Here is a 141,693-nt window from a genome sequence, read left to right on the forward strand (position 1 = left end):
TCCATCTTGGGGTGGAGATGTGGTCAGCAGGCTCCCAGCTTCCCTCTGGCCCTCTCAGGCCTTTGCTCTCCCTTCCTTGTTTATTCTTCACACCTCTCCTCCTTCTCTGCTTAGCTGCCCCAAGATCTCGTCCTGTCCATCCTCCCCCATTCCCCGACCTCAAGCCCTTCTCTATCAGTTGGTGCCTTGGCCCATCCCATTTCAACTTGTGCCAGCATTGAGGCCAGTGGGCAACTACTCACATGGCCTGTCTGACTCCCACATCACCATTCCCCCACTTCCCACCTTCTGTGGCCAGCTGGTACTGGGCCCTGGGCAGGGACAGGCACTTGCCCACCTCATCCTGTTTCATCCTCACAACAATCCTGTGAGTCGGCACTGTTCATGTGCCTGCCCAGCGTGGGATGAACCAATGCACTTCTGCCCTTCTTTTGGGTGAGAGTTTCTCCAGGGCCTGTCTGCTCCAGGCTTTGACACAGAGTGATGTTCCGACAGGGATGGCTGAATGGTGGGGGAGTCATTCTGTGGTACTGGGGGCTCTTAGTGCTTGCATTTCAGGGAAAGAGGATAAGCAGCTAGGTTGACTTGTTAGGACAGACATCTCGGACTTGGTGAGTTGGCTGAGAGGATGCTGGGCCATTGTCCATAGATACTTCCTGGGCGGGCAGCTGAGATCCACTGAACCCTTCCCTTCTATCTGTTCATCCATTCATCCACCCACCCATCCATCCATCAATCCATGAAGGAGTGTACCTTGGGGAAGATTTCCAAACTCAGTTGTCCACAGGACCACGTGGGTACCATGAGTAAGTGGAGTGGACCAGGAGGAGGATGATCAGTGGCCTTTGATGCTCGCCTTTGTGCTGGAGGTGCCATAGGGAGTGGTGAGGACTGGGGGAAAATAGGGAGCAGGGTCTCATATAAAAGGGTCAGCTTACCCAAGAGGAAATGTGGGCTCAGTGGGGCCTGAAATCCCGATTTTTTCTAGAGAATCCAGAAATGTGAGCTTTTATGTAAACTCTCCTGTTTGTTAAATGTTGACAACTAATCAAATTTAAAACACTGGGCAGGCCTGAGTTGTGTGAGTCAAGCAAAACATGTGTACAGGCTGAAGTCAGCCCTGGGGCCACCAGTTTGCAGCCTCTGGCATGGGATCCAAAACAGGGTTTGGAGTCATATCGAGAGCCTGGTCTACCACTGGCTATCTGAGAGATTTGGGGCAAGTTCCTCAACCACTCTGAACCTCAGTTTCCTCCTCCTTACTTCACAGGGTTGCTGTGAGGCTTATAATAGATAATGCACAGCTCCGCACACAGTGCCTGCTTGGAGCATAGGCTCCGAATGGTGGCTGTTGTTACTGTTTTTGTCAACAGGAGTGAGTGTCTGCTCTGGGCCCGGCACAGGGCATGCGTGGGCGGTGAGGACCCTCCCTGGGGCAGCCCCGGCAGCTTGGTGGTGCCAGCTCCAGCGGGGGCGGCCCCCAGCAGGCCCTGAAGACCAGGGTGAGGACAGAACAGGCCGTGGGGCCTCCAGGTCAGTAGGAGACTTTCCCTTCCTCTCTCTTCCACCTTCCCTCTGTGCCCAGCCCTAGTCTTCTTCGGCTCCTTTTGCTACAAGTGAAAAGGGGAAAAAGGAATTTTTAAAAAGCAGAACAGAGGTTTTGGTTTTATTTTTTGTTTGTTTGCTTTTTAAGCCTATTTAAAGTCTCAGTTGCCAGAAAAATCAGTGTAGGTCATGGGGCAAGTGCAGGGAGTAAAGGAGTTGTCTTTGTGGGGATCCAAGCCCCGGGAGGTCCAAGGTCGCAGGGACCCCACTTTCAGAAGCCTTTCCTCCTCGAGTGCCTCTGCTGCAGGAGTGTCTGGGGGATGAAGGGCTGCAGAGAGGGGGCAGGGTGTGGTGAGGAGGTGCAGGGAGGGGAGGGCCCCTTGATTCCCATCTGCATCCCTTTGTCGTTCCCCTGGCTGCTTGAGTTGACCTCAGCCAGTTTCTGTAATTCCAGCCCCCGATGGAGTCGTTTTGGTTTCCGGGAGCAGTGGCTGGCCCACGTTCTTCTAGACCAGGAGGGGTCCCCAGTGGCTCTGGTCTGGGTCTGGGACCTTGCGTCTCTTCCTGCTTCCTATGGTCACTACAGCGTCTGCTCTCCTGTGACTGAGGCAGGTCCAGCTCCGGCCGCCTCTCCCTGGTGGGCAGGGGTGGGCCTGGGTATGCCTGGGTCCTTGGGCCAGTGGGCAGGGGTGGGCCTGGGTATGTCTGGGTCCTTGGCATCACCCCTGCTCTTGTTCTTGCAGGCATGTTCTCCCTCCCTCTTCCCCTTTCCCCTTCTTCTTCCTCCTCTTTACCCCCTCAATCTCCGTCTCTCTCCATGTGGTCTCTCACTCCTTGCTGACCACCTGATCTTCTCTGGGTTTCCCAATTCAAAGAAAAAAGAAACCTGGGGGAAGGAGGTCTGAGGAAGTTTCTGGTTGCTTGGGCTCATCATCGTTGTCAATCATATCTTTGGTTGCTGGCCTGCTCATGGACTGATTGCCCCAAATGGGTCAGGTGTCACTTCTAAGTACTCTCTGACCTTGAGCAAATTCCTTCAACCTCTCTGAGCCTCCATTTATCCCATCTGTCAAATGGGACAGTAATATTATCTTACAGAATTGTGGGAAGAATGAAAATATAATCCCGGCATTGTGAATTCCTTGAGGTCAGGGACAATGTCATACTCACGTGTTGATCCTTAGACTCAGGTTCATGATAAGTGCTCAGTAAATCTGTTGAATTAAGCTGTTTGTAAGTGGTGTACATATGTATCAATTAATAATGCTTTTTGCTACAAGAAACAGAAAACTCTCTTTATGGAAGCCTAGTCATATAACAAGATTCTCCAGACTGCTTGTGTTGGTTTAGCAACTCATGATGTCAGTGCAAGCTTACCTGAAAGTCTCTTGCTTGTTGCCTCATGATCACAAAATAGCTGCTGCAGCTCCAGATATTTTATTTGTGTTCAAGAAAACATGAAGGAGAAAAAGCCGCACATTTCTCTTTTATCAAGAAAAGCAGAAACCTTCCTCAATTCCATAAAATTTTCACTTAAGTCCCATTTCCCAGAGCAATATCAAATATCCACTCAGTTTTAGGGGAAGCTGGTAAAGTAAGTATTTAACTTTCCCAAGCTCTTTAAGGGAGGCAGTAAAGAACAGGGCAAGAAATCCTATTGGTTTAGCTAACTGCAGACTGCCCCGTCACATTCCTCCTCTTTCTAATGGAATTGTGGGATAGATGCATTTTGTGAGCTCATCAGGATTGTACCTGGAACACACGAGAGAGAAAGTCAAGTACGGGACTCAGGACTGGGGCAGGGAGTGTGTATTACTATGTGTGGCCATCAGCTAGTCCGTTCCCCTCTCTGGACTCTGGCTTCCAGGCTCCTTAGTGAGGTGGCTGGACAAGACGGTGTCTGAGGGCCCTTCCAGCTCTCATGGTCTAGCTTCATGAAGTCACTGTATGAGGGCCAGAGAGGAAGGAAGCCAGGTAAGAAGGCAAGGAGTTAGAAGGAAATATGCCTGCATATGTATGCACAGAGAGGCACTTATAGGTAACGGGAACCGAAATGTTGGACTGAAGCCTCTCCTGCATTGGCCAGCCAGGCAGAAGTGAGAAAGCTGTGGGTTATTGTGTGTGGCAATACCGACCTGGCGGGCAGTACCCACCAGACGGGCAGTACCCACTGGGCAGGCAGTACCCACCAGACAGGCAGTACCCGTGGGGTGGACTGTACCCACTGGGCAGGCAGTACCCACAGGGTGCGCTGTACCCACTGGGCAGGCTGAACCTGGGCTTCAGAGATGGTTTCAGCTACCCTGGCTGGACCAGAGTGTGGGGAAGAGAGGGCAGCATGGGCAAGCCTTCCATTTTCTGTCATAAAAGAATGAGTCAGGGCGTCTTGGACTCCATCCTCCTGCCTCTCCTTCCAGGGAGGCCCCGATTTATTATGAGCTCTGATAGCAGTAAGAATATCTACTCTTTATTGAGCTTGTTTGTGTTTCTGCTTTTTCTAAAAGCTGATTCCGGGCCTACAGCAGTATTTGCCATCTCTTAAAGGAAGAAGTTCCCCGTACCCCAAGTGTGGGCTTACGTTATATTTTAAAAATAGCTTTAGGGGCTGGCCCAGGGCATAGTGGTTAAGTTCAGCGTGTTCCACCTCGGCTGGAGTTTGCAGTCTTGGATCCCGGGTGCGGACCTACAGCTGTGCTGTGGTGGCCACCCACATACAAAATAGAGGAAGACTGGCACAGATGTTAGCTCAGGGCTAATCTTCCTCAAGCAAAAAAAGAGGAAATTGGCAACAGATGTTAGTTCAGGGCAACTCTTCCTCAGCAAAAGAAATCTTTGATTTTTTAATTATTATTTATTTGTTTGTGAGAATATACAGGCTTATTACAAAGAAGTCTCATTATAGAAAAATACAAAACTGAATTTGCAAATTTTTGCCATTTTTTCGCTAACTTTGAACATTTCTTGCTATTCAAGTAAGAAGAACCTAAAACTGACTTCATTGTGAGATTTTTACTTGAAACTACGGCCTAAATTATTTTGATTATAATGTTTCTTAAATACATACAAATATAAAATTAAGCATAAACTTCTTATGCTGATAGCTCTTATACTGCTATAAAACCAAAATGAATTTACAAATCATATATAAACAACACTACAAAACCAGTAAAATTCAAAATAACATTAATTTAGCATGAGGAATGATAGCATTTTCCTGAGAATAGATAACAATTACAGTCTGACCTGGAGGCATCTGGCTTTACTTTTGTTGTCTGTTGGGTTTTTATCTTTGTTCAGCCTGCCTGCCTATACTTCTAAGGACAAGAGAATTGAAAAGAAATCTTAAACTTTATTTAATAGTCTTAGTCCTCCAAGTAATATTAGAAATGTAATTTTGAAATTATTTGATACATGTAAATAAGTAAATATACTAATTGAAACCCAGATTTTCAGTTTAAGGGAAAACATATACAAATATAAAATCAAAGAAGTTAAGGAGGAAACCCCCCCCCCAGTAGTATTAAATTTGAATTGGAAATATCAATAAGGATGTATGGTTTTCTAAAATGTGAATTTCCTAGCTCTGTTCACTGAAAGGGCCTGGGGGCAATCACGTCTCAGCAGCAGTGAGCACACCTAGCACCCAGATTTTGGTTTCTAATACCATTTTCCACTGAAAGATATTAGAACTCTCAGAGAAATGGCTGATTCTGGGGATGGAGGTGAGCTTGGAATATCTTATGTCAGTGAGAAAGGAAGTCTTCTGTGATGGCGAATTTTATGTGTCAGCTTGGCTAGGCTATGGTGCCCAGTTGTTTGGTCAAACACTAGTCTAGATGTTGTGAAGCTGTTCTGTAGACATGACTAACATCCACAATCAGTTGACTTGAGGTAAAGGGGTTGACCCTTCATAATGTGGGTGAGCCTTCTGCTATCAGTTGAAGGCATTTGAGAGCAAAAGCTGAGGTTTCCTGGAGTGGAAGCATCTGCCTGACTTAACATAAACATCCTGCCTGAGTTTCCAGCCTGCCGGGCTGCCCTACAGGTTTCAAATTTGTTTGTCCCCTTAATTGTGTGAACCGATTCGTTACAATAAAAATAATTTCAACAGGACAAGGAGCCAGCTGGAAGGGGCTCCCACTGGCCAAATTTGGGACAATTTCATCATCAAAAAGAATAAGGGCTAACTTGATTGAAAACATTGAATAAATAAAAATCCATGAGTCCACAGCAATGTTTAAAATGAAAGAGAGAAAGAGAAAGAGGAAAAACCCACCTCCCTTCCACCATCGATGACTATTATACCAACTCCTTATTCTGGAAATAAAGAGAAAGAATTAAGCCTTTATACTATCCTTTAGCAGGAAATGTAGAAGAAATGTTAGAATTAGAAAAAAACCATTTTGCAATCCCCAGTGAAATAATTGATTTGGGAATGGATCATCACTGGATGCTAAAACCATTAGCTGAAAGTGTGCTAGGGATCAGGATACTCGGGTGATGGCGAATGACCATCCTGCAGCTCCTCTGCTAATTACAAGATAAAAACACACCTTCACCATGGAAGGAGCACGCTATCAACCCCTTACCCAAGTGATCCGGGGGTATCACTAACAGTGGGATCAGCTGACATTAGGTGCCTCCCGTTGCGACGCAGCGTGAAGTACAGGCAGCCCAGGTCAGGCGAGCCTGCTGAAGAGCCTCTAGACTCAGCTCCCAGTTTATCAGGATCCCGGGGAGCAAGTCAACCCGAACAGCTAGGAAACACAATTCAGAACATGGGACATCCTGCAAGATGACTGACCTGGTTTCTTCAAACAGGCAATATCGCATCCCCCCAAAAGGCGGGGGGCTGGTCAAAATGGATTAAAATGTCCCAGCAGCAAACGCAATGTGTGAACCTTAATTGAATCCTGCTTAAAAAAAAAATTCTATAAATATGTCTTTGTGACAAATGGTAAAATTAAATTTAATCTAATATTGATTGCATATTAGATGATATTAGACATATTATTGTTAAATTTCTTCGGTGTGATAATGGTAGTGTAATTTATGAGAATTCCTTATTCTTAGGAGAGGCACACTGAAGTCTCTAGGAGTGAAGTGTCATGAGATCTGCAGCTCAATTTCAAATGGTTCATATATATATTATGTATATATCTGTTATATATAATACATATAAATTATATATATACATTATATCCATATAATGTATATATGATTTTTTACTGCCTACATAATATGCCACATATATATAATATGGAAAGTGTTCACACTGTTGCATTGAGGTGATGGGTGTATGAGTGTTGTGTTATTCTTTCCATTTTTCTTTTTGTTTGAAATTTTTCATTAGGAAAAGTTGGAAAAAACTGTAAAACCAATAAAATCAAAATAACGACATAAATTTAATGTGACGAAGGATATTGTTTTCTAAAAGTAAATCACACTTTGCAGGATGACCAGCTCTTGCTGCTGTTTCAATTTCCGGGTGCAGCATGCCCATAGAACCCGGTATCAGGAGAAGACTCGATTCTCCAAGCACTTTCTCTACTCAGACTGTTGTCAAGCCTTTTTATGGGGCATTAGGAACTTGTTTAGCCTTCTCTTGACTTGATGCCAACATTGATATATAAAATCTGCCCTTTCTTTTATCTTTACTGTGAGACACAGTAATTTACTGGGTGCCAGTGTGATCCTAAATGGAAACATTAATTCCAGCCTGATGTGGCCCACAGTACTTAGTTATAAGGTGGTCATGAAGATGATCCAGGTGCCAACACTGGTGGTTGCCTACTCTGTCTCCCCTCTATCAGTACACTGATTACAGCACTGTGCCGGCTTTAACACTCACTTTCCCAGATTCCCTTGTTGCAAAGCATGGCATGTGACCCAGTCCTGGCCAATGGATGAAAGCCAAAGTCATTCATTGGGTGGGGCTTCTGGATAACCTTTGTACAAGGGACACACTTGGGGGCATGCAGCATCAGTCCTTTACTCTTTGCTTCTCCCTTTCTCCCTAACTAAAACTGGAGGTGCAGCAGCCATCTTGGAGCTGTGAGGATAGAAGTCCCGCAGAGTATTACTAGAGTAACTGAGTAGGAAGATGGAAAGAACCTGTGTCCCTGATGCCATCGTTGAACTTGTGTCTGCCCTAGGCTGCCTTTCTCTCGACTTCTTATTACACAGGAAAAATAAATTCTGTGTTCAAGCCAGTGTTCAGTGACTTCACTTGCAAATAAATATACCCCTGAATGATTCATTCAGGATATACTAATGTTAGATGTTTAGATTATCATATGTCCCATGAATATAGATGCAAATATTCTTAACAAAATATTAGCAAATAGAATTCAGCAATATACAAAAAGAATTATACACCATGACCAAGTGGGATTTATTCCAGCCATGCACAGCTGGCTCAAAATCAATCAATGTAATCATCATATTAACAGTCTAAAGAAGAAAAATTGCATGATCATATCAATTCATGCAGAAAAAGCATTTGACAAAATTCAATACCTATTCATGATAAAATTCTCAGAAAACTAAGAGTAGAGGGAACTTCTTTCATTTGATAAAGAACATCTAAAAGAAACCTACGGCTAACATCATACTTAATGGTGAAAGACTGAATGCTTTCTCCCTAACATTGGGAACAAGGCAAAGACGTCAGCTCTTACCACTGCTATTCATCACAGTACTGGAAGATCTGGCCAGGGCAGTAAGACAAGAAAAGGAAATTAAAGGCATATAGATGAGGAAGGTAGAAATAAAACTATCCCTATTGGCAAGCAACATGACTGTCTGCATAGAAAATCCTGATGAAAGAAGTCAAGGAAGATCTAAATAAATGGAGAGACATATAGTATTCATGGGTTGGAAGATTCAACACTGAAAAGATGTCAATTCTCCCAAAATTGTATATAATGCAATTTCTATCAAAATCTCAGTGAGAAAATATAAACAAGATTATCCTGAAATTTATATGGAAAGGCAAAAGAACTAGAATAGCTATTCCATTTCAGTCCCAACTATTCTGACACCAATGTTTATATTACAATACAATTCCGACACTAACCACCCGGGGTTAGTGCAGACCCCACAAATTAAAAGTTATGGTCCCCAACAAAATTGCTCCCGCTTCAGATCCCAGCCACAAGTGGAGTCCCAGGACACTTGTACTTCTGACCAACTGGTTACAAATGGGGGCCTCCCACAACCTCCTCAAGGTCAATGATTCACTAATATGACTCATAGAACTCAGGAAAATTCTGTACTTATGATTACAGCTTTATTATAAAGGATACAAATCAGAAAGAGCCAAATGAAGAGACACATAGGACAAGGTCTGGAAGGGAAGGCAGAGCTGCTGTGCCCTCTCCCCGTGGAATCAGGGCACATCACCGTCCTGGCACATTGATGTGTTCACCAACCAGGAAGCTCCACTGAGCTTCAGTGTCCAGAGTTTTGACCAGGGTTTCATTATGTATTGTATCACTAGCCACATGATTGAATTCAATCTCCAGTTCCCCTCTGCTTCCCCTGAGGTCAGAGGTTGGGCGGATATCACAGAGCTCAAACCCCAACACTCTAGTCACATGGTTGGTCTTTCTGCTGACCAGTCACCATCCTGAGTCATTTCATCTCTTAGCATAAACACAGGTGGGATCCAAGGGGCTCATCAATAATAGATACTCCTATTACTCAAGAAATTGCAAGGATTTAGTCATTCTCCCAGGAACCAGAGAAAGATGCCAGTCAAATTCTTTGTTACATAATAATATCTAAACAATTTTGAAAAATAAGAATGAAGTGGGAGGGACCACTGTATCTGTTTTGAAGACATTATATAGCTAGTGTAATTAAGACTACATGGTATTGGCAAAGCAATAGACACATACATCAGTGCAACAAAACAGAGAACCCAGAAACAGACCCATACGAGTATGGCCAACTAATTTTTGACAAAGATACAAAAGCAGTCCAATGAAGGAAGGAGTCTGTTCAATGAGTGGTGCTGGAGCAATTGGATATCAACAGCAAAAAAAATGAACTTCACTCTATGCTTCACATCTTTTACAAAAGTTAATTCAAAATGAATCATACAGTTAAATGTAAAACATAAAACTACATATTTTAGGAGATAACGTATGGGAAAATCTCTGGGACCTAGGGCCTAGTGAAGAGTTCTTAAACTTTACACCAAAAGACCAATCCCTAAGAGAAAAATGTGGATAATTGGACTTCAAAATTAAAAGCCTTTGCCCTGCAAAAGACCCTGATAAATGGATGCAAAGTTAGTTACAGACTGTGAGAAAATACTTGCAAACCACATATTCCACAAAGGACTAGTATCTAGAATATATAAAGAGCTCACAAAACTCAACAGTGAACAAATAAGCATTGCTTCTGCCCAATTAGAAAATGGGCAGAAGATATGAAGAGACATTTCACTGAAGAGGATCTACATATGGCAAAGATGCACAGGAAAGATATTGAGCGTCATGAGCCTTCGGGGAAACAAAATAAACCCATGATGAGACATCACCACACACTATCAGGAAGGCTAACAGGAAAATAACGACAACACCAAATGCTGGCAAGGATGCAGAAAGCCGATCTTTCACACTTTGCTGGTGGGAATGTAAAATGGTACAGATACTCTGGAAAACAGTCTAGCAGTTTCTTAAAAAACAACACATATACTTTTCATATGACCCAGCAATTGCACTCCTGGGTATTTACACCAGAGAAATAAAAATTATGTTCACACAAAGATGTGTACACGATTGTTCATAGCAGCTTTATTTGTAATCGTCAAAAACTAGAATCAAAATCATCCAAAATACCCCTTAATAGCCGAACGGTTAAGCAAAATGTGGTACATTTATCACACCATGGAGTCCTGCTCAGTGATACCGGGGCATGAACCACGGATAGACGCCACAGCATGGATGGCTCACAGTGGCATTACACTGATGAGAAAAGCCCATCTCAAAACATCATGTTCCCTGTGATTCCAAATGTATAACATTCTTGAAATGACAAAATTATAGAAATGGAAAATGGAGTAGTGGTTGCCAGGGCTGCAGGACGGTGGAGAGGGGTGACTAGGAAGTGGAGCACCAGGGAGGTCTCTGTGAGGCTGGGACAGTCCTGCATCTTGACCATGGTGGTGGTTACTAGGAATCTACACGTGATAAAATGACAGAGAGCTGCACACGCACAGTGTACCCATGACAAATTCTGGTTTTATATTGTATTACAGTTATTATGCAAGATGTTACCATTGGGGGAAACTGGGTGGAGGGTACACGGGATCTCTCCATACTACCTTGTAACTTCCTGTGAATTTGTCATTATTTCAAAATTAACAGTAAAGAAAAAGATGACCACAAAATAAAGACTCCCTCAGACACAAATTATTGTGATCGAGTGCATGGACCTCCTCATACACCTCTGGGGCCTGCGATCCCAATCTGAGAATAATGGGGGGGGGGTGTTGGGGGGCTAGAGGGGCTGGGATTGCGTCCTACTGTGTGCAGGGGCCATCTGGCTGCCCTGGGGGTGCACCGATGAAGTCGGCAGCACCTGCCCCAGAGGAAGGCTCCACCTGGTCCAAAAGGTGCAAGTAATACCGTCCCTTGCTCTCTGCCTCCCACTCCTTCTCTGCTTCTCCCAAGCACTTGAGTGCATTAGCATCAGATGCAGTTGGGCACGGGGGATACGATGATGAGTAAGGAATAGAGTGCTGTCCCCTCAGAGCAAAGGCACTGGCCCAGCTGGAGGACCTGGGGGGCTTCCTGGGTGGCAGGAGTCTTGCACTGGGTCTAGAAAGATGAGTTGGAGCCAGTGAGGCAGAGAAGGGGATGCTGGTCAGACAGAAGGAATAGCTGGTGCCAAGGCCTGGAGGTGAGGGTCTGCAGGAAGGGCAAGGGCAGGGAGAGGAAGGTGCAGAGGCAGGTGGGAGCTGGGCCACCAGGATGCTGCGTATTAATCTAAGTATTTGGAATTTATTCTAAAACCTCCGGGGAGGCCATGAAGGGCAGGAGGGTGGCATGGTCAGATTAACGTTTTAGAAAAATCTCCCTGGGCAGTGGAGGGGGAAGGTTGGAGGGAAGGCCAGGGTCCAACCAAGAGGGCAATGCAGGTGGGCTGTGGGAGGCCTGAGGGAGAGTTCAGAGGGAGGCAGCCTTGGCGGGCAGAGTTAACCAGGGCTGTGCAGTCACAATGCAGCTATAATGATTCCAGAGCCCAGGCCAGGCCCCTTCTAAGAATCCCCGGAACACAGTTTCCTCCCGGCTGCCAAATTGTCCACGCCTGGACCCTGGGGCAGGGTGGGCCCGGCCTGGGCTACCTCCTAGTGTTCTCGAGCTGCAGAGCTGCGGGGCCAGGAGCCTGCTCACTGCTTGGGAATGTCTTAGCCTCTGCAGGCGACTTGCCCAGGGTCAGGCTTTCAGAATGGGCCCCCCCCACTGCCTCCTCCCCCCACCCCACAGCTGCAGTGAGTGAGGACCTTGGGACAGGTCCCACAGGAGGCACTCGCCTTGCTCCAAAGGTGCCTGCCTTTGTGTGTGAAAGAGCCATTTCAAAATGCCCACCCTGTTCGGGTTTCTCTCCCACTTGTGGAATTTTCGGCAGCAGGCAGCACTTTATCACCTTGTGGGTTATTGTCTACTGTGGGTGGTTTGTAGGGTATTGTCCCTCTCCTTCCAGACTGAGGACTTCCTGCGGGCAGGGACCTGCTTTCTCCTCCTCTGTGTGTCCCCAGTGTCCAGGGTCGGCTGGCTCGGTGCTCAGTGAGGGCGACTGGGAGATGTCACTGCCTGGGAGGCGGAGTCCACTCTCAATAGCCTCTGTTCCTGAGCTTAGAGGCGAGCTGTGCTGGGGCCTCGTTAGACCGTAAAGAACACCCTTGTTTCATGTTTACAGCAGGGTCTGCATAAACTGTATATACAGAGCTATAGTTATATATGTAACTACATACATACTTACATACAGTTTACGCAAACCCCACCGTGTGTGTGTGTGTGTGTGTGTGTGTGTGTGTGTGTGTGTGTATGTGTGAGATATACACAGGACAGTATCTGGACTGCTAACCACTGCTTCTCCCCTCAGCTTTTGCTGTTACCCCCTACCCTCCCTGGTTCAAACAGGTGAGCTCTTTGCTTTCATTGCCTCAACAAATGGGTCAAATTCTGGGCTTTTGACTTGTAAAAGCCTGGACCTGTTTATGAGCCAGTAGACCGGGGGCAGTGTCTGAAGAGTTAGCCCATAGCAAGCCTTCCTCCTGTCAGATCAGAGCTATTCTTAGGGTGGGATTGTGGAGGATCAGAGAAGTGAAGAGAACTTAGATGTTTCGAGGTTCTGAGAGAGGCTCTGGCCCTGCCACGGGGACCAATCCCTGGGGACAGGAAGAGTGACAAAAATCCCAGCCAGGTTTGGGAGGATCTGAGAGCAGAGCACACTTGCCCAGGGTTTCCCTGGCAGTCGTGCAGAAGGCAGGAGAAACTCTGTCGTCCCATCTGGGCAGTGGGCCTACGGAAGCCTCAGACGGTCACCCATGGCCCTGACATGGAGGGAGAAACAAAACGATTCCTTGTGTCTGCCCACCTGCCTGAGAGGCCATTGAAGTTAGGTATCCTAAAGCCTCAGTCACGAGGGACATAGGGTGTTTCTCCCATGCCCTGGAAAGGGGCCTCTGGTGCAGCTGTGTGGGTGACAATGGACTCCAGATGGCAGAGACGAGGGGAAGAGCACACTACGGTGTTGAGAGGCGGCCGGAACACACATGTGAGGACCAGAGCTTTCTAAGTCTGGAGATATGGGAGCAGGGGCAGGGGTGACCTGCCAGTGGAATAAAGTTTAAAAGAGAAGAGTAAAGGAAGTCAATTATTCCTTGCACAGCCAGGGCTGTGGATAGAGATCTGTCTCCATCACCTATGAATGCACATATTTTCAGCCACTTTTTATTTAAGGAAGCATTGTTGTGTTTGGGGGGGCAGAACTCATTGAATCGGATATTGTCAGATGTTTACTTAGAATGAACAAAAACTATTATTATCTTCTGTGTTCTGTTCTGTAAAATATAAAATGCGAGAAACATGATTTCACCGCAAGAGTGATGCAGCAGCCCGCACTCTATGAATGTGCGTCTCTGACTGCCAGGCTGCACCCCAATACCTGGAGGCCACCAGGAAGAGCTCGGCCATGTCCTCGGTGCTGCCCCAGCTCCTGGGGCCAGGAACTAGGCTGGCTTTAGAAGCAACACAGGTCAGCAGGAAAAAAGTGAATTAAGCACAGCCAATGACTTATAAAACTATAAGGTCACACCCATACTTAATGCAGCAAAAGAGAGACAGAGAGGGTGACAAGGTGGGACATAAGTGAAAGGACAAAAGGGCGGGTGACTTTGAACGAACGCAGCTTGCCCACTTATGAGACACCAGCTCCAGGCAGGTCTCCACTCTTGGGTGCTGTGCGCCTTCCCTGATCTTGGGGGGACCACGCTGAGCCAGGTGCAGCGAAAAGATCCAGCGTCTATCTGCTGAGTGCCTGATTTGCGCCCAGCCTCACGGAGGCCACTGGGGGCTGGAGCTAACCAGACCCAGTCCCTGCCCCCCAGCGGCAGAGGGACACTGTGGTGCTCAAACTGACCACCATGCCACTCAAAGGCAACCAGAATCCTGTGCAGGGCTGTCTTTCTCAACTTGGAGTCTGAGCAAGAAATGATTCTTCCCCGCAAAGCACAACTTCCCCCCCCAACTCTGGTCATCGCCGGGCCAGAGGAACACAGTGAGTGGACACACCGCCACTAACCATCAGAGTTAGGTACGGGGTCCCAGAGAGCCTTCCGCATGGTTGCAGGATGACTTGTGGGGGCGGGGAGGTGGTAGGTGTGTGAGAAAGGCAAGCACGGGATTCTAGGGAGTGCAGAGAAAGGTCACTTAGCCCCGCCTGAGTTAGATGGTTCGAAGACAGCTGTCTGGAGGAGGGGCATGTGAGCTGGGTCTGCAGGGCGAGGAAGGGTGGCTGGGTAGTCGGGTGAAGAAATGAGGGGAGGAGGGCTGGGTACGTGTACATGTCTTCAGGAAGGACACCTCCAAGGCCCCTGCAGGTATTGGGGGCTTGTCTGGGTGGGGGGAGTTGAGGTGGGCGGCTCCTCTCCATCAGGAGCCTATCTGCAGCCACAAGGACACTCGGGGTAAACGCTCCGTTGAGCCCCTAGTTAGGTTTCAGGGGTGTATATATGATGACCCTGAGGAGGAGAAGAGGTAGGAGGAAGAGACAGAAAAAGAAAAATTCATCACGAGGAAAGAAGAGAATCTGGTATAAGGGAAGTGGCTCTGGGCAAAGTTCCAGTTGCTCCACATCCTCACCAATGTTCGGTGTCGTCAGCCTCTTTAATTTTAGCCATTCTGTGCAGTGTGTAGTGTTAACTCATTGTGGTTTTCATTTGCATTTCCTGAAAGACTAATGAAGTTTAGAATCTTCTCACATGCTTATTGCCATCTTCTTTGGTGAAGGGTCTCTTTAAATCATTTGCTTGGTTTTTGTTTTTGTTTTTTTTTTGTGGGGAAGATGGGCCCTGAGCTAACATCTGCCAATCCTCTTCTTTTTTTTTGCTGAGGAAGACTGGCCCTGGGCTAACATCCGTGCCCATCTTCCTCTACTTTATATGGGACGCTGCCACAGCATGGCCTGACAAGTGGTGCGTCGGCGCATGCCCAGGATCCAAACGGGTGAACCTCGGGCCGCTGCAGCGGAGCACGCACACTTAACCACTTGCACCACCGGGCCGGCCCCTCTTTTGTTGTTTTTTGAAATAGGTTGTTTGCCTTCCTGTTATTGAGTTATAACAAGTGTATATTTTAGATACAAGTCCTTTGTTAGATATATGTACCATGAGTAGTTTTTATCCTAGTGTATTATCTCTTCATCTTCATAATAGTATCTTTGGGAGCAGATGTGTTAAATTTTGAAGAAGTTTCATTTATCAATTTTTTTTTTTTTTTTTTTTTTTTTTTTTTTGTGAGGAGATCAGCCCTGAGCTAACATCCGCCAATCCTCCTCTTTCTTTGCTGAGGAAGACGGCCCTGGGCTAACATCGGTGCCTATCTTCCTCCACTTTATATGGGACGCCGCCACAGCATGGCTTACCAAGCAGTGCGTCGGTGCGCGCCCGGGATCCGAACCAGCGAACCCCGGGCCGCCGCAGCGGAGCGCGCGCACTTAACCGCTTGCGCCACCGGGCCGGCCCCCATTTATCAATTTTTAATGGTAGCTTAATATTCAAAATATAAATATACCAAAATTTAAAATTAACTTATTTAACCAACCCATGCTTCGACCTTTAGGCTGTTTCCAACTTTTCATTGTTTTATTTGTTGTGAGGAACCTCACTGCACTTGTAACTGCGTTATAAGGATGGTCTCAGATGCACCTCAGGACACCAGCGTTTGTAAGGCTTCTGTCACACACTCTGAAACTGCTTTCCTAAAGGGCACCTTGTAACTTGAAAATGAAGCCCAAGGAACTGGCTAGTCCTCTTAGTATTTCCATAGCTTGTTAGTTTGTTTACAGATAAATGAGACTTTAGAAATGCTTAAAAACACACCTGGGCAATCTTGTCACCACATTTTGTTTAGTAAGCCATTTTTTTCATAGATAATACAAAGATAATTATGGTAAATTTCCAGTGAGCATTTCCAAAGGCTGGAGTCTTATTGTCTAAAGGAACTTCACAGTGACTTGTGGAAGGAGCGCTGGGCAAAGGGCTGTTTGCTTTTCTGCACCTCTATTTACCCATCTGCAAAGCTGGCAAAGGTCAGCCTACGTGTCTCACCAGCAAAGAGGGCTGCAAACCAGGTTAACTAAGAGACACTGCTCCTACCCCTCAGGATGGTGATGTCATAAAAGTAACGACCACTTACCAACGCCACTAAGCCCTGGGCCAGGGACGGCCTGTTGACCTCTGATCCTCAGCAGCAGCCCTGCCTGGTGGCATCACTGCTCTATTTAAAGGAGCAGGGCTGGCCCACGGTCACACAACTAATGACAGAGCCAGGGCCTTCTCTTGTTGTCATCTTCTCTGTCTACTGCATCTTAGCCACACCACAGACCACACACAGCTCAGCAAAGGTTTAAAGACACGGAGGAGAAAGACAAGCAAGTTGATGATCTTAAACAAATATCTGCTCTTGGAGACTTTATTTGCTGGTGGCAAAAGGGAGTAACTGGTTTTTGCTGGAAGCCTTGTTTCCCAGAAGCCTTGGAAATACCTTGGAACTAGCTGGTGGCCCAGTGACTGGCCTCCTCCCAGGGACCTCCTGCAGGGCCTGGTTAAACTGGATCGAGACTGGAGCTCAATGTCTGGGTGGGTAGGTATGGAAGACAGGAGGCAAAGCCTGGGGACAGGTCTCCTTCCAGAAGGTCCTCTGGAGGGCTGACTCTCGTTTCTGCAAGGATCCATGAAGGACGGCTGGACAGGCCAGGGAGAATGGACAGATACCGGTGTCCAGCACCAGCCTGAGTACAGACCGAACTGCGTGTCCTTAGCCTCTTTTTCCACCTTTATTCTGAACTCTACCCTGTAACCTAGGTACTCATTTGTTCCGATTTGCCCAGGACAGTACTGGTTTATGCCTGCTATCTGGGTGTAACTATTTTTTTTCCCTTCACCCAAAACTGTCCAAGTTTGGACATTCTATATTCATTCAGATGGACCAGGCAGAGGCACTCAGGAGAAACTCTACCTTGAAGATACCTGTAACATCGGGGATTCATAAGGGTTGTCTCTCAGAAGGACATTAGTATGATAACTCTTTTAATTGAAAGTGACCTCAAATTGGCTTTAGCAAGAAAAAAATGCATTGGTTCGTGTAGCTGGATAGTTGGAGGTGGGGAGTGGGCAGGATTCAGGCATGGCTGGAACCAGGTTCTCAAAGAGTATTGTTATGTCTGTCTTTCTCTCTGTTTCTCTATCCCCATCTCTCCAACTCTCAACTCTTGCTGACTTCATCTTCTAGGCAGGATCTTTAACATGGTGGGCAAGCTGGCCTCTGGCGACTCTAGACTCACATCCTCCCGTCTTAGCAACTCTAGCAGGAAGAGGAACTTCTGTGTCCTACAAGCACATATCCCTACAAGCCCAGGGAAGACTCTCATCAGCTCTGCTTGGGTCCTGTGATCACCCCTGACCCAACTACTATGGCTTGATGACTGGCTCACCTGGGGTATGTGCACATCATGGTGCCAGGAACAAGGCTGCTTCAAACCTCACCAAACAAGAAACGAGTTCCTAAAGAAAGCAGGACGACTGGCTGGGCAGACCAAATTTATAGCATCTGCCACCCACTATATATAGCCACCATTTACAGAGTCACTTACAATATTCTAGGGGCTTTATACATTTTGTTCATTATTTCCACAATAATCTAAAGAGGTAATTTACCCCCATATTACAGAAGAGGCTTGAACAGTTTAAATAACATACCAAAGGATGGAAAAGTGGCAAACGGAGGAGCTGACTTCTGACTTCAGGTCTGTCTGCCCCTCCCATAATATCACAGAGGCATTAGACTCATGGGAGGGAGCAAGGATAATGGGAGTCAGGGGGCCCTTCTTGGACACCATATCACACGTATGCTGCCCTGAAATAATGCTTCTGGAAAGACAAATTCCTTTCTGGTTCTGCCTGTAGATTCTTCTGAATCCCCCGTCTGTCAGAGGTGAAGCCCGCTGTGCCAGGAGGGATGTATGGAGTTGGTCTGTTCCAGACACTGGAGATTGCCAGGTGCTAAGCCATCTCAGCACAGAACCTACCAGCCGTGTTCCTTTGGGTAAATCCGTCTTCTCCGAGTCTCCATCTATAAAAGAATGGCAAAAAGTCCTACTGCTGTGGAACACAGGATTATTCTGACAGTCAAAGGAATAAATAAAAAATCTTGCTTTCTAAGATAGAATGACGACGATGATGATGATGAGGGTCATAGTGCTGGCTCAGAGCCTCTTCCTCAACTCTTGAAGTACAGAAGGATACACGGGGGAGGGGCTCTGTTTTCTCTAACGCAAAGGAGGACTGCCCCGTGCTTGTCTGAGTTCTTCACAGTTTAGAAAATCCTTTCCCCAGAACTCAAGGTTCAGACGCGCAGCTCAGCAGGCACGGCACACATGGTCTGCCTCTGTGCCTCCTTCTACTCTGCCACATTGTGGTCTCCCAACTAGCATTCTAGGGGACAGTTTCCTCATTTCAATATGTATTTTTTTCTTTTTTTTAGTTTTTTATTGATGTCATAATAGTTTATAACTTTTTGAGATTCCAGTGTACATTATTATTTGTCAGTCACCATATAGATGTGCCCCTTCACCCCTTGTGCCCACCTCCCAACTCCCTTCCCCCTGGTAACCGCCAAACTGTTCTCTCTGTCCGTGTGTTAGTTTATATTCCACATATGAGAGAGGACATACAGTGTTTGTCTTTCTCTCTCTGGCTTTCAATATGTATTTTTAATAGCATTTCTTTCTGATTACAAAAATAGTACATGTACGAAATTTGGAAAATAAAAAAGGAAGAAGAGGAAAAAAAAAACCATGCTCAATTGCTCTACCCAGAGACATCAACCACATTTGGATAGCAGTTGGTACTATACTGTTTGTTATACAATTTAATATCCTGCATTATTCTGTTGGCAACACATTATATGCATTTCCCATCACAAAAAACTTTACCAGCATTATTGCTTTGGTAAACATTTCATGTATGGCTATACTATAGTTTCGTCAGTCACAGGTGGTAATATTAAGGCCTTTGTGCAAATGTCTGGGGGTGTGCTGGACAGCTGGGCCTCTGGGGGTCTCCGCTGTGGAGAGCAGGAGGGATGCAGGGGCTGGGAGGCCTGAGCACTGAAGGGGCAGAAGCAGAGGTAGGGCAGTAGTATGTTGGATATTTGCTTGTCTGCTCATTTATTCCTGCCCCGATATTTGAGGGCTCCGCCAGGCACCAGGCTCTCTCCCTGTTCTCCTGTCACTGCCCATGACATCAGGTCTTCAACATCACTCCTTCAAAGAGCCTCCCAGACCCCCATCCTGTCCCCCACACGGTGTACTCCCCGGAAGGGGCTTCATTGCACCCATCGCTGTTTCTGCAGAGCAGAGCCCAGGACTGGTACTTAGTAAGTGCTCCGAAATGTTTGGCGACTGAGGGAGTGAGTGAACATGAATAACAACAATGACAACAACAACAATAATAGCTAACATTCACGTTTTCAGTTTTGTACTATTATAATGTGATGAACATCTGTGTGATTAAAGCTTTCTAAAATTTTGAATATCTCCTGGACTTGGGATTCTAGGGTTGAAGAATATGGATATTATGATGATTCTTAATACATATTGCAAGGTTGCTTTCCAGAAATTTTGTGTCTGTTACACTCTCAGATGCAGTATGTGAGAGTGTCTGTCTCTCTGGTTTTAAGTAATATAGTTAAAAAAAAAAAAACACTTGCTGATTGGATGAAAGTGGGGGCAGGAATGGTATCTCGTTGACTTAATAAACATTTATTTTTTCTGGTAAGACTCGACTTTTAAATCCTATTTATTGATCATTTGAATCTCCCATATTGTGAATCGTCCATTTGTGCCTTTTGCCCATTTTTATGTTGGGATCTTAATGTTTTTCTTATGTATTGTAAGAGTTCTATTTTATTTTCAAAAATATTTCCCTAGTTTCTTACACTTTAATTTTTTATGTCAAATTTCTTTTCAAAAGGGAAATAGCTTTATTTATTTATTTATCTATCTGATGGTAAAAACAATGGGCTATCATGGTAGAAAAAATCAGACACTGTAAAAAATCATAAAGAAGAAAGTAAAAATCTACATTCCTACCCTTTGGACTTATACTAACATTTGCGGAGCATTTCCTTCCAAACTTTTATCCTATGTGTTGATGGTATTTTTTGAAGTTTAAAATATTTTAATTTTTATGTATCCTCAAACTGGCATTTTTTATTTCAATATATCCTCCACTGCTTTTGTGCTTAGAAAAGTCTTTCCAATCTAGAGATCAGATAAAGAATTACCTTCTTGAAGGATAGAGCTATGTGTGTGTGTTTTAGTTATGAAGACAATATAGCATATTATGCAATATTTAGGAAATTAAGGGGAAGAAATCAGCCATGATGCCTTGACCCTAACACATCTATCTCCTTTGTGAATGGTTCTTTGGAGTCTTTGATCTGGAGAATTGTACTTATTTTTACACAGTTACAAGGAAAGGGCATGCACAGTTTCCTATCTTCTCCTTTTCACTCATTATTATACCACAAACATTATTTGCATGTTGCTACATAATGGTAGTGGTTGTTTACCATAATGGTAATGGTCTCTGTAATGGCTGTTTCAAATGGTCCCCTGATGGCCGCTCTGGCCGCTGTGCTGGCTAGCTGGCCCTATCCTGCTGATAACCATTTAAGTGGCTTCCAATTTTTTTGTCAAGTGATATTTTGAAACAACAAAGTCCAGCGAGGCAGAATCTCCCACTGACCCCTGCGGGCTGACTGTAACACGGTTTGACTTCTGCTCATTTCCTCCTTTCCTCAGAGGAATGTTGGAAAAAATCGCTCTTAGAAACGGTTAGAAAAATGACAAACATAAAATTAGGAGGAGAGAGACATGAAGTGAAAGCGTTGAGCTTTTAGGAGAAAGCTGCTTTAGGTTTTGTTTTTGTAACTCACGAATCGGGCAAGAGGTTATAAAAATAATTTTGACAAAATGCTTTCCATGCACGCAATGCTTAGTGCTTTTTCTGGGAAGCAGTTCAGTGTATCAGCTGAGGGCTTTAGTGCAGGAAGGCCTGGGTGTGGATCTCTGCTCATCTCTTGTGACCTTCAGCAGCTGCAGAGCCTCAGTCTGTCTTTCTGCAAAATAGGAATAAAAACAGGCCAGAAGGAAGGGCTGATGAAGATCTTTGCGTAGAGGCACTGAGCAGTAATAGGAAGAACCAGGAGGAGTAGCAGAGAGAGTGCAGGGCCTTCCCAACAGAGGGAAGAGAGAGCCGGCTATGGAACCCAGCCTCAACCTTTCATTTCTGGGCCTCAGCTTCTCTGTTTGCATGGGGGCTTGGTGTATGGTCTGCGGGAGGCCTTCCTGCTGCTCCCGGAGTGTCCCAGGGACCCCTGGCCTGGCTCCCGTCTACTCCTCCTCAGCAGGGCCTCCAGGACTCCTGTCTCTGTCAACTCAGCCCACAGTCCCTTAGAAACCTTCAGGCTGTTGCCCTGACCTCCAGGGCTGCATGGTGCCATGCATCCTTCACAGCCCCTGACATGATTTTAAGGAGGGGTGTGTTGGGGTCAGTAGTCACAATACATATTTATTAATTTTGAACGTGTCATTGGTCTGTTGACAAAGACGGTTACCAATAAGCTTATCTTCTCTTAGAATAACGGTCATTAATCATTTTTCTTCCAGCACAGAAGAGAAGACAGCCCAGGGTACGGCGGTCGACAGCCTGGGATGTGGAGTCAGGGATCCGGTTGCAGGCCTCTCGGTGGGTCCTGCGTAGAATGGGAACAATACCAGCACCCACCTCCTGGGGCTGTCGTGAGACTGAAGGCGACAATGCCTGTCGAGGAGGCTCTTAGCCGAGCGCCAGGCACACAGTGAGCGCTCAGTAATATTAGGTTTTGTTGTTATAACAATAATTATCAGCAAAGTGGAAGACCGGGCGCCTTGGCTGGCATGGGACCAGGCGCCGGGGGCAGAGACGTAAAGACGTTCCGGAGGCGCCCAGAGAACTCAGGTGGAGACGGTGAGACTATAGGCCGGGCGGGGGCCGAGCGTCTAGCGCGGGGCCAGGGGTAAGCCCCGGGGGAGAAAAGGGGGCTCCAGCCGCCCCCTCCCAGCCCCGGCTCCCGGATTCCAGGGGTGCGCACCAATCGCCGCACGTTATCTCGGGTTTTTGAAAGCACCCCTCTCCCCCATCGACCTCCTTATCTGGGCGGCTGGAGGTGACTACTTAGGAGGACAACACGGCGCGCGGCGGCCCCGGACCCAGGACTCTCGTATTAGTCCCCGCCCCGGCGCGGTGTCATTGGAGCGTCCCGGGAGTCCGGCTCGCCGCGGCCCCGGCACCCGCGCGCGCCGCTCGCTCCTGGCCGGCCGCGCGGTTCCGGCGCCCGGAGTGGCCCTTTAAAAGGCAGTGTCTGGTCCAGAGGGGGCGGGCGGGGGGCGCTGACCGCCGCCGAAGGCCCAGCCCCTCCCCCTCCCCCTCCCTCCCGCCGGCCGTCCCCCATCCCCCGGTCCCGGCGTCGCTCGCTCGCTCGCTCGCTCGCTCGCCGGGCGCACGCTCCGCCTCCGTCAGTCGGCGCGGCTGGCTAGTGCGCGGCGTGGAGCGCGAGCCGGGGCAGGACGCGCGGCCGGGGGCCGGGGGCTGGGATATCGGCGCCCGCCACCGGGCGAGGCCTGAGCCGCGATGGCAGAGATGGGCAGCAAGGGGGTGACGGCAGGGAAGATCGCCAGTAACGTGCAGAAGAAGCTCACTCGCGCGCAGGAGAAGGTGAGCGAGCCCGACCCCCAGCCGCCGAGCCGTCCGCGCCACCTGTCCCCCCACCCCCGCTTCAGGGGGCTGGTCCTCACCCGGTGTCGGGCGCTGTCACCTCCGGACGACCGCTGCCGAAGGCCTTCGGGGGGGCTCCACGGGCTGCGGCCCCGGCGCTCTGGGCGCCCTCTCCAGTCCTCGTCCTCAGTCTCCCCATCCCCGGCGGGGGCCAGAAAAGGGCGCAGCTGTCCCCGCCCCCCCCGCCCCCGGCCGCTCTGTGTCTTCTTCGCACGTCTGCAGAGAAGTGGCGGCCCACGCTCTCTCCGGGCGCGAGGTCTAGGCTCACCCCACCCTGGAGGCCGAGGGCCGGGAGGCTGGGAGACGAGGTGGCGCTCCCAGCCCTCCAGGGCCACGCGGGCCGTGCGGGCGGGGCCTGCGCTGGCGGAGGGAGCCTGCCCCTTGTCCCCTAGGGCCGCCGTGCTCCAGGAGTCCCGAGGCTGCCCCTCGCCATGCGCGCTCGCTCCAGGCCTCTGGGAGCTTCTTGCGTCCGCCGTTCCCTCCTCCCCACCCGCTTCTCCACCTTCTTTCCCCACTGGTCGAAGGAGGGATCGGGTTTCCTTTCCCGAGAGGTGCCTGCGGCCTGGAAGCTCGGGCCGGGACCCCGGGCAGCCGAGGGCTGCGCACCCTTCGGGGAGGTGCCCTTGTCGGAGCAGGGGCTTCGCGTTTCCGGCGGCTGGGGAGGGAGTGGTGGCTCTGGGTTTGGGGGCCCACGGCCGGGGTGGGGAACTGGCCCGGAGGACTGGCCGTGGGCCGCTGGGGGTGCGGAGGGCGCTGCAGGAAACCCGACTCCTCAGCGCTGGGAGCAACTGGCTCCAAGCGCGGGGGATGGAACCGGGGCTTCCCGTGGCACCCGGACTGTGCAGGAAATGCGGGGCTAGGGGGCGGGGGTCCGCGCCGGCTCCGCTTTTTATCCCCTGCCGTCTCTGCTTTATTGAATTGGATCACGCCAGCTGCTGACGCCACTTCCCCTGCCGACTCCGACTCTGAAATCTGAGATTGCAGAATCTGTGCTCCTGCCTGGGTGGCCCCCCAGTGGAGTCTGCCGCCTCTCTCGTCCGACGCACCGGCCCCGGGGACGGCTCGGCCTTCCTTTGCCAGGCCTGTGGCTGTTTATAAACAATGACTTTTTCAGCTGAGACCTGCGGGCTCCTTAGGGATGCAGCCACGTGATGGGTGTGGGGGCGGCGGCTAGAGCTTCCCCAGTGCCTCCCTCAGAGTTCTGCTGCTCATCCTTGTGGTCCCGGGCTAAGGAGGTGGGTGGGTGCGCGTGGAGGGAAAGGCCCTCAGCCAAGCTCCAGATCAGGCCTGCCCCAGCTGTCCGCTCCCTCCCAGGGCGGGAGGAGGGATTAGAGCCCCACGGATAGCTGCCTGGGGGCTGGGAAGCCTTCAAAGCTCAGGTTGGTGGTGGTGGTGGGAGGGGGGGGGCAGATGCTGCTGCCCTTGCTTCCTCCCCACTCCGGTGACTGAGTAATCCATCTAGGTGCCTGGAGCAGGCAGCTCTGGGCCTAAGCCTGCTTCCGGCTCCCAAGGGGCTGAGGAGGATGAGTGGGAAGCAGAGGGTCAGCTGAGACGAGTGCCCTGCCCCCACCCCACAGCTGGCCTGCTCCTTCCTGGCTCCCCTCGGCTCTTGCTCTGTGCCCTTTGCCCAGATGCCTTGTCTCTGCAGCACATCCTTCAGTAATTTCAGGTGCAATAGGCATGGGCCATGTCCCCTCCCTGTAAGTGGCAATATATCATCGCTGACCCCACTGAGCTGCCACCCCTCCCTCTTCAGCCCATTCTGTGGCCATGGGCAGTTGGCTGACAGCAGGTCAGCTGTGGATGCTGGCTGGATGCTGGCCTTGATCAAGGGCTGGCCCTGCCCAAGCCTGGGCTGTGTGGGACTGGAGTTGCTTAGTGCTACTGCTGCTCTCTGTCCCTGGGCACTGGTAGGAGACTCTCCCCCAACAGAAGCCAGAGCAGCACCACAGGCATCCTGGCTGAGTCTCAGATAGTAGCCTTCCTTTGTCCCTCCCTTGTGGGCCTGGCTGCATTACCCCTCTCAGGAAGCCTCAAGCCACCAGCTTCTCCCCCTTGCCCTCCTGTGGCTCAGTCTGTCACAGCCTGGGTGCCACTGACCTGGCTGCCTCCTCAGCATCTCTGGGGTGTTCAGGACCACGTCTAACTCTAACTCGCATTGTCGGTGGTCTCACAGGCGCCCTTGCCCCACCCCCATCTCGCCTCAATCAATAGTGGGGCAATTCTAGTTGTCCTCTTGCCATAGGAGGGCATTTCCTGACCAGGGACAAGTAGTAGCTTTGCTGGGGGACTAGATGGTATCTGCAGGAAGATGGGCCTCATGTGTCTCTTTTCTTCTCTCCCAATTTCTCCACATCCCTTCTTAGTCCAAACATCCACCAGGACTCAGAGGGTGACAGTGTGGTCAAGGAAAGCTTGCCCTCTGGTGCCTGTGGGGCCAGCTTTCCTGTCCCCTCAGCTCTGTGGGTCTCTCCTTGGGTCCTGGCTTGGCATTACCCATCGCCTGCCTACCTCCACCACTGGTCTGGGCACTCCCTGAGGGTAGGGCAGATCCGTGTGTGCACCTGGCATTCCCCTGGCCCCAGCAGGTGCAGAGTGACTGTTTATGAACAGAGAAGGACATTTAGGGGCTTGGCTTGGGAGCCCTGATGCAGGCCTGTGGTTTGTGCCATGGCTTCTCTGCCTTCCCTCATTCAACAGATGCTGCCTGGACGTGTGCTAGGTGCCTGGGCCTAGGCTGAGCCCAGGGGGCAGTGGGCAGCAGGGTTCCCGTGGCTCTAGCTGGCCTGGAGCTTGCTGTTGTCAGGTCCCGTGGCCTCTGGCACTGGTGTCAGGAGGCCATGAGAATATATTGGAAAGGTCACCAGGGTCTGCCTGCATAGCACCGTCGCTGCTCGCCTCCTAGCTCTTGCTTCCCCCAGAGTGCCCAGCGTGCAGAGCGTGTGCTGGGAGCTTGGGCCCAAGGGTGCCATGAGGTCATCTTCCCATTGCGTTTGGCTTGTCGGACCCTCTATAAATGACTCTGTCCATTTTTAGGCCTCAGTAGGGTGGCTGGGCAGAACCAACTTAGGGTGGAGCCTGGGTCAGATGACAGAGGATTAGAGGTTGGCGGGCTGGGCCCCTTGGGGGAGGGGATGGTGGGGAGAAGGGACAGCTGTGGCGAGGGTGGAATCTGGCCTGCTTGCCTCCGAGGTCCACCGCCCAGAAGTCCTCATGGAGCGTGCATGAGGGAGGCTGGCCTTGTGCTGACGGAGCCAATGATAAGCATGAGGAAGAAGGCTCTGGCAGGGGTGGAGGTGTGCACTCTGTCTGTCCCCATGGCCAGCCCTGAGCCTGCTGGGAGTGGGAGGCCCAGCGGGGAGGGGGCAGGGCCCAGGGCTGTCAGTGGGCAGCACAGCCCTGGCATGTAGGAGCAGATGCTCAGTAGATGGAAGGTGCAATAATGGTTATTAATAGAACCCTGACACATGCCCATGATGGCATTGGGCTCATTTGGGTGGTCAAGGCCTCCTCATGCTGTGGCCATGTTGGCCTCCTCAGTAGGAGTGAGGCCTTTACAACCAATCCTCATCCTCACAGCCGCCTTAAGAGTAACACATTACACCACAGAGCAGGTGCTCTGGGGATGGGAGCCCACCCAGGTCTGCTGGAGGCTGAGAGGCACCAGGCTCCACCCACCTGCCCCACTTCCCAGGCCCTAGTCAAAAGTTGCTCCCCTCCACCCACATTCTCCATTTCTCTTTCCTCATCTTAGTGCCCGTCTCTCTGTCCCTGAGTGTCTGAGGCCTCCTCCTGCTCCTCTCTCTCAGGCCCCCTCCTGCTCCCCTCTCTTGTCTGCCTCCCCATGCCATCTTTTCCTTTGTCTCTCACTCATGAGAGACATGAGCTCACTCACTCATGAGCTCATGAGCTTGCCCATGGTTTTCTGTATCTCTTCAGTCTTGGATCAACTTTTCCCCAAACCTGAGTTATTTATGTAGATGGTTCATCCTGCATGCTGGAGGGAAGGCTCCTGAGCCAGGCATCCTCTCTGGGTGGGGTGTTTATGGTGGCTCAGGGGACATTTGCCTAACGAGGAGGTTGGAAGCGTGGCCTGCAGACTTCCCTGAGCCCAGTGGGGTCCAGGGATGAGCTGAGACCCAGGAGAGTCTGCTAGCCCATGGCAGCGCTCAAAATGAGGCAAGGCTGTTTTGCCCAGGGTCCTACAGAGGAGAGTGAGTTCACTGGGCTGTGTGGGGCAGGAGAAGGGGTTCCAGGAGGGACAGGTGTGGGCTGAGGTGCAGGGTGAGAGTGAGGGCAGAGAGGCCGCTGGTTCACCTGGAGAGAAGGAGTGGGGTATATTGGGAGTGGTGAGGGTGGCTGGGGGGTGGGTTTGGGCTAGATTTGATCACGTCTTGAATGCTGGGGAGATCTGTGTATCTCATGGATTCTCAGCGAAGCCGAGGTTTGAACTGTTCTCTCCTCTTCACAGATGACCCATCACGGGCTCCATTCTCACCTTTGCTCCCTGGCGTCTGACCAGGCCCTGGGGCCTGGCCTAGGCCGTCTCGGCCCAGCTCGTCCCTTACAAGCTGTGTGTATGACTTGGACAACATTAGGAGAATGCTTCTGTCCCTCCCTCCTGCCTTACTTAACCCAAGCTAGGCCTTGCATGGTGCTTTTTCCATGGGGTTCTAGAATCCCTGAGTCCTACCCTCAGTCTTAGGCCTCTGTCTCACTGTAGAAGAGGCTACAGGGATGCGCCAGAGAGAGCATGCGTGAGAACGGCAAGCAGGCGGTCCTGGGTTCTCCTCACTAGCTGGGACCCTGGGCAAGTCGCAGGACCCTCCTGAGCCCAGTTTCTTCATGTCAAAATGGGGATACTAACGGTTCCTCTTCACAGGTTTGTTGTGGAGAGGAAAGCCTTGGACAGGTGCCCAGCACATGGCAGGTGCCCATTGAACGCCAGCTCTGTGGGGCGGCGCGGCACGGTGAGCCACACTGGGGCCCTCCCTGCCTGCACAGGCTCTTCTGCCTCTCTGCCTGAGAGTGTCCATTACAGGCCTCTATAGACAGCTAATCCCTGCTGAGCCCACGGCTGATCAGGGCTTATGATGTCGTCCCAGTCCTGGAGTGGTGTGCGTGTGTGCGCCTGTGTCTGTGTGTGTAGGGGCACCTGCAGTGGGGGAGGGAATCGGCAGTTCCGGGGTGAGTCCTGACTGCCAACACATAAACTGTGGCCCTGGCAAGTCCCCCTGCTCTGGGCTTCACTCTTGGCTATCAGTAAAGTGATGGTGGGGTTTGCTTATTCACTCGTTTATTCGGGAAGCAAATATTGAGCGCCCACTATGTGCTGGGCACTGTTCTGGGGACAGAGGATATGGGCTGAGCAAAACCAGACCCCTCAAGGGGGTGGCGTTCTAGCTGGGGAGACAGCAAAGAGACAAACAGCTGCTGTGCAAGCTGCTTCTCAGAGCAGTGAAGCAGGAGGTGGCCTGTAGCTCTTCCTCAGTGGCTCTGCCTTTCCTGAGCATCCCCAGCACTGGTGCTGAGGACTCGGGTGTGGATGTGAACGAGGGCGTCCACACAGTGCAGGGCATTGCGAGGGAGAGGCTGAGCAGAAGCTTCTGGTCTCCAGGTGAGAGGGCACCTGGGCCAGGGAGGCTTCCTGTTGGATGTCACCCTGGTATGTTGTGTTTTTCTAAAGCTGCTTCTTTGACAAGTCTCCTTTTGGGGTTAAAAGTGCAAAGAAAGGACAGCAATGCTAAAATCACCCTGCAGGGCACTGACAGAGGACAGGCCTGGGCAGCTTCAGCGCAGGCGCCCTCGCCCAGGAGGTAGGATTGGGGAGGGGGGAGGAGCCACTAAAAGAGGAGGAGGAAGGCATCAAAGATGCCTAGACTGGGAGGGCCGCTTGTAAGATGTCATGTCAAGCAGCAGCTCGGTGCATTGGAAACCACTTTGGCCCTAGTGAGCTGGGTTTGAATCCCTCCCCACGCGGTACTACCCTTGGGCTGGTCCCGTTGACTTCTCTGAGCCTCAGTTTCCTCACCTGAAATGGGAGGTATGTGCCACGGGGGATTTTGTGCAGAATAAGTGGACACATGCAGGAGAGGCTCCTAGCAAAGGGCAGAGCTTGTGGTTTCCTAAAGGAGCTGTTCTTGTGTGTGGAAGGGCATGCCCTGTGGGACCTGGCTGGCACCTGGGCTCCTGGGGCCTCCCTGAAGAGGCTGCCACCTCCCAAAGAGGCCACACAGTCCTGGACTGGGCAGCGAAGCTGGCTCCATGCCAAGGGCTGACGAGGGTCGGGCTGGGGAGTTGAGAAGAGAAAGACAGGTTCTTCCTGTCCCAAGGGGAGCCTATGTCAAATATTAACTTAATAATAATAGCCGTGGTTTATCGCATGCCTGCTGGGTGCCAGCTGCCCAGGAAATCTCTCATCCTCACTGCACCCAGGTGAGGTCAGCGTGATTCCCACTCCGCGGATGGGGAAAGTGAGGCTCAGAGCATGGGGTGACTTGTCCACGGGCTGTCCTGGCCAGCTGTCTGGGTGGCCACCTCAGGCCGTGAGGGGGTGTTCAGGCCTGGGGGAGGCCTGGAGACATGGAAATGAGAAGCAGATCTCCCGTGAGGCCCTCCTGACCCTGAAGGCCTGTCTATCAGGGGGGTCATTTGACAGATTTGGTCCCCAAGACCTTCTCCCTCCCCCATTAAATGAGATTTTGGGCCTCTGGTCTCCCCGTGGGTCCCCACCTGGGGTCCAGGCTTATACTTTGGGATGTAGCCTTTCCCCTTTTGGGATGTGTGGTGGGCTTTAGGGCAAGGGGACACGTGGGGTTTCTCTATGCAAGTCTAGAGATGGGGTTCCCATGCAAATGAGGACAAATGAGGCAATGGGGTGTGCGTGTGTTTGAGAGAGAGTATGTGTATGTGTGTATGAGAGTGTTTTCCCAAATATAAAAGCTGCATACAGTTTATTCAGTATAAAGGAACATCCTTCATTCTGAGATTATATCTGTCTACTTTTACGTTGTTGCAACAAGGTTTCTTTTATGAAATGATGGTAATACTAATTGTTTCTTAATGATCTTGGGCAGGAAATAGTCGTGCCACTGACCACACACACACGCACCTTGGGAAGACAATCTGAAGTCTGGGACCTGCTGCTCCGGGGCGTCCCGCCTGTGGACGGGACCTGTGGAGCAGGGAGGCGGTTCTCCTGGGTCCAGGCTTCAGGCAGGCGCCTGAGACCATCTGCTCCGTGGAGTGGGTCCTGCCTCCTGCAGTCGCTTGTGGCATCCCCAGCTCGGCACACAGTAGGTCTCCTGCAGACCTCTTGCTGGATGCACAGATTCTCAGGCTCGGAGGAGACAGACTGATGGCTGGCAGAGGCCGGGGAGGCTCTGGTCTCCGGGCGCAGGGAGGGGTGGTGGAGCTGTGCTGCAGGACTCAAGGCCGTCAGAGAGTAGGGGAGGCGGTGGTCAGAGCTCAGGGCTTGGGGTCAGGCTGGAGGGGCACCTCCCACCCACCACAGGCCGTTCTGAGGGCCCCGGGCATCACTGCACAGTGCTTTTTCCCCGCAGTAAATGGCTCAGGGTCGGGGTGGGGCTTACCTGAGTCATGGGCTGCAGTGCTTGGGCCCAGAAACTGGGTTCTTGGAGGTGGGCTGGGACCCTGCTGGGGAGCCAAAGAGGGCTTGGCCCGGGCCCTCCACAGGAGTCCTCTTCCACCCCGAGAAGGCTTTTAGGTGACAGGTGCTGGGGATCACGACCTGGGGCTCTGAGTGGTTTGTTGGATCCGAGACTTCACTGTTAGGGCCAGTGAGCTGCTGCCCTCAGACCCATTTCCGCTCTCTCTTTGCTGGGCCTCTTCTCTTTGCCTCCTGGAACTCACCTTTGCCCCAGTCCCTGACCTGGTCCCAGTGTCATAGCAGATGGTGGGATTGGGGCCATGGCGTGGGTGGAGGGCCGGGATTGGAGCCTGGGGGTGGGCAGCAGCCTTGGGTACTGAGAACTGTCTGTGGTGCCCCTGGGAGTGGCATTTGTGCCCTTATGCCGTGCCCAAGCCTGGGATGGCGGGCGGGTCCCACTGCTGCGCCCGCACCCCCTGGGAAGGGCAGCAAGAGCTGCAGATGTCTCCTCCTCTGCAGTGTGTGGCCGCGGTGTGGGGATGCTGAGCCCAGGGCGGGGAGCGAGTGGGCGGCTGGCAGCAGCCACCACGGGACTCGGGGGGACTGCTGAGGCTGGGCGGGGGCTCTCAGGCCTTCCGACCCCTGCAGGCCCCCCATCCTGGAGCCCCTAGGGCCCCTTTGTGGGGACGTCCTGCTGGCTCCTTGTACCTTGTACACTGAGTCAGCTCCCGGGGCCATGATGACCTGACTGATCCCCGTTGTCCTCTCAGTGACGGCGTGCCCGCTGTGGGCCAGGATGCTGGGATGCTGAGGGTCCCCAGAGGGGAGAGCTCACCTTGCCCCTGCCCTCAGGGAGCTCCCAGCCCCGCACACAGTGCCCATCGCAGCACTGAGGGGAGAGCCGACAAGGGCCCTGGGCAGTCAGGGAAGGCTCTTCCTCGGAGGTGGCGCCTGAGCTGGGTTTGAAGGACAAAGGAGGCAGCTTGTGGTGGGGGAAAGGGCTGTTGCTGGCAGTCTGTTCAGGGTGGCTGGACTGTGTGTGACTGGGGGTGGGTGGGATGAGGCCCGAGTCTGAAAAGATAGGTGAGGGGCCCAGGCCCCAGAGGGCCGAGAGGGACCAGCAGGCTCTGCCCCAAGACCCCTGTGCCCGGCCTACTCGCCTTTCTCCTCGGAGGTGGCGCCTGAGCCATTCGTCTGGCCGTCTCCCAGTCTGGGCTCAGCTGGGACCCAGTGTTTCACTGTCCTGGGCCTCAGGAGTCCCTGGCTTTCTGAGGAAGAGGAGAAGGCCAGGGGTGAGGGGGTGACCTTGGCCAGGTTAGAATCCAGCCATGCCCAGGAAGGCACAGGGGGTCTGGGGCAGGGCTGCCATCCTGGAGTCCACTTGTCAGGGGTGGGGTCACGGGCTGGGTAACGTCTGTCCTCCAGCCTTGCTGGAAAGGCTGGTGTACAACATCCTATACCTCCCCCCATCGTGTGCATACCTGCTTCTCTGTCTTTTTGGGGCTCCAAGGTGACCCTGAGGAGAGAGTAACACTGCTAGGCCTGTAGACCCTGACAGCTGGGAGGGCTGTCAGTGATCAGTTCACCCTTCTTCAAGGTAGCCCTGTGTGCTCTGCCCTTCGAGGCCAGGCCATTGACCAGATGGCCATGCGGGGGTCCCCTAGCTCCTGGGTCAGAGCTGGGGAGGGTCCTCAGAGGACAAGTAGTCATGCTAGCTGGTGGGGACCCTGGCTCCGAGCGCAGACCATTGGGTGGGGAGTGGACAGCAGTAACCGGAGTGTTGTGTGGATGGAGGCTCGGGGCAGCGGCTGGCTGGTGAGGGGGGCTGCGGTTTCCATTCAGGCCTGTGGCTTGAGGAGCTTTGCAGAGGCTGTGGGGCCGGAAGAGGGATGGGGTGGTGGGAGAGCCTTTGCCAGCCTGGCCCCTTTTTCCAACAGCTGCTGCTGCTTTCTTTGGACCCTTTGCTCAGCCTGGCCTCTCCCCAGGACTAAGGCCAACATGCCTGGGCCTGCCATTGGGCACTGGGGACAGACCTGGCGCAGGGAGTCCTGGGCTGGGAGAGACCCCTCAAGGGGGCCCCTGCCGCCCACTCCCACTGTGGTTCCCCTTTTTCTCTGCTCTGAGATGGCATCAACTCTCTCAGGAGGTGTCCTCCAGCCCATTGCTAATTATCTCAGGGGCCAGATAGTGGTGATGGGGTGGTTGAGGGCACTAACCTGGCCCTGGGCCCCTGGCAGCTGGACAGGGGGAGAGGAGAGACTGAACAGGGGAAAGACAAGAAGAAGGTTAAGAGGTGTGTGTGGGGAAGACAGACCCAAACAGGGCCTTTAATCCTCAGAGAGAGGAAGGAGTGTGGCCCCAGTGACCAGTTGCCTAGTCTGGTGCTCTGGGCAAGTCATGCCCTCTCTGAGCCCTCGTTTCCTCCTCTGTAAATGGGAATAAGAGTTCCTGCCCCACAGGCTTGTGGGGAGGGTCCAGGAGGAAGTGAATGTGATCAGTGCCTGGTCCCCGGTGGGGGCTGACATAGGGGTTTTTTCCCAGGGAGCATCTCGGGAACCCACACCTGGGAACCCACAGATATGGACCTTTCTGGCTTTTGAGCTGGTTTGTGGTTTGAGCTGTTTGTCTTTGCTTATGACAGGATTCTTGAAATTGAACTGCAGTGCCTTTGTTTCTTTTTTCCTGTATAGTCTGAAAAAGCTAATCTGGGAGGTGGTGGTATCACCTCACTGAGGAGTGAAGTCAGAGCCTCCTGAGCCAGAGCCTGGTGGAAGGGGGTGGGGTGGGGGCAAATGGTTCCAGGTGGGCTGTGGTTTGAGGGGCCAGATGAGGGGCACAGAGCTGGGGACAGAGGTGAGGGTCTCCCATCCTTCATTCATTCATACATCAGAAACCTGATATATGAACCCTGGCTCAGCTGCCGTGCCTCAGTGTGTCCATCCAAGAATTGGGAAGCATGAGATTCCCCTCAGTGAAGTAAGGAGAATTCCCAGACTCTTGTAGGGATAATGGCAGAGCTGAGTTCTGCTGGGTCCAGCTGGGTCTAGATGGTTCAGGAGGAGAGGACAATCTTAATATCTCCGTGGCATTTGGTAATTTACTAAGAACTCTCACACCTACCATTTTTCCTTTGTTTCTCTTGGTGACCGGTGAGGTAGGCAAGACTGTGGTTCCATTTGGCAGATGAGAACACTGAGCCTCAGGGTCCCTCCCAGCCATCAGGTTTGGCCCTAGGTTGGCCTTTCCCAGGTGCTGCCACCCCCATCCCTGAATCCAGGGAGTGAAAGAATGCTTGGAAGAGACCATCCAAGTGCAAATGTGAGTGCTTTCGAATGAAAATCAGTGTGTGCGGTTGCCTGCCTCCGTGGAGTAAACACCTGGGTGTGTGTGTGTGGGTGCGTGTGTGTGGGTGTGTGTATGGGAAGAGGGTGGGACCTTTGGTTGCCCCAGGAGGCTGGCACACCAGAGGAGAATGGGACCCTGCAGAGCTGGCCCTTCACTGGGTCGGGATTTCCACGTGGCGCTGGGATTCCCTGACGACTCCATGAGCGAGACGGGGCACCTGGGTCTCCGCAGGAATCGAGGGACCCCAGAGGGTCAGGGTCGGATTTGGATAGAGCCAGCCGGACTCTGCACTCCCTAGGGAGCCTCAAGTAGAGGGAGAGCTGGGCACAGATGCCAGAGTGCCCACCTCCCCTGAAGACAGAGTGGGAGTGGGGGGATCCTGGGGCCGGGGAGACTTAAGAACGAGTTAATGGCCAAGAATAGAGCTGAGTCTTGATCTAAACCGAGAAACAGAATCCACATTAGTTGGATGCATTTGCTGAACCTGGGACAAAACCCAAATATTGTTGTTTCTCTGAAATATAAACTAAGTCAGGAGTTTATTTGTGTCCCTCCCTCCCCCTAAGACTCAGTGGAGCAGTCTGTTCTGGAAGCTGGCCTGGCTGAGCTAGAATGTCACCACCTTCCCCACACTGACCAGCCCAGCCCTCCTGGTTGGGTGGACTGCGAGCCTGGAGGAGGCCACCGCCAAGGGGGCCCTGGACGCTTCCTGAGGACATTGGGGGCAGTGCTGCCCTGGATCTGGTGGACCAGTGGGGTCCCCCCTGGTGCCTGATCCTGGCGCGGCTGGCCTGGGGCCCTGTGGAAGCTGCCCTGAGGCGCTGGTGCAGGGTTGCAGGGCCTGGCTGGGAGAGCTGAGTCAGCACCTTGGGAAACCCATGGTCAGCAGTAGGACTCAGCCTGATGCCTGTGTCCCGACTTTGTGCCACTGCACTCGTGGGTCCCCCTGCCCGCTGTGCACGCCAAGAGACCAGAGAGGCCATCCCCACGTTCTGCAGCCAGTGCAGTGCCACTCCTGAACAGCTTGGTGGAGAGAGGGGCCTCTGGGCAGCGGACGTGCACCCTGAGACCTGGGATTCTGACTCCTGCTCTCCCTTCCCTCTGTCTGGGACCGGGGCCAGTTACTTAACCCTTCTCGCCTTGGTTTGCTCTTCCATACAATGGGGTAACCATCCTCCCTGCTAGACCCCGAGGCTTCGAGGGTGGAGGCTGGAGGCTGGAGGCTGGAGGCTGGTCCCACTGTGAGTCTGTGATCCTGACACCCGCACGTAACAGGCCCTTCAGGTGAATGGGAGTGTGCGCCTCCAGTGCGTAAGGGAACAGTTTGCAAAGCACCGTGTATAGTGTGGCAGAGTGGGAGGCCCAGGTTCAGATCCCAGCTCTGCTCCTCCCAAGGCCTTGACTTTGGGCGAGTTCCTTACCCGTTCTGAGCTCCGGTTTTCCTATTTGTGAGGATTAATGGGAGCAGGGGTGTCTCTATTTCATACCTGAGGACTCTGAAGGTCGGGGTGCCCGCTCGTGGGCCCAGCCCTCCTCTGGGGTGGGGTGGCCAAGGTGCCTTAGGTGGGTGTTGGGTGTTCAGCTGTGCCCATGCCCTCGGTGTATGGCCTGTTGGGCCGTCCTGCCCAAGTCCAGGCTGGCCTTGGCCCACTGGCAGTGGAGGAGTCCAGACCCAGCTTGGGTTCCAGATAGTGGGGCTTGAGGTCTCAGGGGAGGAAGGAAGGGGAGGGGATTGGCTGGAGTGGGGGACCACCTCTACTTCCCACCCCTTTCAGTACTCCCCCTGGCCCCCTCTCCCTGTGGGCAGCAGGAATCCCTTCCAGCTCTTCGATGATCCAGAAGGGTCCAGAGCTGTAGCACGATGGCCGGGGGCCGACCTCCCAGGATCTGGAGTTCGGCATCCACCCCCAGGCCTTGCCGCACCTGCGCTTTTCTACTTTCCCCCTTTGGCACAGTACTGTGATTTTGTCTTTTTTTAAAGGGAGTTGGTAACTCTGGCTGCTCAACTTCCCCTTACTGTTGAATTGTGTTTCTCCTGGTAAAGACGGCCCCGGGGAGGAAGGAAGGGAACATCTAGGCAGGAGCCCAGGAGAGGGCGGCCCCTCCCCAGCAGGCATAGAGAGCGTGCTGGTGTTTGCTGTGATTTCTGGGGGCCTCTGCCCTCTTGTGTGTGTGGTGTCTCTGCCACCCCTCCCTGTCCTCACTGCCTCAGCCCTTCTGGAGCCTTTGGAGGGAGCCTGGATGTGTTCAGTGGAGGGATGTGGGCCAGACCCCTGAGGACCTCCTTAAATGGTGAGACAGGGGCTCCAGGGCTGAGGCTCTGCCGGAGCCCTGGGAAGTCAGAGATGGAGGGCCCTGGGAAGTCAGAGATGGAGGGCGTTTCGTGCTTACCTGGTCCTTGCCTCCCTCCTCCGATTGTAGAGGTGGGACCTGGAGGGCGGTGACCTGCCCAGGCCTCTGGCAGCCCTTGCATCGTCCTCTGCAGCCTCCAGGCTGGGACTGGGAGGCCCTGCTCTGCCCACTGTGCACTGACCTCCTGCATCTGCTGGGGGTGGGAAGATAGTGCCTTCCCCTCCGGTCTCCCCTGCCCCCCCATTTCTCCTTGCCAGCACAGGAGTAGTGGGGTGCAGGGTTAGCAGGAGGAAGCCTGGCAGAGCCTCTCCTATGCCCTGGACATTCACTGCATCGGACAGGGTCCGGGCAGCCACGAGACTCCTCCCAGTCTGTTCTTGGTCCCCTCTCGCTTCCCCAACCCCTGCCTTCAGAGTCCCTTGAGCTGATTACTGGTTGATCAAGCACCCTCTCCCCATCAAGTCCCTGCCCAGCTCTCCTCCAGCCTCCACTCTGGTGAAATGCCATGGAACTAGCCCTGGGCTGGGGCCAGGGCCACTGTGTTCTGCTGTGGGGCCCTGAGCCAGCAAGTCTCCAGTCCTGATTCTCCATCTGCAAAGTGGGGTGCCCTCATGGGTACTGGGAATTTGTGCACAGTCCAGGGCTGAGGCGGGGAAGCCCTTAGCACAGCTCCCAGGCAGATGAGGGCCTGGGAGTGATCACTGGGGCGGGGGTGGGGTGAGGGATGGCCCTCCCCACGGTGTGTGTGTGTGGGGGGGGGGGAGAGGGGTGGTACGCGTGTCTGTGCTTGGGTGGGCAGGAGTGGGTGGGAGCCATTTAAAACTGACTCTGGGCTTTGACTCCTTTGAATAACAAAAATAATAGCAATAATGTGTTTGGAAAAAAACCCCACATATCTTGTCTCCTTTAGGTACTGTTTAATAGTTCTAATTTCACAGATGTGGACATGGAGGATTCTGATTGGTAAAATAAATGAATAACCTGGTTGCACATTTAGGTCAAGATTCTCAGACAGGAGCAGACATATGCAAAGGCCTAGGGCATCCAGAGGGACAAGTGAGTCCCTGTGCCTGGGGTGGGGTCAGGGAAGTCTGCCTGGAGGAGGTGGTATGAAGGGCCCACACAGCCTGGCAGCAGTAGGGAAGTCAGGTTTCCTGATGAGGATTATGGGAGGTGCCTGTGGTCCTGCCCAGGTCAGAACTTTGCTTGGCCCCAGGTGGGTGGGTGCAGGGCAGGGCCTTCACCTTCCCTCCCTTGGCTCTGGCTCTGTGCTCTACTGAGCTGTGGGCTGGCCCGTGCTTGGCTTCTCCCCTGCGCAGGCCGTTCCCCCTTGAGCTCAGGAAACAGCTGTTGAGGGGCTGGTGGGCGGCAGGTGGGCTGGAGGGGCAGATCCCACCCCTCTGTTGATGGCCTGTGTCCTGGAGCCTGGGCTGAGAATAGCATGCATACTTGCATGGAGGGCCCGGTGGGGTGGCGGCGGCTCTGGGTGGCCGTGCTGACTGCTCTGAACAGGTGGTGTGGAGGGCTGGGCCAAGGGTGAGGCCTGCCGGTCCTCAGCAGGCCCCACCCAGCATGACAGACAAGGCCAGCTGGCGGCCCTACCTCAGACTTCCGGGCCATGCCCTGGCTGTGGGGCCTCTCTGAACCCCTCTGCGAGTGGACTGCCTCTGGGCCTGGCTCTCAGATGTGGACTATCAAGGCCATTCGGGGCTGCCCATGGAGGCTGCTGCTGGTCCTAGGAGGCCAGGACTTTCAGCTGCTGCTTGGTTTCTGCGGGGCCTTTACCAGTTTCCCATTTTACCGAAGGGCCAGGGTCCCTGCAGAGCTGTGGGGTGAGGAGGCTGGGCCAGGAGAGGGAGGCAGGGTGGGTTGGTGTTAGCTGTCCACGAGGAATGTTGTGGGTAAGCCCGGATGAGTCATGGGGAGCAGGTGCGCTGGGCGGCAGCACCAGGCACCAGGCAAGGCATGGGTGGGCTGGTGGGGGGAGGGGCAAGGGGGCGACGAGGTGGAAGAAGCTGCCAGAGCTTTCTGGTTTGGGTGGGAGGAATCCTAGGTCAAGCTAGGGATAAGGGGGCAGGAAGGAAGCCAGCCACCACTCCGCTGGGCCCTTTTACCTACACAACCACACTTCATCCTTAAATCCCCCCTTGAGGGAGAAGGCTTGGCTTCATTTTACTGATGAGTCTCAGGGCTCAGAAAGGTGAAGTTCCCTGCCCAGATTGCACAGCCTGCTCCCTGCATCTCCACTCTGGGCCTCTCCCAGAAGGGGTCCAGAGCAATAAGTGCCCATCTGCCCTCTCTCCCCTTCTCTTAGCCAGCTGTCCAGACCAGACACTGAGCTAGTCAGCTGCCCTGAGCTGGTCGCCGGAGTGGGAGTGACTGAGGGGCAGGGGCGCAGGGCATGGGGAGCAGCGGCCTGATGCGGAGTCCGTCCTGGCCGCCCCAGCCTTCCTGGCCCCTGAGTCCCCACCTCCCTCTCCGACTTTTCTAGTACCTCAGACTCACCATGACCCTCAGGTGTCCCCATCTCAGGTGGTGACGGCCCTCATTGCTCACACCCTGGAGTCCCTCTCACCTCTGTGTCTGTCACCCCGTATCTGACCATTTCCCACAATTGCCTGTCCCTGCCCAAACCACTGTTGCCTCCCAGCTGGGTCACTGCGGTCACCGTCCCTGCTCCACCCTGCTCTGCAGTCTGTTTGGGGACTTTTTAAAACTGTCAGTCAGGTCAGCGCTCTCCAGGGCTTCCTAACCATGCTAGAGTGTCCAAGCTGGCATCTTCCAGGGGCTCCAATCAAGGCCCTGGGTCTGGCCCACTGCCAAGGCAGTTCGTGCAGTGGTTGGAGTGCGTCACCTCTGGAGCCAGGCTTGGAGTGTGGCTCCTGGCCACGCCACTGGCTGGCTGCTGGTGACCCTGGGGAGTTTTTAAAGCAGTGCCTCAGTTTCCTCATCTGCAAAGTGGGGACGAGAATAGTATTTCCTTCGTGAGGCTGTAGAGGGGATTGATTGATGGGTCATGCGATGTGCTCAGCATCCTCCTCCGCCCACCCTCTCTCCCTCTCTTCAGACACACAGGCCTTGCTCTTCCCACCCCAGGGCCTTTGTACTTGCTGTGCCCTCTGCGTGGCCCGCTCTTGCTCTTCCTCCTGGTGTCTCTCTCCTTCACCAGGTCTCTGCTCAGGGTCCATTTCCCTGGGCCCCACCCTCCATGACAGCAGGTCATGTATGTCACCACGGGCATGCCTCCCCCTCAGAGCACTGGCCCCTCCAGGGCAGGGCCTTGCTTTGCTCCATGCAGACAGAGCCATCCAGGCTCAGGAGGGCATCCGCGAGGAGCCGAGCCCCAGCCCTCAGAGCCGTGGGAACAAGTCTCAGAGTCCAGGGGTGGGGACTCCCCAGTGTGGAGGGACCGTTGGATCTGGGCTGTGGGGGTAAAGTCGAGAGGGGGCTGCTGAGTGGGGAGCAGCTTGGGCCGCTTGGAGAAGCTGGTGACCAGTTTCTTTCTGCCCTGGAGTGGGGGCTGTGGGGCGGGGCTGGGTAGTTAGGTGGTGCTTGGTTGTGGAAGGGGGTGTCCAGCCTCGGTCTGGGTGGTCCTGGCCCTCACAGAAGCCCTCCTACCTGTGAGGATGCTGCCTGGTTATGCTGATGACTAGGAGTGGGCTCAGCCTGGGGAGGTCCCTGAGGGCAAGGGAGCCAGTCTTCACCAGGCCTGGGCCCTGCGGCACTCCCTCTGGCTCCAGTGCTGCTTTTTGCCTGTGCCTCCTTTTGGCTGACCCCCCCACCCCCCAAGCCCCGTGGAAGGTGGCACTGTGCCTGTTAGAGCCATTGGGTTTGGGAGCCGATGGGCTGCGTCCCAATTCTAGGCCCCTGCTTGCTTGGCCTTGAGACCAGGAGCTTGGAGCTCGGCTTCCTCGTCTGTGGAACACCTCCCTCTCCTCACAGCATTTGGGGAAGGCTTGTGAGGCTTTTGGATGCTTTTGGATGAGTGGCTGTGCTGTTTTGTGGCCTCCCCTCACCCCCGGCCGGCCCAGCCCCTCCCAGCACCCCTGACCCTTCCTCATCCTGACTTTGCCCCTGCTGCCTCGGATCCCCTGCACTCTGCTCTAGACTGTTCAAGCCTTCCCAACCCCCCCAGCCCACCCTGGCTTCCTCTGGGGTCTGGTGGCCCCACCCTGGCCGCTGGCCACAGGCTTATCTGCTGAACTGGCTGGAATTTCAGGCTCCCTGGGAAGGAGGGAGAAAGGAGAGGGGGAGGGGGGCTTCCTGGCCTGAGTCAACTGGAAACTTCTCACCTAGCCGGGAGCTGTCCCTTCCACCTGGAGAGATGGGTGTGGAGGAGGAGGAGGAGGACCCCCAGCCCCCTTTCTCAGGGGTGGGTCGGCTGACAGCCCTGGGAGGGGCCTGTGGGAAGGGCCAGTCCTAGAGGGCAGGGGGCTCCACGCACTTTGGTTTTGCCAACCATCATGTTTCAAGGCATTGCTGTGGAGCTGACATGGGTGGCGGCCAAGTTTTTATGGAGCCAGTTAGGTACATAAAAAAGAAAACCCCCTACTCTTGTCAGTGTTTCGTAAAGGAAACGGACAATCCCCAGGAGAGGAAAGAGGTAGTTTTAGTGACAGTCACCCAGGACAGGCCGGTTGGCTTCCTCGGTCAGTCAGTTGTTCTTGCCAGGAGCCCACAGAAAAGGGTGAGTCTTTGTGGACAGGTGTCAGGGGACAGCAACTTCCAGAACATGAGGACTTGTTAAAAAAACAGATCACCAGGTGGGAGTGGGGCCTGGAGCTTCCTGGGGGGGCAGCCTGCTCAGCTGGCCAGTAGGAACCTGGAAATGCGTTTCTAGTTTTGTATTTCATTGCAAAAGTCTTTGCAAACTTTGCATTCTAATGTAAAATCTGTCTATGTTGGTTATGTCACAGAAGTGTTTTCTTCACCAGTTAAATCTTTGGAACGCAGCAAGATGGAGCGTGCATCTTTTGCAGTAAACCCTAGACATGCTGCCTGTTACTCCTGGGGTCTGTGTACCTGCATTTGAGAATCACAAGTCGAGTGTGGGCTTTGGAATCCATCAGGTCTGGGGTCCTGGCTCTACCACTCGTTAGCCTAGTGACCTCGCTGAGCCTCAGTTTCTTCATCTGTAAAATGGGACCCACAGTCGCCACCTCAGGATGCCCTGGTGCTATGAGGCCAACTGAAGGGGGTGTCAAGGGTGGCGGGGCCCCTCAGGGTGGGTCCTTGGATCAGGCTCCCTGGGGGCATGCCTTGCAGTGTGACCTTTGTGGAGCTTAGAAGGAGGGACAGATGCAGTGCCCTCAGCGAATCCATGGGGAGCTGGGCTGGGCTGGGTGGTGTGTGTGTGTGTGTGTGTGTGTGTGTGTGTGTGTGTGAGCGCGCGCGCGCTGAGAGATGGAATCTGGTGGGGAGAGGTCCCCTCTGGAGTGTGAGCTGAGCTTGCAGCATTTCCCCTGAGGGAAGGCAGGATGGCCGACGGCTCCGCCCCAGAGCCAATGCCTCCTGCCACCACCTCGCAGCCAGTCTGGGGAAACAGAGGTCCTGAGGATGGGGGGAGAGAGGGACCAGGAGAGGGGATGAGGCCCCTCAGGCTGCTGCAGGGGTGTTGGGGGGAGAGGGAGCTGGCATAGGGTGTCCCCTCTGCTCCCGCAGACCTGCCTGCTTGCCACTGCCGGTCCCCCCTCGCCCCCGGTTCTACCCCCACTCCTCTTGCTCATTCTGGGCTCTTCTTGCACAGTGTCTCTTGGCCTCTGCTCTGCTTCTTGCCTGACTCCCTAGCCTCCCTGTGGTTCCTGCCACCTTCCTACTGTGCCCAGAGGTAACTGAAGGGCCGTGGGCAGTGGCCCTGTCAGGGAGCGTTTGTGCACGTGCACACGCCTGTGCATGGGAGCCTGTGAGTGTGCAGAAGGCGCTGCGTGGGGCCTGAGTGCTGGGAGCATTCTTGCCTCCTGGGGATGGAAGCCTGTTCCTGGCTCTTGCCCAAGGCTGGTGTTTCAACATTTCTCTTTCTTAAAAGTCACTGAGCCTTTGGGAAGTGGTAAGGCAAAGCCGGACGCGTGGCCAGCCTGGCGCTGCAGGAGTGCTGTGGGTTCCATTGGCCAGGGCCTCTGCCGTGTGTTCTGGACTTGCTTCCCTGGATCCTGGGCTCTGCTCCCAGGCAGGAGCCTGAGTGGCTTCTCCCCACTGCCGGCCCCCGCTGGGCTGGAGCAGGGCCCAGGGGCCCAGGGACCTGACTGCTTTCCAGGAGGCCAGGCCCCTCATTCTAGCCCCTCTTTCCGTGGTCCCCTCCCAACCCAAGGGTGCAGCAGCAGCTCTGGGCCTGCTAACCACGCCACACTTGTCACCACATCACCAGCCTTTGGGTTAAGCATTGCCACTCTGAGGCAGAGTTGCCTGACACCTCCCTGTGAGGGAGTTCACTGGCTGTCTGGAGGGAGAAGCAGGGTTTACCTGGCTAGATGAGAAGTGAAGCTGCCCCTTTTTGCAGTCAGCTCCCAGCCCTGGGGCAAGAGCCACACCCCAGGAGTGACACCCAGTGAAAGAACCCAGGAGTCAGGAGACCTGGGTCTAGTCCTGGCCAGCGCACAGGTCACCTCACTACTCCACGCCTCAGTCTCCTCACTCATAAAGTGAGAGCGCCACATGCCATGCTAGAAGCAGCAGCCCAGGGCTGACTGCGGCACAGTGCCAAGAAAGGTGCAGCCGGGCTGATGGGCCTCCCAGGGCCAGAGTCCCCTGCTGGAGGAGCCTGTTGTCTCTCTACAGCCCCACCGTGCTCAGCACTGGCCAGAGCAGCCCGGGGGTGGTGTGGCCTCGGCTGGGAGGCTGGGAGGCTGGGACGCAGTGATGGGCCCAGAGGGCAGCTGCTGGGGCTGTTGGTGTAGCTCACTTGCCACAGCAGACAAGATCTAGGCCACACTTGTTCACGGCTACCACAAAGCCATAGAGTCCTGGCTCTGCTCCTTCTTAGCTGGTGGCCAAATTCCTTAATGTCTCAGCGTTACTTTTCTTATCTCTAAAGTGGGGGGAGAATGTGTAGCTCAAGGCATCACCTAAAGCTGAAATGAGCTGCCTAGGAGCAAGGACGCCCAGTAGCAATGAGCATACCTCCCCTAAAGGGAGCCAGGGCTCCTTGGAGAAATGGCTCGGGCTGGAGCCTGGAGCATCTCGTGGTGTCAGAAAGCAAAGAAGTGCTCAAAGACTAATGGGGACACATCCAGAAGCTCCCACTGGCCAAATCTGGGACAGTTTGAGCATCAAAAAGAATAGTAAAGGTAATAGATTATAACACACTGAATGCAAAATGGAGGCCTGAGTCAGTGATATCCCCGCTCCCCTCCCTGCAGAGCTGCGGTCAGGGAAGCTCTTTGTAGAGTGCCAGGCAATGGAGAGGGGATGAGAGGAGCCCTGGGGAGCATTGGCTAAGGCAAAGATGGGAGGCACACTCAGACTTTAATGTGTGCATAGAGCACCAGGGGATTTGTTAAAAAAAAGCAAAGTCTACTTCAGCAGGTCTTGGGGGGAGCCTGAAATTCCGTATTTCTACCAGGCTCCCCGATGACTGTGAAGCTGCTGGTCTGTGGACCCCACTTTGAGTAGCCGTTTTAATGGATGGTAAAGGTGCTGGGCAAAAAGTTGTTGGCCTGTTACTTTCACACGGTGACAGAGTATCACCCCTCAGATGACTAATTAATTACCAAGAGAAAAGTTACCTTTACAGCAGAGATCTGGCAAACACTGCTTGACCAACTGGTCCACCTCAGTCCCCCAAGCAGGGGCATCCCGCTGTGATGCGGTTGGAAGGACACAGCATTACTTCTGTAGGATTCCTGCCAAACTACATTTAACCTAAACTTAACCACGAGGAAATAATTGGGTGAATCTAGAGTGGGGAGCATTTCAAGGGACTGGCTTGTACTCTTAAAAAAAAAGTCAATATCATGAACGAGAAAAAAATGTATAAAATAACATAATTAGTAGGTGTGTCGGGGAATATTCTGGATTAAGGAAGACAAGAGACACGACAATCAAAATCCATGTGTGAATCGTGTTTGGATCCCAGATGGGAAAACAAACAAAAAGCCAGACATAAGGGACATTTTGGGGGACAAGTAGGGGTATTTGGATGTGGACTATATAGTAAGTAGGTAATAGTATTAAATATGAACACATTAGGTGTGCTGATGGGATGGGGGGAATTTAGGAGAACATCCTTATTCTTAGGAAATATGCTGAAGTGTTTAGGGGTGAGGTGTTTTGGGGTAAAAGATCATGATGTCTGCCACTTACTTTCCAGTGGTTCAGCAAACATACAGACAAATGAACCAGATTGTTTATAGAGAGAAAGAGATAAGACAAGTGTGGCTGAGTGGTAACAAGTGGTGAGCTGGGGGGAGGGCTTGTGGCAGTTTGTTGTACTATTCTTTCAACTTGTGTTGAGGCTTATATCTCAAAATAAGCAGTTGGGAGGGGGATGTGCAGTGTAGGGGTGAGTGGTGAGCTTGGGGGCTTTTCTCTGCCCTCCTTCTGTGCTCTCTTGCATGGCTCCTGGGCAGGGTGGGCAGAATATCCCATCCCGGCATGTCTGTCTGGTGGAAGGGCAGCCTTGGTCCCCAGTTGGCCTTTGGCCTGGTTCTGGTGGCCCCTGCTCCCTTTCCCCTCTTGGGGTGTCTCCCTCAGAACGGGGCCCTGCTGTGTGTGCTTAGTGATCTGTGGGAAAACCTGGCCTTCCAGCTGCTTGCCCATCTGTCTGTCTGTCTGCCTGCTCCTGCTGGTCTGGGGCCTCTGCCTCAGGGTTGAAGAGGTACATCCTGTCGCTGTGGTCCCCTGACCACAGGCTCTGCTGGGAGGAAGAAGTGACATGGTGACACCCAGCCTCCTGGGGGCCGCTCACTCCGTGACCAACTCTGACTGAGGCAGTGGCCGGGCAGGTGCCAGGAGGAGATGATGAGGAAGGTGAAGGCCCGAGGGGCTCTCTGCAGATGGGCGGTGAGGTCCTTGGGGGGAGCTGGATGAGGCCCTCCCTTGTGTGTGTGAGTGAGTGTGTGTGGGTTGGGGTTCTGGGGATGCTCTGGGTGAGGATGGGTGAGTCCCCATCTCTGCTGGCCGTGTGAGATGCCTCCTGCCCTGACCACTGGAGGAGCCCCCAGCTTTCCTGCCTGGCCCAGAGCCTGGGGACTAGGGCTGACTGGGAACGTGGGCCTTGCCTCCTTTGGGCTTCCCTCCTGGGTCCCTGGGCTTGGCTTGTCTCCTCAGCCTTGGGTTCTAGAAAGTACTTATTCCTGCACTGTGCCATGCCATTTGTATGTGGGCATGTGTCCCCACCAAGACAGGGGGCCCAGCCCCCTCTGGGAGGGGTGGGGGTCAGAGCCTTCAGAAGGGATTTCCTGGAGCTTAGGGCCCAGTGGTCCAAGCAGGGTCCCCGTGTCAGCCCAGCAGGTGAGTGCGTGCAGATGTGCTCATCCATGCTATTGGCTCGGCTCCAGTGGCCGGGACAGGGCAAGGTCTGTGGGGAGCAGTGGAGCAGCTCAGCGCTCACTCCTGGCTGTAAGACTTCAGGCTCTGTGTCCTGAGTTATCTGTGCTCACATGCCGTCTCACACAGAGGTGAAGACACTTACCTGTGAGGAGGGAGTGCTTGGTGTCTGTGAAGTGCCGTGTTCGGTGGGCAGTGATAAACTGCTCCTTGTTCAAACAAGACTGGCCCTGGGGATACTTCCTGTCCCTCTGGGTCTGGTGGCTGTGCAGTGTGGCATGTGCTCATCGTGGGCTTGCCTGTCCCCTGGGGCTGTTTGCTGGCTGGTAGGAGGAGAGGAGAGGGCTTGGCAGGATACCCCGTACCAGCAGGGAGTGGGCCAGCTTGCTCTGGGCTGTGAGAAAGGCCACAGCTGAGAGGCTGGGGAAGGGGCAGCTCCCTCCTCTGTAGCACCCCGGCCACAGGAAACTCTCACTGAGCCCCAGGGGGCCCTGTCACCAAGAGGTGCTCATTTGTGTCGATGAGCTCCTACCCCACCTAGGGAGGGGCTGCCAGTGTTCACAGCCCAGGCTCAGAGAAGCTAAACTGTGGATGTTGTCAGAGGGAGGTTCATCCGGCCACCAGCTCCTCTGCTCTGCCCTGGGTTGTCCCTTCCGAGGCACTTCAGCTCCACTGTTATCTGGCTGAGCCGAGGATGTGGTGAGAGGAGACACAGCGGCACTGACAAGCCTCCTGGACTGCTGGCACCAGGCCTGCTGTGCTCAGCCCCCCTGCCCTCACCGGGCTAACCCCAGGGTGTGGCGCGGCCTGTGCACCTGTCTTCTGTCCCATCATCAAAAAGGCTTTCTGATAAGTGTGACACAGGAGTGTCTGGGGCTCCCTGCCACATAACCCTGGACAGAGAGTGAGAATCTTGACTCTGCTCCAGGCTCTCCTCATTACCTAACTCCTGCTCATCCTTCAAAACCCAGCTCAGTCATCCTGAATTCCCTGAGCCCTCGTGGGCCAGGGCCCCCCTGGACACCTGGAGTCCCCCTGCTGCTCCTGGTGGTTGGTCTGTGAGATTGGCACAGGGAGGCTCCACTAACCGTGTGGTGAATGGGTGGAAGACCTGTGTCCCCAAGACCCATGGCCTTGGCCACAGCTTCCCTCTCAGCAAGTAGAGGGCTCTGCGTGTGTGCGTGTGTCCTAGGTGAAGGACTGGTGGGTGCTGGAGAGAGCAGCCTTGGGGCCTCCCCGTGGGGATAGGGACAGGTCCTGGCATGACTGAGCAGCTTCTCGGTGGCAGAGAGGAGCTGGCTGTAGTCTGGTGCCCCCATGACCAGTCAGAAAGGCCTCTTGCACGGCGCTGGGGCACGGCAGGGGTCCCAGTTGTGGAAGGTGGGAAAAGGAAGCCGGTGGCCATCAAGGCTGTGGGATTTTGCCGGACTGAATTTTGTCCTGGCCCTTTCCTGGGGCGGGTGTTGCCCAGCTTGTTTTTCCCTCCAGTAGCCACACTGGGAGCTCTTTGAGGACGGGGCCCTGGGCCGCGTGCCCCGCTTCCCGCATCTATAAAATGGGGTGGTGCAGTGCAGCGAGGATTAAATGCGGCCCGGGCCGTGTGCACTGACTGGGCTTTTTCCTGAGTCCGGCCGCGTGGGCTCACGGTTGTTACTGCCATGTCAGAGGTGGGGACTGAGGTGTGGAGAGGGTAAGCAGTTAGCCTGAGGTCACATGGAGGCGGGAGCCTGGCCCAGCCTCCTGTGCTGGTCACCCCCTCACACCGCCTGTCCAGGGCCGGGAACCACTGGAGCTGGCCTGGATCACCCGAAACCAGACTCAGATTAATGTGAGTGCCAAGTCTAATCCTGACTCCAGCAGCTGCCTCTCACAGGGGCTCTGTGTGTCAGGCTGAGTGCTGTCCACACAGGACCCTCCTGTTTGCGTCAGAGGAGACGGAGGTTGGGAGGTGGGATGTTTTGTTCAAGGTCGTGACTCTGCCCTCAAAACCCACAGCTCAGATTAGCCAGCAGCCACCAAGAACTTGTTGTGTGTCCCCGCTGTGCCCAGCCCTGTGCAGGAGCTAGGGACAGAGAGAGGGCTGGACGCTGTCCCCAACCTCAGCCATGTTCACATGGCTGGGGCAGGGCCAGAGGCAGACACTCGAGCACATCGGCCAGCAAGGAGGAGAGCAGGTCCCAGGCCCTAAGTGGTCCAGAGTGGTGTGGGGAAGGGGGAGGGCAGGGGCAGCTTCACAGAGGAGGGGTTGCCTGAGCAAGGATTTGAATGATGAGTAAGAGCTTGCTGTGAGCACATGCATGCCCACGCATACGTGGGTACAGTGTGTGTGCCTGTGACTTCTGTCTAGCATCTTGGAATGCCATCAGTCTGGACCCGGTGTGAGGGTTGGTTGTTGTCAGGCCTGGCCCTTAGTTGTGTGAAGGCTGCTCTGATGCATTTTAGGGGGTCGCCGTTACTGGAGTGTGTACTGTGGGCCAGGTACAGAGACATGTTTTACAGAAGTGAGCCTTAAGGGGAGTGCTAATGTTCTCTTTGTTTTCCAGACAAGGCACCTGCAGCTCAGAGAGAAAGAGCCCCTTATCTCAAGATCTCTCGCTGCCTGGCAGAGTCTCACTGTGGTGGCCTTTCTCAGGGCCTGAGGCTCTCCCTGGTGGCTTCAGCTGTCTGGGTGGAGCATGCAGCTGTGTTTGGGAGCTGGGGCTGGGTGTGCGTGTCTGCCTGCACATCTGGGGCCTGGGAGCCCTTCGGAGCCCTGATGGCAGAGCGGGGCTGAGGACCCTTCCTCCTTGAGCGCATCTCCTCAGGGAGAAGGAAAGGCAGGGGCTGGACAGGGCACCTCCCCAGTCCTCTTCCCTTGAGGGCTGGCCAGGCCCTGACCCTGCTCCCTGGGAGCCTCTGGCTCACTGCGGCCCTTGCTGACTTCTGGATTTCTCTCTTTGGTGGTGGTGGGGCTGTGGGGTGAGCATCTGAGAGGGGGTAAGTCACTTACCCAAGCTCAGTGCTGAGCGGGCCAGGCACCGCCGAAGCTTCACTCTGCTTCCACAGGAACAGCTTGGCATGGCTGCCCAGGGGAAGAGGGTGAACCTGTGGATTGTGGGAAGGGCCGATTTTCTTGCTCATGGTGGTTTTGTTTTGCTTTTCTCTTACCTCGGTGTCAGCCCTTGGCATCCAGCTGCACTTGCCCTGTAGATTGTGTGCTGATCATTGTAGCATAAAGTTGTTGGTGGGCCACGCCCCAGCGCCCACCCCTGTCCCTCCTGCCACTCACATCCTCCCTCACTATCCTCTGTGACCTCTCGTCTCCTTGAGTGATTCAAAATTCCCTAGTAATATACCTCATCTCTCTGGTCTCCTCGCCTTTGCTGCAAGCCCTCTCTTCCGTCTGAACTGCCACTTCCCCCCGGAAGCCTTCCGTGATTGCTCAGGCTAGATGGGATCTCCACCCAGGGCTCCCACAGTCCTATGTGCTTCCCTCTCTCTCAGGACTGGACCCAGGTCTCATCGATCTCTGCAGCCTCAGCAGAGATGCCCAGGGCTGGGTGCAGAGCAGGCGCTTGGTGAGACATGGCCAAATGCACTACACGATAAGAGAGAGGGCCTGCCAGCTGACTGGCCTCGCCATGGCTCCTGGGCCTGCCGGAGAAGGTGTCACAGGGCAGCACGGGCCATCTTAGGGCCAGTCAGGGGTGGGAAGGGTCCGGGCTCTGTTCTGGGACTGGGCATCCCTCAGTCCAGCACCCTGGCCTGGGTGCTGGGCAGGCAAAGCTGTGTTCCAGGCAGTGTGGCCCACTTCAGGGACTTTGAAAGGAGGGCACAGCTGAGTGGCGTGCTGGTGATGGCCTGCTGGCCTAGCACAGCTGCTGGGCTGGCCCGCTTGCTCACAGGCGCCCCGGGCCCGTGGGGCCTAGCCCCACCTGATGCTCGTCCTTGCCCTGGGCCCTCCTCTTCCCTCCACCTGCCACCCCCACCCACTGCTGCCTGTTTCCTTCTCCTTTGTGTTGCGGTTTGGCCGCTGCCTCTGCTGATCATGTTGTCCTTGCTGCTTCCCGTGGAGGTGCCTGCCCAGGGCGCAGAGGGGGTCTCTGCCTCCCTGTCTCCCTGCAAACCCGCCTCCAGCTCTGCGTCAGCATCCCCTTTCTGCGCCTCCATCTCTCATCTTTCTTTTTCCTGCTCTCCCTCCCGTAGCCCTCACCACTCCTTGTGTCTTTATTTTGCCTCCTTATTTTGCCTCCCTTCCCCTTTCTCGAGAGCCTGGTGGGCCAGCCCTTCTGGTTAGGGCTTCCTCTCGGGTTCCGGGTCCAGCTCCCCCTTTTTCTAGGTCTTTCCCCCCTTTTTTAGGTCTTTCCCCCTCTCCTGGCCATAGGTGTCCTTTGCCTTTACCACCCATCTCCCCACCTCTGCCCTCCACCTCTGCTCTCCTGACACAGCTGAGAAGGGACAGTTGTGACTCACCAGGGGGGAGATTTCCAGTTGAGAGTAGGGCGTGTGGCTGTGAGGCCGTGTGTGTGAATGCGTGTGAGTGTGAGTGCCAGGAGAAGCCCAGCACGGCCCACTGGGCTGTGGAGGAGGGAGCAGGGAGGCTGGAGCAGATCACCCCCGAAAATCTAGTAAGACTCCTAGTGACCGAAGAGCCTGTGCCCAGGGCCTGTGCCGGTGGCCTCGCTGCCCCGCCTTGTCCCGGGGGTCACCTCCCAGCCCAGAGGCTGCTTTTCCTCCCTTTGGTATTCGTGGGCCTTGGGCTCAGGAAGTGGAGTCACGTGGCTCCTGGCTGGCCCCTCTCCTGCTCAGCTCACTTTTCAGCAGCAGGGTGGGAGCAGAGCACCCAGGGTGCAGTGTGAGGTCAGCAAGCAGGCACCCGATCCCCCATGCTGCCTTGGAAGCCCCCCTCCTCCTGGTTTCGGTCGTGACAGCAGGCCTGTCCTAAGCTCCTCCTCTTGGTTGAGGGGCGAGCCCTGGATGGGGCGGGGAGAGGTCTCAAGACTGGAGCGACTCAGTCCTGCCCTTGGGGATCACAGCAGCCGTGACCTCCTGACCATCCCAGTCCCAGCTATGCTCGTGGCTGTGGCCTCCAGGCCTGGGCTGGGTGGGGTGAGTCTGTGGTATTGCGACCGGCCACTCTCGTTTGGGCCACTCGTTTTTCTCCAAGTACCACTCTCCCTTCTCCCTCTGCCTTGGCAGGTCCTCCAGAAGCTGGGGAAGGCGGATGAGACAAAGGATGAGCAGTTTGAACAGTGTGTCCAGAATTTCAACAAGCAGCTGGTGAGTGTGGGTGGCCCTTGGCCTTAGGGAGCCTATGAAAATGGAACTGTGGCTGCCGGGTGGAAGATGTCAGGAGCCGAATTTGTGGAGTAAGGGAGCTTGGAGAATGGGGATCAGTGTGGGCTGGCAAGGTCACGGAAGACTTCCTGGAGGAGAGAGCACTGGCACAGGGTGTGGGCCGTGGGAAAGAGGAGGGACAGGGGTATACTTTAGGTCCTTCGTAAGATGTAGGAAGGGTGGGGGAGGTGTGGTGTTGGGTGGGAGCAGGCAATAGATTGTGGCCAGACTCTGGAAAAACTTCAATGTCAAGGCAAGTGGGAACTGTAGAAGCTTCTTTTGAGGAGAGTGGCATGGCAGGGTTTATTAGGGGAGCAGGACAGCCTGGTTTGATTTGGACCCGTGCTGAGCATCGACTGTGCCTGGCTATGTGGCACGCTCCAGGTGGGCCGTCTGTAGATGGCTTGTGGGTGCCTTCCAATGACCCTGTAAGGCAGTCAGCATCATCGTTCCTTGTTTGATGGAAGCAGTTGGAGCTCAGAGAAGTTGGATAATTTGCCCAAGGCCATCCAGCTTTGCAAGTGGATTCAGACTCATACTTGTCTGGTTCCGAAGACTGCAAGGGACTTTAAGGTCATCCTTACCAAGTCCCTTTATAGGCCAGGGGCCAGTGACAGAATCACATTGGCAGCCTGGGGGCAGTGGTTAGATACAAGGGAGGACTTCCTGACCAAAGGGCTCTGAACACCTTGACTGGATTATCCCTGAAACTTTCCCCCACAGAGATCAGCTAAGTCTAGAATAAGCCACTTCTGTGGCTGTATCTGAGGACAGTAGAAGGGGGAAGTGGGATGATCCTGGCGATTCTCAACTCTTGAGGGAGGGCTAAGGTAGCAGGAAGGGAGGGAGAGCTGGGCCATGGCTCTCTGGCTTTTGCCGGCCAGCCCCAGTGAGCGAGATGGGGATAGAGGCCAGAAGAGGCCACAAGGAGTGAGAATGGGCATGGGGAATGAGGTCAGGGTCCAAGCTCTGCTAGGAAAGGGGCCAGGTGGGCCCAGGCTGGGGGCTGGGAGGGACCAGGCCTCTCCCTGCTCCTTGCCCACGTCTGAGGCCTCAGAAAGCACTGAAGGCGCCTTCCAACGTCTCTGCAGCTGGAATGGAGCCTAGGGGGAGAGGCCTCCTTTGGAGAACTCTGACAGCCCACCAGCCAGGGGCTAGGAGCATGTTGGGAGAGAGCCTGGGAGCATCCTGGGAGAGGCCCAGGGAGCATGCTGGGAGACGGCCTGGGAGCATCCTGGGAGAGGCCCAGGGAGCATGCTGGGAGAGGGCCTGGAAGCATTCTGAGAGAGGGCCTGGCAGCATGCTGGGAGAGGGCTGGGAGCATCCTGGGAGAGGCCCAGGGAGCATGCTGAGAGAGGGCTGGGGAGCATTCTGGGAGATGGCATGGGAGCATGCTGGGAGAGGGCCAGGTTGCATTCTGGGAAAGGCCCCAGGGCCAAGTGCACCCTCACCTGCCAGAGGAGCTCATCCAAGAGGCTGCCCACGGTAGGGATGGGAGCCCCCATGGCTGCTTGTCCCCTAGGCGAGTAATGGGAGGTGTTTCAAGGCCCAAGTGGGTGGCATGACAGAGATGTCTACTGCCTCTGTGCCCCTGGGTGAGCCCTTGCCTCTTGGGCCTCAGTTTTCTCACCTGCAAAATGGAGGCTTGAACAAGAAGCCTGTAGTCTTTGCTTTTGATTCTGTCTCCTGGAAGCTGCTGGAGCACGTCCCCTCTTCAGCTGGCTTCCTCAGGTTGTGGGATGCTCTGAAAGCCTTTTAGGGAATCGCCACTACTTGAGTACCTCCTGTGGACCAGGTACTGCTGTGGGTTCTACAGACATGAGCATTGATCCTTCAGGGGATGCTAATATTCTCTTCGTTTCACAGATGAGGCACTTGAGGATCAGAGAGGTTAAGCAACTCTTTCAAGGCCATACAGCTGGGGTTGGGGCCTTGGGAGTTTAAATCCTGGTCTGTCCACTTTCAGGTCCCTCTCTGGAGTGGAGTCCCAGTCCTGAGGGCAACTGGCTGGGCTGGGAAGAAATGGTAGGGCAGCTCCTGAACTGCAAACCTGGGTTGGGGTGACAGGGGCTCCCCAGAGTAGGCTAAACTATTTGGTGGAAGGTGAGGGAAGCACAAGTCTAGGAGCTGTGGTTCCCTGTGGCCTGGCCCCAGAGCTGTGACTATAGTGATGCTCTCCCTCTTCATCCCTGAGTCACCCGCTCTGGGTCCCTGGCTCTAGGCAAGGAGTCACTCACTGATCCTCTGGAAGAGGGGCTGGGCGGTGAGGCCAGGGCTAAAGATAACCAGCACTGGTGGCTGTTGGTGGCTCCCTGGCTGTGGACATAGAGCAATCACTTGAGTTGGGGCTCTGTGGGCCATCACGTTGAGTGGAATGGCCGGCTTTTCAGGGCCCAAGAGTGGTAGCAGGAGGGGGTGAATTTGAGGTCTCATCTCATTCAAGTCTTGGGGTAACCCTCCCTTGGGGGTTAAGGCAGCTCTGGATTTGATTGATGTGTGGGATGACTGGGGCCTATCAGGATTCAGAAAAGTGTGCCGGTCCCTATTCTTGAGGGAGTGAATTCAGGAAGCTGCAGTGGGCTTGGCCTCAGCCAACCTGCAGGTCTTGGGAGACCTGAGGAAAGGTGGGGTGAGGATTGAGCGTGAGAAGCTTGGGAGCCGAGTGCTCTCCTGCTCTTTATCTGTGAACACTAAGCAGAGTGGGCCCAGCGCTAGTCAGGGCTGAGGATAGCAGGGAATTTGGTGTTCAAGGAAGGGAATTTCCTACCCCTTCCTATGGGGGTGGGTCCTAGGACAGGGTGTAGGTTACCTTGCTGTTACCTGCTTTTACAGGGACCCAGGCCACACAGCCCTTCCTGGGCCCACTCAGCACTTCTCGCTCTCCCCTGCCCTCTGTCCCTGCACTGAGAAACCCTGGACGGCCCACTCACACCACCTGCAGACTCAGCTCAGGCCCTCCTGGAAGCCATCCTGGGTCCTCCAAGTGGGCCAAGCTCTTCCTCCTGGGGGCCACCTGTAGCTTGCACCCCAGGGCTCACTGCTGTTGGCATTTCTGTCACTGAGGTGGGGCAGGTCTGATTCCTTCTTGTCCCAGGGCCCACCCAGGGCTCTGCTCAAAGTGGGTCTCCCTGCCTATGGAATGAAGGTCCTCTGGCATTGACTGCAGAGGGATGAGTGTTGGCTGGAGCCACAGGGGGTCCATGCAGGAGGGGACATCCCTGTCCCCTAAACCCACTGGGAAGATGAGGGCTCGGGTCTTCAGGCCACCACTGGGGGTTGATGTCAGGGGAGGCAGGGAACACCCTTTGGAGGGAGGTGCCGCGGGGACATAGGGTGCTGGCCGAGCTGCATTAGGTGTTGGTCCTGGGCTGTGATGCCCTTGCAGACTCCTGAGTCCAGAGCCAGGAGAGCAGGCTGAGGGGCAGTGGCTCCAGAACCTTATCCTTCCCCCAGCTTCTCTGCAAGGAGTGTGTTAGAGTCAGGAGCCTCCGGAGAGTTGTTTCTCAGACCCTCTGCGGGCTGAGGGAGCCAGTTGGGAAGTGAACACACACTCTGTGCTGGCCGGTCTGGGTGCTGCCCTGCAGGAGGCAGCTGGATGGGCCCCCCAGGCTGGGGAGGGCTGTGTCCGACCCTGGGGACTGACTGGGGAGTACGGCTGAGGGGCCAGCTGCAGTTGGCACACGGAGGCAGAGCTCTGGCGGCCCCTGCACATCTGTGCCCAGCGAGCCTGCTCACAGCACGGCCTTGTTTGGGAAGCACAAGGGGCCCTGGTACCGCCTGCAGCCCGGGCGAGCGTGGCATTCCACCCCACGGGCGACCCCTTCCTCGGGGTGCAGTGGGGAGGGGAGCGAGATGGTGTAGGCTTGGCAGGAAGAGAAGCTGGGTCTGGAATATTCTGGGACATCAGAGGAATACAATAGCATCACATCACGAATACACTTTACTCCTCATCCTTACACCAAAGCGTTTAGTTGTTGGGACTAGAGAGGCTACATCGAGTGGGATGGGCCCATTCTCCGTCTCCGAGGGTCCACATCTGACCCCCTGGCGGAACTCCAGGGAGCTGCAAATGCTAGGGGATTGGCCTGTCGTTTCTTCCTTAATCTTTCATCCGTGGGCCTCAGACTCTGATGTTCATAAGAATTATGTATACTCTACGCGATTGAAGGAATTTTGGGGAGGGTTTGCTTTTTTCCTCTCCACTCCTCCTTTTTTTTTTAAATTGTCCAGCATCTTCTGGGCTGCCCCGAAACCCGCCTGCACGAGGTCTCTCCGTCTCATGGTGGCGGTCATCCTAATAACCAGGGACCTGCCTGTGTTCTCAGGGCCCTTCCTGACCCATTCAGCAGACGGGGGCCCGAGTGCCCGGCCTTGGAGCTCCTCACCGGCTCACAGCCCCTGTGTAACCCTGGGCGAGTCAGTGCGCCTCGCAGCTTCCTCGTTCGTCAGGTGGGGAGAAAGCTGTTGAGAAGACGGTGCGTGGAGAGTCTGCCGCTGGTGCACAGCACTCTGAGGACACCAGGGGAGGAGGCCCCGGCTAGGAGGAGGGGGGCCTGCTTGGTTTTGAGGGTGCCTGGGGGTGAGCCTGTGAGGGGTGGCCGCATCTCTGCTTGTGCTCGGCAGGAGTGTTTCTTCTCTAGGAGCTCCAGGCTGGCCAGGCCGGGGCTCTGTAGGGGTGCTGGTCTCCAGGGACTGTGGCTAGCTGCTGGGTCCGTGTCTATCTAACCCTCCACCAGGGTGAGGGAATCCAAAACAAAGCTGTGGGTCGTGTCAGGGCAGGGAGAGGCGGGAGGGTGCCCTTCCCCTGCAGAGGCCAGCCTCAGGCACTGCTATCCATGGCCTCCAAGAGGCCCCACTCTCCTCGTGGCCCCCCTCTGCCCCACATCATTGTCCTCAGCATACAGCCCATTTCCTGAGGCTGGCCTTCAAGGCTATGGGATCCGGCCCGGCTCCCTGAAGCCATTCCCTGAGCACCTGGGTGTGCCAGGCACCGTGCGAGCCCTCCACGCACATCAGCTTGTGGTCTGCCAGGCAAGGCTCATTCACCTCAGCTGACAGACGAAGAGACCAAGGCTCAGAGAGGTTCAGTAACTTGCTTAGGGCTACATGTCTAGTAAGGAATAGAGCTGGGTCTTCATGGCCCCAATGCTTGTGTGTGCTCTCTCCCTCTTTTCACATGGCTTCTGGAAGCTTCAGCATCTCACTGTTGGTGGTCTCAGACTTCACCTGCTGGCCTCAGCCTGATCACCCCTCCTGCCACCTGGAACTCAGCTTTCCTGCTCCTGCCTTCTGTGGTGCTGATGGCCCAGAGGGACTTGAGGCTTCCCCGCCCCGTTCCACATTCTCTGCTGGTCCTGCCGTCTCAGGAAGCCCCTGGGGCTGCCCTCCCAGCTCAGGGGGCTTCGCTACCTGGCCCATTCCCCCTCGTCAACCTCTTCCTCCTACATCCTACATCTCTTCTCAGCTGGGGGTGTGCTGAGAGTCATGGACATGATCCCCACACTTCTGTGCACCACTTCCTGAGGTCTCCTGTACCCGCAGGGCTGTCCTCCATCCATCAGAGCCCGGCTGACCCTGGAAAGGCTCGCCCCGGGCCCTCCCTCCCTGGCATGATGCCGTGGGGGCCTGCTGGTCTCAGCACCACCTAAGGCTTTTGAACAGGGTGTCGGGTGGTCGCTGCACCTCCCGGCCACGTTCCTGTGCTCGTTGGCCACTTGGTCCACGGTTGTCTGAGGGCAGGCCTGTCGCATGCCACTCTCGTCTTTCATGTGTGCTGTCGCGTGTGTCACTCAGTCGTGCCCCCTGTGTGCTGTCTGGGGCCGAGTGGTCTCTGCCTTCCTTACAGGGCTGAGAATAGTGCCTGGAAGAGACAAGTGCTGACAGACTCGGGATGAATGTCCCCTTAGGCACAGGGCTCCCGAGGCAGGGACGGTGCCGAGAACACAGTGGATGCTCAGTGCGTTGGTGGCCAGAGGCAATGGCTGCTGTGCTCTGATTCATGCTTCATGCCAGGCCGTGGCCCGGGGGCTTTTAGACATCTCGTGTTTTCTAGTCCTCTCAACGCCCTGGTGAGGACAGCTGGTCCGTGACGTTGTCAGGAGCAGCCTGCATTTGTCCATGTGGGAGTGCAGGAAGGACAGGGTCAGGTACAGCGTGCCCCCAGGCCCTCACTTTGTTCTCGTCTCTCTCTTTGCAGACCGAGGGCACTCGGCTGCAGAAGGATCTTCGGACCTACCTGGCCTCCGTCAAAGGTGAGGGGCAGCTGGGGCTCCTGGCTGGGCCGGGCTGTATGAGATACAGTGAGGGGCCTTCCCCATGTGCAGCTGATGGGTGCAAAACTGGGAAGGGGTGGCAGTGTCTGGGGTGGGGGGGCAAGGGCTGTCAGTGGAGGCCCACATACCTCCTGGGCCTTTGGGGGTGGGGGCAAGGGTCCCCCCGCATCCCGGGCCCCCCATGACCCTGGCTGCAATGTGACCCTTCTGCCCCACAGCCATGCATGAGGCCTCCAAGAAGCTGAACGAGTGTCTGCAGGAGGTGTACGAGCCCGACTGGCCTGGCAGGGACGACGCGAACAAGATCGCCGAGGTGAGCGTGGGGCAGGGGGCCTTGGCCCTGCTCGAAGGGTCCTGCTGGCCTCAGCTGCTGGCCTGTCCCACTCCATCTCGCCCTCTGGCATAAGCCTTTCCTGTTGGGACACTCACATGCTGCGTGTCCTTGGGCAAGTGGCCTCCCGTCTCTGAGGGTCATTTTTCTCCTCCGACGTGCCCTCACACTGAGGTGGGTTGTCATGAGGTATTGGACTGTGGCTATTCCTCATCTCTGTGTCGTGTCTCATGACTCGGTCAGCCTCCCTCCCTGACCCCACCGGCCTTGGGCTGATCTGATCCTCACTGTCACCCTGTGAGAGGCCATAGGACAAGAGTTGTTACCCCCCATTTTACAGATGAGGAAACCGAGGTTCTGAGAAGCCACTGAGCTGTGAAATGATGGGGCTTGGGCTGACCCCCAGGGCTTGGGAGGTGATAGCTGAGGGCTGGGGGTGGCCCAGCCCCCTGGTGGTACGCTCACGTGCTCTTCCTCCTTTAGAACAATGACCTGCTCTGGATGGATTTCCACCAGAAGCTGGTGGACCAGGCGCTGCTCACCATGGACACGTACCTGGGCCAGTTCCCTGACATCAAGGTGAGAGGCGCTCTTTGTAGGTCTGCCCGGCTCTGATCAGCAGCCTGGGGAAGGAACTGCAGAGGGAGAGAGGAAGCGGTGGGGGGTGCAGCCCAGGGCTGGCTCAGCACTGCGGTGACTCTGCCCTGAAGGCAGCATCCCCTCGCCTGGCAGTTTCTCTCTCCAGGGCTGCTCCTCTGAGGCAGCCCCTCACTTCCTGACTCCCCAGACCTGGGCCTCTCGGAGCTAGGAGCCCTGTACTTTCAGGTCCCTGGGCTACGGAAGGAGACCCCATGGTGTGTGTACGTGTGTGTGGCTGTGTCACTATGGAGAGACCATAGGATTGTATAAGGTGTGTTAAGGGGATATAAGGACTGGGCGTGTGTGCCTAAAGGTGACCTGTGTTAGGCTGTGTGTGCTTGGAAGGGAATGTGTGTATAGTTGTGCGTGTCACCTCTTATCTGGGTGTATTTGTATGATTGTGTATGTTGAAAAAGCCAGCTGCCTCTGCTGGGCTCAGGTACGTGTTAAGATTTTGTCACCGTGCCAGGGTCTCCACTGAGGTGAATGGGACCCTGGGTGCTTCGGCCGTGGAAGCAGAGGTGTCCAGCCCAGGTGGTGACTGTCGTACAGGACCTGATCCCCGGGAGAGGGGGTCATGCTCCATGCTGGCCCACTCAGCCCCCCAGTGCAGATGCCTCAGGCTCCCAAAGGTGCTTTATTGGAAGAAGGGAGGCTGACAGTGGTGGCCCACGAGATGTCTTTAAGGAGCTGAGGGCCAGGCCAGGAAAGAGGCTCATCCCCTGCAGTATTGGCTGGTGGGTACTGACACATGGGTTAATATTGCAAGGAGACGGTTTGACCTCTGTATAGGAAAGGACCACAGAGGACATGGACTACCTTGAAGGGTTGAGCTCTTTGCCACCGGAAGTGTTCAGGCAGCCGTGACTCAAGCATGCACTAGATGGACTCGTTGAGCCTGGGGTCTACTGTCCTGGGCCCTCCTGCTGCATCCAGGTCCCTGTGCCCACACCCCAGTTTCTCTGGGCCCAGCCTGAGTCAGCATCTCAGCGTGGGTGCCAGGCCCTGTTCAGCCCCTCCTCCTCCGTCTGTCCCCCAGTCACGCATCGCCAAGCGAGGGCGGAAGCTGGTGGACTACGACAGTGCCCGGCACCATTTTGAGTCCCTCCAAACCGCCAAAAAGAAGGATGAAGTGAAAATTGCCAAGGTAAGGTCTTGTGGGCGGCTTCGGGAGAGTCTTCAGGGAGATGCGGCAGGGACCCTGGGAGGAGCCTTCCTCTGTGCTGCACTCACTGCGCCTATGCACCCTGGTTCTCACTGCTCCCCTGGCCGGCAGGAATCAACCCCCTTACAGATGGCTTTACAGCTGTGACTAGTCCCAGGTCACAGGGCTGGGGAGGTGGTGGTGCTGGGCCCAGGGCGGAGGAGTGAAAGGATGCCTGGTGAGGGCCCACTTCCGGCCCATCCTGTGGTGCCTGCCCTGGCCCCTGGCTCCTCTGGCCCGTTCTGAGGCCACTTTCCAGAATGAGAGCAGGCCTGGCTTGGCTTCACTGGAATGGCCCCGCCCAGCCTGGCGTGCTCTGAGTGGAATTCCGTCACGGGATCCGATGTGACCCTGTCTCAGCTGGAACAAGCCGGGGGCACAGGGCTTGGGCTGGCCACACTTTCCACATGGCCGGGGGACCGAGGGTGGGTCCCCTACGCTGGAGCAGGACCACGCTTGCTGAGTCCCTCTGCCCCTGCTAACGATTCTCACATTTTCCTTTGTAGCTGGAGTTTACCCCCATCTCTGCCCCCACTTGGGGCTTCCCTTCATTCTTTTGGCTTCAGGAGGTTTTCCCCTGCTGTGGGGGCTGGCCCCTGGAGGGGTAGCCAGCCTGTCTGTCACTGTGTTGGGGATGTTTGGACTTGGTGTTTAATATCTGTGCCTCTGTTTCTCTCTCCCCTCTCCGTCCTGTTTCTCCTCTCTCCTTCACCTTGACCTCCCCTCCCCACCCCCAGCCTGTCTCGCTGCTTGAGAAAGCCGCCCCCCAGTGGTGCCAAGGCAAACTGCAGGCTCATCTCGTAGCTCAAACTAACCTGCTCCGAAATCAGGTGACACTGGCTTCTAACCTTGCACGTGCTGGCGCCTTCTGGTCTGTTGTCCTGTCCTTGGCGCTGGGCGCCTGTCTGCCCAGCTGCCCTGTGCCTGGGTGGGGGAGGGCTCAGCCCCTTTCCTGGGTTGGGAGGCAGAGCTGTTTCAGATGCCTCTGCTGGGAGACCTGAGGTCAAATGTACGAGGCAGAGAGGGGCTGGGGCACTGGTGGACCTGGGATGGGCCCAGGTCTGTTGCTCAGCACCCGGGTCTCTGGTCGTCCTGTGACTCTCTGAAATCCTAGCCTCCAGGAACCCAGGAAAGCCTCGGAGCCGTTTGTCCTCTGTGAGGGCTCCTGCCGGGAGGGGCGTGATGTCACTAGGGCTCCCGACTTGGCATGCATTGTCCTTCAAGCCTCATAAGAACTGGGAGGTTATCCTGAATTTACTGAGGAGACAAACTGGCCCACAGAGGCACAATCTCCTGCCCGGGCTCCCAGAGCAGCCCAGTGGCTGAGTGGGGTCTCACCTGACTCATGCCCTGGGTCATCATCCTAGCTCCCTGGCCTGGGGTTCCATGTAGGTCGTCATGCCACAGCTGGCCAGACTCTTGGGGGACACCTGGGACCTGTGGTCCCCTGGAGGGGACACTGGGAGGGCTTATCAATCTGGCGGGGATGCTGAGACCTGGGGCCTAGAAGGTTGGCTCTTTGGGAGTTTCTTGGAGGGCAGACAGTTCATACCACAGTGGTCCTGGAGGGCTTCCTGGAGGAGGCTCTTTGTGCAAAATTCCTGAGTGATCCTGCTACCCTGGCAATACTTCACTCTTCTCAGCCCCCTGCCCTCAGAATGGGCCAGGTCCTGGGTGAGCACAGTGTGGCCAGGGACTGCTGGATGCAGCGCTGGGAGAGATGGCCTTGTGGTTTTCTCTCCGGTGAAACTGACGTGACTCCAGCACCCCTTCGTGATTCCAAGGTGGGGCAGGTGACAGAGGCCTGACCCAGGAGGTTGGGTTTCCCCTGGGCAGCTGCTCCGTTTTCTCTGGACCACCTTCTGATGTCATCATCTTCAACCCACATATGTTAAATGCCTGTGATGTGGAGAGCTCTGGGCTCAGCATGGGCTCGTGGCCTAATTTCTTACCTGACCTGCTGCCTGATTTCTTTTAGGCCAAAGCTGTGGGCTGACTTTGCAGGCGCTGAGCTGCTGACAGTCTCACACTGCAGTCAGGGTGACCCTGGAGGGTCTGGGGGAGACGGCCTAGGGAGTCTTCAGGGGGCCCGCATCCTCCTCTGCGCAGGAGGTGGAGGCGTGAGGGGCTGGAGTGGCCTGTCCTGCCTGTAGAGTTCAGGACTTCTGGCTGAGGGGGAATGGGCTCACTAACCCAGAGGCAGGGTTTCTGCATAATTTTTCTGAAACGGGTTTGGCAAGAGGCCAGTGAACATTTTTGTTGAGTGGGAGAAGCCCCCCGGAGACTGTGGGGCCTGGGGTGGTGCCTGTGGCTGCTCTTGGGCTCCGAGGATGGGTGTGGTGGGGAGTCCTGCTGGGAGGCCCCCCACCCCCACCCCTCAGGGGAGTGGCAGGGGAGGCTGAGGCCTATGACCTCATCTTTGGATGCTGGGCTGCAGATGTAAGGCCTTTCAGCTGAGTTGGCTTTCCCACTTGGATTCAGTTTTTATTGGAGCATATCCTCCTTCTGTCCCCACCCTGCGCATGCCTGGGTGGGAGCTGGGGAGCCTTCGGAGTTCCCATGGGCAGCTGGCTGGCTGTGAGCTGGGGCACTTGGGGTCCCGGGGCCGCCCTGCCGGCTGACTTGCCTTTGGGGAGACAGTGAAACCTCGTGAGGCTGTCCTCTCTCGAGCTGACCAGTTCCAGGTGTTCCCTGGGCTAGTTCTGAGCTGCTCTCCACACTTGTCACAGTCTCCTCAAACCTGCCTGCAGGACCCTGGTGCCCTGCTGCATGGTGAGTGGGTCATTTTGGGTCTGTGCTCCATGTCCGTCAGCATGGAGCAGAGCCACGGGGCTGCAAGGCCTCCCCCACAATGATAGCTCTCCTCCCGCTCCCTGCTACCCCGAGTGCTTCTGAAAGAGTCAGAATATGAGGAATGTGACCCAAAGGGAATAAAAGACTCAGGCCCTGACTTCCAGGAACCCTATTCTTTGCAGCTTCGCTGGGAGTGTGAACAGAGCTTGGCATACAGCAATGAGCTGCTGCGCCATCGTTACCGTCATTGTCATGATTGTTCATTTGGGGAGTTGGGACCCCCGTGGTGGGGTGGCAGCTGAATCCTCATGGAGAGGTGGTCTCCGTGGGTACAGGAGCTGGGGTGGTCCAGGTGGGTTCCTGAGGGACATGGGACTTGACCCAGACTCTGCCGTTGAGTGGGAGGGAGGTGTGTATGAGTGTGAGACGTGCGAGGCTGGTCGTGTGGGAGTCACTCACTTGTGGGTTCTACGAACCGTCGTTAGCAGCCCCCACCCAGGCACTGGGATGCTCAGAGGAGGAGGGCAGGGATGGCCTGGCTGTGGCCTAGAGGGCACGCCAGGTCTGGGCCATTCCAGGAGCAGCCCACATGCATGTTTAGGGAGACATTTTTTTTTTCTATTCTACCTTTAATTTTTAAATTAGATTTTAAAAAGTTAGGCAAGGAGCTCATGCTCACTCTAGCAAGTTCCAACAACCTGGAGGTAATTGTATAGTCAGGAGCGATGGTGGCCTGTCTCTCCTCTAGTCCCACCCCCAAGTCACCACAGCTTGGCCTGGGGGGCGCAGTGGGGTAGGGGCTGACTTGGGCTCATCCTGGTGCCTGGAACTGGATGGGACAGCTGGGTGGGCTGGGGGAAATCGTGTGCTTTGTGGCAGTTTGGCGTTCAGGCCAGTTGGCTGCCTTTGCCAGAAGGCCTGAGAACGTGAGGCTGCTGGTGGGAAGTTTTCTGCTGGGTGGGGCCCACCACGTTCCAGGGCTGTGACTCAGACCCTGAATCCAAGTCACCTCCTTGCATCACTGTTTCCAGAACAAGCTAGCCCCTTCTCTGCCCGGGTCCTGTGACTCACACTACCCTTGCCTTGCCCTCCCTCCGCCTTCAGAGAGGGGCGTCTGCTGCTCCCCAAATTCTTCTGCTCTGTGATGGGGCCTTAGCGCCACCGCCTGGTGGGCCTGAGCAGGCCTGGAGGGCGCAGGGCCCGCGCTGGGGAAGGCATGAAGGCCTTTGGAGGGGGCAAAGGCACCTTGCCCAGTAGCCCGTCTCCCTCCTCCCCAGGCCCTTCCCTCTTGGGGGGACAGGGCACAGAGTGGGTGTGGGGGCTGGGGGTGGTGCAAGGAAAGCCTCTCCCAGGGAAGTGAAATGCAGGCTGGTGGCTGAGGCTGAATAGGAGCCACCTTGAGAAAGGGGCTCAGGAATACTCAGGAGAGACAGCAAGGCCCGGAGAGCCGGGCAGCAGGCTGACACTTAGCCTGAGAGGGGTTCACGTGTGAGTGGGCAGGGCCCCCACCTGGCTGGTTCTAGGTCTGCCTTTGACCCCTTCCGGAGCCCCAGCCCCCTGGGCCCCTTGTCTCTTGCCTTCTTGTGCCCTGTTCACCCCTCGCCTCCCTTGCGGCCCACCTGGGCCAGATAGGGGGGTCTCCCTCTTGCATGGCTGCTCTGCTTGCCCTGTTCCCGGAGTAGCCCCTGCGGGCCTGGCCGCAGGGGCTCTAGGGGCTGCTTGAGAGGTCTTCCCCTGGCATCCACATCCAGTTCAGTCTCCGCCTTCCCCAGAGCCCTGGTCCCAGGGAGGGAGGTTGGGTGGCACGGGTCTTGGGGGTGGGCCTGACCTGGCCTGGGCCGGCTGGGGGAGAGGCTCAGCAGAGGGGAATGACTGTCCTGCCCCGCAGGCTGAGGAGGAGCTCATCAAAGCGCAGAAGGTGTTTGAGGAGATGAATGTGGATCTGCAGGAGGAGCTGCCGTCCCTGTGGAACAGGTGAGGGCCAGAAGGGGGCAGGGCTGAGCCTCGACCTCCCTCTCCAGGCGGCATGACTGTGTCACGCGTGTCTGTCCTCAGGCCCCGTGCCCTCAGGTCTGTGTCTCTGGTGAGGGCGGAGGTGTATCGGCTGTGTGGCTCTCCTGGGCTGCCCGCCCCGACCTGTGTGTTCACCTTGCCCTTCTCCTTCCCTCCCCCTACAGCCGTGTAGGTTTCTATGTCAACACGTTTCAGAGCATTGCGGGCCTGGAGGAGAACTTCCACAAGGAGATGAGTAAGGTAGGCCCTGCTTACCTGTGGGCCTCGGGGCCTCCGCCGTGCTCCACCCTGCCGAGGGCCAGGGTCAGAGGCATGGAGGGGGGCAGGCCGAGCTCCCTCTTCCCTGCTGGGGTTTGGCACACACCAGTGACCCTCTGGGCCCTGGGGAGGAGCTGCCTAGCCCCTACCCTCAAGGAACAGAGTCTGGGCCCACTGGGAGCTGCTAGGTGTGTTGGGGAGGCTGTGAGAGGGGCCCATGGGCCTAGTCCCGGCCCCCTCCCTGCTCCCAAACCTATTCTCCTTGCCTGGGCAGAGCCAGCCCCCCTCAAATAGTAAACGTGTTCTCAGGCAGCCTTGGCCAAGGGAGCTCAGTGTCGGAAAATGGTGGCGGTTTCCCAATTTGTAGGCAAATAATAAATAAATTGCTAGAACTTTCTCAAGTTTTAATTTTTTCCCATGTTTCCTAAGACATTGAAACAAGTCTGCATTATCTACCAGAACCTGGTATAACAAGGGATCTGATTAGCTTAAATTCCTCTGTTGTGTTTTTTTCATTTTAATTTAACTGGCAGTTAAACTGTAAAGCTGAGTTGGAGAAACCCAGTGTTGGCAGCCCCCTCCCTCTGGGCAGTGGGTGGGTCTGATTCTGTCTCTTGGGCCCAGAGGAATGAAGTGATAGTGGTGGATTCCAGGCCCAGGGCAGGAAGAGGAAAAGCCAACTCAGGCCTCTCCTGAGTCAGTACCGCCAGTACTGCGTTTTAGGCTTTCCTTTTTCTTCCTACTTTTTCTTCTTTCCTTCAGATGTTTGAGGCAACTTCAGAAAAATTTAAGAAACAAACAGAAGGAGGTATTTTGGGGAAGGAAACATTTAAGTAAAATGGGAGGAAAATTCAGCTCTGAGCTTCCTGGTGGTCAAAGCAAAGAGTGAAATAGTCTCAGTAATGAGAATCACTATGTGCATAGGATAAACCTCATCTCTTGCCTGCTTTTGATGAAATCTCTGGCCTGAAAGCATCTTGGCAAATGACTTTAATGATAAGGATCAACAGTTAGTTAGCAAAAAAATTAAAAAAAAAATTTAAAAACAGTACAAGCTCTCTGTGGCATTTTAGGAAATACCTACAAGTAGAAAGAAAAGATGGTCCCCGGAAACGGTAATTGTTAGCAGTGCAGCCCACTTCCTCCTCCGTTTCTCCTCTTGGTTTTTCTGGGTTTGGTGTGCCGGTTGCCAGCTCCCACTGATGGGGAAAGAAGAGCTTGTTCCTGGTAGGGGCAGGGGTGCAGGGGAGGAGCTGCGGCACGGGGAGGAGCAGGGATGTTACTGGGGAGAATGGGGCTGTTTGGTGTCCCCCCCCGCCACCTGCTTGCTATCCTCTCTGCAGCTCAACCAGAACCTCAACGACGTGCTGGTCAGCCTGGAGAAACAGCACGGGAGCAACACCTTCACGGTGAAGGCCCAGCCCAGGTATGTGGCGCCCACTGCCCTCCAGCCTGGGTGTGGGGAGGTGTGGTCAGGGGTGGGGGCCTGGTGTTCGCTGACTCATGCAAGGTCCGGCCAGGCTTGTCCTCCTGGTCCCCCTGGGATGGGCCTCTCTGGCTGGCCTCCTTGTGCTCAGGGGGGGAGGGGAGGGCATCTGTTCAGCAGGAGCAGTCAGGGTGCCTGCTCAGCTTTGGTGGTAGTGGGGCGGGGAGCAAATGATTCACAGGGCTGGAGGCTTCTGGAAAGTGAGCCATCCTCTCAGAGCAGAGAGGTAGTGCCACCTTTTCCCTCTCCTGCTCCTGGGAAGCCCAAGGCCCTGGAAGGCAGCATTCTGCACTCTGCAAAGCCGGCCTTGTTCCTGTCCTCCGTCTGGCCTGTTGGGGGGGCCTCCTGCTTTGAGGAGATCCCTGTTTCCTGAGGGGAAGCCGTGACGGAGGAGGGGAAGTGCCCTGCCCTCTGGCTGTGGCTCATGGGAAGCAATAGCCAGTCGGGGTTCCCCCTCCTTTGTGGCGTGCAGCCTCGCACAGTGTGGAGAGCGCCCGTGAAGCCGCTTTCCTCGCCTGTAAGACGGGGTGATTCGATCTGCTTCTCGGGGCACTTGGGGTACTGCCTAGGACTGAGAAGATATTCAGTGAATGTTACTGCTCCTCTTCTCCCCTGAAAATATGTGATGAGAGAGGGGCCCTGAGGGCAAGAGCACCGCGGTGGGGGGTAGGGGGGAGGGATAAAGGCCAGGAGGCGGTTCCCAGGTCCCTGCAGGGAGAAATGCCCCCCGCCTCGCGCTGCACCTGCCTGGCCTGGAGGGAAGGGTGGGGAGTCCGGGATGGATGAGGAGGGTGGTGAGTGGTGACCGTCCTGGGCCTGGACTGTGGACCAGGCTTCCTGCGATGAGGGGCTGGTCTGAGGGGAGAGGCAGGGAAGTGGAGCCTCGTGAGCCTCCTTTACACCATAGTGGCCCATTGTGCGGCCTGGTTGCCTCCTCTCCCAGGGTCCCACACTGGCCACCTGACCCCTACTCCTTCCTGGTACTCCAAGCCCTGGGCTCTCGTGGGCTGGACCACAGGCAGGGCGGCTGCTGGCCAGCCTCCTGCAGCTCCCAGGCTGTTTCAGAGCAGCTCCCTCTTCTGCTCGTTTTGCCAGCACCACCCCAGGGCACCTGACAGCATGCCAGGCCAGCAGGGTCCCCGGATGGAAGGATGCGGCTGAGGGCAGGCTCAGGCCCTCTTCGTGGCCTCGGGTGGTGGGGGAGGCCTTGCCCGTTTGCTGTCCTCTCAGCAGAGGGCTTGCTGATGAGGGAAGGGAACAGGCCAGCCACGAGTCTGGCATTTCCCCCAAATGAAGGGCTCCGCGTCCCGTCCGTCCCCACAGAAAGAAAACTAAACTGTTCTCGCGGCTGCGCAGAAAGAAGAACAGGTACTGCAGTGCGTGCTGCGTCGGGGGCCTGTGAGCCAGCGCGGGCCCCGCCCCGTGCATGCGCCTAGCCCTCGCTCCGAGGGCGCCACTAACCCCTAACCTGCCTTCCTGTGTGCCGTGCTGCGGCAGGCCTGCGGGCGGGGGGCGGCCCGGCTGCGCAGTGTGCTGTGCGGGTTGGGCGGCACGGGGGGGCGGCGGGCGGACAGCCGAGCTTAGGTCAGCACGGGCCTCTCTGCACCACCGTGTCCAACGGGCTGCGGCCGGAGCGGGAGCATCGACAGGTGGGGAATGTTGCCAGGGAGGCCTGGGGAGCTCAGGGAAACAGATACTGCAGCACGGTGGGAGTTTTTAAAAACTGCGTGTGTGTGCATACTGTTATGTATGCAGTCAAGCACCGCATAACGACGCTTCAGTAGGTGGTGGACCGCGAGTGTGACGCAGGTCCCATAAGATTGGTACCACACAGCCTGGGTGTCTACAGGCTCTACCATTATGGTTTGTGTAAGTGCACCCTGTGATGATTGCACGACGACGCCTGTCTCTGAACATATCTCCGTCGTTAAGTGACGCGTGACTGTATTCTTTAAGGAAGCAAATACATTCCCGGAAAACACATTCAATAAAGAGGAGAAGATACTAGCCATGTCTCTCACACATCTGTCCCATCGTGTAGACTCCCCCACCCAGGTGACGTGGTCACTGGTTTCTTTTGTTTCCTTCTAGACCTGCCCTGTCACCACAGTACCCCTCACCTCTTGTAGCTGTCAAGCACTTGCAATGTGGCCGGTGTGACTGAGGAGCTGAATTTTTGATTTCCTTTAAGAATAAATTTGAACAGCACCTGTGGCTAGTGTCGAGTCTTGGTCGGCACCTGGCCTAGTGTTTCTTTATGCAGGTGCAAATACAGGTCTTTACTTTCTGCCCCGTTTGCACCCACGTGGCGGGTTATGCATACATTTGCCCTTGTTTTCAGTTCTGTGCAGTCTGGCCTGGAGACCTCACCCTCTCATGCCCGGCTGCCGCTCCCCTGCCCTGAAGGCGGCCTTTAGTCACCCTCCTGCCCATGGCCTCTGGGTGGTCTCCCATGCTTTCCACAGAAGGGCCTGTGGGAGCATAGGTGCAGAGACAGTGGCAGCGTGGTGTGGACAGGCAGTGGGGGCCTGCGGGGTGGGGTGGGGCAGTGGTTGAGCTGGTGTGAGTGGGTGGACAGGCAGGCGGACAGCCCGGAGGCCTTTGGGGTCCAGCTGAGCGCTGGGGCCGACCCTGGGCACAGGGACTGCTGCGTGACGTGTGGGAGGAGACTCACTTTGCTTCTAGGATGTTTGGCTTTCTGGTGCTGTGGCGCTCGGCCCCTCAGCAGGAGGCCGGGGGAGCCCGACCAAGGCCTTTGGGGCGGCTCCCCTGGGGACCGCAGGCCTCCAGCTCGGAGTTCCACCTTGAGCTGTCCCTATCTCCAAAGCAGGCCCCCGCTGTGGTCTCATGCCGCCTCCCTTCATTTCCACCCATTCTCGTGCACAGATACATGTGGTTTCACACGTGGACGCACGAGGACACACACTCATGCACACGTGGCCATCCCATTTTCACAGTGGATCTGTGTGGACACATCTACACCTGCAGTTTCACACACTGATCTACGTGGACACGCTCATACACATGTGCACACACTTTCACACATGGATCCTGGGGCATCTGCACGTGCACACACCCAGTCACACACACACCTGTGTATGTGCACATTCCCTCTCCTATGCCATGAGCTCCCTCCATTGGGCTCCCTCTTCTGTCTTGCCTCCACAGTGACAACGCCCCTGCAAAAGGGAACAAGAGCCCTTCGCCTCCGCCAGATGGCTCCCCTGCTGCCACCCCTGAGATCAGAGTCAACCATGAGCCCGAGCCGGCCAGCGTGGCAACACCCGGGGCTGCCCTCCCCAAGTCCCCGTCTCAGGTAGGCACCACGTCCCGGTGGCCTGTTTCCTCCCGCCCTTCTTCCTCCTGCTTTGCTTCCCAGTCCTCCGTCCTCTGCCTGGGCCTAGTCCTCGGTCTCCCTTGTGCCTGCCTGGCCCAGGGTCACTTTAGCGGCCTCGGCCTCCTGTGGGGGCATCTGTGACTGTGCATCCCTCTTCCCCACCGCAGTGCCCTCCCTGGCCTCTCTCCTTGGCCTTTCGGGCTACTTGGCTGTCTCCGTCTTCCTTTCCTCCTGAGACACAGGCTCTGGGGCCCTCAGCCCAGAGCATCTCGAGTCCGCAGAGACAACTGTCTTTGTCTCTTCCTTGCTTTCTCTCTTGTATGGAGCCATGCAGGACCTTTATTTTTTTGTTGTTTTTCTTTGTGTGTGTGAGGAAGATCAGCCTTGAGCTAACATCCGATGCCGATCCTCCTCTTTTTGCTGAGGAAGACTGGCCCTGGGCTAACATCTGTGCCCATCTTCCTCCACTTTATATGGGACGCCACCACAGCATGGCCTGACAAGCAGTGCGTCAGTGCGCGCCCGGGATCCGAACCTGCGAACTCCGGGCCACTGAAGTGGAGCACTGCACTTAACCACTGCGCCACCGGGCCGGCCCGCATGCAGGACATTTAAAGGGACAGCAAGAGAAAGGGCTCAGTGAGGAGAGTGTGAGGTGGCCAAGGGGCACAGGCTCTGAGCTTCTGGATGGCCCCCTCCTGGAGAAGCCTGGCTCCGTGCCCCCCCAGGTTTCTCCAGGTGTCTGCAGCGTCCCCGGGAGCTGGAAAGGGAGAGAGGAGGATGGCGTCCACTGTGCAGCCCTGTCGGCCCTCTTAGTCTTTCCCTAGCGTTGGCTTCTGGCAGGGGCTCTGTTGGTTTTAGGCCATCACCTGGTCAACAGCTGATTAGGATAATGACGTTAGGAGCAGTGACGAGAGCCCACACGCGCATAGCGCTGACTCTGGGCCCGCGCTGTCCGCGTTTTCATTCCTTGAATCCTCACGACCACCCTGAGGCAGGTGCTGTCATGTCCAGCCCACAAGTGAGGGAACCCAGGCTTGGGGGCTTGCATGACTTGCCTAAGGTCCCCCCCATGTGGGCAGGTCCTCTCCTGGCTCCATGCCAGCCTCCACAGGTGACGGCCTCCACAGGTGACAGCAGAGGCCGAGCGGGGGGCCCCTCCAGCGGGAGGAGGAGAGAGGGGTCTGGGCGAAGGCGAGCAGGGGCTGGAGGGCAGACTGGTTGCCTGGGCTGTTTCTCAGCGACCGTTTCTCTTTCCAGCCTTCTCACCCAGGTGGTGGGAGCGGCCCTGGGTGGCCTGGGCAGGCCACTTCCTTCTTTTTTCCTTCTTTTCTGCTCTCTTCTCTCTTTCTCTCTTGTTCCGCTCCTCTCCCCTCCCCTCCCCTTTCTCCCTTCTCTTTGCACAGTGTTCCTGGACCTCCTGCCTCACTCTCCCCCTCAGGGGGCCGTGGGGTCCTGGCCTCTGTGTCTTGGGGAGCAGTGACTCTTCTTGGTTTGTCTTTCTCAGTTGTCTGGGTGGGACCGTGGCCTGGGTGTGACTAACCATGGCTTTGTCTCTGTCTGTCTGCCCCACCCCGCCCCACGCTCCACTGTGCCTCCCCATGCGGCCCCCTCACCCGCTGCCGACCCACAGCTCCGGAAAGGCCCACCAGTCCCTCCGCCTCCCAAACACACCCCGTCCAAGGAGGTCAAGCAGGAACAGATCCTCAGCCTGTTTCACGACACGTTTGTCCCTGAGATCAGCGTGACCACCCCCTCCCAGGTCAGCCGCGGCCGCCGCGGCCCAGGTCTCTCCCCTCCTCTTGCTTCCTCGGGGGGTGCATGGCCTTCCCTCTTCATCCCATGCTCTGGGCCTCTGCCTCAAGAGCCAGGACTCTGGCTGGAGAGATTGACCCTGAGCCTCCGTCTCGCTCACCCATCCATCCATCCCTCCATCATCCTTCATCCATCTCTGAGCATGTACTGTGGCCAGACGCAGGCACACAGGTGAACGGTCCTAGTGGAGATGGTCAGCTCAGCAATGGCCTTGCGGTTCCATCGATGCTATGGCCGAAAGGGGCAGTGAACATGGAGGACCTGGGCAAGCCAGGAAGGCTTCTTGGAGCAGGTGGCTACGAGCAGACACAGCACTTTAGCCAGAGACAGCGGCTTGTGCATAGGCCAGGAGGGGTGAGAGAGGGCCTTTGGGACTTCTGCGAGTTCAGTGTGTCGGGAGAGTGCCACCGTGGGAGGCAGGGAGAGCAGGCGGCAGGGGCACAGCCGGGAAGGCTCGGGAAGGTCTGGCCAAGGCAGCTCGACCAGCTCCCAGAGCTGCTGGCAGCCTGTGGAGGTGGGGTGGTGGCTGGGCTGCAAAGCAGAGCTGCTGCTTGTAAATGCCCTAAGAGGCATGTAATGCCCGTCACAGATGGACAGAAGCAGGGCCGAGCAGGGAAAGTGACCATGGTGGCCCTGGAGCGGGCTGCACACTGTCAGATCAGCTCTCAGGGGCCGCTGTGTGCTAACTGCTCTGAGCCTGGTCTCTAGGCCTCACAGCCAGGGCCCTTTCCACGCGGGGCCTCACCTTTTGTGCGGGCTGGCTCATCCCAGGTGGGCCCGAGTTGGAGCGCACCATGGGGTCTCTGGGCTCTGCCTTCCGCAGGCTCCTTTGCACAAGGCTAGAGGCCTGGAGGTGAGGGCAGGGCCAGAGGGGGTGAGCGTGGAGGGAGAGGCCGCTGGGAACTGAGGACAGGGGTCTCTGCTAAGGGGGCCTAGGGGTGAGTGGGCTTCAAGCCCCCAGGGGAGGACTTTGGGGTAGAACTGGAAACTTTCAGTACAGGCACTAGGTGGGCGATGGTGGGGAGCCCTGGCTCAGGGCCGGAGGCGTGGGAGCCCCTCTCTGTAGAAGGTGGCGGAGGCTGGCTGCAGTGCTCCTGGAGTGGGGGGAGACCTCCAGGGCAGCTTGCTGCTGGGATGCTCTCCAGCTCTTGAGGGTGCACAAGGGAGACGGGGTGACCAAGAGCTAGTCAACACTGAGCAGGGGGAGGTGCCAGCAACTTCCCTACACGACCTTGTTGGGTTTTCAGCCACCCTCTGGGAGGGGGTTGTCCCCAGTGAACAGGGGAGGAACCTGTGGGCCTGACTTGCGGCCAGACTGCCCTCACTGAGTGTCCTTCTACGCTCATCGCATGCCTCCCCTGCTGCCTCTTCCATCCACTCAGGGAACCGGGTCTCTGCCTGGGGCCGGGGCGGGAATGTACACCGTGGGTGCTGTTGCGCGGGGCTGGGGGGGCTACACTGTGGGTGCTGTTGCCTGGGGCCGGGGCGGGAGTGTACACCGTGGGTGCTGTTGCCCGGGGCTGGCAGGGGGCTACACTGTGGGTGCTGTTGCGCGGGGCCGGGGTGGGGTACACCGTGGGTGCTGTTGCCTGGGGCCGTGGCGGGAGTGTACACTGTGGGTGCTGTTGCCCGGAGCTGGGGCGGGTTGGTCCCCGGCCACGATGCTGTGCTAACAGGGCTGCTCTGCTGGGCTGTGGTGAGTAGCCTGTGTCCTGTGCCGAAGGACAGTCCCTGTCCTGCGTGGTGGGGAGGCTGGCCTGCTGGGAGGTGGGGCAGGGAGGACGTGGTCTGCCCTTTGGCCTGGTGATCCTGTCCCCTTGGAGTATGATGGGGCAGCTGTCTGGACTTGGCTAACTTCTGAGAAGGGGTGGGTCGTGGGGCTCCTTGGAGGAGAGAAATGCTCCAGGTGGGAGGGCACCTGGAGGCCATGCACTCATGTGTCCTGAGCACTCAGTCCCTTAGAGACGGCTCGATTATGGGGACGGAGCAGTGACCTCCCTCCCCCAGGCTCATCGGACAGGGCTCTACCTAAAGGAAAGTCAGGGGCTGGGGGTGAGCCTGGGGCAGGGGCTTGGGGACTGGGGCCCCCTGTCCAGGAAGTGGGTCTGCTTGCCCTGGGCTCTCTGACCTCTGTATTTGGTCCAGCATGGATGCCTTGTCCCCTGAGCTGCCAGACGGCTGGCGCCAAGCATTCTCAGGACTGAGGGTCTTGGGTCTCTCCCGACAGGGCGCAGCTCAGCTGTGAAGGCCTCTCTGGGGAGCCCCTCCCTGCACTCCCAGGTCTCGGCTCCTTCTTGATGGAGGGCCTCGGGTGGAGGCAGGCTGCAGGCACTCGCTGTCAGTGCTGGGCGCCCATCGGGGCGGACAGAGACGGGAAGCTGGGCTCACCTGGGCTTGTGGGGTTGCGGCCCTCCCAGCACTGCATGAGGGTGGGGGACGAGGCCCCGGGGCCGAGCCAGCTCTCTCTCCTCTAGGACCTGGGCAGTCCTCCATGGCCTCCACAGGGAAACCCCACGTTCAAGATGGAGGCAGCAGTTGAGCAAGCCCCTCATAGGAGGGCAGCGTGTCCCCTGGGCACTGTGCTGACCCTGCCCCCCGGCCTCCTTGCGGGCAGCTCTGGGAAAGACCCTTTTTTCTCCTGATCGCCTGGCCCAGCTTACGGTGGGGCCAGCTTCTCACAGCGTGAATGCCCCACCCCCCCCACCAGTCTCCTGGGGCCATGCCTGCTACGTGCACATTCCTGGGCTGCACCCAGACCCCTGAATGGGGATCTCTGCGGGTGGCTGGGAGCAGGATCTGCAGTTTGAACACAGGCCCCCCAGGCGTTGAGGATGCCCACGTGTAAGACTGGGCTTCTAGGCAATGTGTACTGCCTCAGCCCTGTCCTCGCTCCCTGGAGCTGGCTGGTGGGTAGGTGTCACCACAGGGTGACCTGTTTGTATGGGGTGATAAGGGGAGGCCTGTGCCTGTCCTGGAGGCCCTCCAGGTGAGGGGGACCAAACGTGGTCTTGTCCAGCACATCTGTGGCCTGTACTGCTTCTGCAGAGGGGTGAGGCCGGGGGAGCTGTGGGCCCAGAGAGCCGGCAAGAGGCACGGGCCCAGGGAGGCCTCTGTCAGCCTGCAGAACGAGGCAGACGAGAGTTGGGGGCTTGGCGTTGGGCGGGCGGTTGGCTGTGGCCGATGTCTGAGGTGGCCTCCAGGTATCGTCCTTGTGTGTGTGAGCTTGTGCCAGGGTCTGTGGCGTGGGCAGTGCTCCTTTGTGTGTGAGGTGGACATGTCCATGAGCGTGAGCGCCTGCTGTGTGTGCCCGCATCGGCTGTCCCTGCCTGTCACTAACTGCCTTCCTCCTCTGCCGCTGCTGCCAAGTTTGAGGCCCCGGGGCCTTTCTCGGAGCAGGCCAGTCTGCTGGACCTGGACTTTGACCCTCTCCCACCTGTGGCAAGCCCCATGAAGGCGCCCACGCCCTCTGGTCAGGTTGGTCTGAGCCCACCACTGCCCACCGGCCCAGCGGCCTCCAGGGCACCAGGCCCTGGGCTTGTGTCTGCCCACTGGCCATGCAGGCCTGTGTAGGTCCAGGCCTTTGGGAGTCCTGGGGTCACCAGGCTCTCCTCCCACTCACACCCTGGCCCCTGGCTCTTATCGCCTCCTCTGGTCCTGACTGTGGGAAGGCAAGAGAGCAGTGGGAGGACACTGAGGAGGGGGCCAGCTGAACACTTGCCTGGCAGGTGACAGTCTGTCTCAGCACCCTGCCCCTCTCCTGGCAGCACCGTGTTTGGGTGCTCCCTGGCCTGGGGTCTCAGCCCCCTAAGCCGTGTCCAGGACTGGGCCTCTGCAGACCTCAGAGCCCAGCTCCATGCCTGCTGGGCTCGAGGGCCCTGGGGCGGGTGTGGGGTGGGGCTCACTGGGGAATGCTTGCCCACCCCGCCGTCTCTAACCTCTGTGCTGACTCTGTCCTTCTCCCCCCCTGCTGCGCTCAGCCAATTCCGTGGGACCTCTGGGAGGTAAGCCGTGTTTGCTCTGTGCCCACCCCCGCGGGGAGCCGCTCTGCTGTGTGTGCCGGGCCCACCCCGGCGTGTCCTGCACCTTGATGGTTCTCAGGTGCATGCACACACACAGGGAGCTGGCTGCAGCTGCCTTGTCTCCAGCTGTTCTGCTGCTTCCCCCTCTGTGGACACACCATGCCCTCAGCCAGGCCCTGGGGAAAGGGGCTCCTGGGTTTAGCCTGAGAAGAGGGTCCTCTGTGGTTGGGCCCAGTTATCAGGGCCTGCAAGTGGCCTAGACAGTGACCAGCTGTCATCCAGGATGGAAAGAGTGTCCTCATGCTGGGCCGAGGCCTGTGGGGCAGGAGGGCCTTGGAGTGGAGGGGCCTTGCCCTGGAGGAGCTTTCTGTCAGCAGAGGCCCCACGGGCAGTGGCATCGGGGGCCTGGTGGGACAAAGGAGGGAGGGAGGGATGACAGGAGAGGCAGCAAAGGCAGGGTGAGGCCAGGTGCCTGTATGTGAGCAGGGCCTGCCTGGCAGGTGTCGTCATCACCTGGTGGCCTGGACACAGGCTCGGGGGGCATGGGACTTGCCCAGTGACTGGTGACAGAGCTCCTGCAGGAGTATGGGGCGCTGGTGTGAAGGTGGCAGCAGCCCAGGCTCCTGGGAGCTCAGACAAGAAAGTTCCACGATAGTCCTTCACTCTGGAGGAGGCCAGAGAAGGCGGGTGCAAGCGAGCAGAGCCATTCTGACAAGAGAACTTCAGTGGGTGCTGAGCCGAGGGTGGCACCTTCTCACCTGCCCATCCCCTTGGCAGTGGTAGGAGTGAAGAGACGGGAGTGGGCGTCTCCTCAGGGGTCTGCGTCTGCCCCTGCTGGGCTCTGGCCAGGCTGCCTGCCGCAGGCACCCCCACCTTCCCCTTTGCCAACGCTAGGTGGCTTATGACTGTCTTCTCTTGTTTCGTGCCCCTGTCCAACACCTTCTCCTCCCTGGTCTCCTCCCTCCCGCCCTGTTCTCCCTGGTGGCCCCTCACTAGCCCACAGAGAATCCAGCTGGCAGCCTGCCTTCCAGGGAGCCCAGTGCTGCCGAGGGCACCTTTGCTGTGGCCTGGCCCAGCCCGACGGCCGAGCCAAGGCCTGTCCAAGTAAGTGCCCACCTGCCAGCCCCTCATCAGTCCCCAGTCTCTGGGGGTGTAGCATGGAGGAAGAGCCCAGAGGAGGGGGCACAGGATGGACAAGGCCACCATGGGCCTGAGGGTGAGGCCAGGGCCATGAACCAGGAGGCCCTAGGACTGGGCTTGTCACTTGTGCTGGGGTTGGCTGGGGTCATATCAGCCCCTCTTCCACCTGCCAGCCTCACCCCAGCCCCCCCGTAGTGGGAGGGAGGAGCATTTAGAGCACCTACTGGTTTATGGCAAGCACTTTCCAGAATTTTCTCCTTTAATCTTCACCCTAACCTACACATCTTCCCCCTGTACAAATGAGGAAGCGGGGGCTAGGAAGGTTGAGTGATTGCTCCCTGAGCTCGGAAGTGGCCGAGTTTCAGTGTTGGCCCAGGTCAGCCTGACCGTGGCTGCGGCGTGCACTTTGTCTTGCCCCCACCATCGATCGGGCCCGGCACTGCTGTTCCCTCTTCCGGGAGTAGGCCTCCAGGGCTGGGATGGGCGCATGCTGCTCCCCCAGCACGGGGTGTCTGCTGGCTCAGCAGACCCCTGCCAACCTGTGAGGGGCGCGCTGGGCCAGGTGGGTGGGAAGAAGTTGAGGCTTGGCCAGGTCTTGGGCTCAGAGGGCAGGGCCTGTGAGGGAGGGTCGAAGTGGCACCCAGAGGCCTGTGCTGGGCTTCTCAGCGGCACATCACTCAGCGATCTCGTGCCTGCTAGCACTTTCTTCCAGCTGCTTCCCGAGCCCGGGACCTGCCTTTCCTCCAGGGGCTCCCTGACCTGTGCAGAGGCACCCGCCAGCTCTTGCCACTCGGGATGCTGCCCTCTGTGACCCCTTTCCCTGTTCTGGTTGTGGTGTGCGAACTGTGACTCCATGCTGGCGTTTATATTGCAGCCATCAGAGGCCACGGAGGTGGCGGGTGGGACCCAACCTGCGGCTGGAGCCCAGGAGCCTGGAGAGACGGCGGCAAGTGAAGCAGCTTCCGTAAGATGACAGGGACCAAGGCCCTGTCTTTTCCTCCCTGCTGTCTGTCCGTCTGTCCCCCCGCCCGCGGTTCCCAGCCCTGTGTCTAGCCTGCGCTCCTGGCTCTGTGCTGGTCCCAGTCGTGGTTCCTGTTGAGGAACCTGGAGGCAGGCTGGTCTGGTGTGGCCCTCCCTTCCCTGTCCCCATGGCCCGCCCTCTTGGGCCCACCGCCCCCAGGCTGACCTGTGCTCCCTCCCCAGAGCTCTCTGCCTGCCGTCGTGGTGGAGACCTTCTCTGCAACTGTGAACGGCACTGTGGAGGGCGGCAGCGCGGCGGGGCGCTTGGACCTGCCCCCGGGCTTCATGTTCAAGGTGAGCCCAGGCTAGCTGACCCTCCAGCCTCTGACTGCCGCTGTCCCACAGTGCCCTGGGGTTGGGGCACCCCTTTCACAGATGAGGACCCTGAGCCATGTGGTTGGCCCCAAGTTGGCCTGCCCCTAATACCCCTGCTGTCCAGTTGGCGAGGTGGCGCCTGAGCCCTGGTCCCACTGCTGTCACGGGCTCCTGGTCGCCATGTTGACACATTACCCCAGAGCCACCATAAGGCCAGCAGGAGGGACCCACAGCCTTTGAGGGAAGGGTGTCCAGCTCTCCCCAACCCCTGCAGGTGCAGGCCCAGCATGACTACACGGCCACCGACACAGACGAGCTGCAGCTCAAGGCTGGTGATGTGGTGCTGGTGATCCCCTTCCAGAACCCCGAGGAGCAGGTGAGGCCCGGGTTCTAGGCTGGGCCAGCTGTGGCGGGGAGCGGCCAGCAGGGGGCAGCAGAGCCCCACAGCCGAGACCAGCCGCCTCTCCCCGTCCCTCTTCCCTTTCTCCGTAATCCCTTTTTCTCTTCCCTTGCCTCTCTGGTCTCTCTCCCTTTCCTTCGGCCCGTCTCCTGTCGTCACATGTCCCCTACTGTTGGGCTCTCCTGCCTGTCTCTCTCTCAGTCTCTCACTCTCTTTCTTCCTGGAGCTCTGTCTGCTCTCCTTCTCCCTCCCTCCTTTCCTCCTGCGCTGTCTGCCTTTCTCTCATCCAAGTTTCTTTCTTCCCTTCTCCCTTCCCTGTCCCCCAGGTCCCCTCCAAGGACAGGATCCCTGGCTGCCCCTCCATGAACCCTCCGCCAAGGGGCCTGCTCTGCAGCTCACATTGGGCTTACGTGGGCCCTGCGTGCCGCCCTCTCCAGGCTGGCCCTGCCCCTGTCCACACAGGGACAGCGTGTGGCCTCTGGCAGGACCCTGAATGCTCCTAGCCGTGTCCCCAGCTGTTTCTCACTCCAGATGCTTTCCAGACCCTTCTCCTGCTGTAGCTTCTCCTTGGTGGTTAATGTCCTCAGAGTGCCCTTCTGCTGGGCCTGGGGCTGGCGCCGAGCGAGGCAGAACTGCCCTCCTAGGTTTGGACAGCTGCTTCGCGCACGTAGGCGGGCCCCCTCAGCAGGACCCTCACTGTGGGTGTCGAGTGAGCGTTTGTGGGGTGTCAGTGGGGTGGGAGTGCCTATGCTGATGCCTAGGTAACACCCACAGTGCATGGGAGTCCTGGCTGGGACCAGGTGTTCAGAGAGCCCACTTACCCTTCAACAGGCCCATGTGGTTTAATTGTCGGAGTGTCTGAGGCTAGGTTTGGGAGGAGGCTAGCCTGGGTTGGGGGTCTTGGGCTGGGACTTGAGGGCACCAGGTACTTCCTGGGGCCACAGTGGGCTGGGAGGTGTGAGTAACAGGATTTCCTGGCCCTGGTGCTGATTCAGCCAATCCACTGATCTCCCTGGTGGGCCAGCCCTGGGTTGGGTGGGATTTTCAGAAGCAGAATCCTGGCCCCTGGCCCACGATGGGAGTCATCTGGGGTGGGAGGAAGTGGCTCAGATAGGACATACGTAGGGTCTATGACAAGGCAGGTAGTGATGCAGAATGAAATAACGAAGACCCAGATGGGTCCCAGGCATAGCCCAGCTGTGGGGGCAGCGATGTCCACTGCAGGCTCAGGGGTCAGGGTCTGGGCCTGGGAGGTTGTCAGGGGTCAGGCAGATGATCCCTGTGGGGGTCAGTGTTAGAGCAAAGGCCAAGTTTAAGTTGGAGGGCTTGGTGGGGCAGCTTCAGGTCACTCGAGAAGCTTTTGACTGGTCAGTGCTCACCAAAATTTTCTGGAATTGTTTGTAGAAGTCTGGAAGGACAGCAGATGTCCTCTTCAGTCATATGTCCCCTGTAGGCACCAGACGGGGGGAAACTCCTTGGCCTGGGATTGAGGAAGCTGTTTAGACACATTCAGACCAGTGCAGCAGTCAGGCTGCCTTTCCAGAGGGAGGAGGATTCACCAAATGACAGAGCTAAATCCACCTGCTGATGGACAGCACGGCTCCTGGGGTGGGCTGGTTCGAGTGTCAGGAGTAGCAGGGAGTGCTGCCTGGAGGAGGCGTTCTTCAAGGCAGGCATGACAGTCTAGAGGAAACGAACAGGCGGAAGGAGAGGACATCCTCCCAGCAGATCCCAAGCGAGATGCACATTCTGTAGAGTTCACATGCCCTCTTTCCCCCGTCCCTGTGCGACCTGGGTGCTCCGCTTCCCCTCAGGATGAAGGCTGGCTCATGGGCGTGAAGGAGAGCGACTGGAACCAGCACAAGGAGCTGGAGAAATGCCGGGGCGTCTTCCCCGAGAACTTCACCGAGCGAGTCCAGTGAGGGCAGTGGCTGCTGCAGCACTCTGGGTGTGTGAAGAACAGTTTTTCCCGAAAAATGTGTGTTTTTGTTTTCTCTGTTTTTGTTTTTAAACTTTTAAAAAGCAAAGGGAAATTAAGAGGAGAGACCTAAGCCGAGAGGTGTTCTCCCAAAGGTTAGGTTGTTTTCCAAAGAGCCTGGTTTCGGCAAGTGCGGTGGAATCACCAAGCTGCTGTGTCCCCTAGTTGAGTTCCCGGCCGCCCCTGCCCGTGCCTGCTGGGCGTCCACCGCCGCTTGTGTGCCCGGCCGCAGGGCGGGGCCTGGGGCCGCTGAGCCACCACGCTTGCCTGAAGCTTCGGCCGTGCTGCCGGGGCAAGGGTCCTCTTTTCCTGGCAGCTGCTGTGGGTGGGGTCCTGTCTCCCCAGAGACCTCGGGGCCCAGACACCAGCCTTGCCTGGCCCTGCCCCGCAGACCGTCTGTGTGCTGTTTGAAAATAAATCTTAGTGTTCAAAACAAAATGAAACAAAAACTGATGACACTCAGAAAATGTGTCTTCGTTTATTTTTTCTCCCTCCATTTCTGTCTGCAGTGCAACGGAACTGTGATTATCTGTGGCCTTTCTACCAAGACACTCCACCCCCTAGGTCCTTGTCCAGGCTGGGGCTGCTGGGCAACAGGCTCCATTCTTGGCAGTCCTCTGCCAGCTGCTCGGCCACCACTTCCTTTTGGGTTCGCCTGGGCCCAGCCCCGACCACGGGCTTCAGCCTCTGGCCCCTGGTGTTTTTACTGGTGGTTGGTTAGGATGCAGGTGATGGGGGCCGGTGATGGGAAGGGAAGACAAGGGGCTTGAAGAACCAGCTCAGTGCCAAGACATCCACTGGGTGACTGCCCTAAGTGATATTATTTAATACATGGGAGAACTCAGGGATCAGATGCCAGGACTCCACAGATGAGGAAACTGAGGCCCAAGCAGGTTCGGTGGCGTGCTGGTGAGTGGTGGGCCTGGGTTCTGAACCTGAGGGTGGGCCCCAGGCACATGGGGAAGGCCTGAGCCTGGGGGCAGTGAAGGGCAAGCTTGGCCCACCCATCTTCTCCCTCGTCTCGCTGCCTGCCTCCCTTTCTGAGGTCAAGGCCCCCACTGCACACAGCCCCGGTTCTGCAGCTCCTCAGCGATGTGGCTGCTCTGAGCAGCATGTGGCACATGCAGCAGTGGCCTGGGTCTCCCAGAAGTTGCTGGAGTTGTGCTCATGGACCCAGGACCAGCTGGAATTCCAGCTGGAAGGGATTTACTCTCCATACATCTGGCTATGGTAAAAGCAGGTGAAAGGGATGAATGTCAGAATCTTAGTTTTTTTTTTTGGGCTTTGCTTCAGGTGGCAGGATTGTCACTGCTGTGGCCCTTCTCCTGTGGCTGATGGTGTTGGCTCTGCCAACCATGATTTCTTTGAGTGATAGCGTGGGGAGCTCATTTCCAGTTACCTCTGCTTTGAAAGCTTTAGCTTTTCATTCATTCGTTCCTTCCACATTGACTGACAGGTTAATTCTCTGGCCCAGGGCCATGCAGCTAATCGCTGGGGGAGCCAGGCTTGATGCCCAGACCTGGCCAGCTGCACTTTGCTTCTGAACCTGGGCTGTGTGCCCTGGAGTATGTGGGGGTATGCAGCCCTGAGGCCAACAGGAGAGTCTTCACTTTTATTTCAGAATGAACAATTTAAGCAGATTCTGCAGGAGAAAGCATTTGCCTTAGGTTCATCATAATATGAGATTCAAAGATGCATCAGATGGTCGCTTTGAGCTTCACCCCCTGATCCTCAAGGGAGTCCTGCCCTTGCAGCTGGGGTAATTTCTCAGGAAAGGCCCTGCTCTGTATCATAGTGGTGGGGCCCGCAGGGAGCTCCACATGGGAGGTGGGAGGTGAGAGGGAGCCGAGACAGCTTTGGGGGGAGGGAGCCCGGGCACAGGGCCGCTGCCTAAGTGGGTAAGCAGCTGGCCGGAGCTGAGCTGGGTGAGTGGGAGCTGGGACACTACTGGGTTTGTGTCACTCCGAGAGAATTCAGAGCTGGGCAGCACACACCTCGTCAGTGCTAACAGCCCCTCCCTCCCCACGCCCAAGGCCATAGATTACACACGGTCACCAGAGTGTCTTAGAAGTCCCCAGTCCATCTCAGGGGACTCCCCCTGGTCTCCCTCCTGCTGCTCCCGAGGTCTTCCACAGCAGCTTGGACACTGCCCAGCCCGCTGGCCTCTGGCTCCTCCTCCTGGGTTGGATTTGGTAACTGTGCTGGCATTGCTTCTCTTGGTTCCGCTCACCCTTGGCTCTGCCTCTGGGAATTAAAGAATTCACACCCCTAGTCTCACCCACCCCTAAAATGCTGGGTTTATGCTGGGGCATTGTGACCATACGTTAGGTTCATTTGCTCAGCAAGCCTTGGCTGGGTGTCTCTGGTGTCCAGGGTGGGTGGCACTCAAGCTGCGGCTCAGGCCCCGTGATGCTCTTGGCTCCCCTGTCTTCTGGGTGTCGACTTCCTCTTTGGGCTGGGTCCCCAGCGGTTCTGGGTTTGATGTCTGCACACTGCACTGTGCAGAAGAGACTTCCACAGAGGGGAGGGAACTTCCTTCCCAGAAGCCCCCCAGCAAATCTCCTTGGTCTCATTGGCCTGAATTGTCAGGTCCCCAATGCTGAACCAATTGCTGTGGCTGGGCGTGGGACCTCTGGATTGGCCCCAAACTTACAATGCTTAGAGCTGGAGGTGGGGCCAGGCTGGGTGGGGGAGGGTAGACGCCTAAACAAAAATAGGGTATGGCTTCCAAGGAAAAGGGGAGATTCTAGGAGCTCAAACCAGTGAATGTGCACTCCGCAGTGCACATGGCTTCCAGAAAGGGTCATGAGACCAGGGAATGTGACTGTATGGAGACTACAAGTATGGGGGTGTGTGTGTGTTGTGAGAGTGAGTGTGTGACACTTGGGAGACCCTTGCTTTCCTCATTCCATCCAGTCTATCTAGGACTGACCTCCAGAGGGTCAGTGGGTGACTGGGGAACACAACCCATGTAGATTGTTCCTCCATGTTCCAGGAGGAATATTCACCCAACACCCCACCCCCACCCCCGCCAGCTCCATGCCCAGAGCCTGTCCCACCAGTGGAGACAGTATAGACAGTGTGTGACCTTCCTTAGCCATTTGGAGACTTGTGTGGCTGGGGATGCACTTGTGTCTGTGTAGATCCAGTGTCCTGAACGTTCACTCACTAGCTCATTCACTCATTCACTCACTCACCATTTTCCACATAGGCACCAGATTACAGAGAAGCTTAAAATGTGCTTCCTGCCCCTGATGCGCTCATAGTTTGGGGGGAAGCAGACAAGAACTGTTAGGACTGCCCCAGGGGCTGTCACAGTAGTGTGTTCAAGGTTCTGGAGACTAAAAGGAGCTACCACCCTGGTCTCCTGTGGGAGGAGGAGTCTCCGCTGAGCCTTCAGAGTTAACAGGGTCCGCAGGAGCTGATGCGGGAAGGCCCGTCTCAGGCAGAGAGAAGCAGGAGGAGGAGTGGGCAGATCTGGGCGTGAGGCCGCCTGAGTGGGAAAGACCTGTGGGTTTCAAGCTCTTGCCAGGGAGCCTGGAGCTCAGGAGAGAGGTCGGGGCTGAGCTGCATCGAGGTGGAGACGAGGGCCAGGGAAGAGATGTGGGCGCCCGGCCGGGGAGAGCTTGTAGCAGAGGACGGAGCAGGGCCCAGGGGGGCAGCCTGAGCACCAACAGCAAGAGGAGGGAGGAGGAAGAGGTTTTGCAGGCGTGGACTGCTGAGGAGCTGCAAAATACCTTCCTTGAAGAAGAGCTTCCTGCTTCAGAAACTGCCTCTGGTCTACGAGGCCAGAGAGAACGGGAAGGACAGTCTAGCCTTGCCTGGCCTGCTCTGGGGTCCCCGGGCTCCCCGGGAGGGGCCGCTGTGGGCCTGTTGGAGGATTCGGGCAGGCTGTGACAACGACGTTCCAGGCCTGGCTCTGGTTATGAGGAAGAGCAAATCACTGAGGAAAGGCCCTTCGCAATGTAATTAAAAAGGATGATTAACAATGAGCAAGGAAGCCGCCTCCCTGACGGCCCCTGATGACAGATGAGGATCCTGACTGCTGGCAGGAGAAGGGCAGAAGAGGCATGTCCCCACCCCAGTCAGCCAAGATCAACCACAGAGACAAAGATGGACGTTGAGTCTTGCTAAAGGAAAGGCTTGGAATCCCAGCGTGAGCAGAGGTCCTGTCTCTCAGTCTGTCAACCTTGAGTGTTTATCCGATGTCCCCGAAGTGCCCTGCCCTGTGTGAACTGCCAGGGGACCAGGAAGGAGGCACAGCTGATTCCCTGAGATGATAAACTCACGATGGGCCAAGGTTCATATACAGAAACCATCCCAATCCCTAAGTCAACGGGATTTCTTTCTTGAAGGCTGAAACAACACCTTGTTCTTATTTTGGTAGGTCTAGAGGACATGTAGCTTCTATAGAGCAGAGTTATGGAATGGGCTGGGATACTTCTGGAGGGTCATCTTTCATTATGAGCTGGTGACCCCGAATCCATGGCTTCAGGTGAGTGTCCTCACCCAAGCTTCAGGTGCCCATGAAGCTAACTTCATCTAATTGCCAAGCTTCCCCAGATGCCCAAGGGCACCTCAAACTTTGTGTGCCTCCAAGCAGGCTTGTCAAGCCTGGGGCATCCCCTAGATGCTGCTAGGTGCCCAGCCAATACTCATCTGCTCCTCCTCCCTCACTGAACTGTGATTTTGTTCAGGGTACCAATGAATTCCACTAAAGTCACTCAGCCTTCTTTGCAGCTGTGTGTGGCCTTATGACACAGTCTTGGCCAAAGAGATGAGGGAGGGCATCCCTTTCCTAATAAAAAGTCAAAGCCTTCTTAAGAGAAAGGCCCTTGCCTTCTTCCCTGCCTTGGAATGAGGGCTGGAGGTGTAGCAGCCAACTTGTGACCCTGAGGCCACATTCCTGAGGACAAAGAGCCGCTCATCAAGAATGGCACAGGGTAAAGCTGGAGGAGTGGCATTATAGAGCCACATTCATTTCAACCTGACTGGTGTCTCCTGACTTTTTTGTGTGTGAAACAAATAAGCCCATCACATTTGTGGGGTTTCTGTTACTTGAAGTGTTCCTGATTGCTCCATGCTCCTGTGTCTGTCACCGAGTCCTCTGATTGGCCTTTTAAAGAGTTCTGAATCATTTCACCCCATCCCCCACCTCCTCCTGGTTCAGGCCTTCTCACCTCCTCCCGCAGGAATTCGATAGTGTCCTGGCGGGTCTTGCTGCCTCTGTGGCACCTCCCTCTAGTCCATCCGTGGATCGTACCATAGCTGCCAGGGCGGTTTTTCAGAAACTCATTTCTAATCACATCACTCTCATGTTTAAACATTCTGGTAGGCTCCATTTCCTACACAAGACCAATCCCTTACACAGACCTTGACTACCTCTCTACCCCATCTTCCTCTACTTCCTGCCTTGGATTTACTGTCCTAGTAACACAGCCAAGTAGCGTGGCCTCTGCCCGCTGTCCGACTTTCTCTGCCATGCTGCCATGCTCACAGATACACCTTTCCCTCTCCCGCTGCTCCTCTGAGCTCACCCTCATCCATCCATCTGTCTGTCATGGCACTTGTCTCGATGTGTGTAGGGAATGGAGCTGAGCTGCCCACTCCTCTGACCCCTGTGTGAGCCCCCTGTGCCCCTTGGCTCCAGGTCAGGGTCCGGGCTCGGGTGCTCAGAGAGCGCAGTGCTCCGTCATGCTCTGCCTAGTCCCTGCCATGTGGCCACCACTGCTTATTGCAGAAGCCACAGGGCATTGTTTATTAAAAACTGGAATAAATGAGTCATAATCCCATCACCCAACCCAGTCACCTGTTTGGTTTTGCCTGATTTGGCCCGTGGTTTGTAAAAACTCAAGGGCAGACTGGTGTTTCACCCGGCCGCGTTTCACCTGGTCAGCTCTGCAGCCTCCAAGTCTGCCACGGCCGATGACCGTCTCGTTCCGTCTCAGCCCATGTCCTGACGTGGCACCCAGAGTGGTGGACAGATGGAGGGACAGGAGGACAAGTCCCGACTCTGCTCAGAGCCCACTGTGGGACCTCTAGCAGCCACTTAGAGGCTGGAACCCAGATTCCCCACATTTGAGTGAGGAGGCGGGTCACACGATCGGTTGTAATCAGATTGCTGAGCTCCGCAGAGCCGACCCCTGCAGAACCCCGAGGTGCACCCCGTGGACTCAGGCTCACGCAGACATTCTCTGCTGAACTGTTGGTTTCCCAGTATGACACCCCTTATTGTCCCGCGATCTGCTAATCTTTCTGTCTTTTGTTCACACGAATCTTTTGAGAGCCCATGAGATCCCAAGGCAGGGGTTACATTTCAGGATGTGTGTCTGTAGTTTCTGAGCCAACAGTTCATCCAAGTGAACACTTATCTTTTAAAATTGTGTGTGGTGTGTGTGTCCTTATTCTATCAAGAGGCTGCAGTTGCTCAGCACGTTCCAGAACTTCCTCTCCGAGCAGCATCTGCAGGCCGTGGCAGCGTTGTTTGGACGCATTCCATGCTGACAGATTATCATCTCCTGTCGGGGAATTCAATTTTTGTGCAATAGGAAGAAAACAACTTCTATCTGAAAAGTTGCCTACAGTGTGAAGTTGGAACGGACTGGACTAGGAAGAAGCAAAACTTCCTCAGAGTCAAAAGGTCATTTGTTGGGAAAAAAAATACCTCAAAGATCATGCTTGGTTCTGAACGGTGATCCCTCCTCCCTCCCCCACCATGGCCTGGATGGGAGAAGCCGAAGAGGAACTGTTCTGCACGAAAAGGGAACTGCGCCTCTGCCTGTGGGGAAGGAGGGCGGTGCACGGGAGGACCCCCAAAAGGGGAAGGCTGGAGAGAGAATGAGGAGAAGAGGCTGGGGGGGTGACCCGAGGAGAAGGCAGTGAGCCAGGCCTGATGAAGGACCACCGGGGAGAAATACCCGGACAGCAAACACCTGATGGGTTTGCAGGGCACTGGAGACTAATATTCAATTTGTTTCTAATTCTGTGCTGGGCTGAAAATCCCACCACCTTTAATCTTAAACCTTCGGTGTGTCAATGTTGCTTTGAGGAAATCACAGAGCAGGGGCCAAGGGCCCCGTAGAAGCCAACCCAGGGTGGAGAGGAGAGTGGCTGTAGGGGAGAGAGGATTTGCCAGGACAGGAGGACAGAGAGAGCAGTGCACGGAAAAAATGCCATCTCCCCCAGCCTCTGCCTGGCAAAGGTCCTAGGGGGCAGGGAGACAGGAGCTGAAACGTTCACAACATGTCAGAAGGGACAGTGAGCATTTTACTCGGGAGCAAAGGAAACGGTGACCCCAGAAGGTACAGGGCACAGGGCAATGGCAAGGCCCACGTCTCAGTTGTCTTCAGGCCCCTGGAGGCAGGTGTTGGGTGGTTCAGAGCTGGGATCTGGCGACGGACGGGGGCATCTACCCTTTGTGGTGCGACATCGTCTTGGGCCTCAGTTTGTTTCCTGTCAAATAGTGGTGACAACGCAATTCACAGGGTTGTTGGGTGAACAAAGAAGTATTACAGAATATTTTTAAAAAGGTAAAATCATACATACATGTATACATATGTCTCATACAAACAGAAAAGCTACACATTTTATGTAACTAATTAATGAAGAACCAGTAAGATGCTACAGGCAGTTTAAATGAGCACCGGATTTTCAGAGATTCGTAGTTTCTCCCGGAGGAGATTCAGGGCCCTGCCTGAGCAGGACTTGTGTGCATCCCTGTCGGCCCCGCATTGGCTGACTCAGTGTCTACAGGACTGCGGGACAGCCCAGCCCCAGACAAACGCATGCACCCCACCGATCATACAATCCCCGCAGTCCACTAGATGATGCCCAGAATGCCATCGAAGGGACACAGTAATTTTGTTTTTTGCCCATTTAAAGTTTCTCACAATTTTTAAAAACATTCTTTTCTCTCCCTGAGGATCATAATAATCTCCAAAAATTATTCTTTATCACAAAACAAGTCTCATTAGGTTTGGCCTGATTATTTACACAGGTGCAGTAAGAATGTTCATTAATTTGCAGGCCTCCTTGAGATTGCTCTCAAATCGAGAGAGCTGTGCAGCGTTGAGCAACTGTCAGGGCCCTAGAATTAGCTTCTGTCTGGACGTTTTCATGAGCGTCAGCCTGGAGTCTTCAAAGCCTTGATTATTTGCTTGGCAACAGAGCCCAAGGAGCCGTGGCCACCAGACGGCTGGAGGGTTTCCTCTCTTCTCACAGTGCCCCAGACTGGGGGTGCTCCCGGCCTGCAGGAAGCTACCTTTCTACCCCCCGTGAGGCTGGGACCGGGCATGTTCTCCCGGGAGGGCTTTGTGGCATTGAGTCTGTATACAAAGCGGCTCATCACGCCTGATTAACAGCGAATGATCCCCACCTACGACATCCCAACCGCACGATCCAGTTACACCCCCACAAGAAGGAGGAGAGCTTCTCACGGAACCTACGACAATAACTACATCTCCAGGAAAAGTTGAGGGCACTAAGCAAGAGTTGCTGAATTCAGGGAGTCAGTGAGAATCAGATAAAAATGTCTCTTTTTATGCCCAGCTATGAACGGTTCAGCAGCTTAAAACAGGGCCAGTTTTCCAGTCGAGGTTCTTCTACTCAGTAAGTAGGTCATCAGACCTGCAAAAATGTTTAGTGCAGCACCACTGGTATCAACAAACAATGTTAATGGATCAAGTCACCAGGTGCAATGTGTAGAGGGGAAAATGAATGTGCAAGAGCTATATCTATCACTGTGGACAGATCTCAGAAACAACGTTCACCACCCTCTCCCCAAAAAAGAACGCTGCAGAACGAGAGTCACAATATGATGCCAACTTGATGAAGATTAAAAGCTTCCAAAACTATGCCATATATGGATGTCTATATATAAGAGTGTTTAAAAATGCATGGGAATAATATATATCAAATTCAGATTAGTAGCTACCTCTGAAGAGGGAGGAACATGGGGAAGGGGTACCCAGGGACTTCAGTCATTTCTGGAAAAAAAAAATGTTTCTTTTCAATTTACAAAAGCAAAATCTATTAAATTGTAGGTTAAGAAGGAAGAGAAAGGGTTTCCTCACAGATCTGTAAATGAAAGAAGATGAAAGCAACATCAACAATATTCCAAAAAATAACGACAATGAAATGGCCTCATTCAATCCTAAGTAATTAATTCTCATTCCCTGCCTACTTTCAAGAAGCTTCTGCTCTGAATTGAGTCCTAGAAACCCTTGTCTATCTGTTGGTGTGGTCTGACAGTTGTCCAGGCGAAGCCAGGTCAGGCAGCAGTCTGTCCGCAGGAGGCCACTCACTGAAGTGTCAGCAGTCAGAGCAGCTGGCACAGTCCTTTCATGGGGGCCTCAGGCTGCCCTTCTCTGCTGAAGACACAGTGTCTGGCCTGTAGCTGACAGCAGAGCTTCCAGACAAACAGCGGAATAAACTGAGAGAGCTGTCTGTAGATGACAACACTGTGGTTCGTTTATTACAGCGTGTGGTAATACAAGATAGAGGAGAGTCAACTTCTCTATTGGGAAATAACTACTTCATAACAGTTTTGATCAGTGTTTCCCTGAGGGTAAAAGATATTATGGACAGCGAGGACACTGGCAACCCTTCAGGGACTTCCCATGAAGCGTGCAACATCTGGAATATTTATATTGATGACATTTACCAATACAAACTTAACCTAGGGACGGCAGAGAGTCTCTTCTGAGGTGACAGTTCTTCCCGGCAGCTATGATGGCCCATTAAACAAACATCATGACCTCGAGTGTCTCTCTCTTGTTTCATAAGGTGGAAGAACAAATCTTTGTGAGCTTCCAGGGGCCCTGCGGGAAGTTTCAAAGAATGTTTTAGTTAAAAAACATCTGAAAGTTTTATTTTACTGTTTCAGTATTTAGGATCTGACCTCGGGAAGGAGAAATGAAAAGGGCTGTCAGAGATCTGGGCCCTTGATAAGGAGAGCGTCACAGGCGCCGAGAAACAATTCTTGCTCACCTATTTAGTAATAATACAAAGTTGTAAAGTGAACATTGAAGTGATATGATTTTGAAGAGCTGCATCTTGTTCACGAGTGAGGTTTTCTGTGTGTTTTGTTTTTTAATAATCAAAGACATAATAAAGTCAACATAAAGCACAGCAATTTTTATGGTAAGACACAGACTCTGCTGTCTGGGCAGACTGCATGCTTTGCAGAATCACCTTTCACGTTGGAGCCAAAGGCACTAACCAGTAAACCGAGGCAGCAAGGCCATCCATGGGGAGTGAACTTCGCCAAAATTTTAACATATTTCATGGTTTCTTTTCTGACTCAGGTATTATAAACCAAGGCAAATAAAATTCACTTTTTCAGTTTTGTCCTTCACTGTGCTCTTTCACATTCTGGAACAAAACTGCTCTTTACTGCCTCACAAAACCAAAGCACATACGCACTTGTATTTCTTTGTTACTATTGCTTTGTGTATAACATCAACCACCCATATTAATGACATCTTTTATCCAAAGTAACCAATTTCTATTCAACAGAAAAAACTGAGGAGATGCGTGGAAAGTTGAGAACAATCCCAGGCAAGCCCGCTAGCAGACCAGCAGAGCCAGGAAGGCAGGTGCACACCCTTCCAAAGCCACACGCATCCCTCTCCTCCTTCTTAAAGTGGAAACACAAATACATTTATTAACATGACCCAAATATACAGTCTTTCTATAGCATATAAAAATAAGAAGCAAAAGTATATAAACTTAAAGTTATCTTAGTAATTATGTTTTAGTACTATATCTTAGAAATTACCTAGGTAGCCAATGATTATTCATTAATTAGCTCCATTCAATATCAGTTTAAAGTTATCTGAAGATATTGGAAATTAACTTAATCTGATGCACTACAAAACATATATAAGTTTGAATAATGATTCAATTTAGAGTAACATCAATTTACAGTTTTCATAATTGTAACATATAAGAGTAACATTAGCTTTTTGATCAGTAAACTATTTGGGAAGTTCAGATTATTCTCTTCATGAGAAATCAAACCAAATAAAATGTGTACTTGCATTATGCTCAACAATGATAAATCAAAGAAAAAACCAACCTGTTTTTTGAAAACAAAATTATTAAGCTAATCTGATTTACCTTATTTATGTAAACTTGAATTTATAAAGTGTTTCTAAGAGTTTCTTTATGAAGGATATATAGATATATATTTTTTTGGCTGAGGAAGATTAGCCCTGAGCTGACATCCGCACCCATCTTCCTCTATTTTGTATATGGGACACTGCCACAGCATGGCCTGACAAGTGGTATGTAGGTCCGCACCTGGGATCTGAACTCTCGAACCCTGGGCTGCCGAAGTGGAGCGCTCAAATCCAACAACTATGCCACTGGGCTGGCCCCTGAACGATATTTTTTCAAAGCCTAACACACTGAAATTATTACAAGTTAGGAATATTAGATTTATATAAATGCTTAATATTTTTCTATAAACTAATCATAATGAAGCTCCTTTCATTTAAGAAACATAGTAGGGGGCCGGCCCAGTGGCATAGTGGTTAAGTTCATGCACTCCACTTTGGTGGCCCAGGGTTCACAGGTTTGGATCCCGGGCACTGACCGACGCACTGCTTATCAAGCCATGCTGTGGCGGTGTCCCAGAAAAAGTAGGGGAAGATGGGCACATATGTTAGCTCAGGGCTAATCTCTCTAACCAAAAAAAAAAAAAGAAAAGAAAGAAACATTGTAATCTAACATATTTCACACTCACACACCAAGAGGTCAAGGCCTTTCTCAACAATAGATCCACATACACATGGATACACAAACACATAGACAGATTCAGTTCTACAACTTATACAACTTCAGCCACAGGCCAAAAGAAATCACAAAAGTTGGCCAATCTCAGATCTCAAAGAGCTGCTTTTCTTCCCAAGGGGCACTCAGTTCTTAACTGACTTGAGCTCAAAAATAGACAAACATAAGGGGCCGGCCCGGTGGCGCAAGCGGTTAAGTGCGCGCGCTCCGCTGCCGCGGCCCGGGGTTCGCTGGTTCGGATCCCGGGCGCGCACCGACGCACTGCTTGGCAAGCCATGCTGTGGCGGCGTCCCATATAAAGTGGAGGAAGATGGGCACAGATGTTAGCCCAGGGCCGTCTTCCTCAGCAGAAAAAGAGAGGAGGATTGGCGGATGTTAGCACAGGGCTGATCTCCTCACAAAAAAAAAAAAAAAAAAAAAAAAAATAGACAAACATAAAAGGACTAACAAGCTGGATTTTCTGTTGTCTCTCACCCAAAAGGGACTAGATCTCTATCTTCCATCTATAGATATCACCAAACGGTCAGACCATAAAACCAAATTCCCAACCACTGTTGCCAAGAATGGAGAATAACTTATCAGTCATGCACGAACCAGAAATAAAAACACAAACACAGGTTCAGTGAAGATTAGAAAACTAGAACTAGGGAAACAGAGTGAGTCAAGTCCAAGTCGTACTGCTGGCTAGACTCACTCTGGGAGCTGAGAAGGGCCAGGTCTGAGCTCAGCAGCCAGCGAAGTGCTGGTCTCCAGCACGCGGCTTACAGGGCCCTGTCCAGGGAATCCACTGGGCCTCCTGGTCGGACCTCTGGAACTGCTAAAGGATTTTAATTTTCACAGGGGTACAATCATGACTTTTATATAAATATAAAATGAACACATGTCAAAGATTTTATTTAACTACTAATTAACAAGAGAGCCAGTTCAAATAATTTATTACACAGCTTTACACTCCCCATCGGATAAAACCCATTTGCATAGCTGTGAACACCTTTGCATCACTATGGACAGAAAACACCTTCATCACCATCGGCCCTCAAGTTAATTTCTGTCTCTACAGTTGTCAAATAGCACACTTAAAGACAGCCAAAGGCGCACCCCCACAGAATCAGGCAGTTCCCGGAGGGTCTGCTGGCCACCAGCCAGAACTCCACGGAAAGGATACCCTGTCATCTTTTCTCCCATTCCAAAGTCTTTTTCCTGACAGAAGGAACAGGTGGGGTCATTGGGAGCTCTTTCAACTGACTCCTGTGTCCCTCTGACATAACCCTGTCACTGTGTTGTTTTTTTTCCTGACACTTTCTTACTTTCTGGCACTCCAAGACGCTCCAGGCTCATCTTGAATATTTCCTGCCCCAATCCTAGAACGAGCAATTTCTCCCAGGAGCACAGGGCATACATTTTTAAGGGTCTTTGATACTTGTTGCCAAATTATCCGCCAGAAAGTTTACACAATTTATAATCCAGCCAGCAGGAGTATATGTGTGTCTATTTCTCATTGCACTGCAATGATTTAAAAAATACTTAAAAATAATATTTCATCACTCTTTTAATTTGATTCCTTTAATAATTAGTGACTTTCTCTAATTTTTGTAAGTTTATTAGCCATTTGTAATTTGGTCAATTGCCTTTTCAAGTCTTTAACCCATCTTTTTATTAGAGTGCTCACTTTTATCTTAACATTTTGTAAGAACTGTTTATCGAGAACATATATTAATTCTTTGACTATCATAAAAATTGCAAATATTTGTCCTAGTTTCTTATTTTCCTTTTGCATTTATTGATTGTTTTTAACTTAAAAACAATAAGAGACATTTAATTGGGAAATTTTAAACATATACAAAAGTAAAGAGGATAATGTAATGAAGAATTCTCATGTACCCATCCCCAACTTCAATAATTATCAATATTTTGCCATCTCTCTTTGAGCTACCCCTTCTCTCATATTATTTTTTTAAAAATGAGAGCCCTTTAAAACAAATCCTAGACAGCATGTAATTTTACTTATAAATACTACAGTATGCATCTGTAACTAACAAAAGCATTTTAAAAACACAAACACCACACATTATCATACTTATCAAAATTAAACCACAATTCCTTAATATTATGTAGCACACAGTTCATGATCAAACTCCCAAAAAGGTCTTTTAGAGTTGATTTGTCTGAATCAGGATCCAAACAAGACCTACACATTGTGTTTGGGTATATCTTAAACATCCTTTGTTCTTCTTGCTTTATTCTTTATTGTTATTAAAAATGCCATTGATTTTTTGGAGAAACTAGTTAGTTCACTGGATCTCTAGAATGCCCTGTATCCTAGATTTGGCTGATTGCTGCCCAGAGGGCTTCTTTAACTTCTTCCTCTGTTTTCTGTGTTTCTTATAAACTGGTGGTTGGATTCAGAGACTTGATTAGGTTCACGTTTACTTTTAAAGGCAAGAACCCTTCACAGATGGTGCTGTGGCTTTCTGTTGTGTCCACTGGGGAGGCTCCTCATGTCTGTTCCACTTTTGGTGATGATCAGATTGATCAGTAGGTTCTGGTGGGGTCAACCTGATTCCTCTGTTATAAAGTTCTTCATCAGAATTTCACTTCATTGATTGTTTGGTTCCTCTGAAATATAGTTTGTAAGGGACAGACAGAATGAATGCTTGATTTGTCCCTTTATGTATCAATTTGTAAATTTTCAGAGTAATGAAGTGATGTCCTAACAAATTCCAACGATGACCAAAGAGTTTTTAAAAATATTTCTACGAACTCATGAACTTTTATATATTTGTCATATTTCATTCCATTTCAATCACTTCACTTTTTGGTGCTCAAATGATCCCATCTTAAGCTAGTGGGAACCCCTTCAAATCGACTCCTGTATCTTTTTTATGTGTTTATTATAACATTTTATGGGGAAACATTCAAGAGACCTAAATGAATGGAGAGATAAACTGTGTTCATGGATTGGAAGACTTAGTAGTGTTAAATTTGTCATTTTCTCCAAATACATTTATAGATTTGATACAGTTGTAATTAAAATTCCAACAAGCTTCTTGGTAGAACTTGTCAAATTCATTCAAAAATGTATATGCAAATACAAAGGCCAAACAAAGATGCTTAAAAAGAACAACATAGGAGGACCTCAGCCACCAGATTCCAAAGCCTATTTTAAAGTTATAGTAATTAAGGCAGCATGTCATTGGCGCAAGGATAGACCCAAAATATAGGCTGTAGATACAGACCCATATATTAATGGACCTCTGATATGACAATATAAATGACAAGCTTCTCAATAAAGTGACAAATGGAAATCCAGGAGGAAAAAATGAAATGGAATCCCTACCTTGCACAATACATGATCTATTCTAGATGTGTTAAAGATCTAAATATGGAAGGCAAAACTATAAAGATTTTAGAAAATAAAATAGAGTATCTTCATGACCTTGTGATAGTGAAAGATTTCTTAAACAAGAAAGAAAAAAGCAGTGAGCCTAGAGGGCAGAACAAGACAAACTGAGCTGCTTTCAAAGCAGCAGGAGGAAAACCTCAGACTGGGGCGTCTGGAAACTCGGGTCCCAGCTTGTGACCGGACACACTGGAAGTTGGCTTTTAGAGACATTTATGTAAATCTGACAATGTATTTTTTTATCTGTTTAATCTAGTAATTAAAAAATGGAGCTTAGTTTGTGAGTGCCATTTTAAAATTGTTACTAATTTATTTTAGAACATACTGGTCTGCCACTGACGGAAATGAAAAACAAACACTGATCCATCACCACAGGCAGTTTGAAAGCACTGAAACAGACAACATGAAAATCAAGAAAGTCCACTAACGAAAAAATAACACAAAAAGGCAAAATATTTACAACACATTAATGGCCAAGAGAATATAAGAATCAATTCAAATAAATCAGGAAAAATGGGCAAAAAACGTGAACAGACGCTATACACAGGGATTTCTAATACCTTATCATCACGTGAGAACTATTCAACTCCACCGTCTTCGCGGAAATGAACACTGAAACCACCAGGAAGCCACAGTCAGCAGACGGTCAGAGGTTAAAAGTCGCACAACCCGAAAGGTCAGCGAGGCCGCCGGTCGGCAGGCGCGCCCTGAAAACCCCGCCGCGGCGAGAGGGAAGCTGTCACGCCCTCCGGAAAGCTCTGGCTGCACCCCCTACACCTACATAGGCGCACACCCCCGAGCAGCAACTGCCCTCCTAGTCCTAGGCGCCACCAAGGACGCTCACGCGGGACCCAAATGATTGCCAACGGCGAGCGGGGACGGGCACGCAGCGCCGCTTACCTGGCTGCCAGGCGAACGCAAGCCACCGCCTCCCAGCCGCAGGTGGAGCCGGGCAGAGGAGGAGCTTTCGCGCTGTGCAGGACGAACCGGCGGTGGAGCCCACCAGCCGCCGCTTCAGGCCCCTGCGGGAGCAGCTCGCAGGAGGAGCGCACCTGGTCCCCAGGGCTCCGGCGCCATCTGCAGGGCGGTGCAGGCAGACTCGCCCATAAATTCGGGAAACGTCCTGGTCTGCGGTCCTTCCGCGCACAAGGCCAGCTTCCTCTTAGTATCCAGACGCCGAGGGAGAGAGGGAGGGTGCTTCTGGGGGTCTTGGGTGGGAGGAGCCCTGAGAGGTCAGGGAATGACAGCGTCTGGCGAGGATCCCAGGCGGAGGGGCTGGAGGCAGTGGGTTCTGCTGCTGGAAAGATTCCCAAGGGGCTGGACCAGCGCGTGGGCGTGGGGGTGAGGGCTGCAGACACCTGGGATCCTCAGGAACACGAGCCTGCAGAGGCAGGGACTCGGACAATGAGCCCGGCGCTCCCCGGGCTTCTGGCTACTGGCCTGGCGGCCCTAGAGGGCCCTGCTGTCGAGAGCACTTGGCCCTGAGTTCCTGAACCACACCTGCTCTGGGTGCTCGTGCAGGTTGAGTCCTCCACCCCCGCGGGCTGGGTACTCGCTCTTTTCAGTGTGTCTCCCGCTCCTGCTGCTATTCCTTGCCGGGCCGGGGATGGTGGGGGCCCCGGAGATGCCTAGGTTCTTGCGTGCTCGCTCTTCTGTTCTGTGCACACGAGGCTCGGCTCATTAGGACTAGAGTTTAAATCCCACCCTCGTGCTGTGCCCACCCAGGCGGGCCCTGTTGGTGCTGGGGCCCCGTGCTGTCCTGTATCACCTTCATGTGACCTTCATCAGTCTTGATGGCTCCCTTGCTTTCTGGTACAAGAAGACGACCCACTCTCATTTTGTACATTTTTAGCACTAGACCTGGAATTAGCTACCTTCCCTGGTAAATGGTCCTAGAGAGCACAACGTGGGTGTAAGCGTCTCATTGTTACTGGGTGGTCATTGCTCCCAGGCCTTTTCAGTGGACAGAGCTAGGAAACATGTATATTTTAAGAGAAAAATACAACACGATTTTTTTTCATTTCCAATCATTTTTAAGATTACAGGATTTTTACATAACTTCCCTGATTTTATACTATATCATTTTTATGGTGAAAATTATGGTTCCTAATGATGGCAACATATCATTTAATAAAAATATCAATACTAATAATATGACTGCTGAATGCAGTTTATAATTTCTTTCCCTTTTTATTACCCATGGAATATCGCCTACTTGGGATGTAGCCAAATGCTGTGTTTAAAACCACTTCAAGCAATTCTTTTTTTTTTTTTGGTGAGGAAGATCGGCCCTAAGTTAACATCAGCCAATCCTCCTGTTTTTGCTGAGGAAGACTGGCCCTGGGCTAACATCCATGCCCATCTTCCTCCACTTTATATGGGACACCGCCACAGCATGCCCTGACAAGCCGTGCGTTGCTGCGGGCCGGGGATCCCAACCGGTGAAGCCCAGGCCGCCGCAGCGGAGCACAGGCACTTAACCGCTTGCGCCCCTGGGCCGGCCCCAAGCAGTTGTTTTCTTTATGTGGTTATGCCACACACTCTCTATGCAGTTTGGCTCATTCATTTCGGTTTATTTTCAAACTTTAAGGGACTGTTTCTTTTGTGGCTAAATTTTTAAAAATTATGTAAAATATTTAAAGTCCAAAATAAAAACTATTTGACAAGTTACACCCACAGAAGTCTTACTTGCATGCTGTCCCCTTTATTCTGTTTCTGTTTTCTCCCCATAGATAACCATAAAAAAATGGGTTTTGGTTTATCCTCCGATTCTTTCTTATGATACTATAAGTAAATTATTTATATCTATCTATCTATGTATCTATCTATCTATCTATCATCATCTATCATCTATCTCTCCCTTTCTCACATAAAAGTTACCATATTATAAATATTCTGCTTGCTTGCTTCTTTCACTTATTTATTTCCTCTCGGTATCGATATCTAGAGATATTTCTCATTCCTAATTTGAGCTGCTCAGTACTCCATTATGTGGCTGAAACATTGTTTATTCAATCTGTCCCCTACACTGGTTTAAACCTTTATAGTGACTTTTCTCTTAGGACTTCTACCTTTCAGGTCATTTTAATAACTTTTTAAAGTGAAGAATTCAAATAAGTAATTAAAAAAATGCTCCCATGGTTTACCTTAAAACTTTGATTTTTGCTTATCAGTTCCTTAAATGAGGTATTTACAAAAGTCTGAGAGCCCACAGTTCTGAGCGTGCACGAGGCAGCTACTGCTGCAGTCACGTGAGCACGCTCACTGCCCGGCTGGCCTCGTCTGACCTGAGTCCCCACTCAGGCCCTCTCCCTGCTGCCTCCTGCAGTCAGGGCTCTTCCTGCCCAGCCTTCCACTGGTGGTTGGATCAGCACAAATATACTGCTGAGCCAGACCAGGGTCTTGTAGAAGATGCAAAATTTTATGAAGCAGTTAAATGTGACTTTGGTGAAATCCTATGTGCAATAGAACAGAACAATTTGAGTATCCAAACCGTGAGGCCGGGAGGGTGTGTGATTGTACTGGACGGTACAGTCACAGTGTGAATGCCTGATCACACCACAATAGTGTCAGCCCACACTTTGTAGGAAAACTCACCCCCTCCACCCCAATCAGCACTTGACGCTTTCCCTGCTTATTCTAAGAATTACATTGAATCAAGCTTTAGCTCTAACTTCTAGTTTATAGGTAAACGGGGGTAAAGGAACAAGTTAAATGACACCATGAGGAAACAATCAGAGAATCCAGAAGGTGGGGCATTCCATATAACCACTGGCCAGGTCTCTTCAACAGGTCACTGTCATATATGAAAAGATGACAGAGTGAGGGTACCTAGAACAAGGGAATGTTCTGGATCAGCATGTCCAGTAGAATTTTCTGTGATGATGGAAATGTTCTATCATATAGGTGTGACTGTTAAGCACCAGAAGTGTGGCTAGTGATACTGAGGAGCTGCATTTTAAATATTATTTCATTTTTATTATTTATTTTTGATTAATTTAGATAGCCTCGTGGAGGAGTGTCTACTGTTTTGGACAGCGTGATATCTAATTAAAAGATTCATAGAGGTCACAGCAGCTGCATGCAATGAGTGGTTCTTGACTGGAACTTTGTTTGAACAAACCAACTGTAAGACATTTTTTGGGATAATTGAGGGGAATTTAAATATGGTCTGGGTTTAGATGATATTAGGAAGTTTTTGTTGATTTTCTTAAGTGTGATGATGGGTTTTGGGTCTGTGTAAGTAAATATCATTTTTTTTTTTGTGAGGAAGACCAGCTCTGAGCTAACATCTATTGCCAATCCTCCTCCTTTTTTTTTTTCCCCAAAGCCCCAGTAGATAGTTGTATGTCATAGTTGCACATCCTTCTAGTTGCTGTATGTGGGACGCGGCCTCAGCATGGCCGGAGAAGCGGTGCGTCGGTGTGTGCCCGGGGTCCCAACCCGGGCCGCCAGCAGTGAAGCGCGTGCACTTAACCGCTAAGCCACGGGGCCGGCCCAGTAAATATCATTTTTAAAGAGATTCACATTGAAATGTCACAATATCTGTAACTTACTTTAAAATACTTTAGCCAAAAAAAGCAAATATAAAAAATGTTGACAATGGTTAAATCTAGGTAAAGGATCATGGAGTTTCGTTATTCCATTCTCTTTACTGTTCTGATTGAAATTTTTCATAATAAAATGTAAAATAAAAAATCCACAGAAGTAAGTGGTCATTATACTAATGAGCCAGGTTTTGTTTAAGACGAAATAATGTTATTTTATAATTTTTAGTTTTATTTTTCAAAATAAAGTCTAAATATAAGCTTTTCTCCCTAGTATTTCTTATGAATTTTAGTTTCTGCTTTAAGCAGATTCACTTTTAGTGGACTTTTTTTTTTGGTGCCAATATCATTGGGTAACAGCGTGAGTGAAGTGCTCACAACCTTTACAAGTAAGAATTCTAAAAAATTCCCTTTGAAAACGAAGGCGGAAAAATTCCTTTTGAAAGCGAAGCCAAGCCGAAGGTCTAAATTTGTGTTTTTGAGTCACTGCCAACTGGCCACTCTGAGCCACTTCCCCTGTGACTCACTCGTGCCGTCTCGTCTCAGAGATGCAGGTTCCAGAGCGAGCCTTCTCCTGCCAGCTGTGTCACTGGGCAGGGTGCCTTGGCTTCCTGTCTGTCGAGTGGGGATAACCCTGGTCTCCTCGGAGGTGATGAGGATTAAATGGGCTGATGCTGCCTGAGAAGCCCTGAAGGAAGGCGGCGCCCCACAGAGGGATGCTGGTGTGCCGAGCCTCCAAAGCTTCCTCTACCTCCCTGGGTCACTGGGAGCGCTGTGGAAACAAAGCCCACAAACGGAGTTTCCAGGAGGAGATGAACTAGGCCTGAGGGGTCTGCACAGCCTGCGGAGCAGCCAAGGTGGTGATCAGTACAGCCCAGAAAGACTAAATGGTCTAAGCAAAGAGAAGGGGGTGCAGTATTTGAAGACGTTGTTTTGGTGCATAAATACTTCAGCTTCCAGGCAATCTTGCTGTTCCTTGGGTCAGCTGTATTTTGGGCAAAGGAATGAGCCAGATTCTGGCCTCACTCCAACCCCCACTGGAGGCCCTGGGCTTGAGCCAACCCACACCCTGGGAGCTGCCATAAGGTGCAATTATCAAGTATATGCAGATGACTCGCCATTTCTTTTAATCTCTAGCTCAGACCTCTCCCCTGAGCTTTAAATGCAAATATCCAGCTGCTTACCTGGCTGCTACCACAGCCCCTCAGATGTGGCCCGCCACATAAGACAAAATGCCCCCCAAGCCTGCTTCTCCTTCAATGAAAGCTTTCCACCCAGAAGCTGGGGGTTATTTTGACCCACTTCCTCCTCTTCATCCCTCCCAGAGCCAATCCTGAGCAGGTCTGATCCAGTTCACCTCTATTGCCAGACTGTATACTCTCTTGCCCCGTTTCAGTTCCCCGTGATCTTCCCAAAGCCTGGATCTCCTTACATCACCCTCTGCGTTCTTCAACAGCTGTCCACTGCTCTTGCGATGAAAACCACAGGCCTTAACAGGGCCTTTAAGGCCTGACGTGGTCTGACCCTTGCCCATCGCTCCTGCCTCGTCCTGTCCCATTCTCTGCTCTGACTCTAGCTGCACGGAGGAAAATGGGCTTGGCCAAGAACGGGGTTATTTAGTACCAGCCTTCTGGAACACAGACCGCAGGAGAAGAGATTTTGTCCTGGCTAATTATTACAATTCTACCACTTGGAAAACAAGAGGGGCTGCCATTAGTGGGAACATTGGGTTTTGACAAACTGAACCAGCTCGTTTAGCTGCCAGTTGCCTCCTTTTTCTGGTTTGCAAAGCCCAGGAGCCCTGTGCATCATTGGTGCCTTAGGGTGTACTTGTGGATTGACACCTGTGACAGTTCTGACCTGGTTTTGAAGTCTACTGGCTTTAAGTTGTTCCTTGAACCCGGTAGTAGTTGTGTGGTGTGGTAGATCAATTGTCGAATCCTGCCTCCTCCATTTAGTAGTTCTATGACCTCAGGTAGGATCAAAACCTTCCTGATCTCAGTTTCTTCATCTATAAAATAGAGATAATTCCAGCTGTTCTGCCTCCCCAAAGGATTGCTTTGAGGTTTAAAGAACTCATGTAGCCATCATGTATAGATAAAGTGACCACACAGGTTACTGGTCCAAACTGGGCCAGTTTTGAGAGTGACAGGGTGTGCTATTCATAATTACAGAGGGACAACTGGTGCAAACCGGGACCACGCTGAGCAAACTGGGACGCCTGGTCACCCCGAGTGTGGAGGGCCATCTTCCTCCACGCGGTGGCCTTTGCTCTCACGGATAATCCCAGTGGCACAGGTGAGCGTGGCTGCCGTGCATCCTGCAGGGAGTGAGAAACGCGTTGTAAATTGATATGTGCTTTAGGTCCCAGAGGAGATTATATCAACTCATTAGAGAATTCAAGATAAACAGTAGATTTGTTTTTAGAAGCTACTGAATTATGCACTTTAGTCCTGCTACTGTGTCTGGCGGATTACAAGTATCAGCTCTTCAAAGGGAAAGCCATCAAATCAGAGACCAGGACTGCATCAGCGGGTGGGGAGCCATTTGCATAAACTCCTACTATCACTGGCGGTCCTTTCTCTTCTCTTTAATTGGTTTGTCTTCTCCACTTCTCTCTTTCTGCTTTTATCTCTTTGTCTCTCCTGTCTCTCCCTCTACTGTGGTCTCGTCTCCTCTCCGGAGGGTCTTTGTGACTTTTGCTTCAGGCTGATGTGTCATCCCTCTTGCACAATAACACTCAGCAGGGAACAGCTTGGTCAGAGCTGCCCTTCCTTAGAAGGTCCAATACGGTTGCTTTGGGGCAGAACTGGGACTGGGGACTAGGGAGTCGCCTTGGGTGCAAAATTTAAAAGGGCACCAAAAAACTCGGTAATCAAGATATATAGTATTTTAATGCAATATTTTAAAAAAATGAAGGCAAAATTTCCATGATGAACAAAATATCAAAATTTTAAATAAAGACAAGATTAGTGCTGAATCATATTGGAGCCTGAGGCAAAAAAAAAAAATCAGTGTATTTGATCCTGTCTTTAATGAAAATTTGATATTTTATCATGGATTTTTTTTTTTTTTTTTGGCATTAACTCTGCCACAGAGGAATCTAGAGCTGAAACTTCACGGGGACTCCCATCTCATTACTATTAGATGTGTTTCTGTAGAAGGGCTGGGCCCTAGAATGATCCATTCACAGCATGCTACAAAGTGCAGAGGGAGAACAAGGCCAAGAGAGAATTCCCGCTGGGGCAGTGGAGGTGAGAGAAGGCCTGTCTTTTAAGGATGGACAGTGGGAAGCGGGGCTGGAGGCGGGTATCCTCCTGGCAGGGGGCGTGGACAGGCGCAGTGGAGGCGTGGGAGGGCCCAGCACTCGCTCCGGGCCACGAAAGAGGACAGACTGGAGACATTTGTCAGGGAACGTGGCTTTCACTCCTCGGAAGTGGGAGTCAAGGTCTGGAGGCATTCGGCTGTCATCCATTCAGGAGCATTCAGACAACAAGACACGCTGGCCCATCAGGAGCCCACAAGCTAGCTGGGGAGGCAGGGTCTGGGGAGACAGCCACTCCACAGCCCCCCTTTGGGAGGATGGAGAGCTGTGCTCTCACATACTCCCCTCAACTCCTAAAATCTTTGCTGGAACTTTCCCCAGGTGTGAGGCTGGCAGTGAATTCTGGAGAGGCCCCAAAAATGAAGCCGATGGTGGTGTGCTTCCTCCCACACGCCTCCCTCCCCAGGGTCTCTTCTCCTGGGGGGTCTTTCCTTCTGGAGCTCTCTGGGGTGAAGGGATCAGAGCCCCTGCTGGCACCCGGAGGGCCCTTCTGTGAGTTAGCACAAGGCGCCCTCAGGTGGAGGGATGAGGAAAGCCCCGCTTCTCTCCCAGGCTGGGTGCCCACACTCACCGCGTGGAAAGCACCTTTGGACAGAGTGTGGTCTGCACAGACAGGGAAGCAGCCCTCACGTGGGCTGGAGGCTGCCCTGCAGGTGGGTCTGGCAAAGGTCCCAGGTCATGAGGTCATTAGGACTGCAGCTTGGGGACAGAGCAGCCTGCCCTGGGTCCAAGTGGGGCCTGCTCTCCCCGTGCCCTTCCCTGTGGCAGTGGCTGTAGAGTCACTTGCCCAGCTCTGGCTTTGAGCTGGGAGGGCCTGAGGCAGCTCCCACTGTGTTTGTGGCCCGCTCTAAGACTCTGCCCCGCACGTCCGCAGAACTCCTCTGTTGGCCCTGGAGCCCCCGCCCACCTGCCCCCACCCAGGACCTTCTTGTCCCCAGGAGGGCCACACCGCTGTTATCCCTCCCTCCAGACTCCCACAATGTGGAGGCTGGGGGAGAGCTGTGGCCCATCCCAGCCATGCTATGGAGCGCAGCCCTGCAGGGCCCTGCCCTCAGCCGTAGTTTGTGCTCTCCTGGAAAGGGACTCTGAAGCCCACTCAGGTGCAGGGAGTTTATTTGGGAGGTGATGCCAAAGGGAAGCAGGAGAGAGGGAATGGGGCAGACTGAGGTGGGGAAGGAGACAAAGCCAACATCAGGTGAGATTTTGAGGTTGCCACCGTGGGCAAAGGGGTCACTTCCAATGATTGTCCACCAGAAGGTCAGGAGCTGGAACACTTACTGCTCCCATCCCCTGCTGGTTAGGAGTGGGTCCCAGGGGCGTTAAGGAGTTGGGCAAAGGTGGACAGACACGCAGTAGCTCCTGCTCACTCTCTAGGTCTCAGAAATTCCCCAGCCTGGCTAGGGCTCCAGCACCCATTCTGCACGTGGGGCATCCTGATCCTGCGTTGATTTTGTTCCTGAGCATCTGTGGGCAGGACCATAAGCCTTTCCCTTGTCTTCCTCTTGTCTCCACTGTAGGTCCATGGTCTGGCCCACAGCTGGGCCCACACCAGGCCTGCAGTATCTGCTTTGGACTAATTAAGGCATAACTCACAAAGAGCGAACACTTTTTGTTCTCTTCTGCTGCAGTGTGATCCTGACACTAACCACTCAGAGTCAGCACAGACTTCATAGGCCAAGGGCACTGTCCTCCACAAGACCCCCCTCACTTTAGTCACCAGCTGCAAGCTCCAGGGGTCCCGGGCCACCTGTGCTTCTGACCACCTGGCTACAAATTCAGGAGTTCCCACAACCACATCTGGATTAATAATTCTCTAGAATGACTCACAGAACTCAGGAAAGTGCTATACTTATAATTATGGTTTTATTATAAAGGACACATCACCAAATGAAGAGGTGCAGATGGCGAGGTCTGGGAGGGCCCCAAATGTGCAGGATGCGTTGCCCTCCTGGCACATCGGCGTGTTCACCAGCTGGGAAGCTCACCCAGCCTCGGTGTCCAGGGTTTTTATGGGACTTTCATTAATATGCATGACTGATTGATAATGGCCTCATGGTTGAACTTGATCCCTAGCCTTTCCCCTTCCTAAAGGTCAGAGGTTGGGCTGGTATTGTGTGACTCAAAGCCCCAGCCCTCCAGTTACGTGGTTGGTCTTTCTGGTGAGGCCAGCCACCATCCTGAAACTATCTCAGGGCCCAACGTGAGTCACCCTGTTAGCATAAAATCTCAGGGTCCACCATGAATAACCAAGACACTCCCATTACTCAGGAAATTCCAACGGTTTGGAGGTTACCACCCAGGAACTGAGATAAAGACCAGCCAAATTCTTTACTATACGACATATGCCAATTCTGATTTGTTAGCAGTGGCTACTTTGAGAACCAGTGTTAAGCAAAATTCTGAGGCTCAGTAGAGTATCATGGTGGGTGGAGGTGGTGGCTGTGCTCATGTCTCCTCTTTGACATCCCTGCACAGTTGGAACTATCATAAAGAGAGGCAGTTTTGTAGACACTGGAATATTTTATAATTTATCTAAAGAATCGGTTGGCAAAGCCCAGTGAAAACACCTGGAATGTAGGTTTTTGTGACAGAGAGGAAAGAAGCCCTTTTCAAAGGTGACAACAATATTAGTTTCCATTTATTAAGTGACTATTGGGTTCCAGAAACTGTCCTGGGTACTTTATATATGTTCTCACCTTTACTCCTCATAGCATCCCCATAAACACATGCTGTTATTCCCATTTTTCTTAACAACCAAGCTGAGGCTCAGAGATGTTGAGTAAGTTGCCCAAGGTCACACGGTTATGCAGGCTATGCTCTCCGCACATCACCTCTCTGCCTCACAGGCAAAGCTCTGTAAGCTTCAGGCACGAGACTGGTCAACAGTCTGAGGAGCAGAGTGGAAGGTTTACTCTCAACAGCTTACACGGTAACTGTCTAAATATGGGAGCTAGACCCAGCCCTGCAGGGGCCGAGAGAAAGGAGAGCTCAGGCTGAGCTGGTGATCAGAGGGGGCTTCCTGGAGGAAGCAGAGTGTGAGGGGAACCCTGAAAAGAGAAAGATGGTTGGCGTTTGGGTAGGAAGAAAGTAGGGGATGAGCATTCTGGGAGGTGCCCATCCCTGGTCAAGCAGAGGGACAGGTGGATGACCAGCGTGGATGGCAGGGAGGGCCAAGTCAGGGCTGGCCCAAAGGCCCGTGGAGGAGCTTAGACTGGAAGCACAGGCGGTATCGGGCCCAGAGGCTGTAGAGCAGGAGATTGCGAGCCAAACAGTCCCGCCGTTCCTGGCGGCCACGGTGCGCGGACCCCCGGCTAACAGAGTGCAGACCTCATCTCAGTTCTGCCCACTTCACAGTGGAAGAACCCAGGTTCAGAGAGATGCCTGGGCTCACCCCAGGTCACCCACGAGGAGGCGAAGGAGCTGGAACTGGAGACCAGACGCTCCGAGACCCTCTGGGGGACGCCCGGGAGTGGGGAAGACCCAGCCTGTGGCGGCGCTGCGTGCACGGTCGGGAGAGCCCGGAGGCCCGAGGGAGCTGCGGGGCCTCTGCGGCGCGGGAGCAGGCGCGGTGCAGCGGCTGGGCGTGCGGGCAGGCGGAAGGGAGCGCCCGCTGGGGTGCGGCAGGGGGAGCGGGACGCCGCAGCTTCCCGGCGTTCTCGCGGTCCTCGCGCTCGCGCACGCGCCCGCCCCCCGAGCGCCGCCCGCGCGCGTCCTCCGCGGCGGATACTTCCTGGGCTGCCAGGCAGCGGGGTTTCTTTTCAGCCGCCTGTTTAACCGTTAATTGGGATGAACACTAATGAGGGCCGTTGTTGACATCGGATGGGATTAGAATAGATCCCTGTGGGAGCCCGCAGTGTGGCCAACGGGAGAAGTCGGCAGAAAGGAAAGCAACTCTTTGGGGTTCCACAGGCTATGCGGTGGGCAAATTTGAGCCCCAGCAGCCCTGACCCCCACCCCCAGCTGTCAGTCGCCGCTTTCACTCGGTACCACTGCGGGGCCATTTCCTGAAGGCTTCATAAACGACCGCCTAAACCCCCAGACACTGAAGGGGTGCTAGCTGCTGGTAGCCAAGTCCCGGCTCACGCAGCTCCCTCAGCGCAGGGGACTGATCGGCTCGGGATCTCGGTTCCTCGGGCCCCGCATCCGTTCTGCCCGGTTCTCTCTGCCTTCTTCCATGTGTGGGAGCCGCCCTCAGGCTGGGAGCACGTTTTGGCCTTCGTGTCTGTGCCTCTATCTACTGTCCAGAGGAAGAGAAACCATCTCATTCATTCATCCAACAAATATTTCCTGGGTGCCTACTGCATACGCTATGCTGTTCTAGGTGCTGGAGTTAAGTCAGTGGACAAACAGGTGGAGGTGCGTCGTCCATGAAACTCATGTTCTCACAGGGGAGGTAGATGCGGTAACCGTGGTCAGTCGATCTGGTGTGGGTGTTAGAGAGTAATAGGAGTAAAGAGGGTGAACGGGATGACAGGGTCTAGGGTTCAACATGGTAATCAGGGTCGGCTCCATGGAGAAGTTTTCTGCAAGAATGTTCCAGACCAGGAGAGGAGGCGGTGCAGAGACTCGAAGGTGAACATGTGCCAGGTGTCCCAGGAGCAGCAAGGAGGCCAGTATGGCTGCAGTGGAGTTGGACAGGGGAGACAGTAGGAGATGCCAGTAAGGGTGATGGGGCCAGGTAATGGCCACTGTAAGAACTTCGGCTTTTACTCTGAGTAGAATGGGGGTCATTGCACAGTTCTGAGCAGAGGAGTGATTGATCTGGCTTGCATGTCAAAGGGCTCCCTCTGGCTGCTGGAACAACAGGGGAACCAGTTAAGAGGCCATGACACAGAGAAGTCAAGATGGTGACGTAAGCAGACTCTGAACTCACCTCCTCTGGCAGACACAGCCAATTTACAACTACTCGTGGAAAAATTACCCCTGAGACAGAACTGAAAGCTGGATAAGAGGAACTCCTGCAACAAAGGACAATCCTAATGGACGTGGAAGAGGCAGAAACTCCCTTCTGGAGAGAAAAAACGCCACCTTCACAAGCCGCCAGCTTCACGACCAACCCTGGGGCAGCCCAAAGGTACACAGCCCTCCCTGGAGGAGCGGGGCCCTGAGCTGGGGAGCGCCTCCACTGTAGGCACTTTGTGGACCCAGCACAATCGAGATGAGTGGCATAATATCCGACTTTGCCTGCTACTAAAACATTGGGGAATACCCCCAGAAAAGCTGGTTCACAAAGAAATTAAAACCGGCTCTTAAAGGGCCCACACGCAAACTCACCCATTTCAGACAGCAACCGAAAATCACCAGAAAGAAAGGTCCGCAGTGCTTTGGTGAAAAGAGACTCACCTAATAGGCTCTGAGTGCATTGCAGTGAGAGGTGAGACCTCCAGGGACTGGGACATTGGCAGTGGCCATTGTTGTGGCCTGGTGTGGGCATACTGACACAGATGCCATTGGAGTTTTCCCTGGAGCCTGCTAGCCCAGGGCTGCTCCACCCACTAGAGCACCGATTTAATCCAGCTCAGCCAGGGCAGGCAGCCCACCCTAGAGACTGGCCCCACCCAACAACAAGCCCTCAGGCAACTTGTGGGCCTGTATAGATTGGTGACTGGATTCTCTGCAGCCTGGCAACTGAGCCGACTTCAGTGGGGCAGGGCATGCACAAGGAGTAGGTGGAGAGTGTGGGGCGGTGGTGGAGTGTGTGGGGCTCCTGCTGTGGAGAGACTGGGTCCACTTCAGGAGGTCGGGACGCACACACGGGGCAGGACTGTGTTGACTGTGTGTGTGGTCCTGTGGGCAGCAGGGCTTGTCAGCTGCAGAAGACTTGTGCTTCTCAAAGACCCACATGGGGGTTTGACCCACCTTCCAAAGCCTGAAACAATTGGGTGCTCCCATGCCTGAGGCCAGCCCCACTCAGCTGCAGTCCTCAGAGGGCTGACAAGAGACCTAAAGGCTGGAAGCTTATAGCAATTGTAAGCCCCTGAGCCTAACAACCTGGGGGCCTACTCGCTTAAAAGAAATACTGAAAGACAAATGTGGTATTAGAACTTGTAGCCAACTGTGCTGGGGCTCCCCAGACCTGATAAAGAGACTGAAGGACCCACAACAACTACAAGCAGCTGAGCATTACAACAGCTGGCCAGGAGCATAACTTGGCCTCCCTGGGTGCCTAGAGAGAGAGCAAACAGGCCACAACAGAAGGACACACGTAGCCCACATAGGGGTCACCCCTGGAACATTGAGAACTGAGGGAAGCACACTGCAGACCTCCTAAGGCATCACTTATATAAGGTCACCTACCCAAGAGCAGGAGACATAGCTGACCTACCTAATACATAGACACAAGCACAGGGAAAGAGGCAAAATGAGGAGGCAAAGGAATACATTGCAAGTAAGGGAACAGGACAAAACCCCAGAAAAGGAACTAAGTGAAACAGATATGAGCAACCTACCTGACAGAGAGTTCAAACAAAGAGTGTTAAGGATGCTCACTGATCTGGGGAGAAGAATAGATGAACTCAGTGAGAATGTCACCAAAAAAATGGAAGATATAAAAAAGAACCAATCAGAAACGAAGAATACAATACTGGAAATGAAAAATTCACTAGTGGGACTCAAAAGCAGAGTAGAGGATACAGAAGGACGGATCTGTGAGCTGGACGAAAGACTAGGAGAAATTACCCAAGCTGAACAGGTAAAAGAGAAAAGAATTAAAAAGAGTGAGGACAGTCTAAGGGACCTCTGGGACAACATCAAGTGCACTAACATCTGTAAAAGAATTAAAAAGAGTGAGGACAGTCTAAGGGACCTCTGGGACAACATCAAGTGCACTAACATCTGTGTTATAGGTGTCCCAGAAGGAGAAGAGTGAGACAAAGGGGCAGAGAATCAATTTCAAGAAATAATAGATGAAAACTTCCCTAACCTAAGGGAGGAAACAGACATCCGGGTACAGGAAGCACAGAGAGCCCCAAACAAGATAAACCCAAAGAGGCCCACACCAAGACACATCATAATCAAAATGTCCATAATTAAAGATAAAGAGAGAATCCTAAAAGCCGCAAGAGAAAGACAAGTTACATATAAAGGAAACCCCATGAGGCTATCAGCTGACTTCTCAGTGGAAACCTTACAGGCTGGAAGAGAGTGGCATGATATATTTAAAGTGCTAAAAGGAAAAAACTTACAGCCAAGAATACTCTACCCAGCAAGATTATCATTCAAAATGGAAGGAGAGATCAAAAATTTCCCAGACAAGCAAAAATTAAAGGAGTTTGTCAACAAGAAACCAGTCCTACAAGAAATGTTAAAGGGACTGATTTAAGGGGAAAAAAGAAGACCACAAATCGGAAAAATTATCTATTTCCATGATAAGAGGGTAATGGATACAAATGCACAAAAAAGACGTTAGATATGATATCAAAAACATAAAAGGAGGGAGGAGGGGAGTTAAAGAGTAGAGCTTTCAGACAGAGGTCAAACTAAAGAGATCATCAATTCTGTATAGAAGGAGAAAGGAACAGAGAAGGACTACTAAAACACTGTGAAAAAAAGTTAAAAAACGGCAGTAAGTACATACTTATCAATAGCTACTTTAAATGTCAATGGACTAAATGCTCCAATTAAAAGGCATAGGGTGGCTGATTGGATAAAACAAGAAGACCCATATATATGCTGCATACAAGAGACACATTTCAGACCTAAAGACACTCACAAACTGAAAGTGAAGGAATGGAAAAAGATACTCCACGCAAATGGCAATGAAAAGAAAGCTGGGGTAGCAATACTCATATCAGACAAAATAGACATTAAAACAAAAACTGTAAAAAGAGACAAAGAAGGGCATTACATAATGATCAAGGGGACAATCCAACAAGAGGATATAACACTTGTAAATATCTACGCACCCAATGTAGGTGCACCTAAATATATAAAGCAATTATTAACAGACATAAAAAGAGAAACAGACAGTAACACAATAATAGTAGGAGACTTTAACACTCCACTTACACCAATGGATAGATCATCCAAACAGAAGATCAATAAGGAAACATTGGCCTTAAATGACACACTAGAACAGACAGACCTAGTAGATATATACAGAGCATTCCATCCAAAAACCGAAGAATACACGTTCTTTTCAAACGCACATAGAACATTCTCCAGGATTGATCACATGTTAGGCCACAAAACAAGTCTCCATAAATTTAAGAAGATTGAAATAATACCAAACATCTTTTCTGACCACAACGGTATGAAACTATAGGAAGAAAATCAGAAAAGCCACAAATACGTGGAGATTAAACAAAATGCTACTGAACAACGATTGGGTCAACGAAGAAATCAAAGGAGAAATCAAAAAATACCTGGAGACAAATGAAAATGAAAATACAACATGGCAGAATTTATGTGACACAGCAAAAGTGGTTCTAAGAGGGAAGTTTATAGCAATACAGGCCTATCTCAACAAACAAGAAAAATCTCAAATAAACAATCTAACAATGCACCTAAAGGAACTGGAAAAAGAAGAACAAACAAAGCCCAAAATCAGTAGAAGAAGGGAAATCATAAAAATCAGAGCAGAAATAAATGAAATAGAGACTAAAAAAACAATAGAAAAAAATTAATAAAACCAAGAGCTGGTTCTTTGAAAAGATCAACAAAATTGACAAACCTTTAGCTAGACTCACCAAGAAAAAAAGAAGGCACAAATAAATAAAATCAGAAATGAAAGAGGAGAAATTACAACAGACACCTCAGAAATACAAAAGATTATAAGAGAATACTATGAAAAGCTATATGCCAACCAATTCGACAATCTGGAAGAAATGGATAAATTTTTAGAATCATACAACCTTCTAAAACTGGATCAAGAAGAAACAGAGAATTTGAATAGACCAATCACCAGTAAGGATCAAAACAGTAATCAAAAACCTCCCCAAAAATAAAAATCCAGGACCAGACGGCTTCCCTGGTGAATTCTACCAAACATTCAAAGAATACTTAATACCTAGCCTTCTCAAACTCCTCCAAAAAATTGAGGAGGGGGGAAGCTCCCTAACTCATTCTATGAAGCCGACATTACCCTGATACCAAAACCAGACACGGACAATACAAAAAAAGAAAATTACAGGCCAATATCACTGATGAACATCGATGCAAAAATCCTCAACAAAATACTAGCAAATCGCATGCAACAATAGGTTAAAAAGATTATACACCATGATCAAGTGGGATTTATTCCAGGTATGCAGGGATAGTTCAACATTCGCAAATCAATCAACGTAATACACCACATTAATAAAATGAAGAATAAAAATCACATGATCATCTCAATAGAAGCAGAGGAAGCATTTGACAAGATACAGCATCCATTTATGATAAAGACTCTGAATAAAATGGGTATAGAAGGAAAGTACCTCAACATAATAAAGACCATATATGACAAACCCACAGCTAATATCATCCTCAATGGTGAAAGACTGAAAGCTATCCCTCTAAGCACAGGAACCAGACAAGGATGCCCACTCTCACCACTCCTATTTAACATAGTACTGGAAGTCCTAGCCAGAGCAATCAGGCAAGAAAAAGAAATAAAAGGGATCCAAATTGGAAACAAAGATGTGAAACTGTCACTATTTGCAGATGACATGATTTTATATATAGAAAACCCTAAAGAATCCACCGAAAAACTTTTAGACATAATAAACAAATACTGTAAAGTTGCAGGATACAAAATCAACATACAAAAATCAGTTGCATTTCTATACACTAACAACGAAGTAGCAGAAAGAGAAATTAAGAATACTATCTCATTTACAATTGCAACAAAAAGAATAAAATACCTAGGAATAAACTTAACCAAAGAGGTGAAAGATCTGTATACCGAAAACTATAAAACATTGCTGAAAGAAATTGAAGAAGACGCAAAGAAATGGAAAGATATTCTGTGCTCTTGGATTGGAAGAATTAACATAGTTAAGATGTCCATACTGCCTAAAGCCATCTATAGATTCAATGCAATCCCTATCAAAGTTCCAACAACATTTTTCACAGAAATAGAACAAAGAATCCTAAAATTTATATGGAACAACAAAAGACCCCGAATAGCTAAAGGAATCCTGAGAAAAAAGAACAAAGCTGGAGGTATCACACTCCCTGATTTCAAAATATACTACAAAGCTATAGTAACCAAAACAGCATGGTACTGGCACAAAAACAGACACACAGATCAATGGAATAGAATCGAAAGCCCAGAAATAAACCCACACATCTATGGACAGCTAATCTTTGACAAAGGAGCCAAGAACATACAATGGAGAAAAGAAAGTCTCTTAAACAAATGGTGCTGGGAAAACTGGACAGCCACATGCAAAAAGATGAAAGTAGACCCTTACCTTACACCATACACAAAAATTAACTCAAAATTGATTAAAGACTTGAATGTAAGACCTGAAACTATGAAAATTCTAGAAGAAAACACAGGCAGTACACTCTTCGACATTGGTCTTAGCAACATATTTTCAAGCACGATGTCTGACAGGGCAAGAGAAACAATAGAAAAAATAAACAAATGGGACTACATCAAACTAAAAAGCTTCTGCACAACAAAGGAAACCATCAGCAAAACGAAAAGACAACCTAACAATTGGGAGAAGATATTTGCAAACCATACATAGGATAAGGGGTTAATCTCCAAAATATATAAAGAACTCATGCATCTCAACAACAAAAAACTAACAACCCAATTTAAAAATGGGCAAAAGACATGAACAGACATTTCTCCAAAGAAGATATACAGCTGGCCAACAGACACATGAAAAGATGTTCAAAATCATTAACTATCAGGGAAATGCAAATCAAAACTACAATGAGATATCACCTCACGCCCGTCAGAATGGCTATAATTAACAAGACAGGAAACAAAATGTGTTGGAGAGGATGTGGAGAGAAGGGAACTCTCACACACTGCTGGTGGGAGTGCAAACTGGTGCAGCCACTATGGAAAACAGTATGGAGATTCCTCAAAAAATTAAGGATAGAACTACCATATGATCCAGCTATTCCACTGCTGGGTATTTATCCAAAGAACACGAAAACACCAATGCGTAAATATACATGCACCCCTGTGTTCATTGCAGCGTTATTCACAATAGCCAAGGCTTGGAAGCAACCTAAGTGCCCATCAAGGGACGAATGGATAAAGAAGATGTGGTATATATACACAGTGGAATACTACTCAGCCATAAGAAACGATGAAATCCAGACATTTGTGACAACATGGATGGACGGCAAAGTGAAATAAGTCAGAGGGAGAAGGTCAAATACCGTATGATTTCCCTCATTAAGTAGTAGATAACAACAACAACAAATAAACACATAGAGACAGAGATTGGATTGGTGGTTACCAGAGGGGAAGGGGGGAGGGAGGAGGGTGAAAGGGATAATTCAGCACATGTGTGTGGTGATGGGTTGTAGTTAGTATTTGGGTGGTGAACATGATGTAATCTATGCAGAAATAGAAGTATAATGATGTACACCTGAAACTTATACAATGTTATAAACCAATGTTACTGCAATAAACAAACAAACAAACAAAAAGAAAATTCCAAAAAAAAAAAGAAAAGAGGCCATGACAGTCATCTAGGCCTCGGCCAGGGTTCAGCAACGGGGGTAGTGGGAGTGGTCAGGCTCTGGACACGTTTTGAAGTCAATGCCAGCAGAATTTCTTGAAGGATTGGCTGTGGGGTGTGGGAGGAAGGCAGCAGTCGAGGCTGACTGCAGGTTTTTGGTCTGACAACTGCAAGGGTGGAGTTGTTATCTCTGCCACATGGAGTGGCGTTCTTGGGGGTGAGCTCCTGTTGGACCTTTTAGGGATGATTTGCCCATAAGACATCCTGGCGGAGACGTGGAGAGGCAGGTGTCCAGGTGGGCCTGGAGTGCAGGGGAGAGGTCTGAGGGGAGGTCTAAATTTGGGAGTTGTGGGCAAATGGGTGGCCCTTAGAGCCACGAGTCTGAATGAGACTAAGGGGTAAGTGCAGAAAGAGAAGAGCACTGGGCACTGAGCCCCGTCCCCCCAGCAGGAAGAGTCACGGAGAAGAGGACTCAGCAGTAGAGAGGGAGATGGAACAGCCATGGGGTAGGAGGACAGCCAGGAGGGTGTGATGTTCTGGAAGCCAGTGAAGAGAGGACACGAATGAGGGTGTTGCCTGCTGTGTCCAGTGCTGTCCAGTGGACAAGGAGCAGGAGGACTGAGATCAGATGTAGCCACATCAGGTGTCGTGAGCCTGACAAAGGCAGTGTGAGTGGAGCAGTGGGGACAGGAATCCTGCCAGTGGATTTAAGAGGGGATGGGAGGAGAGATATTGCAGACAGCGAGAATTGGTGATTCTAAGAGTTTTGCTGCAAAGGGAGCAGAGAAATGGGGGTAACTAGCAGGGGAAAGGGAACAAGACAATATTCTTTTTCTGTTTGTTTTTTTTTTTTTCAGTGAGGAAGATTCGCCCTGAGCTAACATCTGTGCCAGTCTCCCTCTATTTTGTATGTGGGTCACCAGCACAGCATGGCCACTGATGAGTGGTATAGGCCCATGCCCGGGAACCAAATCCGGGCTGCCGAAGTGGAGTGTGCCGAACTTAACCACTAGGCCACCAGGGCTGGCCCGAGAATACTTTTTTTAAGGTGAGAGGAATGATAGTATGTTTCTTTGTGATGGGATAATCTAGAAGAGATGAAAAATTCTGATGTAAGAAAGAGAAAGAATTCCACTGGCCCTTTCTTAAGAGTAAGAAAGCTAGCCTAGAAGGCTCTAACTGCCCCTCTCCCAGAGCTGGGCCATATGTCTGTCCCTTGTGGGGTGGAGGCTGTGTTTGGCTAGGACTGTATTCCGAGCCAGTTACTGAAGAGGGTGGTTGGATTACCTTTATCTAATTGGGCCCAGCGCCTGGAACCGGGACGCAGGTGGGCTTCCCTTGAATCATGGGGTAGGGGATGCTGGATAGCTGAATGAAAGTTAGTCAAGGGGCCATTGTGAGGCCGGCCCTTGATCCAGGTCCTGGGAGCTCCGTCTGTGGGCTGCACCGCCCACTTCCTGCTGGTGTGGGTATCTCGTGGGCTGGAGCGTTCACAGGCTGTGGTCAGCCAGGCTCAGCCTCTCATCTATTTGCTTCGGGCTGTTCCCACGGTCAGAGATCTTATCTGGTTATAATCTTTGAGTCCAGGAGTTTCTGCCTTCTTCTGACAAGCCATTGTTCTCTTTCCACTGTCTTTGGATCCGTGCTTTTCAAACTTGAGTCTGCACCAGAATTGGCTGGAAGGCTTATTAAAGCAGAGTACTGGGTCCCCATCCCAGGTTTCAGATCCAGTAGGTCTTGGGTGGGAACCTGAAAATTTGCATTTCTAACATATTTCCAGGTGCTGCTGATGCTGCTGGTCCAGGGACAGACACACTTTGAGAATCACTGCCTTGGATCTAACTTTGAAGGCTTCATCTCGGCCTCTAGGTTGTGTGTGTGTACGTGTGTGTGTCTTCTCAACCCCACTGCTGCATCCCGGGGACAACTATCTAGTGAGCACAGCTGTTCCTGGGGTCGGACTGGAGGTGCTCACAGCAGGGTGTGTGGAGGGGCAGGGGCACAGGCCCAGCTCTGCCTCCTGCTAACAAGCCTTCCTCTAGTCCTCTGCTGGCACTCATTTCTGCTTGGGGCAAAGAACTCAGCTTTCCCAGTCCTGCAGGCTTCAAATTATATCTCTCTGGTCTCACCCTGCCCCTGGGGCGTCTGCCCTCCCTCAGGGATGTCAGGCAGGGGTGATGACCAACCCAGGTGAGTCCCCCATTCGGAGGTTCAGAGACTGATGCACGAAGCCCTCCCTGCCACCCCTGCCCAGGGTAGAGAGAGACAGCTCCCCACTCCAGAGGGAGAGAAGACACCCTGCCACACGGCTCACAAGGACACGGATCTCTCCTCTTCATTTCACTCAGTCTTCCCGAGGATTGTATGAGGGAGGAATGGTGCGCCTGCTTTACAGAGGGGCAAACCGAAGCTTCCGCAGTCACAGAACTTGTCCAGGACATCACTAGGCAGTGGGGAGCTGCGATTCGTGCTCAGCCAGTGTCATTTCTAGCCTCTTCTTAACCACCATGCCTTACCACCTCTTAGTCTCATTAGACTGGACTACTTGGTTTGTGGAACCAGAAACCTAGTCCAACCAGCTTCTATGCGAACATAGGGGTTCAGGGGTGTTTCACAGCTGTGGGGCACCAGGTGTATCCAGGCCTAGGCGTGCCTGGAACCAAACCTGGTTCTGGTCAGGTGCCAGGGGGCCTCCCAGCCCTGGGGGCATGGGACACCTCCTCTCTCTGTCTCTCTCTCTCTCTCTCTCTCTCTCACACACACACACACACACACACACACACACACACACACACGCACACGCACTGACCTTCTTTGCTCCTCCAGACACACGGAAAAACATGGCTGCTCAGCCCGAATTTGACTCATTTCCTAGTAGAAACTGAGTAGAGAGGTCAAGCTGGGTAGCCTAAATATTTGAGTGAGAAAATTCTGGAAACACACTGCCTAGATTTCAACCCCAGGTCTACCATTTACCAGCTGTACCGCCTTGGGCATGTTACCTAACTTCTCCGGCAAAATGATGAGAACAGTGGCGCTTACCTCATGGGGTTAGTGTGAGGATTAAATAACTTACCAAGTACAGAGCATTTAGGACAGAACCTCGCACGCCATAAGTATTGGAATCCTGTTAACAAATCTTCTTCCTCTTCTTCTTGCCATTGTTGTTGCTATCTCTGAATTCCCGTGTCAGTTTCTGGGCCTCAGATTCTGATTGGCCCAGCTTGTGTCAGGCTGTATATTTGGTATAATTGGTCCAATAGGCTGTGCAAAAGCCAGTACTGGGGTGCCACCTATGAGGATGGGAGTGGAGGGGGAGACAGGTGGACCTCTGGGAAGGCAGGGTGGGTTGAGTGGGCATCCCAAAGATATCTCTCAGATCTAGGGTGACCAACCATCCCAGTTTGCCTGGAACTGAGTGGTTTCCTGGGAAATGAGACTTTCAGTGCTAAAATTAAGAAGTTCCCAGGCAAGCTGGGCAGGTTGGTTACCCTACAAGTCAAAACTGATTTCACTGACTCCCAGGTGGGTCAATGTAGCCAGCATGATATGTGTTGAGACTCTCTTTTGAAATCCTTGCAGGGAGGGTGAAAAGATGGATGAGGCAGTTTTGGAAATAGTTTGTGATATATCCTAGGCTGCTCCAAAGTTTTGCCTTCACCATCCCTCTTCTCTCCCACTTTCCAGCCCTGACCCTTGCTGGCAGCTGATGTTCCAAGGATTTTCCAATGCTTCCAGTTTCTTAGCTGTTGCTCAATGCCAGGGCCATTACTAAGACGGTCTTTCCCACATCCCAAACCTCTCCTTCCACCGACCTGCTACGGCACATGAAACTTGATTATTTCCTCCTTTGGCTTAATGCACTCAGACTGAATTGAAATTCAAGTGTTTTATGAAAGGCAGAGACCATTAAGCTTTATGGCTCATTAAGGTCTTAGTCTGGATAACTTCATTAGGTCAGTCAGTCTCTGAAGCAATGCCCCAGCCTGGGACACAGAAACCTGTGCCTGGAGGAGAGAAAAGACTGCAGTGTGAGGCTGCACCAGGGTGGAACAAGAGGGCCCTGGCCATGCCGAGGCAGGAGTGAGCCCCAACGCAAGGACGGCAGGGGTGTAGAGGCAATTTACTTTCTTCCCAGTCAGCTGTCCAGTCTGTGCTGAACTGGAGGTGCTTTTTCTCCTCCCAGGGGAAACTGGCTCAGCAGTGTGGACAACTTTTCAAAGAGCAAGAAAGAAAAGGATACGACTGAGAATGGACTGGGTCCCAGAGGTTGGTGTGGGACATTTTGAATGCATCTCTAAAGAAAACTGACTTTCAGGATTTTATTCTTTACTGAGCCTTGGTTTTTTTTTTTTTTTTTTTTTTTTTTTTTTGTGAGGAGATCAGCCCTGAGCTCACATCCGCCAATCCTCCTCTTTTTTTGCTGAGGAAGACGGCCCTGGGCTAACATCGGTGCCCATCTTCCTCCACTTTATATGGGACGCCGCCACAGCATGGCTTACCAAGCAGTACTTCGGTGCGCGCCCGGGATCCGAACCAGCGAACCCCGGGCCGCCGCAGCGGAGCGCGCGCACTTAACCGCTTGCGCCACCGGGCCGGCCCCCTTGGTTTTTTGTTTTTTAATGTCCATACATGGTGGGTGGGGGGCATTGGGATATTAAGAGGGGATTTATGTGATACATTCACTCGGTTACCCACTTGCTCACTCACCCGCTGATGGAGCTGGTTTTAAGCAAACTGACACTTTAAAAATAAGCTTATAAGACTGACTAAGAAAAAAAGAGACAGGACTCAAATTATTAAAATCAGAAATGAAAGTGGGATCATTACTGCCAATTCTATGGAAATAAAAGGGATTATAAGAGAGTACTATGAACAATAGTATGCCAAAATATTGGATAACCTAGATAAAATGGACAAATTGCTAGAAACACAGAACCTACAAAGACTGAATCATGAAGAAACAGAACATCTGAATAGACCTATAAATAGGAAAGATATTGAATCAGTAATCAAAAACCTCCCCAAAAAGAAAAGCCCTGGATCTGATGGCTTTACTGGTGAATTCTACCAAACATTTAAAGAAGAACTAATGCCAATCCTTCTCAAACTTTCCCAACAAATTGAAAAGGAGGAAATACTTCCTAACTCATTCTGAGGCCAGCATTGCTCTCGTAGCAAAGCTGACAAAGACACTATGAGAAAAGAAAACCACAGACCAATATCCCTATGAACATTGATGGAAAAATCCTCAACAAAACACTAGCAAACTGAATTCAGCAGCATGTTAAAAGGATTATACACCATGATCAAATGGGATTTATGCCTAGAATGCAAGGATGTTTCAACATATTGACTAACATAATACACCACATTAACAGAATGAAGGAAAGAAAAACGCATGATCATCTCAACTGATGCAGAAAAAGCACTCGACAGAATCGAAGATCCTTTCCTGATAAAAACACACAACAAAATAGGAATAGAAATAAACTATCTCAACATAATAAAAGTCATATATGAAAAACCCACAGCTAACATCATACTTACTGGTGAGAGACTGAAAGCATTTCCTCTAAGATTAAGAACAAGGCAAGGATGCCCACTTTCACCACTTCTATTCAACATATTACTGGAAGTTCTAGCCAGAGCAATTAGGCAAGAAAAAGAAAAAAAAGCATCCAAACTGGAAAGGAAGAAGTAAAATTATTTCTGTCCTCAGGTGATATGATTCTATAGTGGAAAACTCTAAAGATTCTACAAAAAACTATTAGAACTATAAACAAATTCAACAAAGTAGCAGGATACAAGATCAATGTGCAAAAATCAGTTGCATTTCTATACACTAACAACGAACAATTCTAAAAGGAAATTAAGAAAACAATTCCATTTACAATAGCATCAGAAAGAATAAAATATTTGGACATTAACTTAACCAAGGAGGTGAAAGACTTGTACAATGGAAACTATAAAATATTGCTGAAAGAAATTAAAGACAAGATAAATAAATGGAAAGACATCCCATGTTCATGAATTGGAAGACTTAATATTGCAAAGATGTCAATACTATCCAAAGCAATCTACTGATTCAATGCTATTCCTATTAAAATTCCAGTGTTGTTTTTTGCATAAATAGAAAAATGCATCTTAAAATTCATATGGAATCTCAAGGGAACATGAATAGCCAAAACACTCTTGGAAAAGAGGAACAAAGTTGGAGTCCTCACGCTTCTTGATTTCAAAACTTACTACAAAGCTACAATAATCAAAACTGTGTGGTATTGGCATGAAAGACAGATATATAGAGCAATAGAATATAATAGAGAGCCCAGAAGTAAACCCTCACATATGATCAAATGTTTTTTGACAAGGGTGCAAAGACCCTTCAATGGGGAAAGGACAGTCTTTTCAACAAATGGTGCTGGGAATACTGGATATCCACATGCAAAAGAATGAATTTGGTCCCTTACCTTATGCTATACACAAAAATTAACTTAAAGTGGATCAAAGACCTAAATGTAAGAGCTAAAACTGCAAAGCTGAGAAGAAAACACAGGGCAAAATCTTTATGATGTTGAATTTGGCAATGATTTCTTTGATATGACACCAAAGGTGCAGGTAGCAAAACAAAAAATAGACAAACTGGACCTCATCAAAATTAAAAACTTTTGGGTATCAAAGGACACTATCCACAGAGTAAAAAGGCAACCCACAGAATGGTGGAAAATACTTGCAAATCACATATCTAGATAAAGGATTAATATTCAGAATATATAGAGAATATATCCTACTCAACAACAGAAAAAACAAACAACCCAATTAAAAAATGGGTACAGGACTTAAAGAGACATTTCACCAAGGAAGATACACAAATGGCCAATAAGCACATGAAAAGATGCTCAACATCATCTATCATTAGACAAGTGCAAATCAAACAACGAGATAAAATCCCACACTCATTAGGATGGCTACTCTAAGAAAGAAAACAAGCAACAGAAAAGGACCAGTGTTGGCAAGAATGTGGAGATATTGGAACCCTGGTGCACTGTTGGTAGGAATATAACATGGTGCAGTTGCTATGGAAAATAGTGTGGCAGTTCCTCAAAAAATTAAAAAAAAAATAGAATTGCCATATGATTCAGCAGTTCCACCACAAGTATTGAAAGCCGGGTCTCAAAGAGACATTTGTACACCTGCGTTCATAGCAGCATTATTTGCAATAGCCAAAAGGTGGAAGCAACCCAAGTGTTCATCAACAGATGAATGGATAAACAAAACATGGTACATGCATGCAATGAAATATTATTAAGCCTTAAAAAGGAAGGATATTTTGATATATGCCACAACATGGATGAACCTTGAGGATGTTATGCCAAGTGAAATAAGCCAGTCACAAAAAGACAAATACTGTATAATTCCACTTATATAAGGTATAGTAGAGTAGTCAAAATCATGGAGACAGAAAGTAGAATGGTGGTTGCCAGGGGCAACCCCCAGGGGCTGGGGGGAGGGGAAAAGGAGGAGTTATTGTTTATTGGGCACAGAGTTTCAGTTTTGCAAGATGTAAAGAGTTCTTGGGATGGATGGTGGTGATAATTGCACAACAATATGAATGTACTTAATGCTACTGAATTGTACACTTAAAAATAGTTAAAATGGTAAATTTTATATTATGTATATTTTATTGCAGTTAAAAAAGTTAAAAACAGGGCCGGCCCGGTGGCCTAGCGGTTAAGTTCAGCATGCTCCACTTCAGCAGCCTGGGTCCACTGGTTCAGATCTCGGGTGCGGACATACACACCACTCATCAGCCATGCTGTGAAAATAGAGGAATATTGGCACAGATGTTAGGTCAGGGCTAATCTTCCTCTCAAGAAAAAAAAAAAAAAGAGGAGGATTGGAGACAGATGTTAGCTTAGGGCAAGTCTTCCTCAGCAAAAAGAACAAGGAATTAAAAACAGATGAGCTTAGGGGCTGGCCCAGTGTCATAATGGTTAAGTGTGTGTGCTTCACTTTGGTGGCCTGGAGTTCACAGGTTCAGATCCTGGGCGTGGACCTACACACCACTTATCAAGCCATGCTGTGGCAGGTGTCCCACATATAAAGTAGAGGAAGATGGGCATGGATGTTAGCCCAGGGCCAATCTTCCTCAGCAAAAAAAGGAGGATTGGCAACAGATGTTAGCTCAGGGCTAATCTTCCTCACAAAAAGCAAACAAACAAAAAAACAAACAAAACAAATGAGCTTACAGCCATCAGAAGAATAATCTGAGATTTGTTATTCACGTTGTTTGAGGATATGCCTTAGGCTTTCTGTAACCACAGGTCTAGAAGTCTCAACTTTCAGTAAGAGGTAATATTCAGTGTTATATCACTTCTTCCCCTCATTTCTCTTCTTCCTCCTTTCTTGTCTTCTTTCTTGAAAATGTAAAACAAAGTATGAGTAAACTGGAACTTTATATAATACACCCATGAGTCAGAAAATATGTAAATGTGTAAGGATTTTTGGTTGGGGAAATGTAGACATAGAGCCTACTATAAGGCAATGATAACCATTGCTTGGCAGCTGTTCCTGTGCTGAATGATGCCATACAGAGTTATCTGGAACTCTGCAGACAAGAGGCGACTGAGCCTTCAAGTTAGTTGAGGGCTTAGTTCTTTACACTATTAAGAAAGACTTTTATAAAAATTTAAAAATGTTTTTCAAATAGAAATGAAAGTAATTTATGCTCTTTTGGATGCTATTATAAATGATATTGTACTTTACATTTTATTTTCTAGTTTACTTCCTGTTCATGTATAGAAATAAAATTGCATATGTTGATTCAAAGACTTGCACAAAAATGTTCATAGAAGCTTATTTGTAATAGCCTCAAATTGGAAACCACTCAAATGTCCACAAGAAGTGAATGGATAAACTGTGGTATATGCATAAAATAGAATACTACTCGGCAATATAAAGTAACAAACTATTGATATATGCTACAACTCTGGTGAATCTCAAAATAATTATGCTATGTGAAAGAAGTCAGACAAACAAGTACATACTACATACATGAGTCCATTTATGTAAGATCTTAGGAAATGCAAGCATCTATAGCGACAGAATGCAGACCAGTGGTTGTCTGCAGATTGGGAGGGAGAGAGATTATAAAGGGGCACCAGGAAACTTTTGGAAGTGATGGGTATCTTTATTATCCTGATTTTGGTTTTTGTTTCACAGGTATATACACATGTCAAAACTTACCAAGTTGTACAATTTAAATATGTAAAGTTTATTATATGTTAATTATACCTTAATGAAGCTGTAATAAAAATTTAAAAAAGAGAATGAATCCTCTGGGATAAGGGAAAAAGTTTTTCTATTGATCTTGTATCCTACAAGTTTGTGAAGTTTAGTTATTAGGTCTTGTTTTTTGTTGTAGACTCTTTAAGATTTTCTATGTACACAATTATGTCTTCTGTGAAAAAAGACAGTTTTACTTCTTTCTAATCTTTATGGCTTTTATTTATTTATTTTTTCTGCCTCTTGCCGGGTGGGATCTCCATTATCGTGCTGAAGTGAAGTGAGAAGGGAACATCTTTGCCTTGCTCTTGCTCTTAGAAGGAAAGCATTCAATCTCGTACCATCAAGGATGATATTAACTGTAGGTTTTTTGTAGCTGCCCTTTATCAGGTTGATATTCTTAATTTTTTTTAAAAAAAGTCATGAATGGGTGTCTTATTTTGCCAAATGTTTTTCCTGCATCAATTGATATGACTATTGTGAATTTTTTCTCCTTTATTGTGTTAATGTGGTGATTTATTTTTTAATGTTAACCCAAGTTTATATTCCTAGGATAAACTCCACATGGTCATGGTCCTTAAAATACATTGGTGGGTTATGCTGGTTTTGTGGAATGAGTTGGAAAGTATTTCCTTCTTGTCTCTTTTCTGAAATAGTTTGTGCAAGATTTGATAGAATTCACCAGGGAGGCCATCTAGGCCTGGAGTTTTCTTTTGGGTTACACAACATTTTTAAAAACAGAAATAAGTCTATTCAGATTTTCTGTTTCTTCTTGGTTAATTATGGTGATTTGCATCTTTCTAGGAATTTGACATTTCACCTAAGTGGTCAAGTTTCTGTAGTATTTCTTTATTATGCTTTCTGTGCCTGCAGCATCTATAGTAGTGTCTACTCTTCCGTTCTTGACATGGTGGTGTGTGTTCTCTCCTTTCTTTGTCTTGGTTAGTCTAGCTAGGCGCTTACTAATTTGCTTCATCTTTTCAAAGAACCAGCTTTTAGTTTTATTAATTGTCTCCGTTGGTTGTTTACCTTCTGTTTCTATTGATTTCACTTTTCCATTTAGTATTTTCTTTTGTCTACTTATTTTGGGTTTAATTTGTACTTCTTTTTCTAGTTTTTCAAGTGGAATCTTAGGTCATTGATTTTAAACTATTTTTTCTTTTCTAGGATAAGCACAGAAGCTGTGTTCCTTAAATATCAATATTTTGTGTTTTTATCACTCTATTTAGAGATCTTTCAGATATTTTTTTGATTTCTAATTTAATTCCATTTTTATCAGAGAGCACATTTTGCACAATTTCAATCTTTTGAAATCTCTTGAGACATGTGGCCCATTTTGGTGAAAGCCCCCGTATGCTGGAAAATGCAGTGCATTGGTTGTAGTGGTCTATAATGTCCATTAGGTAAGCCAGCAATTCTCAACCAGGGAACATTTGGTGATGTATGGAGACGTTTTTGGTATCACACCTGAGAGAAAGGTGCCACTGGTATCTAGTGGGTAGAGGCCAGGGATATTTCTAACATGCTACCATGTACAGGACAGCCCCTCACAACAAAGAATTATCTGGCCCAAAATGATAGTAGTGCTGAGATTTAGAAACTCTGGGTTAAGTTGGTTGAAGTATTGTTTACATCTCTATATGCTTATTGATATTTTGTCTAATGGTTCCATCAATTATGGAGAAAAGAGTGTTAAAATCTACAGCTAGGATTATAGATTTGTCTATTTTTCCATTCTACCAGTTTTTGCTTGATGTATTTTCTTAATTCATATATTTCTTAATTTGCTCTGTTATTAAGTGCGGATACATTTAAGATTCTTATGTTTTCCTGATGAATTGGCTCTTTTATTATTATGAAAAATCTTTTATCTCTGGTAATACTCCTTATGTTCAATAGGAAAGATATAAAAAAACCTATAAGAACACATAAGTATTTGATAAGTAAGGTGATGATGTGCCATGAAGAAAGTAAAGCAGGGTACAGGGTGGAGAGGTGTGGAAGGAAGGCATCACTTAGAGGAGTGGTCAGGGAGGGGAGCATCTGAGCGAATACAGCCTGGTCTGTTTCCAGCCTGCCGCATGGCACAGATACCATGCTGTCATAATGTGTGTGGCTTATGAAGTCTTTGTGTCTGACAGGCACAGACCACTCCCTTGTTCTTATTTAAACTTGGTTTGCTATGTTGTTCCTTTACTTTTCCTTATGAATTTTATGATTACTTTGTCAAATTCCATGACTAACTTTACTATTTAAATGAGGCAAAACTTTCACATTTTTTTGTATAGATGAGAAATTCCATGGACTTACAGATTTTATTTTTTTAAGGTTTCATGAAAGCAAGAGAAGAGGAAAGTAGAAATACTTATCTTCTGTCTTAATTTAAAATAAAAAGCCAGCAGCCCTGGTGGTCTAGTGGTTAAGATTCGGCGCTCTCACCGCCATGGCCCGGGTCTGTTTCCCGGTTATGGAACCACACCACCTGTCTCTCAGTTGTCTATTGTGGTGGCGGCTCACAAAGAGAACTAAAAACTAACAACTAGGATACACAACTATGCACTGAAGTTTAAAAAAAACCCCCAAAACAAATACTTATCTTTTAGAAACAAAGGACGTCAATTTAAATATTTTTACCAGGACAAATAAATTATTAAGGAAGAAAAGGGATCAGAATCACATGTTTTTTTTTAGCTGAGGAAGATTCGCCCTGAGCTAACATCCGTGCCAATCTTCCTCTATTTTTTAGTTTGTGGGCCGCCAGCACAGTGGCCGCTAACAGAGTGGTGTAGGTCCATGCCCCGGAACTGAGCTGGGGCCGCCGAAGTGGAGCACACCGAACTTAACCACTAGGCCACAGGAGCTGGCCCCAGAATCACATTTTTAGGAGTTAAAAGTTATTTTCAAAGGCTATAGTGATAATTTCTGAAAGCCAGCATCTTTCAAGACTACTTTGTTGAAAATAAAAAGTAAGGATACACAATGATACTTTCCTGCATCTGTTGGGAAAGGCAAAATTTCCTTCTTGTTGAGATTTCTTTCACCAACATTTTATAAGATCCTGTCATTCTAAGACTAAGGACTAGAACTCCTTTAGTTAGCACGAGAGGAGGGAAAGAAAAGCAGACCAGGAGCCCACAACTTGCAAATGGAAAAGAAACGGGGAGAACAGAGTAATTAAATAAATGGCATAATATTTTGCATCTATAATCTTTTGGAATCTTAACTGGAACTGCAGTGAATTGACAGATTAATTTAGAGGAGAATTGTCATCATTTTGATAGTGAGTCTTCCCAAACATGAATGTACTTTATCTCTCCATTTATTTAAGCCTTCTTTTTCTTTTAATAAAGTTTTTGAAATTTTCACTTGTAAAGGCCTTGCACATATTTTGTTCCATTAACTCCCAGGTACCTGACTGTTTTATTGCTAATGTAAAATCTATCTTTTTTAAAATTTAGTTTTCTAATTGATTACTGCTGTTGGATAGGAGTGCTTCAACAACCTGCTGAGTGCTCCCATTAGATCCAATATTTTTTCTGTAGATCTAATTAAGACATCTCTAAATATTCATCTGCAAATAGTGATTTTTTAAAACTTCCTTTCTATTCCTCACACTTACTTATTTTTCTGGTGAAATTTTGACAGCTCGGAGCTCCAGGACGATGGTAAACGGAAGTGGTGATGGCGTTGAGCACACAGATGCGACAGCAGGCACCTTTGTCCTGTTACCAGCTTTCACAGGGATGCATCGGCTGCTGTGCTGTTAACAACATTTGCTGCTGCAGGTTTTCGAGATGTGCTTTACCATGGTAAGGAAGGTTCGGTTCTAGTTTTCTAAGATTTTTTTTTTAAATCATAAATGAGTGTTGAATTTTATAAAATGATTTTTCTCCATTTACTGATATTATTTTGCTGTTTTTCTCCTTTATCGTATATGCGCACATGGTGTGTATACATCTGAATTTGAATGTTTAAAATATTTATTCCTAGATATGTTTATTTTTTGCACTTTTGTATTCATGTTCAAAGGTAAGATTGGCAATAATTTTCCTTTCTAATCTGTTATTTTCCTTTCTTGTATTCAAGGTTTACTAGTCTTATAAAATGAGTCTAGCAGAACTCACTAGTAAAAGTGTCTAAACTTAGTTTATTTTGTAGATAGAATTTTAAATACAAATTCAATGTCTTTAATAGCTAAAAACCTATTCAGGTTTTTAATTTTCTTCTTGAACCAGGCTTGGTAATTTATATTTTTCTGGAAAATTGCCATTATACCTAAGTTTCAAATATTTTGACATAAAGTTGTTAGTAATTGCTAATGATTTAAAAATGATTTCTATTATATTTGTGATTGTGTCCTTCCTCTTTCCCAGTCAATGTTGCTTATTCTGGGCTTACTCTTTTTTTTCCCCCTAGTCCTTCTTGTCAAGGCTTTGTCTATTTTATTGGTCTCTTCAATGATAAGGTTTTGAAAAGAATATGTATTCTCTACGTTTCAGGTAAAGCATTTGTATGACTATATCCATTAAATCAAAATTGTTTATTGTATTTTTCAATTATTCTGCATCCTTGCTACCCCGCCCCCATGGGATTATTTTTGAATAGAGCCTGTTAAAACCGCCCGTTATGATTGTGGCTTTTCATTTTTCCTTGTCATTCTACCAATTTTTGCTTTATACAGTTAAAGCTGTGTTAAGTAAGGAATATTACATCTCATGGCGAATTTTTTACGACATGACTTTCCAGATCTCTTCACTGAACGTGAAGGTGGGGTGCTGGAGGAAACAGAACGTGGGGGCGCAGGGAGCGCGGCTTCCGCGCCGAGCACGCGGCCGCTGCGGTGGAGAGCGGATGGCGCGCGTCCCGCAGCGGAGGGCCCAGCGGGGCCGACCGTCAGCTGAGAGCCTCCGGCCGCAGGCCGTGTGCGGCGGTGGCGAGACGGCAGCAACAATTTAGCATGTTGGCGTGTGATGCTTCTGTTACTGCTTTCATTAATGTCCAGAAAAAGGATCAACTCAGACTAGAGACCGCCAGTCTGCAAGCAGACGTGAGGGACCGTGGTGTGCCGAGAGAACGCGTCTCTGCCGCCGGCTGGAGTGTAAACTGGCCGCGCGTGCGCCGAGTCGGAGTGTTGCGAGGTAGAAGAGCCCGAACAGAAGTGGTTGTGAGTGGCGGCCTCAGCAGAAAGCGCGCGTGGGCCGCAGACCTTCTCACACGGCGCGGAAGCAGGTCTCCGCACGCGTCCGAGCGGGTTGACGGCAGTGCCTCTCAGGGCCGTCAGGGCCGACGTTGGGTTGCGTCAAGGGTACGTCAGACGAAGTAAGGGGATGCGGAAGTGCTGCTGCTCATCTTGCCCACGTCCGTCCTGCCCGTTCTCTTTCCTAACAGAGCCCCAAGTGAATTTGGGGCATAAGGTGTCCAGTTATAAACTACATTTCTCAGCCTTCGTGCTCACGGTGTGACAGCTCAGGTAAGTTCTGGGTAATGAGACGTAAAAGGAAGTCTTTAGACCTTTCAGGAAGTCTCTCTAAAGTATGGCCATGCTCTCTTTCCTTGGCTCCATCTTGCTGCTGGGACAGTTGTGTGACGGCTGGAGCTCTAGCAGCCATATGCTGTTGTTTTTCAGTATTTTTCTCTCTCTCGTTTTTTAAAAACAGCTTTATTGAGATATAATTTACAGACCATAAAGTTCACTCACTTAAAACATATAATTCCACGGTTTTTAGTATATTTACACAGTTGTGCAACCATCACCATAATCAAATTTTGCATTTCATCATCCCCCAAAGAAACCCCATACCCATGGCAGTCACTCCTCATTCTTCCCTTCCCCCAGCCTCTGGCAACCACTAATCTACTTTCTGCCTCTGTAGATTTGCCTGTTATGGACATTTCATGTAAGTGGAATCATACAATGTGTGATCTTTTGTGACTGGTTCCTTTCACTTAACATAATGTTTCCAAAGTTCAACCATGTTGTAGCATGTGTCAGTACTTCATTCCTTTTGATTGCCAAGTAGTATTCCCTTGTATGGATATACCACATTTTATTTAGCCATTCATCAGTTGATGGATATTGAATTGTTTCCACTTTTTGACTATTGTGAATAATACTGCTATGTACGTTTTTGTTCAATTTTTGTTTTGTTTTGTGGACATACGATTTCTTTTCTCTTGGGTAGATATAAATAAGACATTATTGTTATTGCTTTGTAAGTCGATTGTTTGAATTTATCCACGTTTTAAAATTTTATTTGCTCAGTATTCTTGTAGCTCCCACATTATATCTGTAATCATTTTACTCCTGTATGAAGTATATCCTTTAGATTTCTTTCTGTGGGGGCAAACTTTCTCAGTTTTTTGTCTGAAACTTTCTGAATTTCTCAGTCTTGAAAGATAGTTTTTTTGGGTGATGTGGGTTGAATTGTGCCCCCTTCCCCCCCAAGATTTGTTCAAGTTCTAACCCTTGGTATCTGTGAATGTGACCTTATTTGGAAATAGGGTCTTCAAAGATGTAATCAAGCTAAGATGAGGTCACATTGGATTAGGATGGCTCCTAATCCGATGAGGGTGCCCTTATAAGAACAGGGAAATTTGGACACAGAGACACAGGGAAGCAGCCCACATGATGGTGGAGGCAGAGACTGGAGTGATGCATCTGCAAGCCAAGGAGCACCAAGGATCTGTGGCAACCAGCAGACGCTAAGAAGAGGCAAGGAAGGATTCGTCCTTAGAGCCTTCGGAGGGAGCATGGCCCTGTGGACACCTTGGCTTTGGACTGCCAGAACTGTGAAAGAATAAATTTCAAGCCACCCAGTGGGTGCTAATTTGTTATAGCAGCACTAGGAAACTGACATGCTGAGTATAAAATTCTACATTTACAGTTATTTTGTTCTTAGCATAATAAGGATGTTATTCTATGGTCTTTCTGATTTCCTTTGTTGTTCCTGAGAAGTTAACTGATCTAACTCTTGTTTCTTTGTAACCAATCTTTCTTTTCTTCTTGACTGATTTTAAGATCTTCTCTTTGTCTCTAGCTACTTGCACTTTCACTACAAAATGCCTACGTTTAGATTTCTTTTTATTTATTGTATTGGGATTTATTCGACTTCTGAATCTGAGGATGTGTGTGTCCTTCATCAATTCTAGAAAATTCCAAGCCATTACCTTTTTGAATATTCTCTCTTAAAACTCTGCTATCTTGTTCTGGAAACCTGCTTAGGTGTAAATGAGTCCCTTTTACTCTAATCTCGATCTTAACCTCTCTTTCGTATTTTCCCATCTCTTTGTCTTTCAGTGCTGTGTTCTGAGTTATTTTTTCAAATCTCTCTTGCAGCTTACCAATTCTCTCTTTAGTTGTGTATAATATGCTGTTTAACTCATCCATTGAGTGCTTTGTTTTTTATGGCACAATATAAAAGTTGAAATGTGTTTAAATTTTTTATTGTTAATTATAATAAACGTACAGACAAGTATGTAAAACACAAACATATAGCTTAACCAATTGTGGCAAACACTTGTGTAATTGCTTCGCATGAGGAAAGAGAGTACTGCCAGCTCCCTAGCAGCCTCTGCCTTCCCCCTCCCAATCATCCCCTCCCTCCCCTCAGCAGCAACCACAATCTCAACTTCGATGGCATTCTTTTTACTGATTTTTTTGTGTTTGTTTCACTACCTAACTACACATTCCTAAACATATAATTTAATTTCGCTGTTTTTCAACCTTATATAATGAAATTATGCAGTGGTATTCTGTTGTGTTTGATTTCTTTTGGCTTAATATTATGTTTTGAAGATTATCCTATGTTGTATCTCTGTGTATCTATGATTCATTTATTTTCATTGCTGTGTAGTATTCTGTTACATGAATATACCTCAGTTTCTTTGTCATTTCTACCATAGATGGACATTTGTCTTGTTGCCACTTTGGCTATTTTGGCATTTTCCAAAATGTATTCTAGTGCACATAAGCAAGTATTTCTGTAGGGTGTATATCTAGGAATAAAATTGTTGGGTCAGATTTACTGGTTATTACCAACACTTTTCCCAGTGTGGCTGCACCAGTGTACACCCCCACCAGCAATGTATAGAAGACCTTGTTGCTGCACATCCTCAATGATACTTAATATTGTCAGACTTTAAAATTTTTGCCAATCAGGTAAGTGTGTGGCATTACTATTATTTTTTTTTCCCCAAAGCCCCAGTAGATAGTTGTATGTCACAGTTGCACAGCCTTCTAGTCGCTGTATGTGGGACGCGGCCTCAGCATGGCCAGAGAAGCAGTGCATCGGTGTGCGCCCGGGATCCGAACCCGGGCCGCCAGTAGCGGAGCGCACGCACTTAACCGCTAAGCCATGGGGCCGGCCCAGTGTGTAGCATTATTCATTGTGGTCTTAATTTGCATTTCCCTGATTACAGTGAGGCTGAACTTAATTTATATGTTTATTGGCCACTTGGATATTCTTTTTCATGTGGTGCCTGTTCTGATCTTTTGCGCATTTTTCTCCTTGGTTCTTTGCCTTTTTCTTGTTGATTTGGGGTAATTCTTTGCATATTCTGGTAACAGGCTTTTTGTCACTCATCACCGTCTTTCACTGAGTGGCCTGCTTTTCACACTACTAATAGTGTCTTTTTATAAATCAAATTTCTTAATTTTAATGTAGTTAAACTTACTAATTCTTTCCATTATGTTTAGTGCCTACTGTGTCCTGTTTAAGAAATCTCTCTCTACCTTGAAGTCATGGAAGATATTCTCCTAGACTGTCTGCTCAAATATTTATTGTTTTGCTTTTCATGATCTACCTGGTATTGCTTTTTGAGAGTGGGGTGAGGTAAAGATCCAAGTTTATTCTTTTTCATATAGCTATCCAGTTGTCCTAGCACCATTTGATGCAAAGCTGGTCTTTCTCCAGTGCTCTGCAGTATTGCATTTATCATAAAGCAAGTGTTTGTTTATTTATAAGTTTGTTTCTGGAATTTCTAATATATTCCATTGGCTTATTTATCTATCGTTGTGCCAACATCATGCTTTCTTAATTGCCTTCTGTGATGGTTAATTTTATGTGTCAACTTCGCTGGAGCATGGTGCCCAGATATTTGCTCAAGTATTATTCTGGATGTTTCTGTGAAGGTCTGTTTTTTTTTTTTTTTTGAGGAAGATTGGTTGTGAGCTAACATCTGTTGCCAATCTTCTTTTTCTTTTTTCTCCCCAAAGCCCCAGTACATGTATATCTTAGTTGTAGGTACTTCTGGTTCTTCCATGTGGGACTCTGCCTCAGCATGGCTTGATGAGCGGTGAGTAAGTCTGAGCCCAGGATCTGAACCAGTGAACCCTGGGCCGACAAAGTGGAAAGTGTGAACTTAACCGCTAGGCTACTGGGCTGGCCCCTGTGAAGGTGTTTTTTGGATGAGATTAACATTTAAATTGGTGGATTTTGAGTAAAGCAGATTGCCCTCCACAATGTGGGTGGGTCTCATCCAATCAGTTGAAGCCCTTAATAGAACAAAGACTGGCTTTCCTGAACAAGAGGGAATTCTGCCAGCAGACTGTCTTGGGATTTGAACTGTAACTCTCCCCTGGGTTTCTGACCTACTCTGTGGATTTTGACTTACCAAGCTTCCATAACCGCATGAACCAATTCCTTAAAATCAATCTCTCTCTACATGTACACATCCTGTTGTTTCTGTCTGGAGAACTGTGACTAAAACACCATAATTTTATAATGTTTTGATAGCTAGTAGAGCAAATCAATCCACTTGTTTTTTTTTTTTTTAGAAAAGAATGCCCTGATTAATCCTGGTCCCTTGCATTTCCATGTATTTAGGTGTTCTTCATTTTCCCTCAACAATGCTTTGCATTTTCAGTGGTAGAGGTCTTGCACATCTTTCCTCCCTAAGAATGTCCCCAGCCACTCTAATGGTCTACTGCAGTCTCAGCACCAGACGGTGGGCTCCCTGAGGGTGTAAATGCTGACTTTTCCCCTCTGCATCCCTGGCACCTAACACAGGCTTGGCCCAGAGTAGCTGTGTAATAAATATTTCTTGCATACTTTAATGAATTTTATTGTTCAGACAGAAGGTGACTTTTTTTAGGGGTCTGCCAAAAGATTAATAATACAGCAGTGAGTCATCAAACATTTATTGAACACCCATCCCAGGCAAGGATGCACATAGAGCACATCCCTTTTATTTTGTTATGTAACTGTTGCCAGCACTAGCACTGGCTGGGAGAGCATCTCTGGGGTCTCGCTGGCATCAGGCGTCTCTCTGGTCCCAGCATCAGGAGCACAGTGTTTTGGAGCTGGCACACAATGGGCACTTCAGATGTGCTTCTCTATCTCACTGTCTCTTCCCAGGGGAGAAGACTTCAGAGAGAAGGCAAGCTGGCCCCGAGGCTTCCTTCCCAAAGCTGTAGCTCAGAATTCCTGTGGCTTCAGCCACCTGGGTCCCAGCTTCGCCCTCAACCCAAGCCTGCTCACCACACCCCAACATTTCCCTCTGGCCTCCCTCTTGTTCCCTTTGCACAAAATTCAATTTGCATCTTGATGGAGGTGAATAATTAGAGCCCTCTAGCGTGAATAATTCTAGGCAAATTAGTTTTCATGCCAATCAGAGAAAATTAATTGGCTTCCTCGTGTCATATTTTCCAGGTGGGCCCCCAGCTCTTCCCAACCTCTGGCTCTTCTTCCTTTGGAAAAGATTGCTTGTTAGTTTTATTGTTTGTTTTTAACACTTCCACAGGCAACAGTGCTATCCCTCCTTGCAGCTAAATGACCCATTTAACAAGCATAATAAAAACCTCCTCAGAGCCACTGTTGGCTCAGTCAAATCTACCTGGTCCTCTACAGTCCAATATCTTTTTTAACCTTTTTATTTGCTTTTGTGGAATACAAAAACATGCAGAGAAGTACATAAAAGATATAAATTGCAGCCTAATGAATTATTATAAAGCGAACACTCATGAATATCTTCTCCCATTCTGTTGCTTACTTTTTCTCTCTCTTAACAATATCTTTTTTTTTTTTTTTTTTTTTTTTTTTTTTTTTTTTTTTTTTTTTTTTGTGAGGAGATCAGCCCTGTGCTAACATCTGCCAATCCTCCTCTTTTTTTGCTGAGGAAGAAGGCCCTGGGCTAACATCTGTGCCCATCTTCCTCCATTTTTTTATATGGGACGCCGCCACAGCATGGCTTGCCAAGCAGTGCGTCGGTGCGCGCCCGGGATCCGAACCAGCGAACCCCGGGCCGCCGCAGCGGAGCGCGCGCACTTAACCGCTTGCGCCACCGGGCCGGCCCCTTAACAATATCTTTTGATGGAAGAAGTTCTTAATTTTAATATACTCAAATATATCAATCTTTCCCTTTACGCCCTGACTAAAAATTTATCCCAAAATGAAGTGTTTGTATTGTATTTTTATGAGAAACTAGTTCTGTCTCATTTTTTTCCAAAATGGAAATAGCTTTATTTTTTTTCTGATAATAAAAATAATAGATGATCTTAATTTTTGCTGTTCACACACACACCCACTCACAAGAACTATTTAAAAATAGGTTGCAGGGGCCGGCCCGGTGGCGCAAGTGGTTAAGTGCGCGCGCTCCACTGCGGTGGCCTGGGGTTCGCCGGTTCGGATCCTGGGCGCGCACCGGGGTACCGCTTGGCAAGCCATGCTGTGGCGGCGTCCCATATAAAGTGGAGGAAGATGGGCAGATGTTGGCTCAGGGCCAGTCTTCCTCAGCAAAAAGAGGAGGATTGGCAGATGTTAGCTCAGGGCCAATCTTCCTCAAAAAAAAAAAAAAGTTGCAAATACCGTGACACTTTACTCTTAATTGTTTCAGATGAAAGATAACAATACCATCATCACAGCTAAGAAAATTAACAAACATCTAATACTGTCAGTACTTATTCACATTTCCCTAATTATCCCCCAAAAGTCTTTGATATATGTAGAAGGATTAATTTGCCTCTTCTTAAATTTCGTATAAATGGAATCATACTGTATATCATCTTTTGGGCTTGCTTTCACTCATTTTTTGTGAGTGATTCACTCACTGTGTGTGGCTGTAGTTTGTTTTTGTTCATTGCTATATAGTATCACATCGTATGAATATGCCATAAAATATACATCGAGTCTACTGCTGATGGATAATTGAGTTGTCTCCCATTTATGAATAAAGCCACTATCAAGATTCTTTTATGTTACTATTGGTAAACTCAAGAGTGGAATAGCTGGGTCATAGGGTATGGGTAGTTGTCTTAATTATATTCCCACCAGCAATGTATGAGAGTTTCAGTTACACATCTCCTTGCCAGTATTTGGTATTGTCAGTCCCTTTTAGTTTTTCTAGGAACATAGTGGTATCTTGTGATGGTTTAAACTTATAGTTTTCCTCCCTAAGTTGATTATTGGGAGTAATGATGTAGATCATCTTTTCATATACTTATTGGCTATTTGGATATTCTCTTCTATGAGGTACAAATCTTTTGCTTATTTTTCTATGGGATTGACTCTCTTAAAAAATAATCAATTTCTAGTTCTTTATACACTCTAGATATAAGTCCTATGCTAGATTTATGTAATGCAAATGTCTTATAGTCTGTGGTTCATATTCTTACTGTTTTTATAATGTCTTTTGGGGAACAGAGCTCTTAATTTTAATAAATTCTATTTTCATTTTTCAATTTGTTCCACTTAAGAAATCTTTGCCTACTCAAAGTTCATAAAGCTATCCTCCTATATTTTCTGTAGAAGCTTTAGTGTTTCACCTTTCATATTTGGGTCTGTGATCTATCACAAATTTTTTTTTTTCTTTGTGAGGAAGATCAGCCCTGAGCTAACATCCATACCAATCCTCCTCTTTTTGCTGAGAAAGACTGGCTCTCGGCTAACATCCGTGCCCATCTTCATCCGTTTTATATGGGACGCGACCACAGCATGGCTTGCCAAGCGGTGCGTCGGTGTGTGCCCGGGATCCGAACCGGTGAACACTGGGCTGCCGCAGCGGAGCACACGCACTTAACCGCTAGCGCCACTGGGCTGGCCCAGTCCTCCTCCTTTTTTTTCCCCTTTTGCTCCCCAAAGCCCCAGTAGATAGTTGTGTGTCATAGTTGCATATCCTTCTAGTTGCTGCATGTGGGACGCCACCTCAGCATGGCTGGACAACCGGTTCGTCAGTGCGCGCCCGGGATCTGAACCCGGGCCGCCAGTAGCAGAGCGCGCGCACTTAACCGCTAAGCCACGGGGCTGGCCCCCCACAAATTCATTTTTGTAGGGAAGAAAGTTAAGGTTTATTTTCTCCCATATGAATATCTAATTAATCCAGTATCATTTATTGAAAAAATCATTCTTTCCCCGCCTGAATCGCAGTGCTGCCTCTGTCATAAATGAAATGACAATATATGGGTCTTTTTCTGGAATTTAAAAAATTCTGTTCCATTGGTCTGTATCTCTCTCCCATGCCAGTGCTGCACTGCCCTTATTACTGTGGTTTGGAGTGAGCCTTGAAATCTGGTAGTCTTTTCATTTTTTTCTTCTACTTCCAAATCGTCATGGCTACTCTAGATCTTTGCATTTCCATGTTAATTTTAGAATCACATAATAATTTACACTCACACAAACCATGAGATTTTCATTGAGCCTGGATTTTATCTCTAGATCATTTGTAGAGAACTGATATTTTAACAATATCCTGATCCATGGACAAGGTACAGCTCCTCCATTTATAGATCTTCTTCGTTTTTCCTCAACTATGCTTTGTAGTTTTCAGTGGTAGAGTCTTGCACATCTTTTGTTAGACTTACTCAGTAGTTTGCTGGTAAACCTGTTCCACAGGGTGGAGGAGGAGGGGAAGCCCTGACTTATAGCACATGCTAATTTCTGTGGCATAAATACTCCCACCACGGTTGATTTCAAGCTAACAATGTGATGTCAGTGAACCTGGAGTTGGGGAGAGATGCTGTGGTGGGCAGGATCCCCCAGGATGTTCCCCAGGATTTTCTGCCCCCCTGGTGTACACACTCTATATCATCCCTGCGGTTGTGAAGATGACAGATTTTACTCCCATGATTAGGTTGTAATATGGCACAGCTGACCTTAAGATGGAGCGTTTATCCAAGTGGGCCTAAACCTAATCACACGAGCCCTTTAAAAGCAGGAAGTTTTCTCTGGCTAGTTGAAGAAGGATAAGTTAGAGAGATTTAAAGCATGAGAAGCACTCAACCTGTGGAAGGCTCTCTGTTGACGATGTGGAAGGAGACAGGTGGTAAGGCCCTGAGAGCAATGTCTAGGAGCTGAGAGTGGTCCCTGGCCCACAGCTAGCAAGAGAATGGGGACCTTGGTCCTACAGCAGCAAGGAAATGAATTGTGCCAACAACCGGTGAGCTTGGTGAGACCTGCGTCCCCAGTGAGACCCTGAGCAGAGAATCCAGTCATGTCATGCCTAGACTTCTGGCCCACAGAAACTGTGAGCTAGTAAATTAGTGTTGTTTTAACCCACTAAGTTTGTGGTAATTGGTATGTAGCAAGAGAAAACTAATACAAATTTTGGTATGAGAGTGGGGTGCTGTTTTAACAAACCCTTAGAATGTGGGTATGGGAGGTAACTTCCAGTTCTGGTGATTTGGAGCAATTCTGTTCCTCCCTTGTCCTTCCTGTTACACCGAGAAGACCTTGGACGTAATACAACAATCAAGCATAGGAAGTCTCTGACAGGTGGAAAGAAGACAGACTGCGTGGGGACCTCAGGACACGAGGAAGGACACAGCAGTGAGTTCCCTGGTTTCCCTGTGGCTTCTCATATCTCCTCAACAGTGCACTGTAGACCCTCCAACCCTGACCCACTAACAGACATAGACAGAGAGGCTCCAAGAAAAGCCTGTTCCTTCGTGGCCAAAGGACCAGGAATAGGGTGGCCTAACAACAGAAAACCTTTTTGGCAGTATCTTTCCTACTCCAGCGAAACAGCGATGGAAACTGCACTCCACATTTTCAGTGTGGCTGAGTAGGGGTCTCCCTGTGCAGTGTGGAAGTGGGTGGTGCTCCAATCCCCCTGCCAGGGGAGTGTTGAGAGGGTCCAGCTGTGAGTGAGCCTCCATCCCACCCAGCAGCAATGAAACTGAGGGGGATCATAACTCACCGCCCCCAAATAGGCCCCTTTGGCATAAGGGTCATTTTGAGTGGAAGGCAATTGATAAAAAGCAGACACAGGAAAAGCTCTCTAACTTCCTCTTTTCTGCCTAAAAGCAGGGTATAAATTTCTCTTAGTGAAGGTGTTCCTCCTCCTCTCTCCTACACCAGGAAGAGGAAAACAATCATTATTGCTAGAAAGAGAAAGTCGGCACCGAGTTGGGTCTGTATAAACAAACCTTACTAAAATAATCCTTTCTTCCGTTAGTTTCCCCTATATGTTCACCTTTCCACAATTTACTGCCCCTAGAAGTCCAACTCCCTTTTCCTTTGTCTTGTCATTTCTCCACAAAATTTATTACCCTTGCTTAAGATGGTATGTAAGCCCCAACTTGTAACCACCCATTTGAGTTACTCATCATTGCGTTCTCCTGCATGTATGCACATTACATGCGTAAATAAACTCTGTAGTTTTTCCTCTGTTAATTTGTCTTTATTAGTTTGATTCATGGACCCCAGCCACTGAGCCTAAGACAGTAGAGGAAGAACAGTTTCCTCCCCTCCAAAACTTAATGAGGCAGAGGGAGCAGGACTAGTCTCCACTCTCACCTGGCATCAGAGAAGTGGGCCAAGGTGATAGGAAATGGGGCTTGTTGGTGCTCAGCTGCCCCCTCCCGTCCAGGTGTCAGCAAGCTCCCCTGAGCTTTGGGTTCCATCCTGCAGCAGCAAAGCAGTGAGTCAGCTCTCTCCCTCCCCTTCCTGGCGACAGCAGGGAGCTGATCTTACATCCCCACTTAGGAGCAATGGGTCTGTACCAGTCAGTGCCCCACTGTTCCCTGGAAGGTGTCATTGGGGCTGAGGGAGGAGCCGAACTGGCACCCCACTCACCTGCAAGGAGCCAGTGTGAGTCACTGGCCCGCTTTGGGGGAGTGCTGTCAGTGAGCCCAGCGGGAAGCTGAAAATGGACAACCACTGGCCCTCGCACTGCGTCTCAACAGGGAGATTGCCTGCTTAAAAAGGGAAGATTAAATGGGATCCAGAGTTTCATAATATAATTTCCAAAATGTCCAGATTACAATTGAAAATCATTCATCATACCAAGAAACAAGAAAACCACCACAGGAGTGAGAATAAGCAATCAACAAATGGCAACACTGAGACGAATCAGGTGTCAGATTATCTGACATGGATTTTAGAGCAGCCATTATAAAAATGCTTCAATAAGCAATCATGAATTCTCTGGAAACAAATGAAAAAATAGAAAATATTAGCAAAGAGAAAGAAGTTACAAAAAAGAATCAAATGGAAATTATAAGATTGAAAAATACAATAACCAAAATAAAAAACTCTCTGGATGGGCTCGATAGTAGAGTGGAAATGACAGAGGACAGAACCAGTGAACCTGAGGAGATAGAAGACTTAACAACACTATCAACCAACTAGACCTAACACGTATCTATAGAACTCTTCAAACAACAGCAGCAGGAACATTTTCTTTAGGCATCCAGGGATCAGATGTCAAGATAGACCATGTCCTGGACCATAAAATAACCTCAACAAACTTAAAAGAATTGAAATCATACAGTGTGTGTTTTTCTGACCGTGATGGGGCCAAAATAGAAATCAATATTAGACAACAGAAAAATCTTTAAACACTTTGAAATTAAAATCACTCTTTTAAATAATACATGAGTCGAAGAGTAAGTCTCAAAGAAATACAAAAAATACAAAAATCTGAACTTAAATGAAAATAGATATCAAAATATGTGGGACATATTTTGGCAAATCTGAGAGGAAAATTTATAGCTTACTACACTAAAGGCTTACATAAGAAAAGAGAAACAGTTTCAAATCATAATTTAAATACCAACCTCAAGAAACTAGAAAAAGAAGAGCAAAATAAATGTCAAGTAAGCAGAGGAAGGAAATAATAAAGAAAAGAGCAGAAAAAAACCAGGAAACCAATAGAAAAAAAATCAATGAAACAGAAAAGCTCATTCTTTGAAAAATATTAATAAAATTGATAAACCTCTAAAAAGACTGACAAAGATTAAAAGAGTGAAAACACAAATCATCAATATCACAAGTGAAATGGAATATAAATACAGAGCCTGGGGCCAGTAACAAGATAATAACAGAAATACTATGACCATCTTTATACTCATACATTCAACAATTTAGAACAAATGGACCAATTCCTCAAAAACTGCAAACTACCAAAACTTAATCAAGATGAAACAATTTAATGAAATTGAATTTGTAATTAAAAAGCTCTTCCCAAAAGAAATCTTCAGGTCTAAATGGTCTC

General features: G+C 51.1%; 1 protein-coding gene across 13 annotated transcripts; it reads left to right on the forward strand.

The window, feature by feature from the left end:
* The first annotated feature begins 22,878 nt into the window (after positions 1-22,878).
* BIN1 (bridging integrator 1) lies at positions 22,879-80,771 on the forward strand. 13 transcript variants are annotated; one of them, XM_058548778.1, is made up of 19 exons: positions 22,879-23,101; positions 51,129-51,209; positions 57,463-57,517; positions 57,757-57,851; positions 58,353-58,448; positions 59,548-59,655; positions 60,450-60,542; positions 64,394-64,479; positions 64,683-64,758; positions 66,120-66,202; positions 69,431-69,578; positions 71,233-71,361; positions 74,781-74,888; positions 75,392-75,415; positions 76,430-76,537; positions 77,448-77,537; positions 77,777-77,887; positions 78,183-78,284; positions 80,123-80,771. In XM_058548778.1, exons 1-19 carry the CDS (start codon positions 23,018-23,020, stop codon positions 80,228-80,230), a joined length of 1,785 nt encoding a protein of 594 aa, XP_058404761.1. In that variant the 5' UTR covers positions 22,879-23,017; the 3' UTR covers positions 80,231-80,771. The 13 variants fall into 13 exon arrangements, with proteins under 13 accessions (XP_058404761.1, XP_058404750.1, XP_058404762.1 ...); XM_058548779.1 differs by lacking the exon at positions 60,450-60,542 and having other exon boundaries at positions 22,889-23,101; positions 80,123-80,770; XM_058548767.1 differs by lacking the exons at positions 74,781-74,888; positions 75,392-75,415 and having other exon boundaries at positions 22,886-23,101.
* Positions 80,772-141,693: the final 60,922 nt, after the last annotated feature.

This window comes from Diceros bicornis, chromosome 10 (assembly GCF_020826845.1).
Source record: "Diceros bicornis minor isolate mBicDic1 chromosome 10, mDicBic1.mat.cur, whole genome shotgun sequence".
NCBI lineage: Eukaryota > Metazoa > Chordata > Mammalia > Perissodactyla > Rhinocerotidae > Diceros > Diceros bicornis.

Coding starts and splice junctions, on each gene's coding strand:
- BIN1 (XM_058548778.1), top strand. CDS start 23,018: ATGGCAGAGATGGGCAGCAAGGGGGTGACGGCAGGGAAGATCGCCAGT. Junction 64,480..64,682: donor CTGCCGTCCCTGTGGAACAG/GTGAGGGCCAGA, acceptor CTCCCCCTACAG/CCGTGTAGGTTTCTATGTCA. Junction 75,416..76,429: donor TTCCGTGGGACCTCTGGGAG/GTAAGCCGTGTT, acceptor GCCCCTCACTAG/CCCACAGAGAATCCAGCTGG.